The 144179-nt window shown below is 34.9% G+C and overlaps 1 protein-coding gene, 1 long non-coding RNA gene and 1 pseudogene across 2 annotated transcripts; 1 reads left to right on the top strand and 2 right to left on the bottom strand.

Moving 5' to 3' along the window:
• Window positions 1-36924: 36924 nt before the first annotated feature.
• On the bottom strand, window positions 36925-124706 carry LOC142625392 (uncharacterized). Its single transcript, XM_075799061.1, is given in 8 exon segments — window positions 36925-37082; window positions 50532-50683; window positions 50786-50837; window positions 50840-50981; window positions 115563-115683; window positions 116787-117025; window positions 124113-124409; window positions 124701-124706. Coding segments are annotated over 8 exon segments (1167 nt in total).
• Window positions 110008-114425, bottom strand: LOC142623308 (uncharacterized). Its single transcript, XR_012842104.1, has 2 exons — window positions 110509-114425; window positions 110008-110332 (listed from the first exon to the last, which is right to left on the bottom strand). It is a non-coding gene; the product is annotated as an uncharacterized LOC142623308 (long non-coding RNA).
• Window positions 124707-124804: 98 nt separating the features above from the next.
• On the top strand, window positions 124805-128707 carry LOC142625391 (protein FAR1-RELATED SEQUENCE 5-like; annotated as a pseudogene).
• The last annotated feature ends 15472 nt before the right edge of the window (window positions 128708-144179 follow it).

The following is a 144179-nucleotide window of genomic DNA, read 5'->3' as shown; positions in this document are numbered from 1 at the left end:
CTAGAAGGGGAAAGCTGGATACATGGCAAATGCCTTGAAGCAGCCCCTCCTGCTACCTGGTGACATGGCCGATCTAAGGACCATGAAGAAACACAAAATGTTTCTAACGCTGAAGAGGGGTCTTGCATTGGTATGTTCTTCATCATCTTTCTTTTTTTTTACTAGGTGTTCTAGTTGTTTCATCTCATCATTTTTTTAAAAGGAAATTCAAGCTGCACACATGGCCGAGGAGCTGGTTAACAACTCTCACAGGCAAATGAAGGAGAAGGAGGGTCGGCGCATAGTTGCTGTGGAATCCTTCACACTGGCCGAGAAGAGGATCCAAGAATTAACCACCAAGTTGACCGAGGTTTACAGGGAGAAAAAGAGTGCCAAGGTTACTCTGCAAGGGGCTAAGAGGCAGGTGGAGAATGTTTATTGGGGTAGATGCCTCTTCCTCACTGAGAAGGGCAGAAAATTTCTACTACCCCCCTGCACTTTACATGGTAGGCCCTTCTAGTTCCTCGGCTGAAATTGCTCCTCAAGCACCTAAACCTAGTCAGGTGGAATATGCTGTTGCCCTTCCTGCCCCTCCTGTCCCTTCCAAGGAGGTTGACCAAGCCAAGGCCATGGAGAAAGGCAAAGAAACATTTAAGTATACAACTCCTAACAGGAAGCCAGCCAAGGAACCAGCTAAGGACTCTTTCAAGGGAAAGGGGGCATCCCAGGGCCAGGTATTAGTACTGGCTACGCTCCCCTTTACCCCCAAGGAAGACCCTAAGAGCAAGGGTGTGGCCCAAGCAACTATAGCTAAGGCCAATCTTCCTCCAAAGCCCACTTAGGATCTTAGTTATGTTTTGTAGGCTTTTTTATTATAAAAAGAGTGTATTTCCTTCTATATTTAATTGTTGTGGCCCAAACAACTACAGCTAAGGCCAATCTTCCTCGAAAGCCCACTTAGGATCTTAGTTATGTTTTGTAGGCTTTTTAAAAAAAAAAGAGTGTATTTCCTTCCATATTTAATTGTTGTTTACATTCCGAGATATGTACTTTCCTTGCCTTTTTAAGGTTTTATTTAATGAAAAACATTAACTTCCACGACTTTTGACCCAACCTGAACAGGTAATCTGATTTGGCCCTTCGGGATGACAATCTTCCCATCAAACCCCACTAGAGGAGAATCATACCAGGCCAGGTTTTCAGGCTTCAGCTTGAGCTCCCTATATAGATTAGGGTACATGATCTCTACACCACTGCCTTGATCTACAAAAATCCTCTTCACACCATACTCTCCAATCTTGAGGGTAACCACCAGAGCATTATCATATGGTTGTAGGGTTCCTACCTTATCCTCATCAGAAAAACTTAAAACTGGTTGTGAGAGACCTCGAAAGTGCCTCTCAAAAAAGAGAGATTGTTTTTGTGTTGTGCTTTTTAGGGCATTTCTTTTTTTGGGTAAGTGGTATGGAGTCGCCACTTATTTTTTTATGTACAAAAAATAAGAAAAACTAATATGCAAATACATGATTGAATTGCTCCATTTCATTGATTGAATAAAAAATAGAAATTTGAAAAATTTGAACTTTACATGGCTTTGGGTCCTAGTTATAATCTACCAAATATACATGGCTTTTTGTCCTAGTTACAATCTACCCAAAATAAACAAAGACAAGACTAGATCTACTTAGCCAACGACCTAAATCTGGAGGCTAGGTTACAGAATAGGAAGATGTTAGGCACCCATTTCGCTCAGATAGAGTCTGGTCTTCTAGACTCGTGACCAATATACCATTTTTATGCATGTTATGAAAGATATGTTGAACATGTGAAATAACCTAAACCACATAAAACCATTTATGAATGTATTCTCTATTTTGTTTAAAAATTCAGATATGTTTTAATGATTAGAATTTTTTTATTATTATTTTTAATTGAAAAATCAGATTTGTTTTTGTATGTGTAAAAAGAATGGTTTTTGAGGAGAAAATTCAGATATGTTTTGTGATGATAAAAAAAAGTGGTTTCTTATATAACAGAAAAATCAGATCTGTTTTTATATTTGAAAAAGATATTTTTATAAAGAGGATCTCATTTATAAAATAATCTTACGCTAAATGAACCAAACAAAACAAACAACAAAAACAACAATACATGATCTCTTTCTTTATTTCAAAAATCTGCATGCATAAAAAAAAAAATTAGATATGTATCTAAAGAAGATACAAAATCTGTTTTTGTTTTAAGAAAAATTCAGATCTATATCTAAGGAAGATGCAGATTCGTTTTATTTTGAAGAAAAATTCAGAGCTACATCCAAGGAAGATGTATATTCGTTTTATTTTAAAGAAAAATTCAAATCTACAAGAAGATGTAGATCCATTTTATTTTAAAGAAAAATTCAGATCTACATCTAAGGAAGATGTAGATCTGTTTTATTTTGCAAAAAAAAAAAAAAAGAGTTAAGTACATGCAGATTTTTAAAACTAAGAAACATATTATAGTAACAATAAAAGAATCAAGAGCATATTTCAATAATCTAAATTAACAAATCAGAATATGAATATTTGAAACAATAAAGCATTTATCATCATGATAAAAGAAGCATAAGAACAAAAGAGTTAGAAAGCAACTTCTTGCATGAGCACTCTTATACTTGAGAGGATGTTTTAGGGTTCAAAGAAACTTATTCAGTTTTCTTTGAAACCTAAAAACCCTAATTCTTGTAACAAATCTCAGAGAGGATCAACTAATTTTAGAAATTTGAGAGTCTCAAAATGTATGCCTTTCAGAGCGTAAAAAAAATGTGTTGAATTATGAGACCCAGACTCTATTTATGGAGGCCAGAAATCTTTAAAAAATAGGCATGGGAGATTAGGATGTGAATCCAGACTCATCATTTTCTGAAAAGGTTGAAAATGGTGTGTCTCATCGTCACCCGAAGGGCATTGAGCCAAAGCCCAAAAAGGGGCAATTCGACACTTTTAAAGTTTCGTTCGGCACTCCAAAAGTGTCGAATTGGCTCTTGGATGCCGAATGCACTTTAATGTTCGGGTGCAATTTGGACTCTCTTTCTAGGATTTTTTGATTGGTCCTTGTGTCTAGATGTGTTTTCATCCTCCATCCATAATTTTTTTAAAATCTTTTTTCTAGATAATTCAGGCTTTTTAAGAACAATTATCTTGAACGATTATCTTGTGGATAAATCTTTTCAAATAAATCTTGATAAAGTTCAGATTATCCACAATTTTATTGTTATCCAGTCATCCCTTTTATTCCTATGCATGCAACCCTCTTTAAACACTAATTAATTATAATTGTTTAGCCAATCAAAATTAATTTAAATTAATTGTGTGTGGTCGGCTCTTTCTAGACACAATGCATATGGACCATGCAAACTTGATCATGCGATATCTTTCGATCCGATGGTTCGATTTAGGAACCGGACACACCGTTGTGACCGTTAAAATCTTAAGATCATTGTTGTGATATGCAATGAATGAATTGATGCATGCAATGCAAGAATAAATTGATGCATGTAATGCAAGAACAAAATGATACATGTAATGCAAGAATAATTTTTTGGGTACATGGATGGTCACTTCAATCATCTTCTTTGATTAAATCATGGGTGCAAAATCGAGTGTCTATACTGGTTGGACTTCCATTCTACCCCTTTTAGGATCAGGGGTCAGGTCCTCAACAAGTGGCCGAGTTATAGATATCACCTTAGATGGATAGCAACCAGTCCTACTTGGGGCAGCAAGAATAACACTGATTGTCCCCAAACGCGGTCTTGAAAAAGAACCTCTATAAGGTCCCGACCCTGCCTGGCTCCTCTATCCGCTAGGCTGAAACAAGAGTTGCTTTAACTTCCCAAATTTGACCAACTACTCTAGATGATCTCATAAAGTCCTACATTCTTTTGTAGTATGTCCTCAGTCCTGGTGATACTGACAATGAAGGTTTTGGTTGCACTTTGTGGGGTTTTCACCTATCTTATTTGGCTACTTAAAGTATGGCTCATTCTTTATTTTCTCCAAAATTTGGTGCAAAAGCTCCCTAAACACTATACTAACTACTTGGGTAGTAGCAGGCCCAGTATGGCCAGCAAAATCTATCTTGGGCCGATTGTTGTTGTACTTCTCTAATTTGAAATCCCTTCGGTCTTGGGGAACTACCTTTGCTTTCCCCTTCCCTTGTTACTGATCCTCCTCGACTCGTTTATATTCGTCAATTCGATCCATGAGTTGACGTACGCTTTTAGCAGGCTTTCTAGTCAAAGACTTCCTTAAATTGTATTTAGCAGGTAGGCTGATCTTGAAAGTCCTTATTACCACATGATCAAAATTTTCATCATTTCATTAAACATTTCCCAATACCTGTCAGAATACGTCTTTAAGGTCTCTCCCTCTCGCATGCTTATAGACAGAAGGGAATCTAAGGGATGAGGAACCCTACTACAAGTAACAAAATGAGCTCCAAAAGCTATAGTAAGCTCTTGAAAGGAGTTGATTGAATATTCCTTCAAACTATCGAACCATCTCATCGCCATTGGCCCCAGGCTAGACGGGAACACCTTGCACATCAAGGTTTCATTCTTCGAGTGAACAAGCATTCTTTGATTGAAATAACTAACATGATCCACAGGGTCTGTCCTACCATTATACATGGTAAACGTGGGTTGAGTAAACTGCAAGCTTTCCTCCTTCAATCCTCCATGTGAATGGTGATTTAGAAATTTGGCGCAAGGCCCTGCTCATAGCATCATTACTCAGGTCCCTATGAGATGGACTTTTTCTCCTCCGCCTATAATGGTGATCCTTATCACACAAGAAAGACTCACTAGGGGGAGTCCTTGATCTAGGCCTGTAGCTATCATCATTATCATCCTCAGAGGAAGGCTCTGAGCTCGAAGGAGTCCCTCTTCGTCACTTACGGCGTAGCTTTCTCTGTAAGTAGTCAATCTCTAGTTGCATATTCTTAATGCTTTCTCCCTGGGACACATGACTCCCACTTCTAGAATGACTCCTACTTGTATGGGTGGTGTGTACACTAACCTCGCGGTCTCTCCTCCGCTCAAGATTAAGAAAGTGATCTTGACGTTGAAATCCCACAGATTCTTCATGGTTTGGACCTGAACTCACCATGGTTAAGTAATGAACTCAAGAGTGTTCAAATTCCCACAGACGGCGCCAATTGTAAGGACATGTTTTGTTCCCAAAACCCAAAAGAAAGGTCAATGTCCTAAAGAGCCCAAATCAATGAATTTGTAGAGAGTGGGTTTAAAACTGAACTTTCAATGAGTTAGGTGTATAATGATCACAGGGAGGTAGTTGTTGTGGTAAAGCATGAAACAAACAATTTGAGCAAGGAAAATCCTTCTCGGCAAAGTCCGAGGAAGGTTGTTCTTATATATTTCCCTTAAACTTAACTACAATTACAGCTCTTGAGTGTACAATGGTTTTTCTACAGATTATCGCATGATCCCTTTGTAATGTAAATTTCCTTCTTTATATTCCCATTCCTCACTTCATCTCAGCCTTCTACGTGTAGATCAGATTTCTGGCTTTGATATTTGTTCCATCAACACCTTCTTGAGATCTTTGTGGGTAGCTGTAATACTGGAGGTTACTGTTCAAGTATCACCTTCACATTAATGCAGCCAGGGGATTAGCTGCAAAGTATTCAATGCAATGACGGAAGCTTTCTTCTCAGATATTTTCCAAATCTCTTTTTTCTTATCCCCTCCTGATATTTATCCTTGCCAGAATGATCTTCTATTTCCCTGTTCTTGACGGAAGGTCGGACGTATAACCTCTACCCTGCTCAGCCGAGGAGGTACTTCTCCTTGGACAACATTTTCAATTCCTCATGATGAAACTCCTTCCACGGGCCATTGCTCTGTAGACCTCCGTCATTAGCACCTACCCTCGAACTACTTGAGGTCCTCGGACACGGCCCATAGCCCAATACCCATATTTGGACCCTTTCTCCCTACAGGTGCAAAAACTAAAGAGTCTAAATCCAATTAAATTATATATAAATCACATATATATAAATAATGAGAAACCATTACATATTTTAAAAATCTATGATTTAAAAAATGTGTAAGCTAATACCATGTGTATTTTCAACATTTTCTAATATATATATATATATATAATTTGAACTGTGTAAATGTGATTGTTTTTAATTGTACTCGTGCATATACACAAGGTTACACATTTGTTATATATATGGGCAAGGTGCAACTAGAGTATAAAGTAAATGGAAAGGCTTTTATTACATGATTTAAATTGTCTTTCTTTTTGTTAGAATTATAGTTAAGTAATTAAATTCATCATTTTCAAATAGTAAGCTTTTGGGAGAATAAGTAATTTATCATATTATCAGAGTAGGATGTCTTGGGTTTGATCATTGTCTTCACTCTCTCTCATTTAAAATGTTAAAACATCACGTGTTGAACTCCACTTATTAAGTTGGAGTTTGTTCTCAAACGTGAGGGGGAGTTTGTTAGAATTGTGATTAAATGAATAAATTCATAATTTTGTAATAGTTTAAGCTTTTGAGGGAAACAATAATTTATTATTTCTTCATAAGTTTTAAAAAATGGTATAAGATTTTTTCATTGGTTGTGCAACTTCTTGGGAGATAAGATAATGGTTTTAATACTTGCAAAGGGATATTCTTTTCATAGACCATAGTCCACAATTAATTATATGAACTCAAACTAAAGCTTAATGTTGTTTGATTGAACAAATATCAAAATGAGATTTAACAAGAACATTTACAACCAATGCTAAAGAAAAATTCTTCAAAAAAAAAAATTCTAAAGAAAAAAAAAATTCTTTACGACGGACAATAAGCAATTCATACATTTAATTATCTTGAATTTACGTTACATATTAGATGCGGGCTTTCACTAAAGAATAACAATCTTTTTGTAGAAGTGTAAATATATTTACGCAATTGACCAATTTCATACACAAAAGGATACGCTGTCATCATATTGCTTTTATGGTTCTTTTTTTTTGCCACGATAATTTTGTGACTATGATATATTTATGTAAAGTTTTTCTTCACTTTTCGTCATGTGGTTTTTTTTTCTTCATCACCTTGTATTTAGTACTCCACTGTCTTCTACTTTTTAGTTTTTACCCTTTTATACTTTCCATAATGTCATCACTGACTGTCATTATTATTATTATTATTATTATTATTATTATTATTATTATTATTTTATTTTATTTTTTTGTTTTAGGGCGTGCTTGCACACATGCACATAAATATGGAAAGATAGATACCATTATGCAAAGATTTTTGTTGTTACATATCTATAAGAGAGTTTAGGAACATGATCCAATAATAATAATAATAATAATAATAATAATAAACTATAGGACTATAAATTTTTTAACAATTTTGATATGATTAACTATAGGTGATGGAGAAAAAATAATAGTTCATATGAAAGTAATTCTCTATTACTCACAATCAACTACTTTAGTAGTTGATCACTTTAACAAATTGTAAAAAAAGAGTTATGGTAATAGAGAGACTGTCAGTGATTTAGTATATATCTTCATGTTTGCAATCAACCACTTTAATAAATTGTAACAAAGGCTATGGCAGTAGAGGAATTGTCATTAATTCATTATATATCTTCATGTTTGCTTAAACTCAGTTATAGTGAAAGCTTCATAACTTTTAGTTTCTTTTTTCTAAGTTTTAGTGAAAGCTTCATAACTTTTAGTTTCTTTTTTCTTTTTCCCTATCCAACGAGAGAGAGAGAGAGAGAGATTTTTATTATTTTATATTTGACATATTTGCAAAAGAAGCTACATACAGTTGGCAGCGATCACACGTGCATAGATAGTTTACAGTAAATACAAATTCCAGTCTCCATCAATGGCCAAATACAGTAGACAGTTTGCGCAGTTGCAACTTGAAAGTACGAAACTAAGAAACAGCAATCTTGTGGTTTATACATATTTTTAAAACAAATATCAATGACCAAATATTAAAATCCTAAATGTGTGCGCACATATATAAACTAAGAAACAGCAATCTTGTGGTTTATACATATTTTTAAAACAAATATCAATGACAGAATATTAAAATCCTAAATGTGTGCGCACACATTTAGGATTTTAATATTTGGTCATTAATATTTGTTTTAAATCTATATATATATATATATATATATATATATATATATATATATATATATATATATATATATATACGTCTATGCATTTGGTTCTGCAGATTTATGCTGAAGAACATGGCCAATACCAGGGCTGTGTCCGGGCGATGTGGGCCTGAAATCATCTTTAAATTCTGTAAGGGAATGTGTAGTAGTACCAGGACTCTTATTACCTTTATTTACTACCTTTGATTCCATGTCTGCTTCCTGATTTGAAAAAGAATGGCCAACACCGGGACTATTCCCTGGTGTTGTAGGTCGAAAATCTTTTTTGTACGCTGCATCTGTGTCATGGAAATTAAAGCTGTATTTTTTGGGTGTCATGGGTGGGAACACTTCTTTCTTTCTTGCCTCAGTACTAGGAATGTGGCTGGGGCTTGTAGGCTGCTGATCATGGTGCTGTGGGATATTGTCAATGGAGTCGAGAGATTGGCTACCTTCTCTCTTTTGTGTTATGGACTTCAATTGCCTTCCCTCAATAGACAGAATCTCGTGGAAAGCAACTATTGCAAGAAGAATAAAAATTTTATAAATGGCTTTGAAGTTCTCCATTGGTGAAGAAGGAAAGTAATTGAATGGTTTAAGGTTTTTGTTGTAAGATAGAAAGTGATAGCTAGCTCAGAGAAAATAAAGGGTGCTAGAGGGAGAAGGCGGAGGGATAAAGAGGTATAGAGGCAAAACCCACGATGACAATTAAGTTATGGTTTGCGTGGTATTTATAATGTTGGAGTGAGCCCTCTAATTAGAATCTTAACCGCTAGTTTATTCCATAACCTTGGTGGACTGATTTAAAATTTGGACGGTTTGTATATATGGAGGTTATAGACTTTTGAAAGTGACCTTAACCTATTTTAATTCCAAAATCTTTCTCCATAATTATTTTAATATAAAAAATAGTATCCTAATATTTGATCAAACTATTCTAGTCCCCGTTTCAAAAAAATTCTGGAAACCCCCTAAATTATTAGTCTTAGAGTAATAAATCCACACCCAAGTACTCAATTCCGTGGGGTTCCCCCATAATTTATTTGGTTGTTCCTTGTTCTCTTTTGTTCTATACCTCTCCTATTTTTAAAATTATCTTTTCTTGATAATAATTAATACTTTTATATATATATGTATGTATGTATCCAAGTGAAACGGTCACATACCCACACTATATATCATTTGAACATACGCATTGAAGTGTGAAGCTTAGTCCTTGACCTTATGATGACTTCTCGTCATACTATAGTGTTGCTACTTGCCACATTGATTGTTAAATGTTAGTGAGGCTGGCAATCTATTTGATCAATTCTTCTTTGACAAGTGGGGCTTAAGAGCTAAGATATGTTAATTTAGAATTAATGATGAGTTACTCGCCCTCACCCACCATCGAAATGAATGTACCAAAAAGATAGGGATTCTCTGCTTTCTCCACTACAGAGTACTAGTATTTTATATGGATGGCTGCAGGTGTACAAGCTTAAGATTTTCTTTGGTCAAATAAATTCAAGCGAAAAGAAAAATCTGTCTTTTATTACTAATAATAATAATAAAAAGCTGTCGGCACTCTGTGCTATGAAATTCTTTGTTAATTGTATGTGCAAGTGTTAAAACGTTGTTAATTGTAAGTGCCAATGTTAAAACGGGTTGAATGATTAGTGGCGGCTAAATAGTTAAGATTCCTCGCTCGTAGTGTGAATAAACCATGCATAAGGAAAATCTCTCTTAAAAGATCAGACTGAAAATTGAGGAAACAAAGAGAGGAGAGAAAGAAAAGTAAAGAAATTAGAGATTAAATTTTATAAGAATATGCTATAAAATCTAAATTTTACATCATCTAAACCCAACATTTCATATCATTATATCACATATTAAAGATAATAGCTAAACAAAACTACTCCCAATCACTTCTAATAATCATCTGAAAATCAAACACATTTAGGAATTTATTGAGATGTTATTAAGTTTGGTAGGATATATTGAATTTTAAATAAAAAAAAGTTTTACACCTCATCCTTAAGAAATTAGAACTCAAGAAATGAACATGTAATTAATATACATATATCACAATAAATATTTGTGTAGTACAAGTGATAGAAGTGTAGGACAAGTAGAATATATTGGACCTAAGCAAGTTAGACTCATCAATAAACTTATATACATACTAACAAAAATCTAGAACTAAACTAATTAATTAACATGACCAAAGGAACCTAACTTAATTAAGGGTTCGACTGATAGCCTGGTTGTCGGAAACGGATCTACATTGAGACCAAGGGAGCCATGTCCCCTAGTCCCATCAACATTTAGTTATTTTATATATGTGTTATTTTTCAAAATAATTTATTTTGAAAGTTTGGCTTCCAAGAAATATGAATTGCCCTTCCCCCTAAAAAAAAACTTGTCTTTTAAGGAACTTAAACAAAATAATTTTTTTAAAAAAATTGTAGTATCTGAGTAAGAAAACAATAAGATTACAAATAGATTATACAAGTTTTATAATAACCCCACTCAAATTCATTACTTATGTGAAAATAACACATGAAATTTCTTTAGTGGTTCTAATACAATTTTTATTTAAGGCATGTGGCTAAAGAAATTCATTATAAATAAAATACTTATTTAATATGAGCAATAAAATGTTATTTAAGAAGTTAGGTTTTGTCAACCCAGTTCCAATAGTGCAGTTTTTTGGACTATGAGTTCAATATACTTAGTTTTATAGTTTTATTGGCTTCTCCAATATTGTTTCTTCAATTGTTATTTATTTTTTGTAGTATTTTGTTGATTATTGAGACAATAAAGAGTGCACAATCACATTAGATGTTAGTTGAAAAGAAAGTCAATTTTTTTAGATTTTGATAGAATGATATTTTTCTAAAATGAATCTTTAGTGGTGTATTGCTTAGCTTTGTCTTTGTACGTAAAATAATTGTTATATAGGCTTAGCATCTAGTATATTCCAAAGTTTGTTAGAAATGTGAACGGTAAAAAAAAAATTCGAAATAAAATTTCAAAAGTTTAAGAAGTTAAAGGTTTCAATAAAGAAAAAATTTATGTTATAACACATGAATAAAACTAAAAATATATTACGGTCACATAAAAAAAATTACAGATACCAAATAAATACTAGATTTAAATTCAATTTTTAATATAACACTTATCGATCTTTGAATTACTCAATATTGTATGATTTATTCAATTTTATACCAAAGATAGTATTCAAACAAAATTTATGATATTATAAAATTAAAAAAAAAATAAAAAAATTCCCTATAATTTTGGAGTTGAGATATCTCTCACAAAAAAAAATGAAAATTTTACTCACAATTTTAAGTAAATAGCAAACACATAAATAACTACACAGGAGCATTGTGTGTGTGAATCTATTACAAAATCTTCAAGGTAATTTTGGGAAGGAATCTTTAGGCATTTAAACATAATTTTTCCTTTTTGTTAGAATTTATCAACATTTGGATATGATAAAGAAGAGCCGAAAATGGAATAAAAATTATTTGTTCAAAGTTTTGTTGTCTATATTTTGGCTAGGGCAAAATTTCAGGTTTGTATTGTGGATAATAAACCTTTCGAAGTCATATATGTTTTGTTGATATTCTATTACTCCTTTCTATTTATATCACCCACGTATTCTGTTTATCACATGAATTTACATGTGATGTTAATAAATAAAGACCTGAATTTTGTTAACTAAAACTTTGTTAGAGAAAAACATTAAATCGCTAGGTGTGAATATGGAAATTCTTTTTTTATTGCATTTTAGCTATACTTAAATATTTTCAAACTTTCCTATAAATTTTTTTCAAATTTCAATTTGTTGTTTCTTTGTTCTTTGGGATATCTTCCACAAATTTGACTGATACTATTGTGAATCTGAAATATACATATTCTATGTAACAGTAAAAGCACTGTCGGCCTAGTGCAAATTTGAATGATTTCATTTCGTAACAGTACTAATGGAAAAGATTTTTTGGTTACTTATGTATGGTTCATATCATTTTCGAAATTTGACCACTATCCTTAATTATTTGGATTTTGCCTTTTCAGATTTTTGGTTTGACTCTCACTAGAGTTGGGTTTGTTACCAATAACAGTGTGCCACATAAAGATCTATTGAAATGCTTAATTTCATTGTAAATGTAAGATTCTCTTGATAATCAAATTATATTCCAGTATTTGGGGTTAAGGTGCGGACACAAGATAGAGACCCCCAATTATACACACGTATGGGAGGAAGAGCAAAAAGAAGACGGCCCAACCTGTGGCCTTATGGATGGAGCCTATTAGTTATTGGGCTTGAGATTAAGCAAGCCCGAACATTTAATAATTAGAGTTTTGTATTGTTAGCTATTTAAACACTTTTTCTGATTATTGTAACACAGCTTTTGAGAATTATAAAAAAACGTTTGTTTTCTTTTACACTGGTGCCGACTCCAGTTTGCTTAGTGCTGACTCCAAGCAGCCCTTAGGTGCTGACTCTTAGGGTTTATTCTATCAATTTGCTGTTCTATTATACTATTGTGGTTGTCTTACGTCAGTTTTGGTATCAAAGCAGACTTCCGGTCCATTCAACACAACTGTAGACAACCACGTCAAAGCAAAGCCATCAAAAACAAAAGAGCAAGCCAACAATGACGGTACCTTTCAAGTTTTTGCCCCATGAGATTTTAAACAAGCCCAAGCCAGCCCCTGCAATCCGTGTATTTCCCCAAGCCCCACATGAGTTTCTCACCCCCAAACCAATAGAGAAGCCAGCGGTGCCTCCCAAGCCGGTGACCACCATCCGTGCCCGCCTCTGATCTCAGAACCCACAGCCCACAAAAAAAAAAAAAAAAAAAAAAAAGACCCACGAAAGACCCAGCCACCAACACCCAAAAAAAAAAAAAAAAAAAAAAAGAAGAAAAGAAGAGGAAGCAGAGACCCATGGACCCAGCCGCCAACACCCACTGCCGCGAAGCCCAACGACCACCAGCTGCTGCGAAGCCCAACAACCACCAACCGCCGCGAAGCCCAACCGTCCTCGCTGCTGAGGACTTCGACCACCACCGATGCCAAGGCCGAGACAAACAGCCTCCAACTCCGCCGATGATTCCAGCGACTCCAGCCGCTGCCTCTGTCGATGGCTCCAGCTGATGACTCCACCGTTTCTTTTCTTTCTCTTTTAGTTCCTTTTTTTGTTTCTAGTAGCTTCCTTAGATCAGTGTTTATGTTTGGGAGTTGGGTTTAGCGGACCCTTGATTTAAGCTACAGTTATTTTATTGTATTTCAAAAAAAAAAGAAAAAAAAAAGACACTATTGCTGTGACAGCCCATTGCTTGTATTGGGCTTTAATTATTTTCACAGGTTCCTCAGTCCAAGTCAATTCACTACTTGAAGAGCAGACCGTGGCTGCCTAATGCAATACGTGGAGCCACTGACTAGGGTACAATTCTGACTCTATATTTTTGGTGGATTCAATTTTATCTCATTAAAAAAAAATATTATCTTTATGTTTTTTATGTGCATATCCCACCATACTCCATTATCCTATCCCATTTGTGCTCAAATTAATCGTTTTACTGTTTGTGCCCTCTTTTAGTACCCATTCTAAAATTCCAAAAAAAAAAAAAAAAAACCAATTTCTTTGAAATATCTAATTCTTATTATTAATTGTGGAGCTTCTTGGAATTTGACGTTTATTTGGACTATCTCTTAATATTGTGAACACTGTCACTATTTGTCTGCAATTCCTTCATTTGATTCATCGATCTAGTCTCTACATGCACTTTTGCTTGACCTTTAATTTTACATTGAGAATTGATTACTTGAATTTTTGGAAATCTCAACTGCATTCATAAATATTGTGTTGCATGCATCTACGTAGTGGTCGCGTCATGTCAAACCTTGAACATCAATCCACTTCCGAATCTAGGCCTTCTTTAGAGCAAACCATAGGAGACCTAGCTAAGAGTGCCCGTGATTTGCTGGATAGGGTAGAGCGAATTGAAACATCTCAAAGAGAGACCACTAACCATGAAGGAGATAACATGCATGGGCAAAATAACAATGGTCACTTTAATAGGGCTCCACACTTTGAACATGATCACTATAATCACTATGGTCCTAGGGATTATGATGATAGGATGTCTAAGGAAAGGATAGAAGCACCCACCTTTGATGGCTGCCTAGACCCATAGGTTTTCACTGATTGGTTACGTCAAATGGAGAAACTCTTTGACTATTACCATTGGGCTGAGAATAGGAAAGTGAGGTATGCTAGGATGAAGTTAATTGGAGAGCTGATCTTTTCTGGGAGGACCTTGAGGAAACCCTTAGGCGACGACATGAGCCCCCCATTATTGATTGGATGGAGATGAAGGACGCCCTCTCGAGGAATTATCTTCCTCCAACTTATAGGAGCTCCCTCCTTGAGGAATGGGATCGCCTAAGACAAGGCACTACTCCTGTGATCGAATACATAGAGAAATTCAAAGAATTCCAGAGGTGAATTTGAATAGTTGAAGAAGAGGTTGTCACACTCAATAGGTTCAAGAAAGGTTTAAATGCTAACCTACTAGGCGAGATTATCACCCGAGGAGTCACCACCTTAAGAGAAGCCTATGACCTTGCTAGGAATTGTGAGTTAGCATCCAAATCTATCTTTTGGCGACGTTCTGAGCTTCGAAGCATTCCTCCCAACCCTCAACCTTTTGGTAGCAAACCTAAACTTGCCTTACCCCCTAAGGTCAACCCCAATAGCATCCCGATACAAAAAGAGGACAAGGGAAAAGGTGTGATCAATGAGCCCTCAAGATTAGGCTCTCGCCTCCAATGCTTCAAATGCAATGGGATTGGACATGTCGCAGCTAGATGTCCCTCTAGGACCCTTGTCATTCAAGGGGATGATGAAAAGGTAGAAAATGTTGAAGAGCTAGTATATGACCCAAATGCTGAAGAAGTCCAAGATGTTGAGGCTGAATGGGAAGATGATCCCAGCTACCTCACGTGCATTAGAGCCATCTCTCCCCAGGTTGATGACTCCAAGGCTGTTTTTGGTGTCCCTAGAGTGAATGTGGTAAGGTGTGCTTTGACAGAACAGAGGGAAACTGATGATTGGCAAAGAAGTGCCATCTTCCAGACTTACACTAAGTGTGGAGACAAAACGTGCAAGGTTATTATAGATAGTGGGAGTTGCATTAATGCGATGTCCTCTAACGTTGTTTCCCGCCTAGGCTTGAAATTGATCCCACACCCTAACTCGTATAAAATTTCTTGGGTGGATACTTCCTCCATAGCCATAAAAGAAAGATGTGTTGTCCCACTTCAATTCCTCACCTACAAGGCAGAAATATGGTGTGACATAATTCCCATGGATGTAGGGCATATTATCTTAGGTAGACCTTGGCTTTATGATTTGGATGTCACCCTTCATGGGCGATCCAATTCTTGCTCATTTATGTTTGGAGGCAAGAAGATTGTGCTTAATCCTTTGAAACCCAAGCCAATCGACATGAGCAAGAAGCCAGAAGTGCCGAAGGCGAAAGGTCTGAACATCATAAGCCCAAGCATTTGAAAGGGTAGCAGTTCAAGAATCCATTGTGTTTGTCTTGGTTGCTAGGGAACTTCATGGAGAGACCTGTGAGGAGCAACCTGAAGAAGTGAGGTCCGTGCTCTAGGAATTTAAGGATGTTTTCCCTGAGGAACTCCCCGATCATTTACCGCCCATGCGTGATATCCAACACGCCATAGATTTTGTGCCTGGCGCGACCCTACTTAACTTGCCCCATTATAGGATGAGCCCTGCAGAACATGCCGAGTTGCAAAGACAAGTAGAAGAACTACTTAGAAAGGGTTTTGTTCGTGAGAGCATGAGCCCTTGTGCAGTCCCTACACTCTTAAATCCAAAGAAAGATGGGACTTGGAGGATGTGTGTTGATAGTCATGCCATCAACAAGATCATTGTGAAGTATCGTTTTCCTATCCCTCGGTTGGATGACATGTTGGATATGATGGCTGGAGCAATGATCTTCTCCAAGATAGATTTGAAAAGTGGCTATCATCAAATTAGGGTTCGCCCTGGTGATGAGTGGAAAATTGCCTTCAAGATGAAAGATGGCTTATATGAGTGGATGGTTATGCCGTTTGGATTGTCCAATGCTCCTAGTACCTTTATGAGAGTAATGACTCAAGTGCTTAAGCCTTTTATGGGAAAATTCCTGGTTGTGTACTTTGATGATATCCTCATTTATAGTAAGTCTAGGGAGCAACACTTAGACCACCTAACTCAAGTTTGTGTAACCCTTAGGAAGGAGAGTTTATATGGTAACCTCAAGAAGTGCTCTTTCTTTACAGATAAAGTTGTCTTCCTAGGTTTCATAGTGTCACCTGAAGGAGTTTCTGCCGACCCCCAGAAGGTTCAAGCCATTATGGATTGGCCCGAACCTAAAACTATACATGAGGTTCGAAGCTTTCATGGGCTCGCTTCCTTCTATCGCTGATTCATCAAAGGATTTAGTACCATTATGTCCCCCATCACTGACTGCTTGAAACATGGGGAGTTTATTTGGACAAAAGCTGCTACTAAGGCCATTAAGGAGGTGAAACAGAAGATGACTGGGGCACTTGTCATGCGTCTCCCTGATTTCACCAAGCCTTTTGAAGTGGAATGTGATGCCTCAGGTATTGGCATAGGAAGAGTACTTAGTCAAGAGCGCCACCCAATTGCCTATTTCAGTGAGAAGTTGAATGATGCTAAGCAGAAGTACTCCACGTATGACAAAGAATTTTATGCCATTGTACGAGCTCTTTGGCATTGGCGTCATTACTTGTTGTCTCGAGAGTTTATTATCTACTCTGATCATGAAGCTTTGCGCTATCTCAATTCCCAAAAGAAGCTAAATTTTAGGCACGGTAGTTGGGTTGAATTTCTGCAACGCTACTACTTTGTGGTGAAACATAGGGCGGGAGTTGAGAATAAGACTGCTGATGCACTGAGTCGAAGAGTGTCTTTGCTATCAGTCATGAGTGTTAAGGTCACTGGGTTTGAACGACTTAAGGATGACTATCAGTCATGCCAAGATTTTGGGGAGCTCTACACTAGCCTAAGTAATGCTTCACACCCCGTCCTAGATGATTATACCCTTCAAGATGGTTACTTGTTCAAAGCCAACAAGTTATGTATCCCTCGGTCGTCAGTGAGAGATTTCCTAGTTTGGGAGATACATGCAGGAGGCCTTGCAGGTCATTTTGGCCGAGATAAGACAATTTAGGAAGTAGAACGTTAATTCTATTGGCCTGGTCTTAAGAGGGGCGTTGCTAAGATAGTTGGTCAGTGTCGTACATGTCAACTAGCCAAACATCGCAAGCAAAACACTGGTCTGTACACGCCTTTACCTGTGCCAGATCGCCCGTGGCAGGACGTGAGTATGGACTTTGTGCTAGGTTTGCCCCGCACCTTTAGGAAGCATGATTCTATTCTAGTAGTTGTTGATCGCTTCTCTAAGATGGCTCATTTCCTACCATGTTCTAAGACTTTTGATGCTTTTAAAATTGCAAAGCTTTACTTTGATGAGATTGTCAAGCTTTATGGTCTCCCTAAAACCATAGTGTCTAATAGGGATGGTCGCTTCATGAGTTATTTTTGGAAGACCTTGTGGCATTTAGTAGGCACCAAATTGAAATTTTCCACGGCATTTCATCCTCAAACTGATGGTCAAACTGAGGTGGTTAATCGTAGCCTAGGGAACCTCCTTCAGTATCCAGTGGGTGAAGCCAATCGAAATTGGGATTCAATTCTTCCTATAGCCCAACTTGCATATAATAGCTCTGTCAACAGGTTTATAGGCGTTAGTCCTTTTGAGGTTGTGCATGGATATACACCTAGAAAACCCTTAGATCTTTTGCCCATGTCCCCACATGTTAGGATTTCTGAATCTGCTGAGGCATTCGCACGACATGTTCATGATTTGCATACTGAGATTCACAAAAAAATTCAGGTAAGTAATTCTCAATATAAAATTCATGCTAATACTCATTGGCGTCATGCAGAGTTTCAGGTAGGAGATTATGTCATGATTCGGATCCGACCTGAATGGTTTCCCTCTTGGACCGTTAAGAAATTGCAGGCTCGTAGTGCTTGTCCGTTCAAGGTATTGAAACGAATGGGCCCAAATGCATATGTCATTGACCTTCCTCATAATTATGGTATTAGCTCCTCCTTTAATATTAAGGATCTAGTTGCTTATAAAAGCCCTACAGCTATTCCTGATAATCCTTTTGATGAGCCTTTGCTTAATCCTATTGATGCCCCTATGCCTACCCCTTTACCCTTAAATTTGCCCTATGCACATAAAGAATCTATTGATGCTATTTTAGATGACCAAATTGTTTCTACCAGGGATGGGGGAGTTCACCGTTTCCTAGTTCGGTGGCGCAGGCGACCAGATTCTGATTGCACATGGATTACTAAAGATGAGGTACAGCGACTGGATCCTGACTTACTGGAGTACTATCAAAGCTCTTCAGCTTTCCACTTGACGGGGTCGAGTTCCTCTCACCCGGGGGGAGTTGGTGGTGCAGACACAAGATATAGACCCCTAATTATACACACATATGGGAGGAAGAGCAAAAAGAAGACGGCCCAACCTGTGGCCTTATGGATGGAGCCTATTAGTTATTAGGCTTGAGATTAAGCAAGCCCGAACATTTAATAATTAGGGTTTTGTGTTGTTAGCTATTTAATAATTAGGGTTTTGTGTTGTTAGCTATTTAAACACTTTTTCTGATTATTGTAAGACAGCTTTTGAGAAATATAAAAAAACATTTGTTTTCTTTTACACTGGTGCCGACTCCAGTTTGCTTGGTGCCGACTCCAAGCAGCCCTTAGGTGCTGACTCCTAGGGTTTATTCTATCAATTTTCTGTTCTCTTATACTATTGTGGTTGTCCTACGTCAGGTTATAATAATAATAACAAGTCATGATGATGAAAGTCTGTTGCTAAAATTCTACTAAAGAGTATACACTGCCAGATCATGATTTTGTTCCGAACTGCATCAATTCCAGGCTTGATTTGGGTCTTTCTGCATAGTGAAATGAAAGTTTATTTCTTATTAAAGAAGTAAAATGATATTCCCTATCCACTACAGCATCTATTCCTTGTCCACAATTGAAACACAAATTGTTTTGAATGAATTTTATCATTCTCACGAAAAGTAAAGTGCTGTATGTAACTCAACTAGTTGAAATTTTCTAGTATTTTTAATAGAGATATTCAAGATTAAAATTTTTCTAACTCTATTTGTAACTATTATATTATCAAAAAAAGAAAAGAAAAGAAGAAGTAAGATGATGTTATATATATTATATTTATATATTTAAGGGAACAAGATATAGGTTTGACAGGTAAAGATCATAAAAATTGTTTTAATTATTTATTATTTTACTTCATCATCTAGTCTATCACAATGTCGGCTTGAAACTTCTAGTTAGAGTTTCAACTTACCCAGAATGAACTTGTAGGTGCCTATCTTCTTCTTCTCGGACTTCTTGCTTCTCCAATACTGTTGGGCACTGGTCAGTTCCTCATTTTCTTCCAATTTCTTCTCCTTTTGAATCAATGTGGGCAAACTTAAAACTACAACTATCTTTGGCCTCTACCACCATTAGGTATTCCACCTCCCATTTCACCTACAACTCTAGCAATAATATTAGGCACACATTCCACATCACTTATGTTGAAAAATTTAGACCCCGATTGATAGAATTAACAAGTTTTAAGCCAAAGTTGTTAATTAGATTTATTATGAATAAATCTTGTTAAAACAAACAAAGATCAATATCATGTCAATATCATGCATAGTGGAATAGTAAATAAGACAAGATATAATGATTTAGGAAAACCAATGAAATAAACTAGTTTCACAATAAAAACCTAGGGGGAAACCTTCCGGAAAAGCAATTCACTATAGTAAAGAGAAGTTTTAGATCTAGTACAAAATATTTATCCTCAAACTCTACAATTTCCGTAGATGAACTTACAACAGAAACATTTTACCACTTTAGAAATCCAATATATGAACGCCACCATTTTTGCACAAATCTCAGTACATGACTAACTAATAATGCACAAATCTCAGTACGTGACTAACTCTAGCAACTTAAAGAAGATGTTAGATGCAAAGTTCTTCACTTCATCAACAATGAAGATCGATAAGTACTTGGTTACAAAATTCTAAGGCACAAAAGACGGAGTAACTTCTTACAAAGATAATAAGACACTCAGTCACTTTTTCATATGTTCTCTATGTGCATATCTTCTATGATGGCTTTTAAAATAAATTTTCTATATATCTAAGGTTGTGAGAAAAGAAATCCTATACAAATATTTCAGCATGGACGAAAAATCAGATCTAGAAATTTTGATTTCATAAGTCTCGATAGATTCTCGATCTGTCGAGATTCTATCTAGCTTCATTCATTAAATCTCGATAGATATGTTTCTGTCTAGCTTTTGTCCAGCTTTTGTCAAACTTTTATCCAGCTTTAATGAACAGCTTTTCTTTACTTGTTTCTTGGTCCAATCTTCATGACTTTAATACTTGACTTGAACAACATGTTTCTTGAAATCTTAAACCATCCTAAATCTACCCAATTACAAGTAAAGTGCGTTTAGTCAAAAGATTAGCCAATTTACAATAACATATATTCTAACAAGTTCCACATATGCCCTAACAGATCAAATGTCCAATATTTGTTTCCTTCCTTAAATTCAAATTTTGCATGCTCCCTTCTCTTGTCTACCACAAAGTTGATTTGAATCTTTTAGTTAGGGTTTTAATTTATTTAGAAATGACTTTTTAGTGCTTATCTTCTTATTCTTGGTTTTCCTGATTGATACAAACTTATGGGTAGAACTTACTCTTGAAAACTGACTTACAAGGAGAAGGTGTCCAAGAGCTTATATATATATAGTTAAGCTTACACTTAAGCCACGAGGGATATTAGGATCATAACATTGATCCTCAAATTCTATTGGCTCCATTTTTTTCCCTTTATCTTTCTACTCCTCTTGCATTACTAGTAGATAGAATCCACCCACTGTGTCTTCCATGTCTACCACAATTGGGTATTTCACCTCTTGTTCCACTTCTAGCTCCAGCAATGGGCATGTTACACATGAGAGCTGAACATCCAATCCCTTTTCTATTCTACAATTCAATTTTTGTTCGCTTCATCCTCTAGTCTACCAAAATGTTGAACTGAAACTTCCCATAAGAGTTTTCAACTCATTTAGAAATGACTTGCAAACTCCTTTCTTCTTCTTCTTCTTTTTCTTCTTCTTGGTGTTTATGCTCCAGAATTTCTGTTGGCTATAGCTCCTCTTTTTCTTTCTCTTTCTTCTCCCTTTGCATTGGTAGTGGGTAGAACCCACAACTATAAGTGTCATTGAACTCTACGATAGTTTAGTATTCTACATCTAGTTACAGCATTGGGCACATTCCACATATGCAACTGAATGTCCAATCTTGTGTCCTTTTCTTGATTTAAAGATTTGTTCATTACATCCTCAAGCCAACCACATTCTTAGCTTGAAACTTCTAGTTAGGGTTTCAACTAGGGGTCTACCCTCCAACTCACCAAAATTGACTTGATTCAACCCAGCTCGCCAAGCTAGGTTGGTTTTTAGGAGTTGGTAGGTTAGGTTGGGTTGTGTTTTTTTTTTTTTTTTTAGTGGGTTGGGTTGGGTTTGGGCCATAAGATTTACAAATCTGCTTAACCCAACCCGACTCACCTATATTTAATATATATTTAAATTAAAAATATATACTTAATATATATTTAAATTAAAAATATATAGTTAAATTAAAAATATATTATACAATTTTTTTATTTACTTTTTTGTCTCTCTTCCTAAATAAAACTCAAACCCTAAGTTTTCCATATTTCAATCTCCTTCTTATCTCACATGTTGGCTTGAACCTTGAAGCACTATTAAAATTTTAAAAAGTTTGTGGTGATGTAGTAGTAGTACCACAATGTTGGCTTGAAACTTTTAGTTTTGGTTTCATCTCACTTAGAAAAGACTTGTTAGTATCTATCTTCTTCATCTTGGTATTCCTACTCATTAATTTTTGTTGGCTTTTGCTCATCTTTTTCTTCCTCTTTCTCCTCCTACTGCATCAAAAATTGGTACAACCCACAACCAATATCGGTGCAAAGGATCCCTTATTCTATATCATTCCAAACGTTGGCCTAAATTAGGATTCTGGGAGAGATTTCACTATTCTAGAAAAAATCAGTGTTTTACACTAATTAAAACGAGTTTGTGGCAGACTGTCTCATTGTCTCTTGTCCTTTTACAAATCTCTCACACTTTTGTTTAGGTCCATTTAGGTTATATTGCTCTTTGCCATTATCTTCATCTCTACTCTCTTTTGTTACTCAAAGTCACCATAAGCCAACAATAATTGGATCTTGTTTCTTCCATTAGCAGTGTTAGAGATATATTAACCCATTAGTATAGGCCCAAGCCTAATTTTACTTTGTGTGTAAGCCAAGTTTCTTATTTGTACTAGAAGTCTATTAAATTAGGGTTTAGTCTACTATATATACTCATGTTATGGTTCAATATAATACAAGTTTTGTACTACACTCTTATATAATAAATATGTAGTTCGTAAGGATTTTCTCCGTGAATGTAGGCTCTAAGGCTGAACCACGTAACCCCCATGATCTTGTGTTCCTATTTTATGCTTCCCTCTTTTGTATCTATTCAAACATATTCAACATAGAATATATCATAGCTAATATTTAACATGGTATCAGAGTCACATTTTTATGGTTATGATTTTCTGTCATTACGATGTGTTTAAAAGCAATCATTGTCTTCTTCGATGTTTTTTTTACTGCGTTCATCTTCTTTGGCTTCTCATTACTGTTGTCAAAACTTTCCGGTATAGTCATGCCACCATTAGAAGTCGTATCAACATTGCAAGACTATCGCCATCCTTCATTATCATAGAGCTAAACTTCATTCAATGGATGATCTTCTCAACCTTATCAAATCTCAAACTTTCATCAAGCTTCCATCTTGAGTTTGAGAGGGAAGCTTGATGAAAGTTTGAGAGCGGTGTTAGAGATATTAGCCCATTAGCATAGGCCTAAGACTAATTCTACTTTGTGTGCAAACCAAATCTCTTACTTGTACTAAAAGTCTATTAGTTTAGGGTTTAGTATTCTAGATCTACCCATGTTATGGTTCATTGTAATATAAGTTTTGTACTATACTCTTATATAACATAGATGTAGCCCTTAAGGGTTTTTTCTGTGAACATAGATCGTAAGACCGAACTATGTAACCCTCATGTTCTTGTATTCTTATTTTATGCTTTCCTCTGCTGCATCTATTCAAGCATATTTAACATAGAATATATCATAACTAATATTTAACAAGCAAATTAGTAGAATGTGTGTTGATTTCTCAAATTAGTGGAATATGTTGATTTCTCAAAGGCGGGGATTTTTTTTAGAAGGTAGAAAATTTATAGGCATGTATAAATTAATATAGAAGTAGGGGTCCTCTCCAACTAAATGTTGGAAACCTACCTGCCAAGCATGCAACAATTTCAACCTTTGTGTACTTTGGGCAGAGAAAATGACAAATACATCTCAAATTCAATACAAAATTAAAGTAAAAAAAGGTTCGGCCGTTCATCCTAAAAAAAAAGTAAGAAAAGGTTGGGCATTTTCTATGATTAAAATATTGAATTTACTTTATTTTTGGGTTCATGCATGGGTAAGAAACATCGGATGGGGATACATCTAGAACTTGGTTTTCTTGGTGGGTTTTTTTTTTTTTTTAAATTTTATTGTTTATTGCAGTTTGGATGGTATATAGTTGTTTGGTTACGGAGATAATGTGGGTGAATGAAAATGTTATTAGGAACACAATCTCTCCTTATTCAATGGATTATGGAGTATTTGTATGGCTGTAGACTTATTTTATTGTTGCTCAGATTGTAAACCTAGCTATGAGGCGGAGCTAGGGGGTGCCAAGGGGAGCCACGGCCCCCCCTAGCTTTTGAAATTTCCCATTAATTTTCTTTTACATTTGGTAATAAATCTAAAATTTACATAAAAATAATATATTCATGGGTCTTCCCTAAGAAAATTTTCTAACTCTGCCATGTCACTATCAATACATCAGATATAAGCATTCACAATTTTGTGAATGTCTCTTCGTCAATTTCAAACTAGGACCAAGATCTCTTGATAGCTCATCGGCACTATCCGATTCCCCCACTTCAATCACTTCCTGATGGGCTCATCTAAACTCATTAGATCGATATTGGTTCCTTTGCAATTAGGTTATAGTTGCCACAAATGGTTGCCTTATTACCCTTTTATAATAATAATAATAATAATAATAATAATAAATCCTTGTGTTAGGAAAGATGCATCAACCCTTTGTGCCAATGGATCCGTACCTTTTCGAACTGTGTAGTTGCCATTGTTTTAATTAGAAAATCATGGTCAAGAATCAAAAATACTCAAGTCAAAAGCACCACAGCCACCAAACTCAAAGAAGGCCCGACCACTTGCCTTTGTCACAAAATAATTTCGTTATTACTCTTAATTTTTAGTCGAATATGTCAAATCAAAGCAATGATGGAGACCCCCAAAATGCTTGGCCTAAATCCACTTGGCCTAAAGTTGCTGCGCCGTTGCCTCCTCAGACTAGGGAACTTTTTCTAGCCTGAAGTATATTAGGTATTTAAGATAATTTTTTTTTATCTCTACAATACTTAATATTTTTACAATATTTTTATAATAAATTTTAAATAATAATTTTTTTATTTTAATTGAGGACTAATAAATTAATTTTATAATAATATTTTATTGTCTAAAATTGTTGTGAAAATATTTTAAACATAGCATTAGTCTTTAAATTAAATACAGTGATATATAATCAATCATTTATGTTTTATAATACTACAATAGAGAACAAAGGGAAATTGATTCTGTCGTGCTAGGCTGTAGTGCACGAGATTGAGCATTAACGCTCGTGGATCCTTAGTGGTTACTAGTTATTATTTTTATAAAAATGCAACACGAAGGTGCAATGGTCGTTGTGCGATAGCGACAATGGCGGAAAGACAGAGAATCTTCATGGTATCTTTGAATCCCAATCGTTTCAAGATCTTCTATAATCATTCACCACGACTAGTTTTAATTAGTTGCACGGTTAATGCACCTATACTACTTTTTGTCTACGACTGTCATAGTTAGCCAAAGCTATACGTCTTGTTAATTTCCATAAAACTTCAATGAATCTATCAAGTATTTCATTGAACGTTTAAGCGTAAATAGTAATATGGTCGGGAGGGAGACAATAAAGAGTGACCATAGCATTTCTACCACTAAGAGTTTAAGTCAACGTGTTCATGTCAGTCTCTCACAAGGAATTGACGATGTAATAAGAAGTCAGATGGCGTACGAAATCTTGGCTCATGGAACTTGGAAGAGAGTATGTCATAGCAATAGAAACCTTGGATTGAAAAGATTTAGTTTAGGTGAAAGTTATTGCAAGGTTTGAAGGAAAGCATCTTAGGTGATTGCTGTTGTCTTGGTACCTGAGAGAGAGAGAGAGAGAGAGGGAGAGAGACTTTGTTTTTTGGTAAAGACTAGCTGCCCTAGACTTCATATGATACCTAGGCAAAATATGCTTTTAAAATAACATCATTACATAATTGGAAGTAGAAGGTAGAAATTAATGACATGATTGAACAAATATAGTTGTACTCCAATTCACATCAAATAGGAAAAAATCACTTATACTTTTGACTAGTAGTTTTTTATTTATTTTTTATTTTTTTAAGTTTTTAACTTTATGCAATTGCTGAAACTGCACCTTAAATTAGGCTAAAAATAAGAAAGGCTAAACGAGTGATCATTACATGACATATCTAAAGTCTAACCAGAGAAATCATCATATGAATGAAGCGATCATTATCATTGTATGAACTAAGGTATATCGCTTGCTTTCAGACACTAGTATATAGCAAGTTAAATGATTTCCTTATTGAAAGCGTTAACCAATGAAATCTTTGGGCTTCTCCAACACTAATTCCATTCGTTTTCTAGTCAGTACGTTCCTTGAAAAAATATGTGAAAGAAATTAAATGTGAGATTGAAATAAAAGGGCTATTTTACACAAATATTTGATTTGTTTTTAAAATATAAGAAGTTACTTATGAATTAGAAAATCAAAATAGAAAAGACCAATGTATATTGACATACACATTCCGTTAAGCAAGAGCAAATTTAAGCAGAATAAATAGAAAAAATGATGATAATGGTGAAAGAAGATTAACAAAGAATTAAGAGAATTGGACAACTGAAGAAAAAATAATTTGAGTTTGAAATCCAACGTACTGAGAGTGTGATCCTATTTTATAGATAATGTTTTACGTGGAAATTAAAGAAGCATTTTTAAATTATTAAATTTTACCCAAAAAAATAGTAACTTTTTAATGTGGGTTTCTAAAATTAAAAAAAAAAACTTTTTTAACGTGGGTTTAAAAAAAAATTCGGCCAATTAAAAAAATAACGGAAGAGAAAAGTTTAAACGTGAAATGGGTTAGTGGGAGATTAATCATATTTTGTCGGTAATGTTTTAATAGGAGTTAAAGTTGTATTTTTACTTTGTTACTATTTAGTTCTGTCTCTACTTAAACTTAAATTTAGGAAAATAAGAGTATTTTGGAACAAAAAAAATCTGCTCCAAACAGAGAAGCTCCTCAAATAGTAGTATAGATATATAATACAAAGTTAAATTTAAGAAATAAAATATTATAGAGTAGTATAAATGTGATTTTTAAGGTGAAGTTTTCTTTTTGTTTTTCTTTTTTTATTGAATATTTGGTAGTTATTATTGAAAATGAGAAATTTAAAACCCTAACTGGAGAGCATTAGGTCTAATGTAAATGTGCTAATTTTGTGATAAATCATGGGGCCTGTCAAAGAGTAAGTGATTAGCATCGTGGGTGCTTCTCAACTAAAACGTATATGATTGCTTCAGTAATAGTGATTTCACAAATAATTACGCGCGTGGTATGCTTGGTGATTCTCCATAGCTATATATATGGGTGGCCCACCACCAGGTTGGGTCATGAAAACAAAGTTCGGCTTAGGAAACTTTTTTTTTTAGAGAAATAAACTTGTATAAACAAAAAAGTAAAAAAATGAAGGTCGGTTAGAAAAATTTACTTCTCAATCTGTTTCCCTTTAGTTGCTGAACTTGGATATATAAACTGGACGGTTTGGATGTTGACTTGGTCCCTAGTAGTTTCTAGAATTAATTTTCCACCATTTGTTTCATTTGCAACCTTTTTTAATGATGCCCTATTTATGTATTCACATTCACTTCAATAAAGTTACAAACCCCACTCGTTCTAGGATGAATAAAAATCCGAAGTCATATATAATAATTTTGATTACATAAATAGAGGGTAGATTATAAATGCAAACTTTATTTATTTTCCTTGACACAACCAAGGCCATTAATACAGGAATGAGAAACAGACTGCACGTGCATGGAATGAGAAATTACATATATATGCATGAACATTAGTAGCCCTAGTTTTGAATGGAATGCCCAACACCAGGGCTGTGACCTGGAGCTGTGGGTCTGAAGTCATCGACGCCACGATTGGGAGGAGGAGGCAGCTGAGATACACTGACGGCTGGTGGTGTAGGAGAAGACTCGCTAGTAATCTCTTCGTTTGATTTTTCATCACCATGCAACACATCGCCATGAATGATAGTTTCTGTTTCATAGATTTTAGTTTGAGTTTGGAGGGTTTGGGATTCGTAACTGTTCTTCCGTACACGCAAATGCCTTCTCTCGATGGACTGAACTTGTTGGGAGAGAATGAAAACCAGGAAAAGAAAAGCAGAGATTAACTTGCTTTGGGCCATTTTGGTTGAGACTTGAGAGGGATTGAAGGAGTAGGAGAGGGAGTTTTAAATAAATCAGCTAAGCAAGCAAGCAAAGAAGTTTCCTTGAGCTTAAAACAGCTAGTCAAGTAACTTGCTTACTGTTTTAGAATCTGTTAAGTAAGCAAGAAATTTTCTTAGATCTTGACTCAACTAAGCATGTGTTATGCATAAACCCTTCCATCTGAGGATGTATTTATAGAAATGCCAGAGTCCATGTTGGAATTCCATATCAGTGGGAGACAATTTTTAAGTCATAATTACTGAAAATTTCAAATCTTTCTTTCATATAGCTACATTGTATATTGCATACCCTAGGTTAGGATGCCCTGTCAGAAGTGTGCATGGCCCCATGCAAACCGTTCATTTGCATACTCATTTTAACAATACAAGTGTAGTACAGAGCTAGCAGAACATCCAAGGATAATTCTCATGGATACCAATATTAAAGGGTTTAATTTCCCTACTTTATAACTAATGTAATGATTGTTAAAAGCAGTTGAGCCGGTATTTGTATAGTCAAGTGTCACCCATCCTTTTTAAGGTGATTTGTTTAAAGGTCAAATTCTCTTATTTACACTGATAAAAAAATTTATTAAAAAAACGAAGAATTAAAAAAATGCAATATAACCTGGTGTGTGCAAAAATTGTTTTAAAGTCTTGCTTATTAATAAGATCAAAGTTTAGAATGGTAATATTAATTCAACTTATTTTCTACATATTTATACCATCATTTCTCACATAAAAAAACACCTTAATTTATGCTCTTAGTATATTCCTTAACAAAGCCCATATATAATCACTAAAAATTTTGTGGATGGCAAGTTGGGTGTTAGCCCCCACTATTCTCGTTTTAAACAAAAAATGTGCGTGCTTCACTCAAGATGTTAAGATTTTTATTGAGACAATGCCAGCTTTCCAGCCACATACATGCCTCCAAACTCTGATGAACCCCATTATATATTTTTGTACTTTGCAGACTTTTAATTCCCAATCTAGCGGCTGGAATTTCTTTGGCTCTTCGGTCACATGAGTCGGCACATGGCTTAATAAAACTAATCCTACAAAGAGTGGAAGAGTCAATTTCGACCTTGGAATATTTACCCAAGATTATTGAATATTCGTCCAAAATGGTGTGGTAATTATAGCTCGATTTTCATGTAATACTAAAATCTTTTTTTTTTTACCTTATGTGTATATTTTTACTTGAGCTAGCCTTTACTCTTGTATATATAAAGTTTTACTTCACAAATCTTCAATATTCACCAGGATTTCTATGATATCTATCCCACCACCTATTTGTTAGGTTTTAGAAAGAGCCTCCTTTCCCAAGAGGGAAGCATGTGCAGACACAAAGTGCAGAACTCACACTAGTGGGACCCGGCTGATACACCACAGTCTAAAACAATTCCTATATATGTACTATACAAAAGCCAGCTTTTTTGAGAGACTTTTTTTTTTTGTTTGAGAGACTTACAAAAGCCAGCTTAGTGAAATAAACTGTTGTAGGTGGCTAATGGCTTGAAAATTAACTTCATCTTTCCCCACTAGCCACTAGCCACTAGCGACTTTTTATTTTATATATAAACGTTCTTGGATTTTGTTTTCTCTTCAAGTTGTAGCATTTTTTAATTAATAGAGTTTTTTTTTGGTCTATTTAGAATTTGGATTTTGTGAAAGTCTTTTTTGTGTTATTGCTTTTTTTTTTAATAGTGAAATTTCACGTAGACACCTTCCATGGATGTTGAGTGTGATTTTTGATTTATTTGTCTATTTATTTCGTCTAAACTCATTATAATGAGTTACACTCACCATAGATTAATTAGTATTAAAGTTTCCGGTACCTAGCTAGGAATAAACATTAGGGTCTTAGCTAATGAAATTTAGAAATTGTTGGGTTTTGTGTAGTTTAGTTGTATTTAATCCGGTTTTGTGTTGTTTTTTAGAGAAAAAACTGTAATATTGCATCTTGTATTTTTTTTTCTTTCTAAATAGTGAAATTTTTACAACTCTGTAGACGTAATCAAATTATCAAACTACGTAAATATTGTCTTGTGTGATTTTTTTTTTTGTGCATATGAGAAAACTATGATTATTTTTGCATCTTACAAATATGAGATTTTCGTGTTTATTCTTTTCAAAAAGGTTCCTTGTCATGTGGTACTTTTGTTAATAAAATTTCAAGTAATGCCAGGGACACCATCTTTTTCACAATTTGTTACAAATTGGTATATTGTGATTGGAGTAACATTATTTTCATTATAGCTCATCACTAATTAATATTATTTTGATTATGTCATATCAAAAGATATCAACACTTGTGGAAAAAGTGGGTTCCAATTAGACATGGCAATATGGGTTAGAATTTTCTTACCTGACCCGAACCTGATTTTTTGACCCGAAGCAAAAACAGGTTGACTCGTGACTTGACCTGATTTTTTTGCGAGTCAACCCGACCTGACCCGGATGACCCGTGACGCGACCCGTTAAAAAAAATTTGCTAAAAAAATATTTAAATTAAGTGATACTAGGTGCATAAAGCACAAAGTATCAAAACTAATAGTCCATATATTATAGATATGAAGTTATAAACAAGTAAAACTGTTGTCAAGACATGAGAGAATGACTATTTGAGCTGTTTTTTTTTTTTTGCTAAGACTATTTGAGCTTCATCACAACCAATAAGAGCTAAGCTTCACAAATTATGGACATGACATGGGAGAATGAGTTATGAGACAAGACAACCATTTTTAAAAAAAAATCTCATTCAATACTAGCTATAGTCCATTGTCCAAAGCCAAAGGCACACACAATGCACAAACCTGAAAGTTGAAACGTGACAACCTTGAGCTACAATTTGCAAATATGAATATTTGTAGTGCTGAATCTGCTACCAACGGCGAGTAGATTGAAATTGAAGTGTAATTATTATAAAATATTTACTTATTCTTCTTTGCTTAATATGTTACGTTTATTTTATAATATTTTTTTGTTTAGTGTATCTTTCTAAGTAATCTAACTTTAATATTATTTTAAATGCAATAAGAACATGTACACTTAAGAAGACCAATAATTTGCTACTTTGTTGGCTTACTTGTTTTATTTGTTTTAAGATCTATCTCTTTTTGAAGATGTAAACTTATAATTATATGTATTTTGACAATAAACTATTAACATTGAAGATTTTTTCCATCATGAATTTATGACTATATATAATTTTTGTCATGCTCAAAACTGTCAGAATTTGAAGGATATTAACAAGTGGCATTAAGTGCAATTTGTTTGCTTAATTGATTTTATTCATTCTCTCTAAACAAGTTGTCATTGATTTATTTTTGTAATTGAAAGAAAAAAAAAAACTTGTTTGAAAAATATGGATCAACCTGACCCGACCCGTAACCCGTTTGACCCGCAAACCCGATTGACCCGACCCGACCCGCCCGTTTTGCCATGTCTAGTTCCAATTAGCTCAACTAGTAAAGTCTCTGAGAGTTGAATAAGAGATCTGAGATTCAATCTCTGTCTATACAAAAAACCGATCGGTGTCTTGGTCTAATAAATAGCTATCAACAAGAGTGAACGCCATAAATTGTAACTCTCTCTCTCAAAAAAAAAAAACCAATTGTAAAAAAAATAATCCAAAAAAAAAAATGGCATACTCATTCTAAAAGTTTTACCTTAAAATTATCTTTTTAAAAGGCTAAGCAGTGAATGAATAATTTAAAATTGCAAGACCAGCCAACTTTCTTAAAAGAGGAAGAAAACGTTAAACCTCAACTGTGCACTTAGGGTCCGTTCAGTTAGAGGAATGGAAAAATGGGAGGATAAAAAATATTTAATTTTTCCTCTTGTGTGTTTGGCTGGAGGGGTGGAAAAGTGGGAGGGTGGAAAACTCTTTTGTTTGATTGGAGAGAAAAAGGGAAGGATAGAAAATGTAATTTTTATAAATTGACTATTATACTTTTGTTACATAATATGTAAGAAATAGATTTATTTGTACTCATTAAATAATATAAAATTTACCACATCATATATATAAACTTATATTATTTTTATTTTTATTGTTATAATGTAAAAATTAATGTCATATGGAAAAAAAAAAAAAAACAAACCAAAAAATCAACAAGAAAAAAAATAGATTAATGAGGAGTATAATGAGGACAATAGATCAGGTCACATTGGAAAAAAAAAAAAAAAAAAAAAAGAATCTAAGAGGAAAAAAAAGCAAAATAAGTTTGAGGGCATTTTTGTAAAAATGCTACACTAGCACTTTTCTCTTCAGATTTTCCTCCCAATTTGAGAGAAAAAAAAAATGGGAGCCCGGGAAAGAAAACTTTCTCCTGGGTTTTCTCTCATTCTTATTTTCCTTCCCTAACTGAATAGTAGAAAATAACATTTTCCACCCTATTTTTGTCTCTCTATTTTTCTTCCTCCCTATTTTCACCTGAAATGAACACACCCTTAAAGCAGAGAAACCAGAAAGATTTTCATAGTGGCTTGACCGCTTGACCGTATTTCAATTCCAACCTTTAATTTAAATTCTAAACAGCCAACTATATAAGTACTCCCGATGGTTGTGAGAAAGGAAAAGGAGTGCAGACTACAGATTCGTGAGAAACCAAACCTTGAGCATATGTCCAATTTTTGGGGATTCTTTAGTAATTATCTTCTATAGTTGTGCTTTTCTTTTTGGTTGTCCGTTGTCTTGTGCTGTATATATATGTAAGGAATATTTATCTTTAGGTCGGCCCAATGTTTTCTGATTTTTTGGATGGTTTAGTGCATCAACCAAATCTTGTAATATTGAGGTATAATTATAAACCATGCCTAACCCCAAATGCAATGAGAAGGAAAAACGTGGGGATACACATTAGACTCTTGGAATATGTGAAAAGGGAGTGAAATAAATTTTAGAACGTAATACGATACAATAATCTTATCAGGACTAAGATACTTGTCCTGTAAGGATAGGTTGGCTTTATGACACGTCTAGGCCTAATAGGCTCAAATGTATATCTAACGTCTCCTCTCAAACTCAATGTAGTAAATCTAAAAGAGCTTGAGTTTGGACAGAAGTAAGACTCATCACCGACTCTAGAGCATTAGTCCAGTGACAAATTTTTCAAATGTTTGGCAGGTATATGTGTTTGCATATTAGAGACTATAGCTTAGGATAGGTTAAGGGGAGTTCAAGATGAAGAAGTGCTTAATTCCTTTCAAGACTTTTCTTTTGCCATGTTTTTCTACTTTTTTAAAGTACTTAGCTGAGTGAATTTAGAATGCTGTCTCCTTTGGTTGCCTCCTGAGTGTAGTAGTTGTTCTATATATAAGGCCTTCTACGGAATTGTCCACAAGAGTGAGATAGCACTTAAGTTTTAAGAGAAATAAAAAACAAAGAGTAGGGTGTGGAGTGTAGCAAACTGCAATGTTTTAAGCATCAATAAAATTTATTTTTATAGATAACTCTTTTGTGTATTCTACTTGAGTGTAATGAGATTTATTACAAAGTATTTATGTTGGAAAATACTTTCCTTGCTGAGTGCTAAATTTATTACTCTAACAAAACTTTTCAATAGCAAATCTCAACAAGAAGTACACAAAAATGATAAGGGGATAGAGAGAAAGAGAGAGATTTGGTGAGGATACCAATGAACTGATCTTTGGAAGAGAAAAAGTCAAGTTGGAGAAGTCCATGAAAAATATGATGATGAATGAAATGAAAATTAATCTCAATGTTCATTGTTTATTCATGGAAAACCTCATTGTGAGCAATCTTAATAGCATTTTTTATTATCACAATAAACCTATATTGTAAATAACTATTTTTTCCCCCCAATTTTTGGTCCATAAATGCTTTTTTTTTTTTTGTGGTAAGAAATTTTGTTTTATAACCACCCCAATAAAAAAACTAACCCCAGATCTAAAATGCAAAGGAAATTGAAAACAAATAAAAGGTTGTTCATAGTTTATGATTTTTAAAAAATGCATAAACTATAGAGAACAGTTTGGAAAGCCACACTTTAATGAACCCATGCTATAGTTTGAACTTCGAACAGCACTAACAATAGAATGGAGAGATGGTAGGTCGAAATCTTAAAATGGAGAGCATGGACATGCCAAGATCCATTGAGTTGCACGTGTGTTTGGCACAAGCTTTTAGTATTAGCTTTTGGCTTTTAATTTTTATGTACAGATTTTTAAAACTTCACTTTTTCAAGGTACAAGTATATATATTTTAGCACACTTCCATTAAAAAAATTTTAACAAAAAGCTAAATAAACTACTCCTAAAAAGCTAAAATATATTTTTTTCCATATATACGAAAATGTGGGAAGTTGCCTCAACCTCTCATATTCTACTTTTTCTTTGAATTAGATTCATTAAGTTTTTGGATCTTGAAGTTAAACATGGCATCATCTGCACACTTGGTTGCTTTTCAAAGTTTTGTTTGAGATTTGATTTCATGAACTCCTTCATTAAGCCCTAGCACCTGTGTTGAGATGATACCTCGTTCTAAAATCAAGTACTCTACATTGCAATCCAACGTTGTTTTCTTCAATATTGACATTTTGACCTCAATTGGCTTCATTTTCTTCTCGCTATGTTCTCTATTATCCTCGAGTTTCATCTTCAACTCCCCTAGTTTCATTCTCAGCCTTCAGGTTCTCAATCTCCAAGAGGAGTCGACTCACTTTGAGGCTCTACTGAGTTCTCGTTCTTTATGGAGAAGATGGTGACAGTCTTTTATGAAGTTATGTACTAAATTTCACCAAACGTCTATTCTACTTCGGACAAAACTAGAGGATTAGTTCTTTTAGGCTCTGTTGAGTTCGAGTTCGAGTTCGAGTTCGAGTTCTTCTTGGACAAACTGTATATAATTGGTCATGTAAGGTAACATTAACTTTTAAAACTATTTTAAATGAATGAGTTCTTTTATTTTTTTCTAAATTTCAAAAAATAATAGTATACTCGGTGTAACGTCTAAATTATTTAACAAAAATATATTTCTAATTTTTTTCATGATGATCTAAAATATATAAACAATAATAATTGTGATTAATATGATTTAAAATATATTTCACAATTTACAAATTTATTGGATGAAATGTTCACAAATCCACATTTATAACATTCTTCTTATACCCTACATGTTTGCAATATTTCAAAACGATTAGAAATAATCTATAGTTGTGTCATTTATTAAATGTTTAAATTCTACACTTCTATATTTCATAATTATATATAAAAGATTATTTTTTAAATCCAATAGTATATAACATATATGTGACACAAAATTCAGCATGAGTGGTAAGAACATCATGTATATAATATTCAACGGTGAGATTTTCAAAATATTAATTCAAGAAAAAGTTATTAGAGAATGTAATACTACTTAAATTTATACTAAATGTAATTTGATCTTGTCCCTTATATAATTTGTTTTATAAATATTTTTGAAATATTTAGCTTGGTCTCTTGAAAAAAAATTCTAGGTCTGGTCCTTGGACCCATGTCAAATTTCTTTTATAAAGCCCCAAATATAAAACAGATTTCATGAACTCCAAAACATAAAAGGTTAGAGCATTAGCAATGGGATGATATAAAAGTTGTATTTTACCATCAAAAAATCATACTTTATCTATTATACCAACTCACTTTACAATACACTCTACATCCCAGTTTTTATTTTTACATACAACCGATTAAAATTATATAACTACACAATAAAATAATATTAAATAAAAAATTTGTTTCTCGCTTATCTCTTTTCCTCCGCTACTAGTTAAAACCACCACCATACACCACCACTATTCACCAAGAATTTCACCACAAAAAAATCATATTCAACCAGCAAAAAAAAAAATAAAATAAAAAATTTACTCACCCATCACCACTGCAAGCCCACCACCAAACACATTTTGAAGCCACCCAAAGCTGCCACCCACAGCCAATCTAAAGCCACCAAAGCCATCACCTACGGCCCCACGCCCACCAGCAACCCACAACTCGAAATCTAAGACAGACAAGCTCTATAGCCAGCCACCTACCCAAGGCCAATCTGGTCAAATTCTAATTCAAACAACCACCAAAAAGCCACCCACAACCCGAAATCCAACCACCCAAACTCTGACCCAAACGCAGACCAAATTCGACCCAAACACCAACCTAAACCCACCAAACAACAACCACAACTATCTATTTCTATTACAGTGAGCAATATATGATTTACAAGGAAGAAAAGTTGAGAGAGGAGATAGATTCGGAGAGTGAAAGGGGCTGAGGGAGAAGAAAGAGAGGGAAAAGAGAGAGTGAACGTAAAGGAGAGAGAGAGAGAGAGAGAAATAAAATATATTACTTATGTTTGCAATCTGATGAACGATAGGTTGTAAATATAGAAACCTATTGTTCACAAATGCTTAAGAATTTTGCATTCCCATACCCAGGTGTAACTCTATTTTTGGGTCTTGGTTTGCTAAAATAGCAACTGGGGAATTTTTACACCCAACAATGCTAGTGCTCTTATAGCTCCTGGCTATAGTCCAGTAAACACCCAGTTGAACTATGACAACATTTACCACAATATGTAACCGCCAAGCAATAACACTAGACTTATACAAACAACACAAACCAGAAGAGGCAGAGCTACTTGCACTTTTAAACAATTGCTGATCATTCAAACTGATTAGTTCGCATCTACATGGTGTCTAGTGTGACAGACAAACATTTTCAACCATTCCAAAATTAGTTAGTGGACATTATTTTAGTAGTCTGCATGGAGAAAGATCTCATAAGCTGTTGCTGTAAGTGTCTTGTTAACATCTTCCCAGTTCTTAATGTGGTCCAACAATGGCCCTTTGTGTATTTTAATTTTCTGGCTTGTCAATACCATCTGTGGAAGCTTTAGAAACTCTTGAACATCTTTTCGTTTCAACAAGAAACATGGAGAATAAGGACCACCTAGAACTAGAAGTGGCATAATTACAGACATCTTTACGCTGAGCATGTAATTGAGAAATATTTATAGGTTTATGGTTTTGGTATTATATAGCATATTTTAGAAATTATCAGATGAATGGATTGTGTGGTTTCTAGTGAAATAGAATTCTCTTAGATTTTATGAAAAAGTCTTTACAGTGCGGTTTATGATAAGATCCTCATTGTACAGAATGGTGTGCCGATTGCTATTGAAGTATTCTAAAGCCTTGGCTATAGTCACTTCCATGTCCTCTTCATCAGAGCAGTAATCAGTACCGTGGAGTTTATTGAAGTCTTGTACTTTGAAGTTATATCAGCCTAAATTAACTAACCAGCTATGAGTTCAAGATCATGAGAGAGAGAGAGAGAGCTCTTTGGGTGTATGTACATACACATAACTTGTGTGTTCCATTTAATACCTTCACATGCATGCATAGAGTACTAATTTTCTATCTCACTTTTTGTGTTCCATTTCATATTTCACTAATTATGGTATAGTATGTATTCACTTGACTTTTCTTATAAAATAATCAAAATTTAACATGAAAAAGAAAAATCATCCATATGATACACCATGATTGGTAAAATATATAATAGAATACAAAATGTGAGACAAATTATTTAAATTTTACTAACAACTATAAGAAACTTTAATCATAACTAAATTAATTTTTTTGAAATATAACGTAAACGTGACTAATTCTTTTTTTCTTAAATTATTACAACTACCACATCAACCCTTATGGTAGCATGACATCATCATGCTACGCCATTTGTAGAACACCTACCACATTGTAGTGTCTCTTTAGGACTGAATCTAGCTTGACTTGATTCATCAACATGACTCGTATATAACGCTCTGACCTGACCCGATTAAAAGATAGATATTAGGTTTATATTATTTTATATATTGGCCCAAGAGACTGGATTTTGTAATTAGTTCACATGCACTAACCCTAGTTAATGTAGTTTGTATATATACCCTACTAGAATTCATAGAACAACATAGAGTGCTAATATCAAATATGCAACTGACAAGGGCTTTACCCATGAACATAGACCATCAAGCCAAATCACATAACCTTTTGTGTTCTCTCTTTCTTTCTCTCATTGCTTATGCTTACTACAATTCTCTCTATATTTTTCTGTTTCTCCTTTAATTTTAACAACAAGAAATTTCCCCTCTTCCACTATAGTCACCACGAAACTATGCATTCTCATATTATACTAGAAGAAGTTTGCTAGTAAAAATTCGATAATCACAAAATATTGCTATAGCCAGAATTGTAGAGAATGATGGGAATTTCTACGAATTCCTAAACCTGTGAGAAACAAAATTAGAGAAAACACACGCTAAAGAAAAACAATCACATGTACAAGACAGTATTTACGTAGTTCGACAATTTGTCTACGTTCACGGAGTTGCAAGGATTTCATTATTATCAGGGTAAATACAAATTGCGGTTACAAACCTCTTTTATCTCACCAAAACCGATTTCTCACGAACCCTAATCACAAAGTCAAATTTTCTACTAAAAACCAGATTCACAATGGGCCAAAAAAAAAATTTTCCTAGGGGCGTTGCCCCCAGATCCCCAAGAGGCTTGTCCATAAGCGCTCCGACTTGGGCCTGTCGACCCAAGTTTTCACTCCATAAACTAAGCCTCAAAAAATCTCCCATTAAAAACCACACAACATTATTCCAATCAGGTCAAGTCATCAACCAAATCAAACATAAACTAGGCTCCACAAAGCCCAACAAAGAATCAATCTAATGATACATATAGATTCACATGTTCACCTACTCCATCTACACCTACTTAGTTCACTATGTTCAAGGGGAAGTTGGTTCAAAAAATAACCTTGGGTATTCCACTACAAGTAGTAGGTTCATAAATCCAATCAGACAGTTAAATGATTGAGAATTTTGAGATATATAGAAATAATTGATCAAAACTGTTGGACTGAGAAATGAATTTATTTCCCAAAAGGTCATGGGAGCAGTAGATAAGGCTTCATAGTATACATATTTAACATTAGGGAACGAGAAATTGTTATAAATCAACAAGATAACTGACATGAGAAATCCTTCGGCTGTTATGATGTTTGGACCAATGGCTACGAATACTTGCACTTATCTATGATTTGTAACGACATAAGTGTGGAATGATGGCCGCTTATGGTTTCACATTCAACATAAATAATGAATAGCAGAAATCGGTGCTTACTACAAGAGAATCGCCTATTAGCCTTACTTCAAACACATTATTACCTGATATATTAAGCATCCACTTGAAGCCAACAGCCGCAGAGTATTGATTTTTGGAAGCACTAATGAACCAATCCAAATTGTAAACTTTATCTAGAGTCCGTATAATTGAAGAAATATTGTTTCTCCTATCCTCAACAGAGAATATTTCTCCATTAGAGCTTACATTAACATGACTATTCAATAGCATCACAAACCACCCACTTCCTGGCCTCTGCATTGAGTTGGATGTTTAGGAAAGATTCGTCAACCCTTCATGTCAATGGATCCGTCCCTTTCTCGAACTGTGTAGTTGCCATTGTTTAATTAGGAAATCATGGTCAAGAATCAAAAAAAGTCAAGTCAAACGCACCACAGCCCCAAACTCAAAGGAGGCCCGACCACTTCCCTTTGTCGCAAAATAGTATTATTTTTAGTCGAAAAAGTCAAATCAAAGCAAAGATGGTGACCCCCAAAATGCTTTGCCTTAACCCCACTCCATTTAGAATAGAATTGAAAATAGAAAATGTTGCTGCGCGCTTGGCTCCTCATACCAGGGAAGCTTTTTTCTCACTGAAGTACTAGACATTTAAAATACAGGGATAATCATTTTATGTTTTATAATTCTACAATAGACTCAAAAGGAACAAAGAAAAATTGATTCTCTGTTGGGCTAGGCTGTAGTGCACGAGATTGAGCATTAACGTTTGTGGAGCCTTAGTGGTTACTAGTTATTTTTATAAAATGCAACGAAGAACGTGCAATGGTCGTTGTGCGATAGTGACAATGACGGAAAGAGAAAGAATCTTCGTGGTATCTTTGAATCTTAACGGCCCAACAGATCTTCTATAGTCATTCACTGCGACTAGGTTTGTTGCACCTATACTACTTTTTGTGTCTACGAATGCCATAGCTAGCCAAAGCTATACGTCTTGTTTCCATAACAGTTCGATGTATCTCGTTGAAAAATTAAGACACAGTTTTCAAGTCACACAAGGAATTGACGATGTAAGAAGTCAGATGGCTTACGAACTATTAGCTCATGGAAGTGTTTATGTCATAGCAAGTGTTACTGGGTCCTGGATGAGAGAGTTAGATGCATGTATGAAACCTTAAATTTGCTTCATGTAATAGAAATTAAGGTTTTGCAAGGTGTGAAGGAAAGCATGTTTGGTAGTTATTAGGCAAACATAGTGCATACATTTTGACCCTATTTACAAGTTGATCCCTACTTTTTTATGTTTTTAGTCCTTAAATGAAAAAAAAAAAAAATTTCTATTTTGATCTCTACCGTTACTTACTTAACGAAAATATCTTACATGACAAACATAGTACATTGTTTGACAAAGTAAATGTCGACGTGTCAATTAAAACTGTTAAGGACATATTTTATATAGTTGGCTAATCTTTTGACAAAATGTACTTTACTTGTATTTGGGTAGATCTAGGATGTGTTTAATACTTTAAAGAACATGTTGTTGAAGTCTAGTATTAAAGCCATGAAGATTGGACCAAGAAACAAGTGAAGAAAATGTGTTTACTAAAACTAGACACCTGCGGACAGCTGCTCGACAGATAGCTATCTATCGAGGTTTAATGAGACTCGACACCTGCTATCTATCGAGGTTATAAAAATCAAAATTTTCAGATCTGATTTTTGGGTCAGGCTTTTGTATTTGTGTAGGGTTTCTTTTCTCACAACCCTAGACATATATAAGGCTTATTTTGGAGGCCGTCACAGAAGAGAATACAATAAGAACATATGCAAAAGGTGGCCGAAGCCTTATTCTATCAGAAAGAAGCTACTGCGTCTTTGTGTCTTAGGGTTTTGTAACTAAGTGCTTCTTGATCTTCATTGTTGATGAAGTGAAGAACTTTGCAGCCAACATTCTTCTTTCTCAAGTTGGTGAGTGAGTCACGTACTAGAATCCGTGCATTAAAGGGTAGTGTTCATATAAAGAAGAGTTCAGAGGTTCTGAAGCAGTAGAAGGTTTCTACCGTGAGTTCATCTACGGGGATTGTAGAGTCTAGGGATAAATGTTTTATACTAGATCTGAAACTTCTCTTTACTACAGTGGATTGTTTTTCAGGAAGGTTTTCCCCCAGGTTTTTTTCTGTGAAACTGGTTGGTTTCATTGGTTTTCTTGAGTCATCATATCTTGTCTTATTTATTTTTTCGCTGCACTTATATTTGACATGATATTGATATTTATTTGTTTTAACAAGTTTTATGCATAATAAATCTAATTAACAACTTGGGTTTAAAACTTGTTAATACTATCAACCGGGGTCTAAATTTCCCAACAAAAATAATATTAAAAAAATTAATTGACTAAAAAAAGTGTCACATAGGCAATTTAATTATTTTAAGTAAAAAATTAATAACTTCTATTTCTTAATTTTAATTTAAAATGAAAAAATAAAAAAAAATTCTCAGTTTTAAAGATTAGGAAAAAATCGCTTGCATAACTTTTTCAATTTTTCTAAAACTTTCTTAGTTACCAAACACAACATTAGAACTCAAAACTCATATTAACTTCAGTCAACAATCTGACCCAACTCATATTTTGATTATTTTCCAAGCTTTCTCTCTCTCTCTCTAAGAAATCTCTCAAGCTCTCTCTCTACGGGTTGAGTGAAGGTGATCTCTCTCTCTCTCATTAAACCCATGGTCAAAAACCCAACCCTCTCTCTCTAAGAAATCTCTCAAGCTCTCTCTCTACGGGCTGAGTGAAGGTGATCGCTCTCTCTCTCTCGCTCTCTCTGGGTCAAAAACCCAACCCTCTCTCTCTCTCCTAATCTCTCAGCTAAATACCAAATTCCCTAGCCAAACTCTCTCTCTCTGTGCTGAAAACCCGAAGTCCTTTCTCTCTCTCACAGATCAATGAGTCTCTCTCTCAAATCAATGGGTGGGTCTCTCTCGTTCATCTCTCAATCTCTCAGCTCGGTGGTAGAGATTGCGGTGGAGATTTCTGGGTTTCTGGAATTTGTGGGTTAGTTTCTCGAATTTTTCTGGGTTTAAGATTTTTGGGTTTCTCGAATTTGTGGGTTAGTTTCTCGAATTTTTCTGGGTTTGATATTTGTATGGAGGGTTTGATTTTTCATGTGATGTTCTTCGTTTTTTGAATTTTTGAAGGTCATTGTATTTTGTAGATTTGTGCCCTTAGATTTTACGTGTTCCATGTTGGGTCTGTTCTTGATTTTTTAATTTCCTCGACAAACAAACATATTATTTCAAGAAGAACATGAAGAACATGTTCTTCGTGAATAACATGTTCTTTGTTTATTTATTATTTTCTTTAGATAATTTTTTTATTTTGAATCAAAGGTATACATGGATGCTGATATGTCTTTTTTTAATTATTATTTTATGTTGACATGGAATTTTTTTATTGCCAAGTAATTTTTTTTTAATTATTTTATTGGCTACGTTGGCATTCCGTTTACCACGTAGAATATTTTTGTTAAGTGAGTAATGGTAGGAACCAAAATGAAATACGTTTTTCATTTAGGGATTAAAAGTAGTAAAATAAAAAAGTAAGGACTAACTCGGAATAGGGTCAAAATGTAAGGATGATAGTATTTCCGCCTAGTTATTATTGTGTCTTGGTAAAGAGTAATATGAGAGAGAGAGAGAGAGTTCTCTGGTAGAGACTTGGTAGCTTCACTTGATTTCATATAAACTGGCCAGAGACCTTGGCAAAATTTACTTTTAAAATAACAGCATTCCATAATTTGAATTAGAAGATTTAACAAATATAGGTGTACACTAATTCAAATCAATTTGTAAGAAGAAAAAAATTCTTCTTATGCATTTGTTTTGAAGATTTTAAATTTATAAGCTTGTAACTATATATATATATTCACAATTGTTGAAACTGTACTCAAAATTAGACTAACAAATAAGAAAGGGCAAACAAGTAGTGGTCTTTACATGGCATATATATCTAAAGTCTAGCCAAAGAAATCAGTATATGAATGAAGAGTAACAATTATCATTTTAGACTACGGCCAGTCTACAGTAAGTTCAAGGCTTTCCTTACTAAAAAGGTTAAAATTTTAACAAATGGAATATTTGGGTTTCTTCTGGGACAATATTTTGGATATTCTTTATGAAAAATGATTCTTAATTTATAATTTAGAATAAATATCACAAATCTAAAAAAAAAGTGTGTCCTTTCATTTAAAATTTTAATGATGCATCGTCATATACCATCTTAAATTTAATAAATAAAATTCTAACCGTGAAATTGACTCTTTTCATTTTACTTGAAATTTCCCGGTTAAAATGTTAGAGAGGATCTTATTATTCCAAGATGATATAAATGTACTTTTTAAGGTGGAAACTGTTAGGTAAATGTGCAAATTCTGTGATAGATCATGGCGACTGTGAAAGAGTAATTCCACAGAGCATGGTAGGTGCTTCTCCACTACAACGTACATGGTTGCTTCAGGAAGAGTGATTCCACAAGGAATTACGCATGTGGTACACTTGGTGATTCTCCCTAGCTAAATGGGGTCAAGTAGAACATAGTTTTGCTTAGGGAAAATTTATCAACTTAAAAAGTTATATGAATGTGGGTCGGTGAGTTCATAGTCATTTTTTTTTCTCTTAGTTGCTGAGCTTGAGTTCATAGGAATATATTTTCCACCACTAGTTTCATTTGCCACGTTTTTTTAATGATGGGCTATTGTATTCACATTCACATCAATAAAGTTACAAACCCGCTCTTTCTAACATGAATGAAAATTCGAAGCCATATATACTAGTTTGATTCCATAAATAGAGGGAAAAGTTTTTTTTCTTTGCCAAGCAATTAGTGCAGAAATTTTTAACCCATCATCTTGCATATAAGACCAACATAAAATACTAGGCAACAAGGCCATTAATACATGTAAATGAGACAATAAACACAATTACTGAGCGAGGAATGTGAACACATATATACGTGCATGGCCATGTAGGAAGGCTAGGAAATTGATAGCCCTAGTTTTGAATGGAGTGCCCAACACCAGGGCTGTGACCGGGAGTGGTGGGTCTGAAGTCATCGACTCCACGGTTTGGAGGAGGTGGCTGAGATACGTTGACAGTTGGTACTGTAGGAGGAGACACGCTAGTAATCTCTTCGTTTGATTTGTTATCTCCATCAAACCCACCGCCGTGTTTGATAGTTTCTGTCTCATAGATTTTAGTTTGAGTTTGGATGGTTATGGGTTCGATACTCTTCTTCCCTTCACGCAAATGCCTTCCCTCAATGGACTGGATTTGTTGGGAGAGAATGAAAACCAGGAAAAGAAAAGCTGAAATTAACTTGCTTACGGCCATTTGGTTGAGACTTTGAGAGATATTCAAGGAGTAGGAGAGGGATTTTTAGTAAAATCAGCTAAGCAAGCAAGCAAGCAAAGAAGTTTCCTTGAGTTTAAAGCTGCTAGCCAAGTAACCTGCTTAGTGTTTTAGAATCAGCTAAGGAAGCAAACAAATTTATTAGAGCTTGACTCAACTGAGCATGTGTTGCATAAACCCCTCCATCTGTGGGTGTATTTATAGGGCCATGATAGTCCTAGCCAGTTGGCAATTCCATATCAGTGGGAGACTTTTTTTTGGTTATAATAAATGAAATTTTTAATTCTTTCTGTCCTATTGCTAGATTGAATATGCATAGCTTAGGTTAGGATACCCTGTCAAAAGTTTTCACCGTCCCATGCAAACCGTTCATTTGCAATAGCATGCTCATCTTAACAATGCCAAGTGTAGTACAGCGCGTTCAGCCATAAAGAACAAGAAAAAGTACTGTAATACAGAGCAGCACTAAATGCAAGGAGAATTCTCACGGAGGCCAATATTATAGGTTTTCACCGCTGTATAAATAAAGTAATCGAGGATTATTAGGAGGGTGTTTGGTAGATGAGATTTTTGTAGTTTGAGATGAGATTTTTGTAATTTTTTGAAATATGTGTGAGTAAAAAAGTATATGAAAATATATGTAATGTTGTTTAAAATGTAAAAATGTGAGTTTGACTATACTTATCAAACAGGCTCTAAAGCAATTTGAGCCAATGTTTTTATCATCAAGTGGCGCCCATCTTTTTTATGTTGTTTGGTTTCTAAGGTCAAATTTCTCTTATTAATATATATAAAAAAAACTATTTTAAAAAATCTACAATATAACCTAGTGTGTGCAAAAATTGTTTTGAAGTCTTGTTTGATAATAAGATCAAAGTTATGCATGGTAATATTATTTTGATTTATTTTCTACTTTTTATACCATCATTTTTCACATAGAATATCTTAATTTATGCTATTGGGCATTCATTAAGAAAACAAATGTAAAACCACTAAAAATTATATGGAGGGAAAGTTGGGTGTTAGTCCCCACTATTCTGTTTTTCAACCAAAAAGAATGTTCATTTTTCAAGTAAAAGTTAAGAGTTTTAGTGAGACTAAGCTTTCCAGCCACATGCCTCCGAACTCTGATGAACCCCATTATTTTTGAACTTTGCAGTCTTTTAACTCCCAATCTATTTTTAGTGAGACTCAGCTTTCCAGCCACATGCCTCCGAACTCTGATGAACCCCATTCTTTTTTAACTTTGCAGTCTTTTAACTCCCAATATTTTTATCTATCTCTTCGACCGTCTGACTTTACAGTCGGCACATGGGCCAATAAAACTAACCCTTCAAAGAGTGAAAGAGTCACTTTCGACCTTAGAATATTTGCCCAAGATTATTGAATTCGTCCAAAACGGTTTCGTGTAATACTTTTTCTTTGTTTTTGTCACGCGCCAAATCCCAGTTTCTTTGGATGGTTTTTTTTTTTTTCTTTTTTTTTCCATGCTTTCGACTCTTTTGGATTTGTGGCACCATATAGTTTAAAATGAGCTTTTTTACTACTTTTGTATATAGTTCTACTCATCACTGGCGGCTCTACTTGTATGTGAGAGTGGTCCTAGTCAGGACCCCCTCACTTGTCAAAAAAAAATTTATACATGCAAAAAAAAATTTATATAAATAATTATTTTAAATTAATATGTTCAGTAACTACTTGGCTGGAAAAAAATGTGTATATATATATATATATATTTATATACTTTAAAAATATATATTATATACTAAATTAACCTATTTTGACCACTTTATAAAAATTTTGAGCACCTTTTCTTGAGAATCATAAAAATTTGAGTTCAATAAATATAAAAGTAATGTTACATCCACAATATTTCCACAATAATTTCACAATAAATCTTATATGGTAAGTTGTTACTAATTCTAATTCAGATTTAATATTAACATGTTTTACCCACCAATAACAAGCTAACAACTTGTAGCATAAGATTTGTTATGAAATTGTTGTAGTCATTTTATTATTCTCATATCAGCATTTTCAATTTACACTTTATCTTTTATTAGTTCTTTTTTTAAATTCTCTTTGTTAGTACAAAAAAAATATAATATTTCATGTATTTGCGTATTTTTTTTATGACATTAATATATTTAAATTATCTCTTTAGTAAATTTTGTATAAAAATTTCTTAATAACCACTCTAAAAAACATTTCTAGAGCAGCCACGGTTTTTACTTCACAAATCTTCAATTCAGCTCCATTTCTATGATCTATCCCGCTTCTTAATTGCAGAAAGAGCCGACCTCCACTAGAGGGAAGCATGTGCAGACACAAAGAACTCACACTAGTGGACCCAGACCCAGCTGATACATGACAGTCCAAACCCTAAGAAGCTTATAAGCAAGGTGGCTTGAAAATTAGCCTAGTGCCCTGAATCTTTCCCCACTAGCCGACTTTGTTGGTATATTTATAAATAAACGTTCTTAGCTTTTGTTTTCTCTTCAAGTTGTAGCATTTGTTAATCTATTGAGGTTTACCATAAAACCATCATTGTAACAGGCTATGCTCTGAATGAATAAAATTTAAAATTGCCAACCAGTCGACTTTCTTAAAAGAGGAAGAAAAAGTTAAACCTCAACTGTACCCTTATTAGAGCAGAGAAACCAGAATGCTTTTTATAATGGCTTGACCGTATTCAATTCCAAACTTTAATTTAAATTGTTATAACCAGCCAACTATATAACTCCTGGTGGTTGTGAGAAAGGAAATGGAGTGCAGATTCGAGAGAATCCCAACCCCTTTGGCATATATATATATGTTCAATTTTTTAAGGGATTTTTTATTAATTATTTTCTATGATTGTCCTATTCTTTTTGTCCTCAATTGTCCTTTTTTTTTTTTTTTCATTCTTTCTCCTTGTATATATAACTATAATTTTTATATATATAATGACTAAAGACTATTCTACTCCTTAATCCGTACACATAAGACACCCTAAAAATCTCATGAATTAATGCTGTAATCTCATGAATTAATAGTGTAATACATAAAAATTTTGGGACCTTAAAGTTTATGTTGAAAAAATTTACTTGTAACTATATATAACATAGTTGAAAAGTGTCATATTAAACATTTATGATAAAGTTCTTTTTTTTTTTTTAATAACAGAGTGATTAATTACAAGAAGGTTAAATATAATTTCGGTGTCTGTACCAAGAAATAGATGCATTTTATCTCTCCAGGCTGAAGCCAAACCCAATATGTGTCCGTGACTATCTATCTTGAGGCCGGCTTTTGGATTGGTTCAGTTCATCTACCGAATCTTGTAAAATTGAGCTATTATAAACTATACCTAACACCAAACGAAATGAAAAGTAAAATAGTGGAGATATGTGAATTCCACTCTTGGGATATGTGAAGAAAAAGGGGGCGAAATAAATTGAATGTTTGCATGTAAAATCGTAGAATAAAACAAATTTATAAGGAGTGAAACATAAACCTCTTATAATCCTAGTAGGGCCAGAATATATACTTGACCTGCAAAAATAGGTTTGGGATTTACAACACGTTTAGGGCAAATGGGTTCTAATGTACGAGTATATCTAATATTGAACAGGAAATTAATACGTTAAATCCAAGTCGAGTTAGTAGACATAAAAAATCAGGAGAGAGAATAGAGAAATCTAAATAGTACTCTGATTATGACAATAAATTGATGTGGCATTTAGAATAGAGACACCCTTGTGGTTGGTAAATAGTTTTTGTTCCAATGTTTTGTTACTAAAAACAGTTTTCTATTTTTTAGGTAAGTTTGTTTGAAACTCAAACAAATAAAAACAAAAATTATTTCTAAATCTCAAAATGTAAAGGAAATTAAAAATAATTAAAGAATTGTTTTCAATTTCTAGTTTTTTAAAGTCAATAAAACTATGTAGAAAACAGTTTTTTAAGGCACATTTTAATGAACTCGTGCTCTAGTTCAAACCACACTAACAATAAAACATGAGTTTTGTGATTTTTTTTCATCTCGCTTTCTCTTGAACAAGAGGGCATTATCTAATTTAATTTTCTCAGCAAACTCGAAGATCCATGATTACTAATATTCGAGATTGAAGGTCTAGATTTTAGAATGGAGAGTGCATACTCTATGAACTCCTTTAAGTTACCCTTGGAGTGCCTTCACCTCTCATTTTCAATTTCCTTTTTCTTTGAATTCGTTTTGTTAAGCTTATGGTTCTTGGAAGTTCGGATCAACATTGCTCACACACTTAATTGGCTTTTTCAAGTTCTTTTTGGATTGGATTTCACGAACACCTTCATTAAGCCTTGGAACCTTAGTGAAGACGATAGCTCATTCAAGAATCAAGTCCTCTCTGATGCGATTTGAAGTTTTCCTCAAGTCTGAGATTCGGCCAACATTGGCTTCATTTTATTCTCTCTCTATTCCCTCTCGTCCTCGAGTTTCATCTTCTCTCCTCCAAATCTGTTCTCAACCTCCAAGGCATCGACGCACTTTGAGGCTCTATCAACTTTTATTTATTTATTTAGTAAATTTTCAACTTATAACATCCGATTTTGATTATTGTGTGTTTTATCATCAAACCAAGACACCAATCAATTTTTGATATAGACGGAAATTGAATCCTAAATTTTATTCAATCATTAAAGGCTTTATTAGTTAAACTAGTTAAAACCCACAACTTTTGCTTTCTTGGTAGAGATTGATGGTGACAAACTCTTTTATGAAATTATGAAATAAATTTTACAAATAAATTTTTCTTCTTCCAAATAAGAAATTTTCATTTTTTTAGCTATTAAACCAAGCAATTTATAGTAGTTAGAAAATGTTTCTTTTTCTCATTTACCAAATGTGTTCTAAGTCTCCTTTTTTTTTTTTTTTTTTTTTTTTTTAAAGATACCCAATGGCGAAAGAAGGGGGCAGGGGGGCTTGGCCCCCTTGGCTTTTATTTTTTATTTTTATTTTTGGATAATCAGGTAGATAATTTTATTTAATCAGATCTGGGGAAATTTTGTATATATATATATATATATATATATATATAAAACTTGGTCCCTGAAAAAAATATCTATCTCCGCCATTAATTCCTTTTATAAAGCCCCAAACATAAAACAGATTTTAGGAAGACCATAACATAAATGGTTAGAACTTAGAACACCCAATTAAACTATGACAACATTTACCGCACCATGTAACTATCAAGTAATGACACTACACAACAAACAACACAAACCAGAAAACGCAGAGCTACGTGCACTTTTTAAACAATTGCTGATCATTTCATACTGATTAGTTCACATGTACATGGTGTCTATATGACCAAAAAGAAAATGATGAAAAGGAATAGCCTCATCAACGGAGTGTTGATTAAGACTTTGAAGAAACAAGCATCAAAACTCCATGGTGGAGTTACAGCCAAAACTTTCTGCATGGAGAAAACTCTCGTAAGCTGTTGCTGTAAGCTTCTTGTTATCTTCCCAGTTCTTAAAGTGGTCTGACAATGGCCCTTCATGTATTTTAATTTGCCGGCTTGTCAATACCATCTGTGGAAGATTTGGAAATTAACTCTTGGAGATCTTTTAGTTTCTGCAAGAAACATGGAGAATAAGGACCACCTGGAACTAGAAGAGGCATAATTACAGACATCCTTACAACGAGCATGAAATAAACAAATATCTATAGGACTTTATGGTTTTAGTATCATATAGCATCTTTTAGAGCTTATGAGATGAATGGATTATGTGTTTTGCCTTATGAAGTAGAATTCTCTTAGATCTTATCAACAAGTCCTTACAGTGAGGTTAATGATAAGATCCTCATGGTACAGAATGATGTGCCGAGTGCTATTGAAGTATTCTAATGCCTCGGCTATTGACACCTGCATGTCCTCCAGATAAGCAATCAGCGCTGTGGAGTTTATTGAAGGCTTGTACTTTTTCTTTTTTTTTTCTTTTTTTCTTTTTTTGAGAAGGAGAAGGCCTGTACTTTGAGAGTATATCAGCCTACATTAATTAAAAATCTTTCAAGATTATCCATGAGAAAGAGAGAGTGAGATCTCTTCGGGTGTATGCACATGTGACTTGTGAGTTCATTCAATAGCTTAGCTTATCAATCATAGGAATTGGAAAGCACTGAAACCATCTGATGGAATAAATTTCTTAGGAAGAGAGAGATTGCAGAAACACCCTTGCAATTGAAGTACTCAGCTATTTCTTTATGGTGCTCCATCAACCCCTGCATGAGCCATGGCAAGAAATGTTGGCTCCTTCACTATAGTCACCATGAAACTATGCATTCATATATTATACTAGAAGAAGCATGGTCGTAAAACTTCAATATTCACAAAACTACCTTAGCCAGAATTGCAGAAACTCTGACGATACAAATATAAAACAGATTTACATGTTCAACTACTACATCTACTGCAACTCTGTTCACCATGTTCCAGAGGAAGTAGGTTCATAAAATTTCCTATTCATAAAATTTCCTAGGGTATTCCACTATGAAGTTGACATATGAGTGAAGGACAACACTGCTCAATAGCTTCCAAGAACACTGTATATCCTCAATTTATCAAGTAGTTTTTGGAGTAAAACAACTTCCGCCTCACCTACATCTGTTGTCCATGGATAATGAAGTTGAAAATGTACTGGCAGCAATACTCAAAGAAAATTATTCCAGACCATATCAATAAAGCAATCAGCAAAATCTTCTGTCACTCAGGTAAGAATGCTATCATATGTAATTAACAAATCGTTAAGTCCAAAGGCCTTCTAGCCTATTGGCTTGCTGCTCCCTTTGTTGGGTAATATACGGGGTTCAATCCCTCCTGTTTGCCCATAGTTCAAAAGAAGAGAACATAAGTCCATGTAATGTATACTGATAATTTGCTCTAAACCATGTGCTGATAACTCAATTTTGGAGGATGATAATCACTGTTCCTAAGTGAACATGGAATGGCTCATTGGCAAAAACATACTATTAAAGTAAGGACAGTAAAGGTACTCCAATGTTCTCATTACGTTTTTTCATACCATATAAATGTTCAATGTTACTAGATTTTAAAGCAACTCAGCATCTAAGTCTTGCCAACACCAGAGTTTCCAACTGTTCTCCAAAAAATTTCATACATGCATACATATTTCTCAAAAATCTTAAAAAGTGCATATTAGAGGACCTAGCTATCAGCAAGATTTTTTGAGCTTAAGGATGGAAGAATGATTCTGCCACCTTCTAACTAAATCTCTTACTACCCAATGATCCATTATAATCCAACCTAGAGACCCTAACTTTCCAACATAGCCTTCTGAGTTCTCTGTTCTTGAGCTAGGAAAAAAATCAAACTAGAAGCTGCACCCTACAACTTGCACTTGCATCTCAAAGGTCATAGCAATGATGTTTGGTCCAAACATCTCACAGCAGCAGCTCAATTGATCGGTCTTCTATTGAGCTTGTTGTTTGTTGAGGTTTAAGTGACCTCGATAGATCAGCTGCTATCAATTAATCAGTTGAGGCAGCAGTTGCATCACTGAATTGAGCAGGCATTGAGCTTGTTTTGACTTATTCGACTAAAAACTAGGATAATAAATCTTACACATGCTAACACATACACAGCAAACACACATAGATTTTAATTAAAATCCTAGGTTGCACCGACATGGCATTTTTGCCAACGTACCGGTGTCCGACACGTGTCGGACACCGGTCGTACGTGTTGGACACCGGTACTGGTACGACTCGCCGGACTCCGGTGTCCGAGCGGAGTCTTTTTTTTTTTCTTTTTTCTTTTTTTCTTTTTCGCTTCTCCGACACGGCACCGACACGGCCCCGACGCGGTGGACACTCCGGAAAAAAAAAAAACAAAAAAACAAAAAACAAAAAACAAAAAACCCACAGCCCAGAAGAGAGAAGTGAAAAATCTCAAATCAAAAACCCACGTAGCCCAAACGTTGATTTCCCTCTGCCTGCCGCCCTCTGTCCCTCGCCGGAGCTACATCAGGCCGATCGGCGAGTCGGCGAGCTCCCTCTGTTCCTTCCGATCTCTCTCTCTCAGCGTGGACAGATCCGAGCTTCTTTTCTCTCTCTCTCTGTTTCGCGTTTTTTTTTTCTTTTATCTGCTGACTGCTAAAACCTTTGTACTGTGGCGTGTGATATTTATAACACCCAAACCTCCTTTTTTTTTTTTTTTAATCACCTCACTGCTATACTTTACTGTGTGTGTATATATATATATATATTTTTTTTTTTTTCCCTCTTTACTCAACCTTGTGTTATAAATTATAATGTTTATTATCAATTTAGTGATTTTTGTTTTTGTGTCCTGCTTATTTCATTTTATGTTTTTAGTTTAATATTGAATGTAATCTATTTAAACTTTTGGTTTGTACTCTAAACATTTTATGTGTATTATTGTACTACTTTGGATGTTAGTTTACTTATTTGTAATTAGTACATAATTTAAATTCTAGATATAAACGTATTTTATATCTAAAAATATTTAAAAATATGTCTAAATATAAAATTTAATTAATTATTTAATTGCCGTGTCCACGCCGTGTCGTGTCCTTATTTTTCAAAAATTGCCGTATCACCGTATCCGTGTCCATGTCCGTGTCCGTGCATCATAGGTTTTGATTAGTGCAAAGTTCTTCGCAGCAACATGCTTCAACGATGAACCAGAAGTAGCTCGGTACAATACCCTAGGAGCACAAAGGTCATAGCAATTTCTTATTAATGTGTCTGTATTGTGTATGATGGCGACTCTGAGAAATGGTATTTAAGTCATCCTGGAACCCTAGTGCACGAATTCCAAAGCTGCCACATCATCTGAGAATAGGAATTCTGTTTATATGAAGCACAATTGACCGGTCTTCTATCGAGCTTGTTGTCGAGGTTTAAGTGATCTCGATAGATCGGCTGCTATCAAGCAATCAGTTGAGACAGCAGTTGCAGCACTGAATTGAGCAGGCTTTGAGCTTGTTTTGAATGTGTCTTCAAAAGATACCACTTGCATATGTTCTAGACACACTAAACTAAGACTCAAATACATTAAAGATGCGTTTTGACTCAGATTTGCCAACACATACAAAATATGACCATAACATTCTGAAACTATGTAAATCAACAAGTTAATCTGATATGAGAAACTCTGCTGCTGTAATGATGTTTGGACCAATGGCTGTAAATGAATACTTGCAATTAACTATGATTTGTAATGACTTAAGTGTGGAATGATGGCTGCTTACGGTTTCACCTTCAAAATAAATAGTGAATAGCAGAAATGTTTGCTTTCTACAAGAGAATCATCGATCTATTAGCTAGCCTGAGTTCAAACACATTATTACCTGAGTTCAAACACATTATTTCCCCATTACAGCTTACATTAAAATGACTATTTAATAGGGTCTCAAACCATCCTGCTCTCTGCATTGATACAATGGCAAAGAATTGTACAGGATTATGTTCACACTCAGCTCTGGTAATGTACAAACAAGCAGAAATTAGCAAGTTTGGATGAAACCAAACCCCCCCCCCCCCCCCCCTCCCCAAAAAAAAAAGAGAAAAGAAAAAGAAGAAAGCAAAGAATGAATTGGATGAGTAGGATGTTTAGAAATTTAGTTTTGGTGTGGATGCTTAACTGTTTGAGACAGATTGAGTAGATATAAACGCCACAGACCATTGCAAACAGTAAGATCACCATCCTTAATAATAATAACAATAGAGATTTCTTTGGAGGCTTTATTATGAGAGTATCCTGTGACCAAAAAGAATGGTTGCCTTCTTACCCTTTTTTCTTTCTTTAAAAACTAGTTTTAGTGCCACCGGCAATGCCCGTGCTTTCTTATTTATTAAGTTTCTAATGTAAAAGACAACAATACAATAGACAATTTAACATGAAACTAACATGGAAAATTTCTACACAAATTTAAATAATACTCATCTCAACATAAGATATAATAACATAAATGTAATCACTAAGAGCAACAAAAACATAGTCGCATTATTGACTTAAAGTAACCAAATTAAGAGTACTCAAAGAGAGGACACAAAAGATCGACACATTGTAGACCACAGCAGCCAAATTAAGAGTAAGAAACAAACACCGAAATATGCAACATACATATACATCAATGAAAATAAAATATTGTTTCACAAATAAAAGGAGAAAATGGGGGATATAAACAAGAAACAAATGCCTAGATTTAAGTATAAGATAAAGAAAAACAAATTGAACAAGCAATCTTATAAAGTATTCTAAGGAATTCAGGGGAGTACAAGCCTCTCATGTTCGGAGGGCAAGGAAATCATCATGCACGCATCTTAGCTCAGTATGCTAGGAATTTTGTTGATTTTGTAACTTGGATAGAGGAAAATTCTATTATTATTGAGTCAGTTTTGGCTTAAGATGCAATGTTTTTATCTTCTTAAGTTAAGATATTATTATTAAAAATTAAAATTAAAATTTAAAAAGTTACACATACAGCCAATATATGCACAATTCATTGAGTAAGCGGTCTTTAATTTCGACCAATGTAATACTTGTCTAATTTTCTAGCCAATTAGTCTAACATATACTAACATAAAAAAAATCACATTCTCTAATTCCTAAGCAACTTCATCAACTAGACAACTAAATGCCATTTTTATCTATTTCTCAACCAAAAAAAAAAAAAAAACTATTTTCGTCTATTCTAAACCAACCAAAAAAATTGCACATGAAAAAAAAACCTTGAATGCCGAAACGGTGGGTGTGCAAAATATTGCATTAGTCGAAATGGGATGTGAATGGGTTTGAGGAAGCTGAGTGAGCGCTGTCCAGTCTCCAATGCTCCGTTCCTCTCTGATTCTACGGTGGAATTTCTCTACTACCCCTACTCTCTCTGTGCGATTTTTGACAGCTGAGTTGTTAGCACCCGGGTTTTCGCTGGCAATCTTCTCCCTATTCTTCCTCACTGTCTATCAGTTCTTCTCTCTTCCCCTCTCTCTCTCTCTCTCTCTATTTTTCTTTCTTTGACTCAGTGGGAGCAGACGAGTAGTTGCACAGAACAGAACCCATTAGTTTTGTTTGTCATGTACATGAGATAAGTTTAGATTATAAAAAATTAAAAATTAAAAAAAAAAAGTGCAAATGAAAATTAAAAAAAAATGCTTGAAAAAATACATGTTTTTTTTTTTTTTTGGCAATAATTTCTTTACTATTTATTTGTTTTTTTAGTGTTATAATGTTTAAAAATAATATAAAATAACTGTGTATTTAAAAAAAAAAAAAAAGAGATAAAGTAACATAGAACAATGTTTAAAAATGACATAGAAATAGTATCCTAAGTTTTATACTAAACAGAAAAAATAAAGAAAAAAACCTAAAAATTTAGGAAAAGTAAATTGTTCTTTTAACCAATTTGTGTTTTTTAATTTAAAATTATGTAACTAAATGATAAAAGTATTTTAACGAATTTAAAAATTTGTGTGAGTATATTTTAATACGCAAAAAGGTGAAAACCAATGCGGGAATCCTATTATTAATAGTATAAATATAAATTTTTCTTAATATTTTTTAATTAATTGCTCCACTTTTTTAAAACACAACAATTATCTTCCACTCTCTTCATTATCCTTGAGATACTTAATAAAAAAATTAAATGTAAAATAAGTAATGTCAATGTAAATTTATACAATTATTGCAATAATCATGTATTTTTACACAATTTTACATTAATTGACGTAAGTAAATTTTGAATTTAATTAACTAAAATGTATTACTATTTCTATTATACACGCAAGAGTTATCTTATTTTTATGGGTTCTAGTTAGCTCTATTAGTAAAATTTCTGATAGTTAAAGAAGAAATTTAAGATTCAATTCCCACCTATACCAAAAAATCGATTGATGTCTGTGGGAGCCTTTCTGCGTTGATGGGCCTATGCCTGTCTACTACTTCAAGGCCTATGAGTTGATGGGTAAAGGAGTCAGGATTGGCCTCTTATGAGTTACATCGCTGGCCAGCTTGTGCGCAAGCCGGGCATACCTAACGTTGAGACAACTTGGCGATGATACAACAAGCTAGACACGACAAATTTGGTCAAGATGGTATATCTGTCTTGCACTACAAAGGACGCTACAGCAAAATGACCCCTATAATAAAATATGCTAAATGAAAGAGTTACAATAGAATAGCAAAAGATGACTAATACCGCAAACAAGTTAACTAATACAGCAGATAAAATAAAAGGGGTTACTACAGAGTAACCAATAGAAACTAGCTAATACCACTGATAAAATAACTAATACAACAAAAAGAGTAAAAAATGTCACAACAAGACAGTCTTTAACATGAAACACCATAACACAAAGAGAAAAGAATAACAACGAATGTGTTAAATAAGCTAAAGATTGCTCAGCAGGAATAGGTCCAGGAAGGGAACTGAACCTCAATACAAATAACCTCGTTACAGCCTCCTGCCATTGAAGTTAACTATGCTAGAGAAAGGACCCAAATGGTTTTAGATTCTGATTTCACAGAGCTTCAGAGAGTGAGAATGTTGTAAGGGAGAAAAAATATGGTCTACTGATGCATGCTCTTATTTCTGCCATGTGTTCTCTCTTCCTACTCTCTCTTTTGTTTTTTACCACTTAGTTTTCTTTTTTTTATTTGGTTCTCAATTTCTCTCTTATTTCTTTTTTCTCCCATGTTCTTCCCCCTCCTTTCTTTTTAGGCTACCTCTCATCCTTTTTTATACCTCTTAATTCTATGGGATTTCTCCCTTTTGTCCCTAGGGCTTCACCAACCGTTTATGGTTTCTTGTGAACATCTTTCCAGGCTCGCCCACTAACCCATTGGTTGTCCGGCCACTACCTCTACTCAAAGTGTGCTTACTACACCATTCCCCATTCCTAGACAAAATTCCTTATTTTGTTTCTCCCTTCTCTCCCATTTCTACCTTACCTTCAATGGATAAGAACTGGAAGCTCTCACTACACTTACTCTTATGGAATGCATCAAATGACCCTGACCATGCTTACCTCTTTTGGACGAAATGCTATCCCAACAAGGCATTTCACCAAAAAAAGCCTCAGCATGAACCTCAAAAGAGAACTTTTTTCTTCCCATTGCCAAACCACACCCTTTGAATCCCTTGACTAAAGGCCCAACTCTCCTACATTGGCTAGGTACAAGTAGGTGGCACCCTAGCCTTTATGTGCATTCTACTACCCTTTGGTTTTTTTTCTTTTATTCTTACGCCGTACGTTCCTACTGTTCTTGCATTGTCTTGTTCTACTACGGGTATTGGGTTTCTGTCTATCTTCCACGGCATAAAGGATGTGTGAGCTGGGTGTTTCTGCCTCCCTTCGTTCCCCCATGGGCTGGGCATTGCTTGGGTAGAAGCTCCTGCCCATCTAGCCCATTAGACTTCTACTTTCTACTATTCCTCTTCCTGCCATGTCTATGGGCCTGCTGGTTGTCAATCCTGTCACGTTGGCCTATTGAGTTTACTACTTCTATCATTGGGCTTCCACAGCCCATTCACATTGCTTTTACCTCTTATTAATCTCATGGGTATGCTGGCTACTCTTCTTTCCACATTGACCCATTGGGTTTATTATCTCTTTCCTTGGACTTCCCCGACTTATTTACATTGTCTTTACCTCTTATTGATCCCATGAGCTTGTTGGCTGCCATTCCTGCCACGTTGACCCATTGGGCTTATTATCTCTTTCTTGAGCTTCCCCATCCCATTTATATTGTCTTTACCTCTTATTAATCCCATTGGCATGCTGGCTGCCATTCCAACCACGTTGGCCCATTGGATTTATTACCTCTTTCCTTGCGCTCCCCCAACCCATTTACATTGTATTTACCTCTTATTGATCCCATGGGCTTGTTGGCTGTCATTCCTGCCACGTTGGTCTATTGAGTTTATTACCTATTATTAATCTCATTTTCTCTCTTTTTCCTAATTGTTGGGCTTCTTCTTCCGATGGGCCTTTTGTCAAAAATAGGCATTAATGATGTTTTAGTCTAATGATAAAGAGTTATATCAGAAACAGACTTCATAAGTTAAAACTCTTTCCAAAAAAAAAAAAAAAAGTTATCTTATTATTCTTTTGCCTACCTATATCTTTAATGGGCCTTTTTCCATTTTGATTCCCAAGTGCACCACAGCCACCAAACTCAAAGGATGCCCAACCACTTTCCTTTGTCACAAAAATAAAAAAAAAAAAAAAAAACAACTAAATAAATTTATTGTTTTTACTACTCATTTTTAGGACAATTTAGTTATTACAAACATTTTTTAACTAAAACTGTGACTCGAAGTAGGATTTCAATTAAATAGGGCAGTCATTACACGCATTTAAAAATAAATAAAAAAAATAAAAAAATAAAAAAATAAAAAAAATAAAAAACTAAAACCATGACTCTAAGTAGGATTTTAATTAAAAATGTTTTAAATTGAAATTGAAGTTATGATTTTAATTAAAATCTATGTGTGTTTGCTGTGTATGTGTTAGCATGTGTAAGATTTATTATCCTAATTATTAGTCGAATAAGTCAAATTAAAGACTCCGTAATGCTTTGCCTTAACCCACTTTAATCCTCCTATTTAGAATAGAACTAAAAATAGAAAATCTTGCAGAAAGTTGCTGCGTGGTTTGGCCCCTCAAACTAGAGATATTTAAAATGCAGTGATAATCATTAATTTATGTATTATAATACTACAATAGAGAACAAAGTGAAATTGATTCTATGTTGTGCACTTGTGCTAGGCTGTAGTGCACGAGATTGAGCATTAACGTTCGTGGATATAACTAGTTTAATAAAATGCAGAATCTTCATGGTATCTTTGAATCTTAACGGCCCAAGACATAATTCTATAATGATTCACTACGCCTAGGTTAATTTGTTGCACCTATTCTACTTCTTGTGTCCACAACTGTCATAGCTATACGTACGTTTCTGTAAAGCCAGAGGAGTTCAAGGCAGAGTCTAAACGACCTGTAGCAGAGCTATGAACTATATGTAGTATAAGTTTAGTTAAGTTCATTACTACTAAGAGTTCAAGTGTCAGCATCCTATGCTCTTGTCCACGTGTCAGCATCAGAGCTATGTCTGTTAGAGTGGTTAAGAAGTTCCACATTATACGGAAATGATTATTACCTATATGGTGGGGTCTGTAATCCATATTGATGATTGAATATCAAGAACTGAAATTTCTCCATAAACTCTCTCTTTCTCTTCTTAGTTTTCTCTGTGCTTTTCTTCTTTCTTGCATTGTTCTTGATTTCTCTTCATGGTATCAGAGCTCCATTAATGGCTTATGCCCCAAGCTCTAGTTCTTCAACAACCCCTTCCACTACAACCACTTCCATCACTCCTATAGTGAATCCTTCGTTGTTACTCTTATCAAATATGGTAAGTATGATGACAGTCTAGCTTGATTTTACCAACTATATGGTATGGAAGCATCATACTCCATGTTTGGTTTTGTGAATGAGTCGTGTGAAGCTCATGAACCATTTTTGAAAGATAGTGTTGGATATTTCACAAGGGAGCCAAATTTTGAGTTTGTCAATTGGAAAAACAAAGAACAAGCCCTATTCACCTTCATCAACTCCACTCTATCTACCTCAATTCTAGCCATCACTGTGGGTTAGAAATCTACTAAGGGAGTCTAGTGATGGAGTCGAATCATCGGTCGAGTATATCTGTCTAGGATATGCTAAGACCTTGTCACTGCCCCTGCAAAACAGACTAGGGTTTCCCTGAGATGGACACCGGTGTAGCGCCTGCCACAACACCTCCGATACCTAAGTTAATATTTGGCGATCTCTTAAAAGGAAAAAGGAAGTATCAAAAATATGTCTTTTGGTTGAAGCTATGTACCTTCTGTGCTTCTAATGACCATATATATAGTCTTTGGCGTTTCTAGCCACTAGGACCTTAATTGGGGTTTTAATGCTCGCCTTGTAATGCCCTGGGGCTCATGATTATGGAATTTAATGAGATTCTAACGGTCTGCCAGCTGGTTAATACCTGGCTAAGGCAATGAATTCCCTCATTAATGTTTTGCTTGTCCTCGTCTATACTGCTTCGTATATGGACGATGGAGTTGCTTTGTTTCGTCTAGGGGTCAGTCTCGTCATTCCCATCATCTAGCAAGTGCTTGAAAAGAGGTTTGCTTCTGTATCTCGATCTCATGTCTTAAGTCTAAGGAATGAATTGCTAAGCATTAAGAAGGGTTCTGAAAGCATTGATACTTTCTTTCAAAGATTTAAGGAAGCTAGGGATAAACTGAGTTCTATTGCTATTTTCATTAATGAAGAAGAACTTATACATTTAGTTTCAGAAGCTTTGCCTCGTGAATATGATGCTTTTTGCTCTGCAATAAGAACTTGTAATGATGTGTTTACATTAGAAGATTTAAATACCTTACTGAATGTTGAAGAGAGAGCCATTAAGAATAAATCTGAGTCTAGAAATACAACTATGGCTATAATGCTTCTGAGTGGGTTTAATCAGAATAACAATAGAGGGAGAGGTAGAAATGGTAATTAAAGAGGTCGTGGTAGAGGATTCAACAATTTTGGTCATCATTTTGGGTTTAATAATGGTCAATCTTCTAATAATCCTAAGTGTGCATTTGGACACCGCTTATTTTACTAAAAACTGAAAATTTATTGCTGAAAACACTGTAGCAAAATATTTTTTATTGCTCCAAATTACTATTTATGCGTTTTTATCACTTGGCTGGTCCATGAATAGTGGCATGGGACCAGTAAAAAAAAAACACACGCTACACAAACGCAGCCACAGCCGCTACACAAACGCACCCTAATTTTGGTTTTAATGCTAGTCATTTCCCTGGGAATGCCTCTAATTCTCCTCAATTTCCTGGACTTCAATCCAAGACTGGTTCTAGTCTCCCACAAGTCAAGTTTCAGGGTAGAATTTTCCCAATTTAAGGCCTACATGTCAGATTTGTGGCAAGAATGGTCACATTGCCTTGGATTGCTATCATTGCATTAATTTTGCCTATCAAGGTAGACATGCTCCAACCAAGTTAGCTTCTATGGTACTATGGTAGCTAGTTCAATGGCAGCTATTGCAAATTCTGCTTCAACCTCTACTTCTAATTGGCTCACTGATACAGGGTGTTCTGATCATGTGACCCCAGATCTATCTCAACTTTCCTTGCTTTCTTAAGCTACTATAGGTCATGAGACTGTTATTGTTGGTAATGAGCAAGAGCTACCTGTCACTCATGTTGGAAATGGTAAGCTTGTTACTCCTTCTCATCATTTTCGTTTGGATAATATTCTTAGGGTTCATACTTTAGCTTCAAACTTGTTGTCTGTCCATAAACTTTGTTTACAAAACAATGCCTTTTGTTATTTTGATGCCAATCAGTTCTTAATTGTGGATTTACCTACGAGGAGGGTTCTTTATCAAGGCCTGAGTAAGGATGGTGTCTACCCAATCCCACTTTCTTCTACACTCTCACAGATCCTGGTTTTCCTTTATCCCTTGCTTTCAACTCTTCAGAAGCATGCTATCTCCAGTCAGGCAATGTTGTGGCATCAAAGACTTGGTCACCCTTGTTCCAAGCTTCTTCAGTCTGCCTTAGCTTATTTTCCTAGTAATGTTTCAATTTCTATAAATGATGACATTTGTTCTTAATGTAAATATGCAAAAGTGCTAAAATGCACAAACTTCCTTTTTCAAAGCATGAAATGTCCAATACTTCTCCTTTACAACTTGTTCACAGTGACATTTAGGGTCCTGCCCCTGTGACTTCTATACTTGGCTATAGATTCTATGTCATTTTTGTTGATGATTTCACTAGATTTACCTGGTTATTTCTTCTTAAACATAAATCTGAAGTGTTTACAGTCTTTCTACACTTTAAAGCTCTTGTTGAAACTCAGTTTGGGTCTAAAATAAAAACTCTTAAGTCTGATAGTGGTAGTGAATACACTCGTAATCACTTTAAGTCCTTTTGTTTGGACAATGGTCTACACTTAAAAGCTCTTGTTGAAACTCAATTTGGGTCTAAAATAAAAACTCTTAGGTCTAATAGTGGTAGTGAATACACTAGTAATCACTTTAAGTCTTTTTGTTTGGACAATGGCATTCAACATCAGCTGTCTTGTCCTTATACACCTCAGCAGAATGGTGTAGCTGAGAGGAAACATAGACAAATTGTTGAAAGTGGTCTTTTTTTGCTTCATCAATCTAAGCTTCCATCTTCCTATTGGTGTTATGATTTTACTACTGCCACATTTGATCAATAGGGTCCACTCTTCTATCCTTTAGTTTAAATCTTCTTGGGAAAAGCTGTTTCACTCTCCACCTTCTCTACAGTCCTTGAAAACATTTGGCTATGCTTGCTTTCCATTTCTTAGGCCTTATTCTGATCATAAACTTCAACCTAGGTCTACTCAATGTATCTTCCTAAGGTACCCTCCTTTAACTAAAGAATATATCTGTCTTGACCCTTAGACACAAAAAGTTTATATCACTTCTCGTGTCATTTTTCATGAATCTAACTTTCTAGACCTGCTTCTTTACCCACTTCTTCCAACAATTATGGTGCTACTAGTCCTTCATTTGATCTTTGGTTATCCACTATTTTACCTAGTTTTTCCTCTGATCCTTTATCTGTTGTCTTTCCTCCTTTCCATACATTTGTTGTTGTGCCAGATATGTCTTCTTATTCTCTTTCTGATGTGTCTCGTCCTATCTCTTCCTCCAGTCCTATTTCTCATGTGTCTGCTCTTGCTAACCCTATGCCTCAGTCCTCTATTCCTCTTAATCAGTCCGTGTCTACTTCTAATCCTAATACACATCCCATGCTTACCAGATCCAAACATGGTATTTTCAAGCCTAAAGGTTACACAGTTGTGAGGGATTATTCTCAAGTAGAACAACCTACTTTCACTGTTGTTTCTTTGCATCCACAATGGATTGTAGCTATGGACTAAGTATGCTTTTTTGTTAAAACAGAAAACTTGGTCTGTAGTTCCTTTTTCAACTGGTAAAAATGTCGTTTCTTGTAAATGGGTCTATAAGATTAAGAAAGGTAGTGATGGAGCCATTGCTAGTTACAAGGCCAGACTTGTGGCCAAACGGTTCTTGCAGCAATATGGGTTGGACTATGAGGAGACATTTAGTCCTATGATGAAACCAGCTATTGTGAGGATTATTTTGGCTTTGGCTGTGCAGCACAATTGGTCCTTGAAGCAATTAGATGTTTCTAATGCTTTTCTTCATAAGGTGCTTTGTGAAGAGGTTTTTATGTCTCAACCTCCTGGATATGTTAATCCTGCTCATCCTTCTCATGTCTGCCTTCTTCATAAGGCCATTTATGGACTGAAACAGGCCCCTAGAGCCTCGTTTGAAAGCTTCACCACTCAACTGTTTCACATTGGATTTCATGCTTCTTCTGCTGACAGTAATCTCTTTATCTTGCATCATGATTCTATTGTGGCTTACCTTCTTCTTTATGTTGATGATATCATTGTTACTAGGAATGATGCTTCATTCATTAATCAGCTTATCACCAGTCTTAGTGCTATTTTTGATTTGAAGGATCTTGGTCCACTTAGATTCTTCCTTGGACTTCAGATTGAATACACTTCTCAGGTTCTATTTATGCATCAATCTAAGTATGCTATAGATTTGCTTACCAAGTTTAATATGTTGGATTGCAAGCCTTGTCTCACTCCTTGTTCACCCACTGTGCATGTGAACTCTCAGACTAGTCCCATCCTTACTGATTCTACTTCCTATAGGAGCATGGTTGGTGCATTGCAGTATTTGACTTTCACTAGGCTTGATCTCTCTTATTCTGTTAAGCAAGCATGTCAGTTCATGAGTCAGCCTACCCAACATCATTTGATGGCAACTAAAAGGATTCTTAGGTATCTTAAGGGTACTTTGCACCTTGGCTTTAATTTCCATCCAGGTTCTTTGACCCTCTCAGCTTATTGTGATGTTGACTGGGTTGGAGAACCACTTGACAGAAAATCCATCACAGACATGGTGGTCTTTTTGGGCAACTCCCCTATCACTTGGTCAGCTAAGAAACAATTGACAGTGGCTAGATCATCTACTGAGGCTGAATATAGGGCTTTGGCTACTATTGTTGCATAATTGTCTTGGATTAGGCAGATTCTTAAGGATTTAGGTGTTTATTTGTCTATACCTCCTATGTTGTGGTGTGATAATGTGTTTGTACTGGCATTAGCTTCCAGCCCTGTCTTCCATGCTCGTACCAAGCATATTGAGGTGGATTACCATTATATCCCAGAGAAGGTTATGGCTAAGGAGTTGTAGGTTCATTTTATTTCTACTCATGATCAGTTGGCTGACATATTTACTAAAGCTCTTTCTTCCCCTAAATTTCAAGCTAACTTGATGGGAGTTCCTCCCTTTAGTTTGAGGGGGGATGTAAAGCTAGAGGAGTCCAAGGTAGAGTCTAAACGACCTGTAGCAAAGCTATGAACTACATGTAGTATAAGTTTAGTTAAGTTTGTTACTGCTAAGAGTCCAAGTGTCAGCATCCTATGCTCTTGTCCACATGTCAGCATTAGAGCTATATCTGTTAGAGTGATTAAGAAGTTCCACATTATACGGAAGTGGTTATTACCTATATATTGGGGTCTGTAATCCATATTGATGATTGAATATCAAGAACCGAAATTTCTCCATAAACTCTCTTTCTCTTCTTAGTTTTCTTTGTGCTTTTCTTCTTTCTTGCATTATTCTTGATTTCTCTTCAGTTTCCACATATGGTTGGGAGAGAGACAAAATCTCTGATCGCATTTTTTTGTTGGAAAATTTTTTATATAATTGTGAATAAATTTTAGCAAATACAATCACACAAGAACATAAAAATTTATGTGAAAAAATCTTTCTTTTTAAAGGAAAAAAATCATAGGACAAACTCTAAATAATTTCATTATATTAAATAGAAATTACAACACTTAAAGATACAACTTAAGCAACAAAAAAAAAAAAAATCTCATTTTCTTTTTACTCATTGCTCTCTTCCTTATTGTGTATATATCACAATTTTCTCTTGATCTCTATATTTTTCTCTTCTCTTTTAGATACTCTCATGCAGATCTTCAAGACTTTACCGGTCCTCACGCTCAAAACTTCTCTTCACTCTTCCAGCAAATAGCCGAATGGCCTTACTTTATATTTCTTTATCCTTTTATTCTTTTCTTCCTTTCAAAGTCTTGTCATCAATTCACAAGACAAATAATCACATCTTTATAAATATGGCTTGACTTTTGTACATAAAAGTACGACTTCCTTTCTTCCTTTTTGGCAAGCTTCTCCGGGAAGCTCCTTTAAATTTGCTGACTTCTTAGCAGCATGCTTTTCCAACAAGCTGCTAAGCCAAAGTGTGGGTTGGAAATATGTGGTGCAATGCACCCAACATTTCTTCCATTAAGATTATTCAGACATCTTTATTACTATTAATTTTTAGCCGAATAAGTCAAATCAAAGCAAAGATGGAGACAAAAAATTAAAATATTTGTCATTAACTTAAGTAGTCTCTTTGCCGTCATGAGATTAGGATTTCTTTCCCTCTTCTTTAGGCAGTAGATGTTCTTGTCCCTTCTGTGAAGGTGATTTGTGTTTCTTGTTCATTTGTGCGCTCTGTTTCTCTCTATCTGCTCGAGCCTCCAAAGGGGTATCTCGGGTCTAGTGGGTTCTCTGTTTTGAGGGGTTGGGGAAACACTTTTGTCTTTTTACTTTGTCATCTAATCTCTGTTCCTTCCTTCTCACCGATCCTCTTTTCAAGCAATTGCTCCCTTATGGAAAAATTAACTAAAGATTGGAGCAAGTTCTCACTTTCTGAGAAGGAAAATACTGGCTTTGCCCTTCCAAGTACCCAAAAGCCCAAAACTTTTGTTGTAGCGGCAAAGTTTCTCACCGCCCGTTTTCTAGTAATGGAAGCTGTAGTGCGCACCTTCAAGCAGTTATGGAGGTCACCAAAAGGTTTCAAGTTTCACAATATTGGCAACCATATAGTTCTATTTGAGTTTGATAATGTCCAAGAGGTGGAAAGGATCCTTCAAAACCAACCTTGGACTTTCGACAAACACCTCGTGGTTTTGAAAAGATTTGCGGAAGGTTCACGGGTAAAAAATCTAATCTTTGACAAAGCTTGGTTCTTGGTTCAAGTGCACGATATCCCTCTCAGCTTTATGTCGAGAAAGGTAGCAGAAAGTTTGTGTGACATTGTAGGGGAGGTCCGCAGGTCCCCTAAGTTCACAGAGGATGATGGTGGGAATTTCTTTCAGGTCAGAGTGAACATTGATTTATCTCTCCCTCTGTGTAGGGGGAGGATAATTACACTTGAGAACGGTGAAAAATCTTGGGTTCGCTTTCAGTATGAGAGGCTTCCTAACATGTGTTACTGGTGTGCCTAGACCACGATGATAAACAATGCAAACTGTGGATTCGAAGTAAGGGAACTCTGTCAATTGATAAACAACAATATGGTTCATTTTTAAGAGCTGCGCCATATCAGAGAGGGAGTAGGAATGTGTTTTATGTCCCTGGGTGGTTTGAAAAGGAGTCCTCAAAGGAGGAAAATGGGGAGGCAGGGACATCAGGTATAGGGGAGGATGACAGGTCAAAGGGGAGCTTAGAGGGGCTGCAACCTGATTTGGTAACAGATGTGGGAGGTAATGTTACTAATTCCATTTCTATTTCACATTTAGAGTCAGTCACTACATTAGGCAAAGCTGAGACTGTGAGGGAAATGAGGGTTGGAAACAACTCTTCCCCAGTTTTGCCTTCCACAAATTCCTCAGGATTGACTCCTATTGATTCTGTTTTCCTTTCCAAACTAGCTGAGATTGATGAGGGTATTAGGAAATTTGATACAACAAATAGTGTGAAGGAGGATGTTTCCATAAATAAGGCAGCACCCCCTTTGGAATACAGCTGCCCCCAAAGCCCTATGGGCATCCAAAATTTAGTGTTCCCCTTTGAACCAACTACGTTAAATCACAAGGAGAATCTAGATCCTTGGGTTCTTTGTGACATTACCAATACCTTACCTTCCTCTACCCATTCACCTCTCCAAGGTAAATGGACAAGGCTTGTGAGACTGTAGGTATAAGCCCTTCCCAATCTGAGGAGGTACTTATTTCTGGGTTAGGTAAAAGAATTAGGATGACAGTAAAGTTCTCTCAGAGTTACTAGGAAAGAGGCGCCAGGTTTCAAAGGGAGAGGTTCCTCAAAAAAAGATATTGGCGGATGCTGGTCACCAACTCCGTTAGAGGCAATGAATCTCCTAGTATGGAACTGTCTTAGGCTTGGGAACCTACGCACAGAGAAAGAGCTTGTAAGTATAATACGAGCAAAAGATCTCTCTGTCGTGTTTATAGCCGAGACATGGGCAGATGAAGTAAGGCTAGACCGTACACTTAGTTACATTAACTTTGATCAGAAGTGGGTGGTTCCAAGAACTTCCAGAGGGGGTTGTCTGGTTCTGTTTTGGAAAAATTCAGTAAATTTGAAGGTAGTTAACTCCCACAGATACTACATTGATGCTGTTGTTAATAAAAATGGTAGAGGCGAGTGGAGGTTTATAGGATTTTATAGGGAACCTGATACGTCAAAAAGGAATGAAGCATGGGCAAAACTCAGAAGTCTTAATAGGAATCAGAATAGCCCTTGGTTGTGTGCCGGTGATTACAATGAAATTACTAGACAAGAAGAAAAAATGGGTGGAGCTTTAACAAATTTTAACCAGATGCAGCTCTTCAGAGACGTTATTGATAAGTGTGGGTTTATGGATTTGGGATTTGTAGGTGCAAAGTACACGTGGAGCAAACATTTTGAGTCTGGTCAGTCTATATGGGAACGTCTAGATAGGGGTCTGGCAACAAACAACTGGTTCTTAATGTTCCCAGGTACAAAAATTCACCACCTTCACTGCTACTCCTTTGATCACCTACCATTATTTATTAACCTATCTAGCTTGGAGATTCCGGGGAAAAGGAAAGTGTTTAGATTCGAAGAAATGTGTCTCTCTGATGATAGGTGTGGGGAAACTGTTGAAGCTGCTTGGACAATTACTAAAAGTCCGGACCCTAGTAGTGAAATTCTAAAGAAGGTAGCGAAGTGTAAACAGGACTTAACTTGGTGGAATAATAACTGCTTTGGAAATGTGTGAAGGACATTGGTGGATAAGAAGAAGTTATTAGCGGCTGCTGAATTGGAAGCGATGAGATCTGGGAATAACTCTCAGGTGCGTCTATTAAAAGCCGAAATTAATGTCTTGATGGATAGAGAATCAAGATTGTGGAGTCAAAGATCTAGAGTTTTGTGGTTGAGTAAAGGAGATAGCAACACAAAATTTTTTCACAATAAAGCCACCAAGAGACTCCGGAAAAATTCAATCCTTGGTATTAGAGACCCTACTAGAAGGTGGTTGAATCAAACAGAGGATATTGGCCAGGCCTTTATTAATTACTACACTGAGCTCTTCTCTTCCTCATGTCCGGCTAGCTATTCTGGAGTTCTAGACAAAATTCCATAGGTTGTAACAGAAGAAATGAATGCTGATCTGATGGGAGTTTTTCATGACTGGGAAATTGTGGAAGCTATGAAACAAATGGCGTCATTAAAAGCCCCTGGCCCAAACGGGATGCCTCCATTGTTCTATCAACATTTTTGGCTTTGGTGGATAAGGATGTAACCAGCTCTGTCCTCATATGGTTGAACTCAGGTATTTTACCCTCCCCTATTAACCATACCTTCATTACTCTTATGCCTAAGGTTGATAGTCCTGAGTTAGTTACTGAATTCTGGCCTATATGTTTGTGCAATGTTTTGTACAAAATCTTTTTAAAAGTCCTAGCAAATAGACTAAAGAAGTTTCTGCCTAACCTTATTACTGAGCACCAGTCAGCTTTTACAAAAGACCGACTTATTACAGATAACATTTTAGTGGCTTTTGAAACATTACATTGCATGAAAAATCTTACCTATGGTAAAACAGGCTTTATGGCCCTCAAGTTAGATACGAGTAAGGCCTACGATAGAGTCGAATGGACTTACTTAGAAACTCTCCTGTTGAAAATGGGTTTTTGTGCAAAATGGATTACTTTGATTATGGCTTGTGTGAGATCTGTAATGTACTCGATTTTGGTTAATGGTGAACCCCAAGGCCTTATTACCCCATCTAGAGGGATTAGGCAAGAAGACCCCCTCTCCCCCTTCCTCTTCCTCTTATGCATGGAGGGGCTGCATAGTTTGATTGAAGATGCAGCTAGAATAGGAGATATCAGGGGCTTCTCCCTTTGCAAAAGAGGCCCAAGACTAACACACCTTTTTTTTTTTTTTTGTGCAGATGATAGCTTGTTATTTTGTAGAGCCAATTTTGTGGAATGCAGCAATATTCTAAAGCTCCTAGGGGTGTATGAACAATCATCAGGCCAAAAGATCAACAAGGAAAAGACTGCACTTTTCTTTAGTAAATCTACCCCACAAGCTATAAAAGATATGATCAAAGGACTTTTAGGAGTTCAAGAAATCAGGTTCTATGAGAAATACTTAGGGCTTCCATCTCTGGTGGGAAGAGGTAAGAAGGTTAGTTTCAATTACATTAAGGAGCGGGTTTGGAGGAAGTTACAAAGTTGGAAAGGCAAGCTTTTGTCACAAGTAGGGCGGGAAGTACTAATCAAGACTGTAATCCAAGCCATCCCGACCTTTGCTATGAGGTGTTTTAAGCTCCCTTAGGGTCTTTGTCATGAGATTGAAGCTATGGTCAAGAAGTTTTGGTGGGGTCAACGAGGAGATAGAAGAAAAGTCCATTGGATGCGTTGGGATGATCTCACAAAATCAAAGCTGGTTGGTGGTTTGGGCTTCAAAGATCTAATTCATTTCAATGATGCACTCTTGGTGAAGCAAGCTTGGAGATTGATGAATAATAGGGAGTCACTTTTCTATAAGGTGTTCAAGGCTAAATTTTTTCCCCATTGCTCAATTTTAAATGCCCAAGATTCAGCCTCGGGTTCTTATGCTTGGAAAATCATTCTTAGAGGAAGGGATGTCATCTTAGAGGGAGTGTGTTGGAGGTTTGGGAACGGTAAATCCATTAAGATTTGGCAGCACCATTGGTTGCCAATTAAACATCCAACTAGAATTACATCCCCGGTGTTGGAGTCTATGGAAGAAGCTCTTGTTGACTGCTTGATTAACTCAGAAACTAGAAGTTGGAATGAAGGGATGATTGATGGTATTTTTATTCCTCAAGAGGCTGAGCTTATTAAAAAGATCCCTTTGTCTCGGTTTGAAGCCTTTGTCTCCAAATGGGCAGTATTCATGCAAAATGGGGTATCGGTTTCTGAGAGAAGAGATGGACTTCCATCAGTTGGAAGAACCCCCAGATTATGAAAAAGGTTTGTAGAAGGCATTTTGGTCCCTTGAAGCTCCAAATAAAGTGAAACACCTGATTTGGAGGGCTTGCAAAAATTCCCTCCCTACCAAAGGGAATTTAGTCCAGCGACAAATTATTACTGACCCTGCCTGTAAGAGATGTTCAGGGGGTAGGGAAGATATCCTGCATGCGGTTTGGAGTTATGCTGAGCTTGATGGGGTTTGGGGAGAGTCGGAGTTGTGGGGGTTTCGGGCTCTTACTTCTTTCCAAAGCTTTGGTGAGCTAATGGCTTGGATTATAAAGAATGATAGAGCACCAAAACTGTTTGCAATGTCTGTTTGGTCCATTTGGTCTCAACGGAACCTATTGAGGTCCCAGCAGCCTTGCTGTCACACAGCCAGCTGGCTCAGTTTGCAAAGGACAGGCTCCACGAGTTCAAAACAATCCAACCAGCAGCCCATCCTCGTCTGAGACAGCAGCAGTCCTCTTGGTCTCCCCCTACCCAGAGTGGTTTCAAGATTAACTATGATGGAGCTCTTTTTTCTGACAGAAACAATTCGGGTATCGGTGTAGTTATTCGAAATGGCGACGGCCTTGTGATTGCGTCAATGGTCCAACCTCTGAACCAAGCATTCAAAGCAGTAGAGATTGAGGCCCTGGCTGCTGCACGAGCTCTAGAGATTGCTGCTGACATTGGCCTTGATAAAGTTACATTGGAAGGTGACTCAATGGTAGTGACACAAGCTCTGAAATCAAAAGAAGTGGGGCTGGCTGCTTATGGCTTGTTGATCAGGGATGCTTGTACTCTAGCAGGTAAGTTCTCAGATGTGTCCTACTCTCACATAAAGAGAGAGGGCAACAAAGTGGCACATGGTTTGGCTAGGTTAGCTAAATATTTAGTAGACTGTGTAATTTGGATGGAAGAAGTTCCTCCAACCATCTATCATCTTGTACAGGCTGATTTGGCCCCCCTGGTTCAATGAAGTTTAGTGTCTTCTTTCTCAAAAAAAAAAAAAAAAAAAAAAAAAAAAAAAAAAGCAAAGATGGAGACCCCAAAAATGCTTTTCCTAAACCCCTCTCCAATCCTCGCTCAATTTAGAATATAATTCAAAATAGAAAATCTTGGCATCTTGCAGAAAGTTGCTTTGAGGTTGGCTCCTCAAACCAGGGAAGCTTTTCTACTAGATATTTAAATATTGTGAGGCCCTTCATTTTGTGTGGTCACCGGCGTTCTCATGGCTTCGGAGTAAGTATCCTCAACTGAGAGCCTGGGTTGCACCGACACGCCGTTTTTGGCGACGTGTCGGACACCGAAACCGCCGCGATTCGTCGGACTCCGGTGTCCGAGAAGTGTCCTCTTTTTTTTTTTTTTCGTTTTTCCGACACGGAGCCGACATGGCACCGACACGGCGCCGACGCGGCTCCGACAGTCCGACACGCCAGCAGTGAAAAAAAAAAAAAAAAAAAAAAAAAGAAAAATCACAGATTTTTGACATATGGACTTACCCCCACCGTTGATCTCATGATATACCTAAAACAAAATGTTGAAACCCACATCTTCATTCAGTCATTTGCCTCGAAACCCACAAGCTCTCAGCCTCTCACTTCTCAGTTAAGAACCACCGACCCTTCCTCTGATCTCCGCCGCTGACCTGTCTCTCGCCGGAGCTAAATCGGGCCGATCGGCGAGCTCCATACGTCGACGCCGTCCCTGTCCGCCTGTCCCTTCCGATCTCTCTCTCTCTCGGCGAGCTCCAGGTCCGACGCTTCTCTCTTTTTTTTTTTTCTTTTTTTTTCTTTTTTTTTTTTTTTGTTGTGCTCTTTCAGATATTTGAGTTGTTTGGCTGGTTGGGTGAATGAGAATATGAGATGGTAGTTTATTTAACTTAACTTATCACGTTTTTGTTTTTTTGTTTTTTTTTTTTAAACCCACTCTCACAGTCTCACGGTCACACAGTGACTGTGTGTGATATTTATTTGCAGCTGACCTGTTAGCATTTATGTACTATTTATTTGCAGCTGGCTGTTAGCATTTATTTGCAGCTGACCGTGTGTGATATTTATTTGTAGCTTTCCATAAACTACATAAAATAAATGTTACTGTGATATTGTGACTGTAATATTTATTTGCCATATTGTGATTATGTTACGTTACTGTCATAAGTTTAATTTATTTATCAAAGTTGAATTACTTAAATATTGTAGGTGATTTACTAAAATGAATATTGAAAGTGAAAAATCAACTGAGGCAGTTGCTCCTTTATGGAAATATGTTACTAAGTTAGAAAAAGCTGCTGCTGCTGGTGGGAATGTTACTTTCAAATGTAACTATTGTGAAAAAACTTTTAAGGGGTCTTATTCAAGGGTGAAGGCACATTTGTTAAAATTGTCTAATTGTGGAATACAACCATGTGGAAAGGTTGGAGATGAGTATCTAAATGAAATGCAAAAATTAGAAGATGCGTATGAGGAATCTACGCGTAGATTGAAGAAGCCTAAGCTAGTGTCTTTACCGTCTGATTCTCCTAGTAGTCCTCATTTGGGTCCTAATCTCAGTAGTACAGCTACAAGTCATCCTTTTTTTCAGAAAAAAAAGGGGTTGGGAATCCTACTTTGGAGATGTGTTTTAACAATCAATGTCGAGAGCAATTAGATTCTCTTATTGCTAGGACATTTTATTCTGCTGGTTTACCCTTTCACTTTGCTAAGAACCCTTATTGGATTGAGATGATCAAATTTGCATGTAATAATAATTTGGCGGGCTATATTCCTCCGGGTTACAATAAATTGAGAACAACTTTGTTGCATAAAGAGAAGGTACATATTGAGAAGTTGTTGAAGTCAATTAAAGACACTTGGAAAGAAAGGGGTTTAAGCATAGTAAGTGATGGGTGGACAGATCCACAAAAGAGGCCACTTATCAATTTTATGGCTACATCAGAGAAAGGGCCACTTTTTATCAAATCCATTGATGGTACCAAAGAGTACAAAGACAAGCACTTCATTTCTGATTTGTTTCTAAAGGTCATTGGTGAGGTTGGGCATACTAATGTTGTTCAAATTATTACTGATAATGCATCTGTTATGAAAGCTGCAAGATCTCTTGTTGAAGCTGAATATCCTCATATATTTTGGTCACCTTATGTTGTGCATACCCTCAATTTGGCCTTGAAGAATATATGTGCACCTAAGAATTCTTTGCAGAATGAGGTTGCATATAATGAATGTAATTGGATTGCACAAGTTTCAGATGAGGCAACTTTCATTCGTATTTTTATCACAAATCATTCTATGAGATTAGCAATTTTTAATTCATTTTCCCCTTTGAAGTTACTTGCTGTTGCTGAAACACGATTTGCTTCAATAATCATCATGCTTAAAAGATTGTTTCAAGTAAAGCAGCATCTTCGAAGTATGGTCATTAGTGAGGAATGGATGTCATATAGAGAAGATGATGTAGGAAAAGCTCAAACTGTGAGGGATTATGTTTTGAATGATTTGTGGTGGGACAAGGTTGCATATATTCTGAGATTCACAGACCTATTTATGAGATGCTTCGAGTGGCTGACACGGATGCACCCATTCTCCATAAGGTGTATGAAATGTGGGATTCCATGATAGAAAATGTGAAGAAAGAAATATACAAGCAAGAAGGCAAGGAAGAATATGAGGAGTCTCCATTCTATGATGTGGTACATGCTATACTTATTGAACGGTGGACTAAAAATTGCACACCACTTCATTGCTTAGCCCATTCCTTGAATCCGAAGTAATTTTTCTATCTCTTCAATCTTTCTTTCTTTTTTTAAATATTCTTTAGGCATTTCTAATTTGCTTTTAACTAGGTATTATACTAATCAATGGATTGAGGAAGGCAGAGGTCGTGTTGCGCCACACAAGGATGCTGAACTTTCTACGGAGAGAAACAAGTGCCTCAAAAGATTCTTTCCTGATATTGATGATAGGAAGAATGTCACTATGGAGTTTGGTTTGTTTTCAGGAATTGGAGCTTATGATGATGATAACATGGATGATAGGTGGGTCTTGGATCCAATACTTTGGTGGTTAAATTACGGGTCCAGGTTGCCAATGCTTCAAACTTTAGCTCTAAAGCTTCTTGGACAGCCTTGCTCATCATCATGTGCTGAGAGGAATTGGAGTACATATGGCTTCATCCATTGTATGAGGAGGAATAGAATTACTCCTAAACGTGCTGAAGATTTAGTATTTGTTCATTCTAATCTTCGGCTTCTTTCAAGGAGGAGAGAAGAGTACACTAAAGGAAACTCTAAGAAGTGGGACATTAGTGGAGATACTTGGAATGAGCCAGTTGGAGGACCTGGGTTGCTTGAGATTGCTTATCTCACACTAGATGAGCCAGAGATGGAGATAAGTCTTGTTGAGAATGATGACTATATTGATGACGATGATGATGTTGTTGTTCTGTGATCCTTTTATGTTTTTAGTTATCCTTTTATGTTTTTAGTTTGATATTGAACTTCTTGTTCTAAGGTAATCTTGACAGTTTAAAGTTTGGTTTCCTTTTATGTTTGTAGTTTGATCTTTGATGTTGAATACTTGAATGTAGCTTATTTAAACTTTTGTAGTTTGGTTTGTACTCTAAACACTTTATGTATATTATTGTATTACTTTGGGTATTAATTTGCTTATTTGTAGTTGTTACATAATTTAATTTTTAGACATAAATGTATTTTATGTCTAAAAATATTTTAAAAAATGCCTAAATATAAATTTTAATTAATTATTTAATTGCCGTGTCCATGCCGTGTCGTGTCCTTATTTTTCAAAAATTGCCGTATCGGAGTGTCCGTGTCCGTGTCGTGTCCGTGTCCGTGCATCATAGCTGAGAGCACAGTTTCTAACTTGGTGAGTATCATCCACAAGGAATCGGCTAACTTAGATGTGTTTGCGATGGTTGCATGGTCTGTGTGGTTTCAAAGAAATAAAATAAGGTGTAATGAATCGAGTTCCCCCATTCATAAAGTTTATGAATCCACTACTGTATTGCTGTTGGAGTTCTAGTAGAAAATCCCTGCTCGTGGCCTTAAGCCGAAGCCCGCTCCAATCAAATGGAAGCCCCCAGCCCGCAGTGAGATGAAGGTTAATTTTGATTGCGCAGTATTTGCAGATTCTAATGAAGCAGGGGTCAATGTTGTCATCTGCAATGAAAATGGGGAGGTCATGGTGGCGTTTTCCGAGAAACTTCCCTTCCTTCCATGGTGGAAAACCTGGAGATGCTGGCAACAGTGGTAGAGTCAAAATTTTGTATTTGGGGAGCCGAACATTACATAAGATTAATAATTTTTTTTCTAACTATACTATATGCGTGTGTGTATCTATACTACGTACAATAGTTGAATAAGATGATTATAGATTGCTAAAAGGCTAGTTGAATAAGATGATTACAGATTGCTAAAAGACTTATAAAAAGAAAAACAATTGTCAAGAATCTTGAAACTTAACTTGCATCTCATGGCGTTTCTAACCAATACATTTAAAAGTTTAAATCTTCCAATTTTTTGTTATAATTATCCAATTTGTCAAAAATAACAAAAATTTATTGAATAAGTACAAAACCATATAATAATAATTATTACCTATACACCCCAAAAAAAAAAAAAAAAACACTCACTTAAACATACAATCATTTATTATATTTATATATATTATTAATTTAATAACAAATGACAAGTTGTAGAAAAATCATACATGAAAGTATTGAGATTCTAAAAATTTCTGCACTATTGCAAATAGTAATGCTTTTGCTTTTGAAGACAAACCATACACGTGTAGGATGATAGGCCAAAAACGTATTGACCCCTTGTGATAATTCAATTGATTAATTAGCCAAGTTTATTAATTAATCAAATTAACATGCAAATGCGTGGTAGTACAAACAAATCACCAATAAACTAAAGTGCAGCGGATAAATAAATTGACACGGTGATTTGTTTACGAATGGGGAAAACCAACACGGTAAAAACCCCACCGGGTGATTTTAAGGTCACCACTCCCGAGAATCTACTATTATCAAAACAAGCGGTTACAAGTAAAGGAATCCTAGTACCTTATACCAACCTACAGTTGAACCCTTACCCCAATACCTAGTTGGACTTGTTCTGTAGTGAAAATCTCTCCTTGTATTGCACGGCCTAGTACGTGACTAACCAATTGCGCGGATCCCAGTACGCGACTTCAATCACCAACTAGAGAATGATTGTTGGCTGCAAAGTTCTTCAGTTCATCACACGATGAAGATCGAGAAGCTTCTTAGTTACAAAATCCTACAGTGCACAAACACAGCAGCTTCTTCACAAGAAAGATGAACTAGGGAAAACTAGGTCTCCGGTTACAATTTGCTCTTGTGCAATTGTGTTCTCGATTGTGTAACCTAATACGGCTCTTAAAATAATCCTTATATATGTTTAGGTTTGTGAGAAAAGAAAGCTCAAACATACAATCACGGATTGGATGAAAAACAAACTCGAAAATCTGAGTTTCATAAATCTCGACAAATACCCTATCTATCGAGCTGCTGTCAAGCCATAGGTTAGAACAGCTCTTCAAGTCTCAATAGATGCTAGGTGTCGAGTTTTAATGAACAGCACTTTTCACACTTGAATCTTGGACAGACTTACATGGTTTCAATACTTGGACTTGAAACAAGGTTCCTTAAAGTATTAAACACATCCTAGATCTATCCAAATACAAGTAAAGTGTGTTTTATCAAAGGATTAGCCAATTACATAACATATTGACATATGTTCCTAACATTAAATTACATATGTCCTAACACAGGAGATGGACCAAATATTAATCTCAAATTTGTCAAAAAAATCTCGTCTAGATTTGAAGTCTTTAAGTTTAAATGTCTGGCATAATAGCTAGGACTTAAGACCATGGGACAAAGTACTAAAGAAAATAAAAATAAAAAAATAAAACAACAAATTAGATCAAGAAATCACACAAACAGAGAGAGAGAGAGAGAGAGAGAGAGAGAGAGAGAGAGAGAGAGAGAGAGAGAGAGAGAGAGAGAGAGAGAGAGAGAAGAATCAAAGACTCACATGTGGTGGATGACGCTAGGGTTTATCTATCTAGTATGATTTGTTTAGATGCAGATCTACTAGAGATGTTCAACTGTGTGGCCGGTGATTTTTCTAGAATGAAGAAGAGATCTTCCTGCCATCAAATCCAAAAGTGCAAAGCCTAAAGGTTATTCAATGAAAATGGAGCAAAACTAAGAATCTTTTTTTAATTTTTTAAATAAGTAAATATTTTCACAACAAAGCTCAGTGGTAAATTATTATTAGTTCTCATTTGGTCTATTATTAACATTATTTCTTTTACATACTTGATATCTCGGTTTTATTGTGAAATCGTTGTAAAAATATTGTACTTTTAACTTTTTTTTAATATAAAAATCATATTCGAAAATTTGGTGGTGGGGGGGAGGGGGAGGTTGGGCAGTTCCAGTATTTTCTTAGAGAAATTTAAATTGATAGGGATAATTATCATATTAATATATACTAATTAATATTTTTGAAAACTTTTGGGGGGACCAAGGCCTCCTCCGGTCTCTAAATGTGGCTCTGCCACTAGGTGGCAGTAAGAAGGGTTGCTTTGTTCACTGTGGAACTTGCGTTTCACCATGTTACTTTTGAAGGTGATGCTGAAGGTGTGATAAAAGCTTTGTCTATGGGGGATTCTGCACTTGCATCAGCTGGTTTTCTTGTAAAAGACGTCATGTCTATAGCTGGTTCTTTAAGAACCTTTTCTTTCTCCCATACTAGGAGGCAAGGTAACAATATTGCCCATGCCTAGCCTTAGCAAGAAGAGCTAGATTTTCTTTTCCATTGCAAATTTGGATAGAAGATGTTCCACCAAATATCTTATATTATGTTGTTGATGATTTTCTAGATTAATGAATAAGCCCACTGAGTGTTGATTCTCAAAAAAAAAAAAAAAATACTGTGATAAATAATTTATGTTTTATACAATTAGAGAAAAAAAGGAAAATTGATTCTCTGTTGTGCTAGCTAGGCTGTAGTGATAAATACCGTTAGTTTAATAAAAATGCAACAAGAACGTGCAATTGTTGTGCGATACCGACAATATATGGCGGAAACACATTGAATCTTCATGGTATCTTTGAATCCCAAACGGTTCAAGATCTTCAATAACCATTCACTACTACTAGGTTTGTTGCACCTGTACTACTTTTTTGTGCAACACACCGCCATGTTTGATAGTTTTTGTTTCATAGATTTTATAGTCAATTCGTTTCCTTTAGTAACTTTAGTCGCTGAGCTTGGGTAAACCGGTTTGAATGTGAGTTAGTCACTCGTAGTTTTTAAGGATTTAATTTTCCACCGTATGTTTCAGTTGCCAACTTTTTTTTTGGTGATCTCCTATTGTATTCACATCAATACAAAGATACAAATCCCATTTCCACTGGTTTATAAGATGAATATATTTTGGAACCCATAATAATTTGATTCCATAATTAGAGGGTAGATTATAAATACAAACGTTTTATTTCACTTTTTTTTTTTTCTTAACAGCAATTAGTACATCTTGCATTCACAATTAATTGATCATAAACTACTAGGCAACAAGGCCATTAATATATGAGATTAAATTCTATAAGGATGGGGCGTAACTCATGTTTTACGCCATCCAATAAGTGATTGCTACATCAACATTTTACTTAAAATTCAATACATCCTACCACACCTAATAACATCTCAATAAATTCCCAAATTGGTTGGATTTATATATGGGAATTAGAATTGATTAAGTGTAATTGTATTTATTCTTAAATATGTGATAGGATGATGTGGTATGTTGGGATTGGAGGGGTAAAAGATGGGTTTTACACCACGTCCTTACAGAATTTAATCTCTTAATTCATATAATTAAATACATAATAAACACATTTGCTGCGCAAGCAATGAGGACATATATATATATATATATATATATATATATATATATATATATATATATTGAGAGAATATGTTTAGACCCCTTTAACAAATTGTTTAACCTAATATATTAATCAAGTGATTACTTAGATTAATTATTCAGATCTAAGTTAAACACAAACAAATCATATTATGCAAAGATGCGGATAGGTAAATAACACCATGATATGATCATCCAGAAAAACTAATGAAACTAAACGTTTCAAGGTAAAAACCTAGAGAAGATTTGACCTAACTATCCTCAAAGTAAACCAAATCCGCTATAAGATAATTGAAGTTTTTACAAAAAAATTTAACCCTGACTCTAATGCTACCTCTATTAGTAATTTGCTAACATGACCACATGCAAGTTCCGAATCTACGGACTTCTTCTCTTCTTAGATTTACACCAACACAAACACCTTTGCTTGTGATTTTGAGATCCCACTCAAAAGTTTAGCAACACAAACTCTCTAGTTTGTGACTTCAAGATCACCCTTAAAGGTTTAAATCATCAGCAATTGTTGATCTTGTTGCAGCAATTTTAGATCTACCAGATTCAATGATATGAGAATGAATCCTGGTAGTAACTTTGATAGAGGAAGGCATAATACTTTTTAGATCTCACAAGAGCACCTCCAAAGTCTCTCAAAAACTCTAAAAATGTAGTTAGGTTTTCCTTATATACTAAAAGTGTTTCACTTGAAACCCAAAACATTTTAGCATAGTTTGGGCTGAAATAGAATTCTGCAGAAATTTCATGTCTATGATTTTTGATCGGTCGAATCTAATTTTTTATTGGTCGGATTTCACTGAATTTGAATTCTTTGATTTTCTACAACTTGTATGTTCTTGTGTTTTGACTTGTAACACCTTGAGCATTGTTTAATCAACCCTATAGATTTAGGAATCTATATCTAGACAAGTTTGTACTCATGATTTGCCAATTGTTCTAAACTTTTAGAACCTAACACACACACACATATATATATATATATATATATATATTTATTTATTTATTTGTGCATGGACATGCAAGAAAGCTGAGAAATTAATACCCTAGTTTTGAATGGAATGCCCAACACCACCAGAGCTCTAACCAATTGTTGTGGGATGTTTGAAGTCATCAACACCACGATTTGAAGGAGGAGGAGGCTGAGATACACTCACAGTTGGTGGTGCAGGAGGAGACTCGCTGGTTAACTCTTCGTTTGATTTGTCATCACCAAGCAACACACCATCATGTTTGATAGTTTCTGTTTCATAGATTTTAGTTTGAGTTTGGAGGGTTTGGGATTTATTACTCTTCTTCCCTTCACGCAAATGCCTTCCCTCAATGGGCTGAATTTGCTGGGAGAAAATGAACACCAAGAAAAGAAAAGCTGAGATTGACTTGCTTTGGGCCATTTTTGTTGAGAGAGACTTGGGGAGTAGGAGAGGGAGTTTTAATTAAATCAACTCTGAAAGCAAGCAAAGAAATTTTCTTAGAACTTGTCTCAACTAAGATTGTGTTGAATAAACCCTTCCATTTGTGGGTGTATTTATAGAGCCGTGAGAGTCATTGTTGGCATTTGGCAATACCATTAGTAGCAGAGCAGATCTAGAACAACAAAGGAAAATTCTCATGGATACCAATATTTTAGGGTTTCACTACTTTATTATAAATAAAGTAATGTTTATTAACAGTCTGTTTGGATATCGCTTATTACTGAAAACTGAAAACACTGTAGCAAAATAATTTTTAAATGTGTGAATAGTGCCATGAGACCTAGTTTTAAAGAAAAAGTTGTTGAAGAGGTTTGTTGGTCCTGTGAATAGTGCACGGAACCCACTAAAAACGCTGAACGCTGAAAACTGAAAATGTGCACTCAAGCAGTTGAGCGCGTCTAGTGACGCGCATGCTTTTGATGTTGTTTGGTTTTTAAGGTCAAATTTCTCTTATTTTCATCAAAAATATTATTTTAAAAAATCTACAATATAACCTGGTGTGTGCAAAAATTGTATTGATGGCTTGTTTAATAGTAAGATCAAAGTCATGCATGGAAATATTATTTTAACTTATTTTCTACATTTTTATACCATCATTTTTCACATAGAATACCTTAATTTATGCTAGTTCTTGGGCATTCATTAATTAAGAAAACACATACAAAACTAATAAAAATTATGTGGAGGGCAAGTTGTTGTTAGTCCCCACTATTCTGGTTTTTAACCACAAAAAAAAAAAAAGGTTCATGATACACGCAAAACGTTAGGATTTTTAGTGAAACAAGGTCAGCTTTCAAGCTATGTTCAAACCTAGGAAGCATTGTGCGAATTTGGGTTCAAGTGCAGGTGTAGGTGCGGTGCGTCAACTCCGTAATATTTGAAAAAAAAAAGGATGTGAGTTGATGTGGCAAGATACGTTTATTAATAAATTATTAAATATATTTTTATTTATGTTTTCAATATATTGCTAAGCATATTTTTTCATATAATGGTAAACATATACCAATTTAAGAGCAATAGTAGATGGAATGAGTATGAGAGAGAGAGAGAGAGAGAGAGAGAGAGAGAGTTTAAGATGAGTTTAGGGTTTTTTCTTTAAACTAGGATGTAAAACAGTGTGTTTTAACCAATGTTATGAATACCGTTTTGAAACCTATTTTGGTTTGGCTATTGGAATGGAATTTTTTGACACCAGCCTATTTTAGTGTACCGTTTTAAGGTATACCGGCCGATTAATATATATATATATATATATATATATATATATATATATAAATTAATATAACTTTTTAAAGAAAACTCTCAAATAAAGTTTTTTTATGAACACTCTCAAATAAAGTTAATATATTGTTATAACCGAACATTTATGGTCTGTTTGATAACGTTATTCTAGTAACGTTGTTTATATTTTTTGGAAACACATTTGGGTGAAAAAGTGTGTTGAAATACTTGTAATGTTATTTTAAAACTGAAAACTTGTTAGGACATATGTGAATTTTGTTAGGATATATGTGAATCTTGTTAGGAACATATATCATTCTTTGACAAAACGCACTTTACTTGTAATTGGGTAGATCTAAGATGTGTTTAATACTTCAAGCAATAAGGTTTCAAGTTCAAGTGTTAAAGTTATGCAAGTCTGTCCAAAAAACAAGTGAAGAAGTGCTGATTTATTAAAACTCAACAGCTGTTCAACAGATACTATCTATCGAGAATTACAAAATTCAGATTTTCAGATCTGATTTTCGACTCATGCTGACATGTATGTGTAGGGTTTCTTTTCTCTCTGAAAGAAGTTACCGCGTCTTTGTGCCTTAGGGTTTTGTAATCAAGTGCTTCTTAATCTTCATTATTGATGAAGTGAAGAACTTTACAGCCAACATTCTTCTTCCTCAAATTGGTGAGTGAGTCACGTACTGGGAATCGTGCTAGAAGTTAGTCACGTACGAAGATTCGTGCATCAAAGGGTGGCATTCATATATTGAAGAGTTCAGAGGTTCTGAAGCAGTAGAAGGTTTCTGCTATGAGTTCATCTACGGAAATTATAGAGTCTAGGGACAAAATTTTTGTACTAGATCTGAAACTTCTCTTTACTATAATGAATTGCTTTTCAAGAAGGTTTCCCCCCCAAATTTTTTACTGTGAAATTAGTTTGTTTCATTAGTTTTCCTAGATCATCATATCTTGTCTTATTTACTTTTCCGCTGTGCATGATTTTAACATAATATTGATATTTGTTTGTTTTAACAAATTTTATTCATAAAGAATTTAATTAACAACTTGGGTTTAAAACTTGTTAATTCTATCAACTGGGGTCTAAATTTCCTATCAAGTGGTATTAGAGTGGGCATACTCTGATTGGATTAATTTCCTTAGTGTGATCCTTAACCCTCGTTGTCATGCAAACTCTTGATTGCTTTGATTTGCATAATCTTGTATTGAATGATGATGATGATATTCAAGATGCCTATTGCAAGCTTTATAATTTTTGTATGAAATCTTTTGAATGTTCCACAAAAGTAAAAGCTAAATTTAAAAAGGTTAAACTTGAAAAAGATGATTTGATTGCAAAATTGGATGAAGCCAATAATTTGAATGAGAATTTTAAAAATCAAATTTTATCTCAAGTGGACAAATTAAGAGTTTGGAAGAGCAACTAGTTAAATCTAAAACTGAAGTTGAAAAATTAACTAGTGTCAAACTTGTTGTTGAACTTAACTCAAAAGAAAAATATTTTTATATTCCTACATTTAAAAAGAATAATGAAAAGTTGAAGGCTAACGTTGCTAGGATAAATAAAGGTAAAAATTCTGATGTTAACGCTAAAGTTTTTAAACCTATGTCTAAAACTCCTCCTAAGATGAAAGAAAATTTTGAATTTGTCCACATTTGTCATCATTGTCATATTGTTGGTCATATTATTTCAAATTGTCCTAAGTTGAGGCATCTGTCAATCACTAAGGTTAGACCTCCTTCTAGGAAGCCAATAGCTCTAAAACTGCTCATGTTTGTCACCATTGTGGTGTTTCTGGATACATTCGTCCTAATTGCTTTAAGTTGTATCCTCAAAAGAAAGTGTCCAAACGGTCACAAGTTTCCTCTCAAGGACTTATACCTTAGTTTGGAGAGTTATTAAAAACTTTGAGTTTTTTAACTCAATTTCAGGGGAATTTTAATTATTCTATGTCCTTTGGTAGACATACTAGGACACGTGTCTTTGTGCCTTTTCATTTTCACGGCCAAAAACTCGTGCTATGTGGGTAAGAAATGAGCCTAAAACTTAATTTTCTTTTCTATTTTTCCTCTACCTTAATTCTTTCTATCTAAAATAATACTCTCTTTGCTTGATTTCTTATTTGCTTTTGAAATCATGCTTTCATGCATCTACATCTTTCTTTTATACTTTCATGATTGTTTGTCTGTTTTAGTTTGGTTGTTTAGTCTTTATTTTGTTTGTTTTTCAAAATAAAAAGAGAAAAATCATAAAAATACAAAAATAATATGTGTTTTGTGTACACTGGTACTTGTGTACCTTGAATGGCCAATAAAACAAAATTTTCTAAATTTGTATCTTTTGTAACTTAGATGAGCATCTCTATGCACAACTAAGCAAGTGAGCTTTGTAGCTCGTATTTGTGATGAGTATGATTAAATAATTTCTTATACTTAACACTCGTATCACTCTTTTTGACGGGAATGACTAGAAAATTCTAAGAGAAATGCATAAATAACCATCTCCCCACTGTTGCCTGCCAATCATGAAATGACATCTATATGTTTTGATATAGCAAAAGTATAATGTCAATAACATTTGTATGCTTTAGCATAGCATAAGTACAATGTCTAAAGCTTAACTTAATTGGATATTTCTTTTCTCCCTCTTATGTGTCCATGTATGATATGCTTAATAGAAGAAAATATGTAAAGAAAAAATAAAGCAAAAATAATCAAAATACTTTAAATATGATTGCAAGCGTGTATTCTAGGAGATATGAGAGTTATAGAATGTACCTCGAAGGTGATAGTCCCCCATCAAACAGTTATGATCATGTGTGAGTTTAATTGATTTGCTCATATCTCAAATCGTCATAACATGTAGACGCTTATACAATCTTGCGATGTTATTCACACACAACACACAATATTCTTTGCTACTTTTGATACATGTTCAAGTACAATGTGATTTGACCATCACAAGGAATATTTGTGTTCATATATGCTCACTAAACTATCTTCGCTTGTTTTGAAATATAAAATTGGCTAGACTTATTTAGTATGTGTGTTTTAGACCTATATGCATATTTTTCTTGTTGAGAGATGTTTTTGAGAGATTAAAATGTTGTTTGGATCTTTGGTTGAGTAGTATGCTTGATTGCATTCATTTCTATGTTTTTCTCTTCTTTGAAAAACTGTTTTTAAGTAATCTCGAAAATTTCTCGATACCTCTCGATAACTAGCCATCCATCGAGACCCTCTTTGTTCTTGTCTCAACAGAAATTCATGCAATTTCGATCCATCGAGATTTCTGGACTTTGTCTCGATAGCTTCTCTACAGATTCTCAATCCATCGAGAAAGTTTCTATCTTCTCGATAGATGCTCGATAGCTATTCAATCCATCGAGGTTGGCTTCTACTCGATAGCTGCTCGACAGCTCTTGATCCATCAAGATCCTCTTGTATGCATTGTTTTTCACATGTTTTGCATCTTTCTTTTATCTTGTCATCCATAGCATCTTGTTTTATTACATTCATGCTTTTTTATGGATTCTTTTTGCCCCTTTGATCATTTTTATATTTCTCGGATGAAACTTTCTAGCTTCTTATACCATTTGTCAATCATGACAAAAAGGGGGGAGAAATTGTGGAGAACATGTGTTTTCTTTTTAAGATTTTACATGTTAAGAGGAAAAATACATATCTTTGTAAGGGGGAGATGTGTTTCATCTTGTTAGGGGGAGTGTTTACTTCCTTCTTCTTGTACACCGGCCTTGTGACCATATTTATATATATTGTGCTTATCCTTTATATATATATATATATATATATATATATATATATATATGTATGTATGTATGTATGTATGTATGTATGTATGTATGTATGTATGTATGTATGTATGTATGTATGTATGTATGTATGTATGTATGTATGTATGTCTTCTTCACCTACCTCTACATGCGTTGTTTCTTTTCAATTTTTATACATATGTTTCTTATTGTATGCAATATTTTATTTCTGTTTTACATTAAGTTGCCGTAATGAGTTTTGTTTAAAGTGTTTCAAAAATACAGGTTGTCAAAGTCTTTTTGCCATGAACTCTCTTCTTGCAAAACTTTTCAAGAGTTTGTATTAGGGTAGATTTTATTGTATTCAACAAGTGAGTATGAGTTGAGTGATTTACGACTTTTCTCATATGTTCATTTGTTTGTTGTGGTTTTGTCACAGATTGTCAAATGTAATTGTTAGGACATATGTGAATATTGTTAGGAACATATGTCATTTAGAATTGGCTAATCCTTTGACAAAACGCACTTTACTTATAATTGGGTAGATCTAGGATGTGTTTAATATATATATATATATATATATATATATATATATGTATGTATGTATGTATGTATGTATGTATGTATGTATGTATGTATGTATGTATGTATGTATGTATGTATGTCTTCTTCACCTACCTCTACATGCGTTGTTTCTTTTCAATTTTTATACATATGTTTCTTATTGTATGCAATATTTTATTTCTGTTTTACATTAAGTTGCCGTAATGAGTTTTGTTTAAAGTGTTTCAAAAATACAGGTTGTCAAAGTCTTTTTGCCATGAACTCTCTTCTTGCAAAACTTTTCAAGAGTTTGTATTAGGGTAGATTTTATTGTATTCAACAAGTGAGTATGAGTTGAGTGATTTACGACTTTTCTCATATGTTCATTTGTTTGTTGTGGTTTTGTCACAGATTGTCAAATGTAATTGTTAGGACATATGTGAATATTGTTAGGAACATATGTCATTTAGAATTGGCTAATCCTTTGACAAAACGCACTTTACTTATAATTGGGTAGATCTAGGATGTGTTTAATACTTGAAGGAATAAGGTTTCAAGTTCAAATGTTAAAACCATACAAGTCTATCTAAGAAACAAGTGAAGAACTGCTGATTCATTAAAACTCAACAGCTACTCGACAGATACTATCTATCGAGGTTTGACAACTGCTCGACAAATACTACCTATCAAGAATTACAAAATTTAGATTTCTAAATCTAATTTTTGGCCTATGCTGACATGTATGTGTAGGGTTTCTTTTTTTACAACCCTAGACATATATAAGACTTATTTTAAAAGTCGTCACATATGAGAATATAAGGAGAACACATGCAAAAAGTGACCGATGTCTTATTCTCTCTGAACGAAGTTATTGCGTCTTTGCGCCTTAGAGTTTTGTAACTAAGTGCTTTTGATCTTCACTATTGATGAAGTGAAGGACTTTGCAGCCAACATTCTTCTTCCTCAAGTTGGTGAATGAGTCACGCATTGAGATTCATGCAAAGGAATTAGTCATGTACTGAGATCCGTGCATTAAAAGGTGGTGTTCATATATTGAAGAGTTCAGAGGTTTTGAAGCGGTAGAAAGTTTCTGCTATGAGTTTATCTATGAAGATTGTAGAGTCTAGGGACAAAAGTTTTGTACTAGATCTAAATCTTCTCTTTACTATAGTGAATTTCTTTTCAAGAAGGTTTCCCCCTAGGTTTTTTATTAGTGAAACTAGTTTGTTTTATTAGTTTTCCTAGGTCATCATATCTTGTTTTATTTACTTTTTCGCTGTGCATGAATTTGACATGATATTAATTTTTGTTTGTTTTAATAAGTTTTATTCATAATAAATCTAATTAACAATTTGGATTTAAAACTTGTTAATTCTATCAATTGAGGTCTAAATTATTCGACAAAACTGTTGCTTGAAATGTAATACCAAACAGCCCCCTTGTTGTTGATTTTGTTGTAAATAAAACTAACATGTATGGATAGTTGTAAAGAAGGAAACTTCCTAAAAGTGACTTTACCTATTTCCCAAGCCCACTCGTGAAAGTAGTAAAACACTACACCACAGTCAACTTATTTACTTTATCATCTTGCATTCATTCTCACCTACTCTTCATTTCTCACTCTCAAGTCTCATCTGGTAAGTTTGTGCTTTTCCTTCTTCATCTTCTCTAACACTTTTTTTTCTCTCATTCTTCGTTGGCTAGTTCAGTTATTTTTATTTTACTCAAATAAGGTTAATATGTTGTTATTACCAAGCATTTTTTTTTTTTTTGTAAATAAAACTAACATGTATGGATAGTTGTAAAGAAGGAAACTTCCCAAAAGTCACGTTACCCATTTCCTACCCACCCATGAAAGCAGTAAAGCACTACACCACAATCAACTTATTTACTTTGTCATCTCACATTCATTCTCACCTACTCTTCTAGTCTGTTTGGATTGGGGGAGAGGGAGAGAGAGTAGAGTAGAGTAGATTTAGCACAAAATTAGCTTATTTTTAGCCAACTTTACTCTACTCCCCTTCACTCCCCCTCTTTCCCCCCTCCATCCAAACAGGCCATTCATTTCTCTTTGTTTCTCACTCTTAAGTCTCATCTAGTATTGATAAGTCTATGCTTTTCCCTCTTCATCTTCTCTTATACTTTTTTTTCTCTTTCATACTGCGTTGGTTGGTTCAGTTCTTTTTATTTCACTATGTTTGTGCTCACTTCTTCTTCTTCTTCTTCTTCTTCTTCTCTCTCTCTCTCTCTCTCTCTCTCTCTCTCTCTCTCTCTCTCTCTCTCTCTCTCTCTCTCTCTCTCTCTCTCTCTCTCTCTCATAATATTAGTACAAAATACAAAAAAATTTCCTTTTTTTTTAACACTTATTTTGGCCCATGTTGGTCCGATTTGGGGACTATTTTGGCCTATTTCAAACCGAATAAGAAAAAAAAATCATCACAGTTGCACGATGCATACATGAGTGTCAGACTCGGTGTGCGAACCCAATTGGCGCACCCGTGCTTTCCAAGTGCAGACACCCATACATAGGAATTACTTTGGACTGTACTGTATCGATACATGATAGTCCAAAGTAATTCCTATGTACCATACGAAAGCCAAACCCTAAGAAGCTTAGGGTCTGTTTGGATAGAATTTATTGCTGAAAATTGAAAACACTGTAGCAAAATAATTTTTAAATGTGTGAATAGTACTGCGAGACCTATTCTTAATAAAAAATTGCTGAAAAAGTATGTGAACAGTGAGCGCACAGTACACACACAGTGTGCGCATTGCAGTTTTGTCCCCCCGCAGCAGAAACTGATAAAAAAAAAAATGCAAAACGCAAAAACGCAGAAAAAAGTAATTCGCATACAAACGCATTCTTAGTAAAATAAACTGTTATAGGTGGCCTGAATATTAACGTCGTGCCGTACATAAATCTTTCCTCACTAGCCGACAATTTGTTAGTTTATAAATAAACGTTCTTAGCTTTTGTTTTCTCTTCAAGTCGTAGCATTTGTAATAAGTTCATGTACACCTATTCCCACTTAACCAAATTTGTGCATATATACTATTAAAGTTCATGGTACAATATAGTGTTAATATCAAATATGTAGTTGTCAAGGGCTTTAGCCATGAACATAGACCATCAAGCCAAATCAAATAACCTTCTATGTTCTTTCTTTCTTTTTCTCATTGCTTGTGTTTACTACAATTCTCTCTCTCTCTCTCTCTCTCTCTCTCTCTCTCTCTCTCTCTATATATATATATATATATATATTTTTTTTTTTTTTTTAAATTTTAACTACAAGAAATTTCCGCTCTTCCACAATAGTCACCATGAAACTATGCATTCTTATATTATACTAGAAGAAGTTTGCTAGAAAAAACTCGATAATCACAAAATAACACTTTAGCTAGAATTGTAGAGAATCAACCTGATGATACATAGAGATTCACATGTTCATCTACTCCATCTACAACTACTTAGTTCACCATGTTCAAGGGGAAGTTGGTTCAAAAAATAACCTTGGGTATTCCACTACGAGAAACTGTCATAAATCAACAAGATAACTGACATGAGAAATCCTGCGGCTGTTATGATGTTTGGACCAATGGCTACGAATACTTGCACTTATCTATGATTTGTAACGACTTAAGTGTGGAATGATGGCCGCTTATGGTTTCACATTCAACACAAATAATTAATAGCAAAAATCGGTGCTTACTAAAAGAGAATCGTCTATTAGCCTGAATTCAAACACATTATTACCTGATATATTAAGTGTCCACTTGAAGCCAACGGCCGCAGAGTATTGATTTTCGGAAGCACTACTGAACCAATCCAAATTGTAAACTTTATCTAGAGTCTGTATAATTGAAGAAATATTGTTTATCCTATCCTCAACAGAGAATATTTCCCCATTAGAGCGTACATAATTAACATGACTATTCAATAGGCTCACAAACCACCCACTTCCTGGCCTCTGCATTGATACACAATGGCAAATAATTGTACATGATTACGTTCACACGCAACCTTGTTTAACCACCCGGAAAAAAAAAAAAAAAAAAGGGGAAGAATGAACCTGTCAATTAACTGCTAAAAGTTTCAGATTTTGGGTAATGAAGAAATATATTATCATGGCAAGGCCTTTCAATGAGTTGGATGTCTAGGAAAGATTCATCAACCCTTCATGTCAATGGATCCGTACCTTTTTCGAACTGTGTAGTTGCCATTGGTTAATCAGGAAATCATGGTCAAGAATTTTAAAAAAAGTCAAGTCAAACGCACCACAGCCCCAAACTCAAAGGAGGCCCGACCACTTCCCTTTGTCACAAAATAGTATTAATTTTTAGTCGAATAAGTCAAATCAAACCAATGATGGTGACCCCCAAAATGCTTTGCCTTAACCTCACTCCATTTAGAATAGAATTGAAAATAGAAAATGTTGCAGAAAGTTGCTGCGTGGTTGGTGCCTCATACCAGGGAAGCTTTTTGAGGTTTTTCTCACTGAAGTACTAGACATTTAAAATACAGGGATAATCTTTTTTTGTTTTATAATACTACAAGAGTCCGGTTTTATGTTTTAATTAATCTATTTATAGTAAAAAATTGTCAAAAATTAAAAAAGTTACCAATACTTTTTCAATTCTTAAAAAAAAAAAATTTCAAAAATAAATAATTATTGTGTACCCTTGAGAGCACACATTAGCAAAATTTATATTATAATAGATTCAAAAGGAACAAAGGAAAGTTGATTCTCTGTTGGGCTAGGTTGTAGTGCACGAAATTGAGCAGTAACGTTTGTATATCCTTAGTGGTTATTGGTTATTTTTATAAAATGCAACAAAGAACGTGCAATGGTCGTTGTGCGATAGTGACCATGGCAGGAAAAGGAAAAAAAAAAGAATCTTCATAGTATATTTGAATCTTAACGACCCAAGAGATCTTCTATAAGAGTCCTAGTGTCACAGAAAGTGACATAGAAAAAGTCACAACTCACCCATGTGGCGAGTTGTGATTGGTGGAGGGGTTTTGTATCTCTTCACCAACCACAACTCGCCACATGGGCAAGTTGTGGCTTTTTTGTGTCACTTTGTGGCACAAGACTTTTCCCTTCTATAATCATTCACTATGACTAGGTTTGTTGCACGTACACTACTTTTGTCTACGACTGTCATAGCTAGCCAAAGCTATACGTCTTGTTTCCATAACACTTCGATGTATCTATCAAGTATTCAAGCCACGCAAGGAATTGACGATGTAAGAAGTCAGATGGCTTACGAACTATTAGCTCATGGAAGAGATTATGTCATAGCGAGTGTCACTGGGTCCAGGTTGAGAGATCTCTCAACCTTTTTTTTTTTTATGGGGAGAGATCTCTCAACCTACAGTTAGATGCATGTATTAAACCTTAAATTTGCTTCATGCAATAGAAAGGTTTTACGAGGTGTGAAGGGAAGCATGTTTGTTAGTTATTGTTGTGTCTTGTTAAAGAATAATATGAGAGAGAGATACTTTGTTCTCTGGTAGAGACGAATCAAAATCATTGTATTACTTTTTCTGTCTCACTCCCTGCTCTACGAATAAATTTATGCCACTTGTCTGATGATTCCTAATTTTATACCATTTTATTTGACTTACCTAAAATAATTTTTTAATAAAAAAATAAACCAACACATATTCATCCCCACCGTGACCACCAACATCCGCCCAACCCTACTGCCATGAGTTCGTCGCCATCAACTCCAATCATGGCCAAACACAATATCACTGCTGAATTTCCATTATCCCTAGACCACAGCTACCACCTCTATATATCTACTCCTTGTTTTCTTGCCATTAACGTCCCTCAAGAGCACAACCTGAACACAACTTTAAGAAGGTTTCGATTCGTTAAATATAACATGGTGGTAGTGATTCTAGACCCTTATTCTTCCTAATTTGATTTGAATATTTGAAATTTCCAACTATAGTTTAATCTTTATCCAGAAATATATTATTTGGAAACCTTTTTAATTTGGAGGAGTTGAGTAGCGGGAGAGAAGAATAGGAAACTATGGTGTTGGTGTGTTGCTTGTGGTGTCGCTGGATGACGATGGTTGTGGTGGGCGTCCAAATCGACTTTAGATCTACCTTAACTTGGTGGCTATGACTGGAGTTGCTGACGCCAACAAACTCATGTCAGTGGCGTTGGGCTGAGGTTGGTGGTTAGGGGTGGGGTTGCACATGCGTGGGATTTTTTTTTTCTTTTTAAAATTTATTTAGGCAAGTCAAATAAAATAACAAAAACTTAGGAATTAGTGGACAAGTAGCACATATGAAATGAGATAAGAAGAATGAGAGAGTCGATTTTGATTCGGTAGAGACTAGGAAGCTGCACTTGACTTCATATAAACTGGCCGGAGACCTTGGCAATTTTTTTTTTTAAATAACAGCATTCCATAATTTGAATTTGAAGATAGAAATTAATGACATGATTTAACAAATATATATGCACACTAAGTCACATCAATTTGTTTTTTTTTTTTTGTTTTTTTTATTTTTTTTATACAAGATATAATTTTTACTCTAACTTAATCTAAGTGTATGTGTGTGAAAATCTCTCTTAGAGACTTGAATCCCAACTTTTGCTCCCTACACCCTACCAACATTTATACTAATAGAGTGACCACCACACTAAAGATGTGCGGTGGTTCACATCAATCTGTTAAAAGAAAAATCTTATGTTTTCTCTTTGAAGTTATTAATTTTATAAGCTTGTAACTATACATATACTAAGTTCAAGGCTTTCCTTATTAAAAAAGTTAAAATTTTAACAAATGGAATCTTTGGGTTTCTTCTGGGACAATATTTTGGATATTCTTCATGGAAAATGATTCTCAGTTTATAATTCAAAATAAATTATTATAAATTTAAAAATGTATGTATGATGTCATTTAAAATTTTAATGGTGTAACACATTACACACTCTTAGATTTAATAAATAAAATTCTAGCAGTGAAAAAATTGACTCTTTCAATTTTACTAGAAATTTCACGGTTAAAATATTAGAAAGGATCTTATTCATGTGGGATATGGAAGCATTAAAAAGTAAAACACGTCACATTCTATAAAACAAGAAATAAAACATGTTTGCTTTTAAAAATAATCTCGAATCTACAAGTGTTTCTTGTCCTTGAATCCACAAGGAGAAAATAATCTAGAATCCACCAAAAAATTGGAAGACAATAAATTAGAATTTTATTGATTGAATAATTGTTAAAAAAATGTTTACAGACTTAGAGACCTATTTAAGAAATCCGTAAAACTTAACAAATAAGAAAATAATTTTAAAATTACTCATAATTAATACTTAACCATAAATGCCATAAACTTAAAATAATGAAAATTAAATAAAAATACCAAATATAACAAATTACAAAAAATTAATTTGATGATTCTATTCTACGTCACTTATTCTTCCAAGATGATATAAAATGTGATTTTCAAGGTAAATGTGCAAATTCTGTGATAGATCATGGCGACCGATAAAGAGTAATTAATTAGATAGCATGGTAGGTTCTTCTCAACTACAACGTACATGGTTGTTTCAGGAAGAGTGATTCCATAGATTTACGAACGTGGTACGCTTGGTGATTCTCCCTAGCTAAATAGGGTCATGTAGAACATAGTTTTGCTTAGGGAAAATTTGCCAACTTAAAAATTCATATGAATGTAGGCAGGTGAGCTCGAAGTCAATTTGTTTCCTTTAGTTTCTGAGCTTGGGTAAACCGGTTTGGATGTGAGTTAGTAACTAATAGTTTTTAAGGAATTAAATTCCCACCATTAGTTTCTTTTGCCACCTTTTTTAGTGGTGCCCTATTTTATTTACATCAATAAAGTTACAAACCCCACTCGTTCTAAGAAGAATAAAAATCCGAAGCAATATATAATAATTTGATTACATAAGTAGAGAGTAGATTATAAATACAAACGTCTTTTTTTTTTTTCTTCACTAGCAATTAGTAGGGAAAAGTGTAACCCTACATCTTGCATTCACGACAAATTGAACATAAACTTCTAGGACTAGGATAGAAGGCCATTAATACATAAAACTACAAAACACATTTACTGGGCAAGCAATGAGAACATATATATATGCATGGACATGCAGGAAGGCTAGAAAACTAATAGCCCTAGTTTTGATTGGAATGCCCAACACCAATGCTGTGACCTGGAGTGGTGGGTCTGAAGTCATCGACGACACGGTTTGGAGGAGGAGGTGGCTGAGATACACTGACAGTTGGTAGTGTAGGAGGAGACACGCCGTGTTTGATAGTTTCTGTTTCATAGATTTTAGTTTGAGTTTGGATGGTTTTGGATTCGATACTCTTCTTCCCTTCACGCAAATTCCTTCCCTCGATGGACTGAATTTGATGGGACAGAAGGAAAACCAGGAAAAGAAAAGCATAGATTAACTTGCTTTGGGCCATTTTGGTTGAGAATTGATGAGAGAGATTGAAGGAGTAGGAGAGGGAGTTTTGATTAAATCAGCTAAGCAAGCAAGCAAAAAAAGAAGTTGCCTTGAGTTTAAAACAGCTAGCCAAGTAACTTGCTTAGTGTTTTAGAATCAGCTAAGTACTAAGCAAGCAGGAACGAAACCAGGATTCAAACTTAGGGGGCTAAAGTTCTTTGTTCAAGAATTTTAGAAAGTTAGAATATTAATACTAGAGATTGACAACGATGCATTATTAGCATTTTTTTTTTGTATTTTTTTTAAAAAAATTAATAATAGATATTTATAATCAAGAGTACTTCTGTAAGTCAATTAGTACGTTTTGATATTTTCAAGGTCTGACTGAGGTTAGACCAATTCTTTATTCTATCCACATTATAATTTTTTTTTAAATCTATTTATTCTTTTCACATAATTCTATACCTAATAACTTCATAATGCTATATATAAAAGGTTCCTTAAAAAAAATTGCAAAAACTATAGTTAAAAGTTCAAATCTATCTCTAGTATTACATTAATAAAACAACTAAAATAATGGTTAATCAACATCATGCACTAATATTAAGCAAAAAAAAGGGTGAGACAATTATCGGTGTCTTGGTTAAGGAATTTTTTATTTATAATTACTTGATTAAGGTTGAGGTAGCATAAAGATGTGAGATCTTTTCCTTTAAAAAATTTCCATTTTGAAAAAGTATAAAAAAAAAAAAAAAAGATATGTTAAACAATTACATGATAATGAACGATAACTTTGAGTCTTCAACTATGTAAATAATAAAGTTTTTCCCATCACTACAATAACTTAGCTAAGGTACAAAGTTTATTACCAATAGACCAATCACACACGTGCTCTAGTGGCAATTTAGGTAAGGCACAAAACAGTAGATTATTGTTTCACCTGTGTATTACATTTATACATGCATGCTAAGTGTGCCCCAAAGTTATAAAATATTAAAAATTAATAAAATTCTATAATTCAAAAATAAATAAAAATTTTCCATGGGTTGGGTTAAAGAGTAGCAGCTCTTTAAAAAAATAAATTTTTTCATGGGTTGAGTTAAAGACACCAACTGATCCAAGTTGTTGATAACACTAATTGGTGAATGGATGGAGTGATTAGCAGTACAGGAGTTGTCTCTGTGACTATGGGGTGGAGTCATTTGAGAATGACAAATAACTCTCAAGCTAGAGATAAAAATTGGGTAAAGATTATTAGGATTTTGTGATTTGTTTTGCTAGGATTTATAATTGATTTGTTATATTTTTTTTTTTCTTAAATTGTCTAAAGATTTTTTTTCTATTATTTGAATATGTGATTGTTTTGTAGATTTTCCTTATTGTCCAGATTTGTAAATTGTCCAAATGTTTAGCTAAATATTTTTATTGATATTCTTGGGACAACCAAACAAGGGATGATTCGATAATTTATTTCATTTTTGGTTTAATGGGTCAGTTTGTAAATTGTTTGGGAGAGGGGGGCCAAGTATATTAATTTTAGAACCAAAAGTAAATTTTTTATGCTAAGATATATACTAGAGAATTTTTTTTCAAAGGCTAAGATATATACTATAAATTTTCAACTAAGCATGTGTTGCGTAAACCCTTCCATATGTGGGTGTATTTATAGAGCTGTGAGGGTCCTAGTTGGCAATTCCATACCAGTGGGAGACGTTTTTGGCTATAATTAATGAAATTATTAATCCTCTCTCTTGTTATTAGATTGTATATTGCATAGCTTAGGTTAATTAGGATACCCTCTCAAAAGTTTTCATGGCGCCATGCAAACCATTCATTTGCATACTCATTTTAAGAGCATTCTTATTAAGCATGCTATATGCTAAAAGATGCTTTTTTTTAGCATTTATGATCCAAAAATGTGCTCCATCAAAAATGGTATATGCCAAAAATTTTGCAATACTACTATAGTGCAGTCTTATTTTTTAGACCGCACTGTAGCACTATGCTATAATTTTTTATTAATTTCTTTCTCTCTCTCTCTTCCATGTTGGTCTTCTTCCAAGTCTCTTCTCTCTCCTCTCACTTCTCCTCTGTCACTCTCTCTCGAGCTCTCTGTCCCTCTCTCCTTCTGGTGTCTCTCTCTCAAGCAAGCCCTCCATAGCTCGCCAAAACATGCAGCCACCATTATTCTCCAAACCCACATGCTCTCTCCTCATCATCATCATCGTCGTTATCTCCATCCCCACTATCCGATCCGATTACCCTCCGATCTCTGCACTATCTCCATACCCACATGCCGCCGCCGATCTCGTGCTCTCCGTCCACTCCTTTACTTTTCACTATCTCTCTCGTGCTCCCCATCCACTCCTTCTTACTCTTTCTTTAATTTTCTCTCCACCTCTCTGTTTCCCTTTCTCTCTGCATCTCGAGTTCGTGGGTCTTGGGTATGGCCGGGTTGCGATGCTGGGTGTGGTTAGGCTGCGGTGGTGTTTCACGGAACGTGGGTCTCTACAGTGGTTCATGGTGGGTCTCTGCGGTGATTCGGTGAGTGGGTTTTGATTGATTTTGGTGGGTTCTTGATTGCGGTGGCTGGGTTTGTGTGTTGATTGAGGTCGTTTTGGGTGTTGGGTGTGGGTTGATTGGGGTGGTTTTTTGCTGTTGTTTGTGGTTGCGGCGATGGTGGGTGGATGTGGTGGTTGTGATATAGGTGGGTGGATATGGTGGCTGACAGCGATGGGTTGTGAAAGAGAGACACAGAGGAGAGAGAGATAGAGAAAGAGAGAGGATGAATAAAAAAGAATAAAAAATGATAAGGAAAGAATATTTAAATGAAGTGTTAAAAAAATTAGAAGTTTTGATGGAAGAAAGATTGTAAAATGGTGTGTTATATGTTATTAAATTGGGTTTTGAGAGGGTAAATGCTAAATTTTTTAGAATGTTTGATAAGCATGCTCTAACAATATTAAGATAATTCTCATCAAGAGTATTATAAATGCTAAAATGATATTTTTAGCATTTATAACCACAAAAATTTGCTCTATTAAAGATGTCATATGCTAAAAAATTTGACATCTTGTTATAGTGAGATCTCATTTTTTAGAGTGCACTGTAGCAAGATATTATAATTTTTAATATTTTTTCTGCTGTGGGAGAGAGACAGAGGGAGAGGCAGAGGGAGAGGGAGAGAGACATAGAGGAAGAATAAAAAATAATAAAGAAAAAATATTTAAATGAAATGGTAAAAAAAAGTAAAAGTTTTGATGTTAGGGATATTATAAAATGATATGTTAAATGTTATAAAGTTAGATTTTTAGATGCTAAATGCTAAATTTTTTAAAAGTTTTGATAAAAATGCTCTAAGTGTAACACAAAGTAGTGTAGTATAGGAGAATTCTCATGTATACCAATATTATAGTGTCTCACTACTTCATAAATAAAGTAAGAAAAATACTAACAATTATAGTGCTTACAGTACTTGTTAAGGTTTCTCTAATGTGAGTTACACTTAATAAAAAAAATTAGATAAAAAAAAGTACATAAAAATAGTTCCATAGTTTATTTTAATAATTTTTTTCTCTTTATAAAGTTGGCTCCACAATTTAAAAAACTAAAAAAAAAGACATAAATTTGCACCCAAAAAAAAACAAAAATTTGTTTATTAAATCAGTCGGCCAGTGTACACTTTTTATCGTCAAGGCCTTTCAATGAGTCGTTGGATGTTTAGGAAAGATTCATCAACTCTTCACGTCAATGGATCCGTACCTTTTTCGAACTGTGTAATTGCAGTTGTTTAATTAGGAAATCATGGTCTAGAACAAAAAAAAAAGTCAAATCAAACGCACCACAGCCACCAAACTCAAAGGAGGCCCGACCACTTTCCTTTGTCACAAAATAATCTGTTATTACTGCTAATTTTTTTTTGAATAAGTCAAATCAAAGCAATGATGGTGACTCCCAAAGTGCTTTGCCTTAACCCCACTCCATTTAGAATAGAATTGAAAATAGAAAATGCTGCAGAAAGTTGCTGCGTGGCATGGCTCCTGGTACCAGGGAAGCTTTTTTCGCACTGCAGTTAACATTTAAAATACAGTGATAATCATTTTATGTTTTATAGTACTACAGACTCATAGGAATAAAGGGAAATTGATTCTCTGTTGGGCTAGGCTGTAGTGCACGAGATTGAGCATTAGCGTTCGTGGACCCTTAGTGGTTACTAGCTATTTTTATAAAATGCAACAAAGAACGTGCAATGGTTGTTGTGCGATAGTGTGATAATGGCGGAAAAAGAAGGAATCTTCGTGGTATATTTGAATCTTGACGACCCAAGAGATCTTCTATAATCATTCACTACGACTAGGTTTGTTGCACCCATACTACTTTTTGTGTCCACGACTGTCATAGATAGCCAAAGCTATACGTCTTGTTTCCATAACAGCTCGATGTATCTATCAAGTACCTCATTGAAAAATTAAGCGTAAATGCTATATTGTTAATACGGTCGTGCAGGAGACACAAAATCTCTGACCATTAGCATTTCTTCCATTAAGACAAAGTATTCAAGTCACACACGGAATTGACGATGTAAGAAGTAAGAAGTCAGATGGCTTACGAACTATTGGCTCATAGAAGAGACAATGTCATAGCGAGTGTGAGAAACTTTATCACTGGGTCCAGGTTGAGAGAGTTAGATGCATGTATGAAACCTTAAATTTGCTTCATGCAATAGAAAGGTTTTGCAAGGTGTGAAGGAAAGCATGTTTGGTAGTTATCACAGTGTCTTGGTAAAGAATAATATATGAGAGAGAGAGAGAGAGAGAGAGAGAGAGAGAGATTTCTCTGGTAGTGATTATCTAGCTGCACTTGACTTTATATAAACTGGCCGGAGACCTTGGCAAATTTTGCTTTTAAAATAACAGCAGTCCATGATTTGAATTAGAAGGTAGAAATTAATGACAAATATACGTGCACACTAATAAAAACCAATTTATATATATAACTGCTGAAACTGCACTCTAAATTAGACTAACAAATAAGAAAGGGCAAACAAGTAGTGGTCTTTACATGACATATATATCTAAAGTCTAACCAAAGAAAGTAGTATATGAATGAAGAGTGACCATTATCAGTTTATGAAGGTATGTCGCAGGACTACGGCCAGTCTACAGTAAGTTCAAGGCTTTCCTTATTAAAAACGTTAAAATTTTAAAAAATGGAATCCTTGGATTTCTTCTATGACAAGATTTTGTACATTCTCCATGAAAAATATTCTCAGTTAATAATTCAGAATAAATATTATAAATCTAGAAATATATATATCAAGTCATTTGAAATTGTAATGATATAGCACTATATATACACACTCTGACTTTCAAAAAAAATATATACACACTCTTAAATTTAATAAATAAAACTCTAGAGGTGAAATTGAGTCTTTACCTTTTACTTAAAATTTTACCATTAAAATATTAGAGAGGATCTTAGGGGCCATTTGGTATAGTAGTTTAAGCAATATTTTTCAATTTTTAAACAACATTACATATATTTTCACACTTTTTCACCTATACATATTTCTAAAAAATACAAACAATATTACTAGAACAACATTACCAAACGGTCCTTTAAGGTGAAAACTGTGAGGTAAATGTGCAAATTCTGTGATAGATCATGGCAGCTGTCAAAGAGTAATTGATTAGCTACCATGGTAGGTGCTCTCAACTACAACGTACATGGTTGCTTTAAGAAGAGTGATTCCACAAAGAATCACACACAAGGGACGCTTGGTGATTCTCCCTAGCTATATGGGGTCATGTCGAACATAGTTGGAAAATCTATCAACTTAATAAGTCATATGAATGTGGGTCGGTTAGTTTATAGTCAATTTGTTTTTAAGTTATATGAATGTGGGTCGGTGAGTTTATAGTCAATTTGTTTCCTTTAGCTGCTGAGTTTGGGTAAACCGGTTTGGATGTGAGTTAGTCGCGAGTAGTTTCTAAGGAATTAATTTACCACATTTTTTAATGGTGCTCTATTCTATTCACATCAATAAAGTAACAAACCCCACTCATTCTAAGATGAATAAAAATCCGAAGCAATATATAATAATTTGATTACATAAATAGAGAGTAGATTATAAATACAAACGTCTTACTACTTTTTTTTACTAGCAATTAGTAGGGAAAAGTTTAACCCGTAGTACATCTTGCATTCACGACTAATTGAACATAAACTACTAGGATCCAAGGCCATTAACACACAAATACAGATAATAAACAAATTTACTGTGCGAGCAATGAGAACACACACACATACATACATACATATATATATATATATATATATATATATATATATATATATATATATATATGGACATGCAGGAAGGCTAGGAAATCGATAGCCCTAGTTTTGAATGGAATGCCCAACACCGGGGCTGTGACCTGGAGTGGTGGGTCTGAAGTCGTCGACGCCACGGTTTGGAGGAGGAGCTGGCTGAGATACATTGACAGTTGGCGGAGACACGCTAGTAATCTCTTCGTTTGATTTGTCATCACCATGCAACACACTGCCGTGTTTGATAGTTTCTGTTTCACCGATTTTAGTTTGAGCTTGGATGGTTTTGGATTCGATACTCTTCTCCCCTTCAAGCAAATGCCTTCCCTCGATGGACTGAATTTGTTGGGAGAGAATGAAAACTAGGAAAAGAAAAGCAGAGATTAACTTGCTTTGGGCCATTTTGGTCGAAACTTGAGAGAGGAGAAGGATAGAGAGTTTTAATTAAATCAGCTAAGCAAGCAAGCAAACAAGTTTCCTTGAGTTCAAAACAGCTAGCCAAGTAACTTGCTTAGTGTTTTAGAATCAGCTAAGTAAGCTAGCAAATTTCTTAGAGCTTGACCCAACTAAGCATGTGTTGCATAAACTCTTCCATCTGTGGGTGTATTTATAAAGCCGTGAGGGTCCTAGTTGGCATTTCCATATCAGTGGGCGAAGTTTTTTTAGTTATAATTAATGAAATTTTCAATTCTTTCTCTCCTATTGCTTGATTGTATATTGCACAGCTTAGGTTAGGATACGCTGTCAAAAGTTTGCATGGCCCCATGCAAACCGTTCATTGATGTGCACACTCATTTTAACAATAGCAAGTGTAGTGCAGAGCGTTTGGCAAAAAAAAAGTGTATTACAGAGCAGCACTACATGAAGGAGAATTCTCATGGATATCATTATTATAGGGTTTTACTACTCTATAAATAAAGTAATGATTATTAAAGCAATTGAGCCAGTGTTTTTATAGTCAAGTGACGCCCATCCTTTTTATGTTGTTTGGTTTTTAAGGTCAATTTCTCTTATTTATATAAAAAATATATATTTAAAAAAATATACAATATAACCTGCTGTGAGCAAAATATTGTTTTGAAGGCTTGTTTAATAATAAGATCAAAGTTATGCATGGTAATATTATTTTAACTTATTTTCTACATTTTTGTACCATCATTTTTCAAATAGAATACCTTAATTTATACTCTTGGGCATTTATTAAAAAATACATATAAAACCACTAAAAATTATGTAGAGGGCAAGTTGGGTGTTAGTCCCCACTATTCTGGTTTTCAACCAAAAAGAAATGTTCATGTTTCAAGCAAAACTTTAAGATTTTTAGTGAGACAACAAGGTCGGCTTTCCATCCATGCCTCCGAACTCTGATGAACCCCATTATTTTTGTACTTTGCAGCCTTTTGACTCCCAATCTAGCTGCTGGAAGTATACTATAAAAATATTTATTTGGCTCTCCCTCTTCGATCGTATGACTTTTCAGTTTTCAGTCGGCACATGGGCATATAAAACTAACCCTTCAAAGAGTGGAAGAGTCACTTTCGACCTTAGAATATTTGCCCAAGATTATTGAATTCGTCTCCAGTATCATGTAATACTTTCTCTTTGTTTTTGTCACGCCTCAAATCCCAATTTCTTTGGATGGTCTTTTTTCTCATGCTTAGACTCTTTTGGATTTGGGGCACGATATAGTTTAAAATGAGCTCTCTTACTACTCTTGTATATAAAAACTTTTATTTCACAAATCTTCAGCTCGATTTCTATGATCTATCCCACCTCTTATTTGTAGAAAGAACCGACCTTCACTAGAGGGAAGCATGTGCAGACACAAAGTGCAGAACTCATCACACCAGCGGACCCAACTGAACTGATACATGACAGTCCAAAAGTAATTCCTATGTACCATACAAAAGCCAAACCCTAAGAAGCTTATTAAAATAAACTATTATAGGTGGCCTGAATATTAACTTAGTCCCCGCGTGATTCTTTCCCCTCTAGCCGTCTTTGTTAGTTTATTTATAAATAAACGTTCTTAGCTTTTGTTTTGTTTTCTCTTCTAAGATCCGTCTGCACAGCCAGCTCTAGTATATAAGTAAGAGAGGCCATTCCCTAAGGCCCCGGGTAAAAAAAGACATCCTAATTTTAACTAATAGATTTTTTTTTTTTTTTTTAATATTATTAATTAAGCTCAAATATTAGTCAATAAATAAATAGTATTTTTTTACCAAAAATAAATTTTACGTTCACAATATTTTTCACAATACTTTCACAATAAATTCTAAGTAGAAGGATGTTACTGGTTGTTATTGGTGGTTAAAAAAATAATTTCAATGGTAGGTTCAAATTAGAACTAGTAACAACTTAAAACCTAAAATTTGTTGTGAAAATGTTATGAATTTAGCACTTCTAAAAAAAAAAGAGTAATACACAAAAAATTTCACAAGATTTTTCACAACAAATAAGTTGACAAATTTTTACTAATTCTCATCTGGGTCCACCACTAACATCACTTTTTTTTACTTACCATTATTAATCTACCACGTCAACAAGTATGAAATGTTTTGTCAATTTTTTTGCGTCTACAGACATTCTTAAAAAAACTATTCTAGGTGGTTCATATTAATTAGTAATTTTGCATCTAACAAGAGAATAGAGTTTAAGAAATATTTAGATTATTTTTTTAAAAAGTCATTTTTAAATATATATAAAATGCCTCAATTCATTTTTCACCATAGGCCCCTTAAGGTATCAAGCCACCCCGTCCGTTTGGGATCTACTTATTTTGTTGAAATTGAAAAATTTTTGCTAAAAATATTGTAAATAAAGATAAAAGTTAGCTCAAATAGTACAGTGAGACCCATAAATAGTACCAAAAAATGCAGTGAGTCTAGTAAATATTAGCAAAAATAAGTTGAATGATAAAATTAGTTGGCAAAAATAATCTTTGCAAAACGAACACCAAGTTCTATAGCATTTTTTAATTAATGGAGGTTAGGATGAATTTAGAGTTTTACCATAAAATTATCGTTGTAAAAGGCTATGCTCTGAATGAATAAATTTTAAAATTTTCATACCAGTCGACTTTCTTAAAAAAGGAAGAAAAAGTTAAACCTCAACCGTACCCTTAGATCAGAGAAACCAGAATTTTTTTCATAGTAGCTTGACCGTATTCAATTCTAAATAGGGATGGCAAAGGGGCGAGGTGGGGCTGAAGGATGGGATCTTTGTTCCTGCCCCGCATGGTTTTGTCTTGCCTCATTCCTGCCCCGCCCCGCCCCGCATGACCGGGAAAACTCTCACCCCATCCCCACCCCTTGAGGCCCCGTGAAGTCCTGTCCTACCCCGTAAAACTTTACTTTTTGTTAATTTGCCCTACAATTAGTATAATTTTTTTTTTTAATGAAACCTATTTCATTAATAAAAATATACTTGAAATTACAACTAAATTTATCCCATCAAATCAAATCAATTTTTAGAAAAAATTGAATAATATATCCAAGCATTTAACAAGACAATCAAAAAAAAAAAAAAAAAAAAAAAAAAAAAAAAAAAAATCTCATAGATTTTTTAGAAAACCATATTGGATAGAATAAAATAAGCTAATATTAATATGTTATTTAAATAGTAGGGTTTTAGGGTATAAAAAATTTACAATTATAACATTTAGCAACGTAGGCAGGTAGGGGCGGGGCAGGGTGGGTCTAAAAAGTCTAAACTCATCTCCATCCCGCCCCGTGGTGAAGAGCTAAAATCTTGCCACATTCCCGCCCCATCACCTTTATGGGGCGGGGAAAACCCGCGTAGGGCGAAACAGGGAGGGGCAAGTTAAGCAGGGCAAAGCAGAGCATAGCAAAATTGTCATCCCTAATTCTAAACTTTAAATTAAATTATATTCTAAGTTCTAACCAGCCAACTATATAACCCCCAATGGATGGTTGTGAGAAAGAAAAAGGAGTGGAGATTCAAGAGAATCTCAACCCTTTGGCATATGTTCAATTTTTTAAGGGATTTATTTATTAATTATTTTCTATGATTGTTCTTTTCTTTTCATTCCTCCTCTATATATATAACTATTAATTTTTATATAATGAATCTCAACCTTAATTTAGTTAGACTATTCTACTTTTTACCCATGAGATACTTTAAAAGTTAAAAATCTCATAAATTAATAATGTAATATATTGAATTTTGGACCTTCGTATTTATGATACATCTTTCATATCAATTGAATTCATCATCTGGGTGCCCCCGAAAGGATTTAATTCTTTCCCTATACTTGATTGATGAGTTGGTGAAAAAATTTACTTGTGAGTAACTATATATAACAGAGTTGATAAGTGTCATATTATGATAAAGAGATGGTTTTTTTTTAATACCAAAGTGAGTGATTTATTACAAGGTTAAAATATAATTTCGGAGTGATCAGTACCAAGAAATAGATGCATTCCAAATGATCAAGAGAATCATTTTCTACATATTACGTCACATATTGATCTCATAAAATCAAAATATATGCGTACACATGAATTTAATATCCAAAAAATAAAATAAATAGAAATCATATATGTTCCCTAAACATTGATTTTATGAAGCCAGCATGTCATGTCATGTGTGTGTGTTTTTTTTTTCTGTCTCTAAAAAATCACAAAAATATTAATGGCAAGATAAAAAATAATAATAATAATAATCTTGTAGCTTGGATATATAACACAAGCCAGACTATTAAAACAAACCAAAAAAAAAACTTCCAATTAATGTAATTAGATTTGACCCTTCTCACTTAATTTTCTTTTTGGAGGGTAACGTGAGAATTCAGAGTTTTTCAAGCTATTTAACTATTATTTTAGGTATATGTAGTCTCTTGTTTCACACACATCAAATAATTACCCCCAAAAAAAAAAATCATTGAAGATGGCCTGAAGATGCTATTTAAGAATTTTAAACCTAAACTACATAATGGCACGAGGCTTTAAAATTTTGAAGTTCTAAATTGAACTGATAATTCATCGATGAAATCAAAACCTAACACATAGTTTAAGGATCAAAATTATATTTGACCATGTGGTGATTCTCAAAATTTAAATTGTAGTGATTCTCAACAAAAAAAAAAAAAAAAAAAAGTTAAATTGTGTTCTATATATAACATGTTAATTAAAGACCTCTCATGGCTCGCATGGCACTAAACTAATATTTGGGCCATAACCCACATACTTCACTCACAATAGGTGAGTCATATAAGTTGGACCCATCGGGATGGTATCTTGCTTTGAATATTAAGCATATCTGTATATGCCCAATCCTTGAGTTCGGCCCAATGCTTTCTTAGATTTTAGATGATTCAGTTCATTTACCTAACTATACTTTAAATTGAGCTACTATACCTAACCCCAAATGAAATGAAAAGAAAAAAAAGTGGGGATATATAAATTCCACTCTAGGGATATGTGAAAAAAAGGGAGCGAAATAAGTTGCATTTTTAATGTGAAAGTGTACAATAAAACAAATTTATAGGGAGTAAAATCTAATCCTATTAGGACTAGAATACTTTACCTGCAAAAATAGGTTTATACTTTACAACACGTTTAGGCCTAATTGGTTCTAATCTATACTTAACAATACCTTGAAAATCAATATATTAAGTCTAAGTCGGGCAAGTAGATATAAACAATAAGGAGGGAGAGACATAATAAAAATATCAGAGACCTAATTCTCAAAAGAGATAGAGCAAAGATGGAGAAGTCCATAAAGAAGATGATGATAAATAAAATGTTGATCAATCTTAATATGTTTTATCCGTTCATAGAAGATTTCGTTATAAGGGATCTAAATGATGCTTTGATCATCACAATAAATTGATGTGACATTAAGAGTATAGACACCTCGTCATTGGTAATTAGTTTTTTTTTTTTTTCTTTTTCTTTTTCTTTCCAATTTTTTGTTCTTAAAAACAAGTCCCTATTTTTTATGTAAGAAAATTTGTTTGGTAACTCAAACAATAAAAACAAAAATTATTTCTAAATCTCAAAAATTATTTTCAGTTTTTGGTTTTTAAAAACCAATAAAACTAAAGAAGAAAACAGTCTAGAAAAGACACACTTTTAATGAACTCATGCTCTAGTTCAAACCACATTGACAACAAAACATAATTTAGTTTTTTTTTTTTCCCTTCTCTTTCTCTTAAACAAGAAGGCATTATCTATTTTTACTTTCTCATCAAACTCGAAAATCCATGATTACTAGCATTTGAGATTGGAGGTCTAGATCTTAGGATGAAGAGTGTAGACTTTGTGAGTTCCTCTAAGTTACTCTTAGAATGCCTTCACCTCTCATTTTCAATTTCCTCTTTCTTTGAATTTGTTTTGTTAAGTTTCTGGTTCTTGAAGTTCGAATCAACATCGTTCACACACTTGATTGGCTTTTTCAAGTTCTTTTGAGATTGGATTTCACAAACACCTTCATTAGGCCTTGGAACCTTTGTCAAGACCATAGCTCGTTCTAGAATCAAATCCTCTTTGTTGTAATTCAATGTCTTGCTCAAGTCTAAGATTTTGACTAGCATTGGCTACATATTCTTCTCGCTTTATTTCCTCTCATTCTCAAGTTTCATCTTCAACTCCTCCAATTCCATTCTCAACCCTCAGTTCTCAATCTCCTAGTTTCATCTTCAATTCCTCAAATCCCATTCTCAACCTTCGGTTCTCAATCTCCACGGCTTCGACGCACTTCAAGACTATGTTCTTGGTGGAGATGATGGTGACAAACTCTTTTATGAAATTATGAAATAAATTTCACAAATAATTATTTTGCTTCTAGGATAAGAAAGCTACATTTTTTTTCTTGAGATATCATTTTTTTTTAATTTATTTCCTATTAAAAAGACATCATGTTTCTAACTTTAAAAACAAAAGGAAACTATTTCTTATTTTTATTCTAAAAAAAAATTGAAAATAAAAAAACTGTACCATTACCAAAGATATATTTTGTCTTATTATGTCCATGAATCTGACCTAGAGTTTTGTAACTCAACTGTTAACATCTCCTACAGTTTTCAAGCAAGATAATTTTATTTTTTAAAATTCTCCCTCTCCATTGTAACTATTAAAATTTTTTTTTTTTTTTAATGTCCATCAATCAGGTAGATAATTTTAATTAACCAGATCTGGGGATTTTTTATTATTATTATTTAACTCAGTCCCTGAAATAAAAAATCTATCTCCGCCATTATTTGGACCAAAGTCAAATGCTTTTTATAAAGCCCGAAAGTTAATATGAACTTCAAAACATAAACAATTAGAGCTCCTGTCCATAGTCCAGTAAGCAACCAGTTAAACCATGACAACATTTACCGCACCATGTAAGTATGTAACTATCAAGCAATGACACTAGTTACTAGACTACAAAGTACAAACAACACAAACCAGAAAACGCAGAGCTACCTGCACTTTATAAACAGTTGCTGATCAGTCAGACTGATTAGTTCACATGTACATGGCGTCTGTATGACCAACAAGAAAATGATGAAAAGGAATATACTCGTCAACGGAGTGTTGATTTAGACTTTGAAAGAAACAAGCATCAAAACTCCATGGTGGTGTTACAGCCGAAACTTTTCAATCAGGGTATCAAAGGCATAATGTGGAAACTAGCTCTGTTGTAGGTGCATCAGCTGCTGCACTAGTGCAGCTCAAGCTGCAACACAATGCAACAGGTAGTGCATCAGGAGCACCCGTGTGCATCAGACCAAGCAAGACACTGATGATATCACAGCAAGTGTCAAAGCATCAGATATGAAGGTTGAAGAGTTGGATGATTGTTTGGTAACTGAATCAAATAGTTCACAGTTGAAGAAAACCAAGAAATGTACAGATACATCTAAACGACAAAGTACCCTTGTAGTATAGTTAGCACTGGTTTGTAATGGTCTGTAAACTACTTGTAGTTTTTTTTGTATATAATTAGTAAATAGGTTAGTGGCTCACGTGTGTTTGTCAGTTAAGCTTGTTAGTTGTGTTCACACGTGCAAAGTAAGTTAGTTACAGACTCTATATATGTGTACAGATCAGTTCAATCAATAACAGATTTTTCATTCAATCACAAATTTAGTTTTTCATTCAGAGCTGGTATCCTGTCAGCTTATGTTATAAGAATTAGTTAAGTTGGTATATACACCATTCCAAAAGTTAGCGGACTTTGTCCAATATTCTGCATGGAGAAAACTCTCATAAGCTGTTGCTGTAGCCTGTAAGCGTCTTGTAAACATCTTCCCAGTTGTCCGACAATGGCCATTTGTGTATTTTAATTTGCCAGCTTGTCAATACCATCTGTGGAAGCTTTAAGAATCTTGAACATCTTTTAGTTTCTGCAAGAAACATGGAGAATATGGACCACCTAGAACAAGAAGAGGCATAATTAAAGACAACTTTACACTGAGAATGTAAGAAACAAATATTTATAGCATTATGGTTTTGGTATTATATAGCATCTTTTAGAAATTATGAGATGAATGGATTATGCGTTTTTCATATGAAGTAGATTTCTCTTAGTTCTTATGAACAAGTCCTTACAGTGCGGTTCATAATAAGATCCCCATAGTTCAGAATGATGTGCCAAGTGTTATTGCAGTATTCTAAAGCCTTGGCTATTGTCACCTCCATGTCCTCCAGATCAGTAATCAGCGTTGTGGAGTTTATTGAAGTTTTGTTCTTTGAAAGTATACCAGCCAACATTAATTAAAAAGCTATGAGTTCAAGATCATCCATAACTTTGATCCTTGATAATACCTTGCAAGCACCCAAGCAAGATATGCTAATGAATGCACCTGTGTATGATCAAAATGAAGAAGTGAGTGATAGCATATTGCCGATTGAAAACAATAAAGAGGAGGAATGCATTCAAGAACCCATGTATGATTGACTAGTGAAAGAAGGAATAGATGCTAATATAAAAGGAGGTGAAGTTAGAGCCTCAAGAGGGTGCTTAGGGTTCTTACGAATCAATAGCTTTCAAGATTGTGTTCTTAATGATGGGAAGACCATGAATGTTTGTCATCCCTTACTTGCGGGTGGAAGACCATGTCAACATGATAGGCAAACCATCCATGGTAGAAGGTGTAGCACACACATTATGTACAAGATGGTACAGCCCTACTATTTGCAACTAAACAAGGGCCAAGTAAGCCCCAAGACTATGGTCAAAATGAAGGTTGGTTCACTTTTGTGGGAATTCGCTGTACCAAAGCAGTAGCCTTTGACATGCAGCGACAGCAGCAAATTCATTACACAAGGCAATAGTATCATTCTAGAAGGCTAGAACTTCATACAAATCTAGTGGCAAATAAGAGCACTGGAGGTCAAGTGCTTCTTAAGAGGGAGAGTCCTGATGCAGGGCATTTCAAGTAGTTGCATCCCAATCCTCTTGTAACTAATTAGTTAGTTAGATGGTTGCTTAAGCATTGACCAACAAGATTTAGACACTTGTCAAGAATCTAGAAGGCTGTCAATGCCAAACAACTAGTATAAGTACCAGATTGTAGCTACTTTGAGATCAGTTTTTGAATATATTTACACAGATTAGGCTAGTGCTATTTTCAAGAGATGAATTTCTCTTAAGAAGATTTTGTCACACCTTGTTCCTTGATCTAAGCAACTCTCATTTCCCTTAATCAATTCTAAGCCTAAACAGCAGCCCCCTTAATATCCCTGCATCTCACAAAATATTACCATAGCCAGAATTGCAGAGACACTGATGATACAAATATAAAACAGATTCACATGTTCAATTACTCCATCTACTGCTATTTAGTACACTATGTTCAAGGAGAAGTAGGTTCATAAAATGTCCTACGGTATTCCAGTATGAAGTTACCATATGAGTGAAGGATAACGCTACTCAATAGCTTCCAAGAACACGGCATATCCTTAATTGATCAAGTAGCTTTTGGAGTAAAACAACTTCCACTACATGTACATCTGCTGTCCATGGATAATGAAGTTGAAAATGTACTGGCAGCAATACTCAAAGAAAATTGTTCCAGACCATATCAATAAAGCAATCAGCAAAATCTACTGTCACTCAGGTAAGAATGCTATTATATGTAATTAACACATGGTAAGTCCAATGACCTTCTGGCCTATTGGCATGCTGCCCCCCTTTGTGGGGGTAATATACGGGGTTCAATCCCTCCTGTTTGACCTTAGTTCAAAAGAAGAGAAAATAAGTCCATGTAATGTATACTGATAATTTGTTGTAAACCATGTGCTGATAACTCAATTTTGGAGGATGATGATCACTGTTCCTAATTGAACATGGATTGGCAAAAACATACTATTAAAGCAAGGAAGTAAAGATACTCCAATGTTCTCATTACATTTCTTCATGCTGTATAAATGCTCAATGTTACTACATTTTCAAAGCAACGCAGCATCTAAGTCTTGTAGACGCCAGAGTTTCCAACCATGCTCCTTAAAATTTCATATATGCCTACATGTTTCTCAAAATCTTTAAAAAGTGCATATTAGAGGACCTAGCTATCAGTAAGATTTTCTGAGCTGAAGGATGGAAGAACCATTTTGCCACCTTCTAAATAAATCTCTTACTACCCAATGCTCCATTATAATCCAACCTAGAGACCCTAACTCTCCCAATAATGCCTTCTGAGTTCTATACTCTTGAGCTAGGGAAAAACTAGAAGCTGCACCCTGCAACTTGCACTAGCATCTCAAAGAACAAATTTAGAAAGCTTGTGAATACATGACAGCCACAAGAATTCTACATCATAATACTAAAAAAATTTCTCCAATCCAATGGTAATTAGTGCAATAGAGATTCATTGATTTACATGCATAACCTTCATAAAATATTTAAAAACCATGACCAAAAGAGTCTTTCTCATTTTGAAGTTCAAAGAATATGAGGCAAGGTGACCCAGCTCCAATTATTGCAAACGCATACGCGAGTCATTAAGGAATTGAAAATTTCATCCCTACCAATTTTGTGCAACTAAATCTTTTCAAAATTGCTCCACTGGGTTATAAATAGGCTGAGGGGTGGATTGGAATAGGTTTTCGATTCAAATCTTGCACCAAGATAAATGTAGTCATTGTACAACTTAGTGGAGAATAATTGTAGCTAATAATTTTGTAAGGTTGAATTTAATCAACCATGTGTTGGCTTTATTCCGTGCCAAATTTGCTTGTAATTCAGCATGTAGAAACCCTGTATTTAGGTGGGAATAATGTAAGGGTTGTGTGTGAAAAAGTGTGAAAAAACTCAAGTTGTGTTGCATTCAAGAGGAGTCTTGCGACTGGATCTCGCGACTAGCAAGTTGCCAAAGTGCCACACGTGTGAAGCATGCAAGAAGCTAAAGGGTCACGACAGCTGGAGCACTACAGGACAAAAATTACAGTCTGGCCTGGCAGTTAACTCGCAACTCAAACTCAGGACTCATTCTAGTCGCGAGGCCGAGTAGCCAGAATGCCCTGTGTTGCTGAAAACTGACTTTTCACATTTTATCTCATACCCTACTATAAATACCCTTATATCCATGAAATGTAATGCACTGAAAAAGAAGCCTATTGAGAGAAAATCCCTAAGAGAGGTTTCTACAATACACCCACCCTATTAGAGAGAGCTACTCATTCTTAGAGAGAAATCTTTGTAGTCTTTTCTCATCCCCTCTCCCATTGTTATACCCATTGAGAGGAGACTTGTACCCAAACACTACCCACACCCATTTAGAGTGTTGAGTTTTTTTGGAGCTTGGGAAGCATTGGAATATGCCAAGGATAGCGGATGCAATATGGGCTTATTGCAAGATCTGGTAACCTAGAAAAGACAAGGCTCGGCGTAATCCTGTTGGAGCAAGAAGCTTGGAGGCCTTAGATGCGTCCTGTAGATTAGGCTTGGAGGGTTTATTGCTATTCATGTATCCCAACTGATTTTCTAGTGGATCATTTACCACTTGGAGGGCGGTGGAGAGGTTTTTCGCCGAGTTCTTCGGTTTCCTTTTCGATAACACATCACCATATTATCCTTGTGTTTGCATCTCTCTTCCCTTACTCTTTACCTTTTAATTGCTGCTGTGTTTGTGATTAATTATGGTTTAGAGTGTTTTACCAATTTGGGTTTAGCTTATATTCATCATTCCATACATATATTGTTTGTGTATAAGTTTGTGTTGGTAATTTTAAAATTGAGGGTCTCAACGTTCATTGGTGTTTTATACGCTATTTGAACTTTCAAATTTTAAATTGGTGTATTTTCATTACAGATGTAAGCCCAATCAGGCAGTTAATTGATTGAGAATTTTGAAGTATAAATAATTAATTAATCAAAAGTGTCGGGATGAGAAATGACTTTTCCCCCAAAAATTCTTGGGAGCAATAGGTTACACAGATTCATATTATTTTCTGTTAGACAGTTCGGAGTGTAGAGACTATAATAGATACAATACATCATTAAAATTGGAAAACAAGAAACTTTGTGTTGGGTTGTAATTTGATCCCAATGAATAAATCAATTATCCAAGTTGATTAATTAGTCCAATTTCATGTAAAGTTCAATTACAATGTGACGGGCACAACCATATCGCAAAAACTAAGTGCAGCAGAAAATAAATTTGTCAAGCGATATGGTTACAATGGGGAAAACTTTTGCAAGAAAAACCCTAACAGACGATTATATAAGTCACCACTCCTGAATAATCAACTAATCAAAACTAGAGATACAAGTACAGAGATTACCCAATCCCAAGTACCTGCAAACTATAGAGCCTATTGAACCTAGCTCAGCTCCATCCAAATGGATTTTGATTGATAGTAGACTTCTTTGGTTAGCACAGATTTTCTTCGACATAGCAAATAGTTGCACAAATCTCCTATTGACGTGACTCCCCTACAGGAATTCTGGATTATTTTAGTTGACTTGTGCAAAGTTCTTTGCAGCAAGACGCTTCAACAATGAACCAGAAGTAGCTCGGTACAATAGCCTAGGCGCGCAGAAATTTCTCAATGATGTGTGTCTGTGCTGTGTATGATGACAACCCTAAAAAATAGTATTTAAGTTGTCCTGAAATCCTAGTGCAAGAATTCCAAGGTTGCCACATCATCTGAAACAGAATTGGAATCCTGTTTATACAAAGCTCGATCGATTGGTCTTCTATTGAGCTTGTTGTCGAGGTTAAGTGATCTCAATAGATCGGCTGCTATCAAGCAATTAGCCCAGACAGCAATTGCAGCACTGATTGAGCAGACTTTGAACTTGTTTTGAATGTGTCTTCAAAAGATACCACTTGTTGATGTTCTAGACACGCTAAACTAAGACTCAAATACATCAAAGGTGCATTTTGACTCAGATTTTCAAACACATACAAAATATGACCCTAACACTCTAAAATTGTGATAAATCAACCAGTTAATCTAACCTGAGAAACCCTACTGCAGTAATGATGTTTGGACCAATGGCTATGAATGAATACTTGCGCTTATCTATGATTTATAATGACTTAAGTGTGGAATGATGGCTGCTTATGCTTTCACATTTAAAATAAACAGTGAATAGCAGAAATGTTTGCTTTCTACAAGAGAATCATCTATTAACCTGAATTCAAACACATTATTACCTGATTAAGCATCCACTTGAAGTCAACTGCTGCTGAGCATTGCATTTTCAAAGCACTACTGAACCAATCCAAATTGTAAACTTTATCTAGAGTTTGTATAATTGAAGAAATATTGCTCCTCCTATCCTTAATAGAGAATATTTCCCCATTAGATCTTACATTAAAATGACTATTTAATAGGGCCTCAAACCACCCACTTCCTGATCTCTGCATTGATACAATGTAAATAGTTGTACAGGATTATGTTCACACTCAGCCCTGATGTACAAACAAGCAGAAATTAGCAAGTTTGGATGAATTCATCACCCCCCCCCCCCCAAAAAAAAAGCATAGAATGAATTGGATGAGTTGGATTTTAGAAATTTAGTTTTGGTGTGGATGCTTAACTGTTTGAGACAGATTGAGTAGATATAAACGCCACAGACCATTGCAAACAATAAAATCACCATCGGTAATAAAAATAACAATGGAGATTTCTTTGGAGACTTTATTATGAGAGTATCCTGTGACCAAAATGAATGGTTTTCTTCTTACGCTTTTTCTTTCTTTAAAAACTAGTTTGAGTGCCACCAGCAATGCCCGTGCTTTCTATTAAGCTTCTAATGTAAAAGACAACAATACAATAGACAATTTAACATGAAATTAACATAGAAATTTTCTACACAAATTTAAATAATACTCATCTCAGCATAAGATATAATAACATAAATGCACATACTGAGAGCAACTAAAACATAGACGCATTATTGACTTAAAGCAACCAAATTAAGATTACTCAAAGACAGGACACAAAACATAGACACATAGTAGACCATAGCAGCCAAATTAAGAGTAAGAAAGAATCACCAAGATATGCAACGTACATATACATCAATGAAAATAAAATATTGTTCCATAAATGAAAGGAGAAAATGGGGGAAATAAACAAGAAAGAAATGCCTAGATTTTAGTATAAGATAAAGAAAAACAAATTGAACAAGCAATGTTATAAAGCATTCTAAGATTATACATACAGCCAAATTATATGCACATTTCTTAAATATTTTTTTTTAAATCACAAATACGCATTGTGTTGTGGTCTTTAATTTCAACTAATGTAATACTTGTCTAATTTTCTACGCACTAACATAAAAAAAATCACATTCTCTAAGTCCTTAGCAACTAACCTCATCAACTACACAACCAGATGCCATTTTTATCTATTTCTCAAAAAAAAAAAAAAACCTTGAAATCTTGAATGCTGAAACGGTGGGTGTGCGAAATATTGCCTTAGTCGAAATGGGGTGAGAGTGGGTTTGAGGAAGATGAGTGCGAGCGCTGTCCAGTCTCCAATTCTCCCCTTCCTCTCTGATTCTACGGTAGAATTTCTCTACTGCCCATTCTTTCCCTGGGCAATTTTTGACAGCTGAGTTGTTAGCACCCGAATTTTTGCTGTCAATCTTCTCCCTACTCTTCTTCACTTTCTATCAGTTCTTGTCTCTTCCTCTCTCTATCTCTGTCTGTCTATTTCTCTTTCTATGACTCAGTGGGAATGTTGTACAGAACAGAACCCATTATTTTTGTCTCAAGTACGTGGGATAAATTTAAATATTAAAAAAAAAAAGTTGCGAATGAAAATAGTAAAATATCAACCCAAAGCATTTGCTTTCAAAATTCATGTTTACTTTAATATAAAATATTTTATTTATTTTACATATTTAATTTTTAAATATTTCACGTCAAATTATATATTTTATACAATTTTTTAAAAAAAAATATTAATTTTTAATTGTTTTAATTTACTCAAATATAACAACTATCATTCACACTTTTTTGTTATACTTAAGATACAAAATTAAGGACAAATATTAACGATAAAATTAATTGTAACCTTCAACTACAACCTTAATATATTTTTATTGAAGGTAAATTTTGACAAATTCATTATTAGATTACACCTTCTACTTATATCCTCCATACTTACAAAAATTTTAGAAAATTAAAGATCAATAGCTATGTCATCAATAAATTGTTTAAATTATATTCCAAAAAAAAATTGTTTCAATTGTAAGTTTTTGTAGTTCAAAATTATGCGTAAAACATGAGTTTATAGATAATATAGTAAATATTCGATTGACATAAATTTCGACATGTGTATTATAAACGTAAAGAATATACAATTTAACGGTTGAGTTTTTAAAATATGTAGTAATTTTTATTTTATTGAATAAAGTTATAGCCTTAGACTACAACTAATTTTGAAACTGAACTTTATTCCAAAATTAAATACAAAGTAAATAATACCAGTACATGATTATTGTAATAATCATGTATTTTTACACAACTTTACATAGTTATAGGAAAATGATAAAGTAATTAATTTTTTGAGTAAACTACATTTTTTGTTTCTTTCCTATACAGCATATTTAACATTGTTCAAGTAACAAATACATTGATCACAACATGGTTGATGTGTTAGTCACTACTACAATATTTTTTTATAATAAAATATTACTATAACTTTACTAAAGAGAGAAAGAGAAAAAGATGGAGCATTACCAACATTTGGGTGGCCTAGTTGATAATTAAGATACCGAGCCAACAAGTCTCAAGACTTGGGTTCGAACCTCAACAACTAGCTGTGCATTGGTGCTCCTTATATTCCATCTCCATCTCAAACGGTCCAAAAATAATAAGTGAGTTTCTCATAAACTAAGAGTATGGGGTCTCGCCCAGGAGCGGGTAAGGTGCTACTATGATCATGCCCAGGTAGAGAAGCCACACTAATCGCCCATCTTTATCCTTTTTTTTATCCAAAAAATAAAAAAGATGTAGCATTAGATGCTCTTTGCCCCCTCTCTCTCTTCTATTTTCGGTGAGTGTAAATTGTGGAGAGAGTTCTCTCATCTCTACATCTCTTTCTATTTTCTTTACAACTCAGATAATCAAACCAAGTTAATCTACCAACAAAACTTTAGTAATTTTTGGCACTAGAGATTCAAATATGACAGATAAGATATTCTGTTAGGTTTTGAGTTTGTAGTGTTGGCAAACTATAACAAAAACTAAGTCTCATTGAGTTAGAATGGTGTACTTTCAAGTCCAAGACAAAATAACTCAAGTTCAAGGTGAAAAAAAGTGAGATACAATTTGGTTCTCTCGATTCCTCTCGATTGCTGTTCGATTCCTCTCGATCGATCGAAAGTCACATATCAACAAAAAATCAATAAACATAAAAAAAACTCATAACTTGTCCATTTGAAACCCAAATCGCGATCATTTTTTCCAATAGTTAAAAGGACATTATAAGCTAACCCTAGATGGGGTTTTTAGAGATTTTTAGATAGAAAAGAGTGCATCTTGTGCCTCCAATTGTAGATCTAGGATTTTTGTACCCAAAGCTCTCTAAAGTCTTCTACTGACAATATTCCTTGAAGAATCTTAAGATTCGGTGTTGTAGAAGTTGTTGCATACAAGATCAACATTTGCTAATAATCTAAAACCTTTGAGTGGAATTTCAAAGTCACAAGCATGGGTGCTTGTGTTGCAAAAAATCCAAGGAGAGAAGGAGTTCATGGATTCAGAGCTTGCACGTGATCGTGTTAGTAAATTACAACTGGAGGTAGCAATATATTTAGGGTTAAATTCGATTATAAAAACTTCAATTCTCTTATAATGGATTTGTTTTACCTTGAGGATTGCTAGGTCGAATCTTCCCTAAGTTTTTACCTTGAAATAGTTCGTTTTATCGATTTTCCTAAGTTATCATATCGTGATGTTATTTGCTTTTTCGCTGCTATGCATAATATGATTTATTATTGTTCAACCTATATCTGAATAATTAACCTAAGTAATCACTTGACTAATATATTAGGTTAAACAATCTAGTTTAAGGAGTCTAAACAAACAAACATATTCAAATCCCAAAAAGATGAGAGATTAGATATAATACCAAATTTGAGGACAGTGGACTGGTGGTGGCGTGGTGCTGGTCTTTACTGCTACTGTTGTGTTGTGTTGCGCAACCTGTGCTGCCATTGCCCAATTGCCCAGGCCTAGCACCTCCCTCTCCTTGCCTCCCAGTCCAAGGTCCCACTTAGTTTAGGTTTTCTTTTTCTTTTTTTCTTTTTTTTTTCTTCTTTTTAGTGTCTAGCGTGTTGGGTGTCTTTTTCTTTTTAAACCCTTTCTCTCTTTCTTTTGTGTCTTACTCTTGTGTTGTGGATTAGATTAGGCCGGGTTTTTTTTTTTTGGGTGCGTGTCTTCTTGGGTATTGTTTGGATTTAAGCTAATTTTTGAGCTTGTTATATTTATTTTAAATTTTAGACTAATAAAATTTTTTTATAGTCTTTAAAAAGATCAATAACATTGTTGAGGGGGCAAAGTGCAATTTCATTGAAGTAAATTGCTAAAATTAATACATATATATATATATATATATACTACTATTTTTTTATATAAAAAAAAAATAGGGCAAGCCTCTTAGTCCAACAATAGCTCCATCCCTAATGTCTACGACTGTCATAGCTAGCCAAAACTATACGTCTTTTTTTTCTTTTTTCTTTTTTGCATATAACTGGAGACTTATATTACATAAACAGAAGTTTTACAAACCTAAATATTACAATAGGACTACAGAGAGAGGAATCGTTAACTCTAAACAAAACATTACTGGACCTTTATTATCTGCGACGACCTCGAGATGAAACAAAACTCATGGAGTTCCAATATAAACATTGCCACAAAAAAGTGGGTCAAGTATCATACAACACTTTCGGTTCCGTTTGGGAAGCACCTCGCTTTGTCAATAAGTCCACACAGCTATTTGTCCCTTTCCATATATGCTCAACGTGCGCCTCCCAGTATCTCATTGAAAAATTAAGCGTAAATGCTATATTGTTAATATGGTCGTGCAGGAGACACAAAATCTCTGACCATTAGCATTTCTTCCATTAAGACAAAGTATTCAAGTCACACTTGGAATTGAAGATGTAAGAAGTAAGAAGTCAGATGGCTCACAAACTATTGCTCATAGAAGAGATTATGTCAGAGTGAGTGTGAGAAATTATGGGCTGTTTGGTTTTTCCATCACTCATTTCTCACTTCATATCTTAATTTTTATAACTCAATACTCATTCTCATATCTCATATTTTATTCCCTCTTTTTCTCTTAACTTGCTCCCGATGTGTTTAGCTTTAGTTTTCTACTAAAAATACTAATCTTTAGCAACTCAATGGCTTGACTACTTATAATGAGTATCAGGTCTTGGGTTCGAGAGCTGGTGAGAGAGAGAAAGAGAGAGATATGAAAAAAAAAATAGTAGGTCTCACAAAAAGCTAACCAGTTAGAACAATAACAATACACTGTACTCAAAAGTCACAATTCTCCTCCTCCTTCACTCAGCCACCACTACTCGTCCTCCTCCTTCCCTCACAAACACACCAAGCTATGTCACACTGTCAAGATCATCTTCCAAAAAGATAAGTGTAAAACCCAACTCCACCTCTCCTACCACCACGGCCTTGGCCAAAAATGCCAATTTGCCTCCTACCACCACCGACAACCACGGCAACCCAAAAAAAGCCACAAACCCACCGATCCCAACCCTTAAGAACCCAACTCACAGCACCCAACCACCGCACAAAACACAACCCTCGTCCCACCAATCTCACCATTAGAACCCACAAACCCATGATGTTGAAACATCCACAACCGCACATGAGAGTTCACCTGGGTTAAGATCTCAAAAAATGAAGCAAGAGAAAGATTAAAGACCCAAAAATCCCCAACAAGTTCTTCAAGAGAGAGAGAGAGATTAGAGGCCCAAAAGTCGGGCCACCGTCTCTCCCTCCTCTGCATAAGCCCAAACAAAACCCACTTAGAGAGGGTTTTGATAGAGATTATTTTTTCTGTGTTTACCTTTTTGCGTTTTGCTTCTTTTTTTTTCTTCGTTTGTTGCTGCGGTGGGGAACAAATGCGTAGTGCGTGCACTGTGCACTGTGCGCGTACTGTACGCGCACTGTTCATATATTTTTTTAGTAATTTTTTATTAAAAATGGGTCCCGCAATACTATTCACACATTTAAAAATTATTTTGCTACAGTATTTTCAATTTTCAGTTTTCAGTTTTCAGCAATAAGTTCTATCCAAACGAACCCTATACAAAAACAAATAAACCCATAAAAAGTACCAAAAAAATCACAAACAAAAATCCACAAAAGCATCAGTGTGAAGAGATGAAAAAAAGAAGAGAAAGAAGCAATAGATGCGAAGAAAGGAGAAAAAATAAAAATAAAGAAAGAAGCACTGAATGAGTGGAAAGAAAGAAAGAAGGAGGAGCAAATGTGAAAAAAAGAAAGTGAAATGAAAAAGCTTGGTGCTTTATTTGACAACACAAAGTATTGGGTCCTACAGGCTCATTTAATTACTATATCACTGGGTCCACAAAGAATTACGCCGCTTGGTAATTCTCATCTATTGATGTGAATACAATAGGGGGTCATGTCGAACATAGTTGGAAAATTTATCAACTCATAAGAATGTGGGTCGGTGAATTTATAGTCAATTTGTTTCCTTTAGTTGCTGAGCTTGATAAACCGGTTGGGATGTGAGTTAGTCACTAGTAGTTTTTAAGGAATTAATTTACCACCTTTTTTAATGGTGCCCTATTGTATTCACATCAATAAAGTAACAAACCCCACTCATTCTAAGATGAATAAAAATCTGAAGCAATATATAATAATTTGATTACATAAATAGAGAGTAGATTATAAATGCAAACGTCTTATTTCTCCTTTTTTCTTGACTAGAAATTAGAAGGGAAAGGTTTTACCCGTAGTACATCTTGCATTCACGACTAGGATACAGGGCCATTAATGTATATAAATACAGATCACAATAAACACATTTACCGTGCGAGCAATGAGAACACACATATATATATGCATGAACATGCAGGAAGGCTAGGAAATTAATAGCCCCAGTTTTGAATGGAATGCCCAACACCAGGGCTGTGACCGGGAGTGATGGGTCTGAAGCATGACGCGAGGATTTGGAGGAGGAGGTGGCTGAGATACATTGACAGTTGGTGGTGTAGATCCTGTAGGAGTAGACACTAGTCACGCTGGTAATCTCTTCGTTTGATTTGTCATCACCATGCAACACACCGCTGTGTTTGATAGTTTCTATTTCATAGATTTTAGTCTGAGTTTGGATGGTTTTGGATTCGAAACTCTTCTTCCCTTCGCGTAAATGCTTTCCCTTGATGGACTGAATTTGTTGGGAGAGAATGAAAACTAGGAAAAGAAAAGCAGAGATTAACTTGCTTTGGGCCATTTTGGTTGAAACTTGAGAGAGGAGGAGAGAGAGTTTTAATTAAATCAGCTAAGCAAGCAAGCAAAGAAGTTTCCTTGAGCTTAAAACAGCTAGTCAAGTAATTTGCTTAGTGTTTTAGAGTCGGCTAGGATCCAAGAAATAGATCTTGACTCAACTAAGCATGTGTTGCATGAACCCTTCCATCTGAGCATGTATTTATAGAAATGCCAGTCCATGTTGGAATTCCATATCAGTGGGAGACGTTGTTTTTCAGTAATAATTAACGAAAATTTTTTATTCTCTCTCTCCTATTGTATAATGCATAGCTTAGGTTAGGATACCCTGTCAAAAGTTTGCATGTCCCCATGCAAACCGTTCATTTGTATACTCATTTAAACAATACAAAAGTGTAGTACAGAGCGCCGAACATTCAATCCAAAGATAATTCTACAACATGTAATGATCACTCCATAAGTATAAGTGCTTATAAAGTGTGAGGGATAAAAGGTCGGGGTTCAAGTCTCTAGGAGTGAACTTTACACACATATACACTTAAATTAAGATAAAATAAAATTCTATCTTGTATAAAAAAAAAATCCAAAAATAATTCTCATTGATACCAAATTTTAGATAATAATTTTTTTTTTTTTTTAACTGGTGAGTAATAAATTAATAAAAAGTCAAGTGAAAAGCACTACAGCCACCAAACTCAAAGGAGGCCCGACCACTTGCCTTTGTCACAAAATAGTTTCGATATTACTATTTTAGTCGAATATGTCAAATCAAAGCAATGATGGCCTAGGATTGAGATCCCGTGCAATACCTAGGGTATTGCACGGTGTGCAATTGTACAAATCTCAGCCGTTCATTTAATCCAACGCCTCCTTATTTTGACACCTCACCAAAATTAAAAAGACCCTTTTACCCTTAAAATTTTTGGAGTCCCGCCGTTGCTGATGCGTGTGAGCTGTTTTCACATTTGATAAAATCATATTTCTCCTCTCCCTGAGCTCCTCTCTTCTCCCTCAACCTGCGATTTTTCTGCCTCTACCTCAACCCGCCGTCACCCATCACCCAAGACCTATCTGAAATTTCTTAATCAAATTTCTCTCTCCCTGAGCTCCTCTACCTCTCCCTCAACCCGCCATTTTTTTTGCCTCTCCCTCAACCCACCGTCACCCATCACCCAACGAAGACCCATCTGAAATTTCTCTCCCTGAGCTCCTCTGCCTCTCCCTCAACCCGCCGTCACCCATTACCCAACAAAGACCCATCTGAAATTTCTTAACTCCCAAACACTTACACTCACACACACCCATCACCCGCCGCCATTTTTTCTGCCTCTCTCCCTTAACCCACCGTTCCTTCTGCCTCTCCCTCAACCCGCCGTCACCGCTGCCAGCATCACCCAACGAAGACCCATCAGCCAAAACAAAGCTTCTTCCTCTGAAATTTCTTAACCCAAAACACTCACACTCCCCTCTCTCTGTCTCCAAGTGCCTCTCTCTCAACCCGCCGCCACCATTGCCAGCATCACCCAACGAAGACCCATCAGCCTATACAAAGAAAATATTGCATCTTCCTAGGTTGCTTCCAACATCAAACGACTCAAGGAGGTGAGTTCTCTCTTTTGGGTTTGATTTTAGTTCTATTAGTGATATATATTTCACCATGGAATGATTATTTTGTTTATGTTTTGAGGAATATGTTTGGGTATTTTTTTGCTACAACTTGAATATAGTGCATTTTCAAATGGATATGTGAAATATGGTCTAGCATAATTATAGGAATGGATGGTCAGTGGTACAGGGTACAAAAAATTTCTGCTTTTATTTTCAATGAAATACATTCATTCTTCTATATTTATAATAGTAGATAATGTTGTACATTTGTTAATTACAGGAGTATTTTTAATTCATTGCATAGTGTGGTGAGAGAATTCTCTCAAAACATGGATGCCAATGCAGATTTGGATCCTAGAGTTGGTATGGAATTTGATACATTAGAAGATGTATGGGAATTTTGGGTAAAATATGGAAGGCAAGTAGGCTTTGATGTTAGAAAACATTACATAAATAAAAGTAAGAATGATGGTAAGGTAACATCAAGAGGATTTGTATGTGCAAAGCAGGGCATTCGAGGTAAAGAAAAAGAAGATATGATTCGTACACGTAACCGAGATGATACAAGGACTAATTGTCCTATAAGATTTTATGTTTCATTAGTGCGAGAAAGTGGAAAGTTAAAGTGTCTGATTTTGTTGGAGAACATAATCACACTCTTCATTTATCAGAAACAGTTTATATGATGAGATCTCAACGAAAAATTTCAGAAGTTCATGCGGGATTAATTGAGTTAGCATCCTCTTCTGGAATTAAGCCAAAAGCAGCCCATGAGTTGATGAGTAGAGAGGCTGGTGGGAGAGCTAATCTTGGATTCACTGAGCTTGATCAAAAAAATTACCTTAGAACAAGGCGGCAAAAAAACTTAGTATATGGTCAAACTGCATGTTTATCAGGGTACTTTCAGGATTAATTGACAAAAAATCCATCTTTTCAATATGGAGTACAATTAGATAACATTGAGCAAATAACTAACATTTTTTGGGCTGATGCTAGAATGGTTATTGATTATGCTAATTTTGGTGATGTGGTGACATTTGACACTACATATGGTACTAATAAAGAGCTAAGACCATTAGGGGTGTTTACCGGTTTCAATCACCATAGGGGGTTAACAGTTTTTGGGGCTGCTCTTTTATACGATGAAATGGCAGAATCATTTAAGTGGCTGTTTGAAAGTTTCTTAGTTGCACATGTAGGTAAAAGACCTAAAACAATTTTTACGGATCAAGATCCTGCAATGGCAAAGGCATTGAGTGAGGTGATGCCTAACACTTACCATGGATTATGTACTTGGCACATAATGCAAAATGGGATAAAACATTTGGGGAATTTGATGAAGGATGGCTCTTCTTTTCTTCAAGTTTTTAAAACTTCTATGTTTGAGTTAAATGATGAAAATGAATTTGAAAAAACTTGGGAGGACATGATTGACACATATGGTATACATGATCGTAGTTGGTTGGATGGTATTTACAAATTGAAAGGAAAATGGGCAAAATGTTACATGAAGAATGCATTTACATTGGGAATACGAAGTACCCAACTCAGTGATAGCTTGAATGAAGATTTAAAAGATTACTTGAAATATGATTTGGACGTGGCTGAATTTTTTGAACATTTTGATCAGGTGATTGAGCAAAAATGAGAAAGAGAGTTACAAGCTGAATTTAATGCTAGGCAAAAGTTTCCTTAGTTGGGCTTGAAAAATTCTCCATTGTTGAAGCAAACAGTATAAGTGTACACACCTGTAATATTTCGGATGCTTCATGATCAATATGACCTTGCATCAGCAGCAAGGATAAAAAATCGCCAAGAGGACTCGTTAGTGCATACATACACTATTGAGTTTATGCATCAGCCTGGTGAGTTCATAGTCTCTTATGACACTACAGATAAGACATTTGCATGTAGTTGTAGAAAGTTTGAAATTGTTGGGATATTATGTTGTCATGTTTTGAAAGTCTTTGACTTCCTTGATATAAAGACAATTCCTGATATTTACATTTTGAAAAGATGGACAAGAGAGGCAAAAAGTGGATATATCTTGGACAATAGGAGAACAAATGTGGAAGAAGATGTCAACTTGAGTGTTACACAGCGATATAGAAGATTATGTCCCAAGTTGGTACGATTAGCTTCTCGAGCGGCTGACAATGAAGAGGCATTTGCTTTAATAGAGAAGATGCTAGAGGAATATGAAAAGAAAGTTGAAGACATTGCAGCAAAAAATGTGGGTGGTCATCAATTGCCCCATCAAATGTCATTACGTAGTGGTGCAGAAAATCTTGATCCTAACCAACATTTGGAAGATTTGGTTGAAAGAGTAAAAGGTCTTAAGAAAAAAGATGGGCGCAAGGGTGGAAAACGAAAGAAAAGTTGGGTTAAGAAGCAAACCAAAAAAAGGGGTAGAGTTGAATTAAATGATGAGGTTAGTCAATAGTTTTCAAAAATAAATTTTATTTATTTATTTTTATCCCTTACTAAGTTTCCAATGTTTGTATACTTTTATCTTGTTATGGCTAATAATAATATATATTTTCTCATATAGGAACCTGGTTTTGCTCCTAACATGCAATACAATAATTATGGTTCACATGGAGAACATTATTCGCATCAAGTAAGAGATTTTTTTTATTTGTAGTGGAATAACTTAATACTTTGTGAAGTTGGAGGTTGTACTACACTTGCCTTTCTATTTGTGAATTTATCAATAAGGTTTTCTTTTTTGTGATATAGCGGACTTATCCTGTCACTTTTTCCACGCCAATGATGACATCTGAATTGGGACCAATCCCTAGTTACCAAACTAGTTTCACCTCATTCTTAAGGGTAAACATACTTGTTTACATGTTTTGCATTTATAAGTAATTATATAATTTCTTAAACTCTCTCTTATAATCATTGTGATTACATAGGCACCATTAACTCCATTGTTGTCTCAAGTATCAAATCCTGCGGATGTTAGTCAGGTAAAATGTAAATGTTTTCATACATGAAATTTTGAAAAAACTTACATGTTTACTTGTTTTGCAATTATAAGTAATTAGATGATTTCGTAAATTATTTCTCTTATAATCATTGTGTTTACATAGGCACCATTAACTCCATCATTGTCTCAATTAACTCCATTGTCTCAAGTATCAAATGATGCAGTTGTTTGTCAGGTAAAATGTAAACATTGCTTTAAGTCTGCCAATCTTCCTTACTTTTTTTTTTTTCATTTCCTTGTTAGATTTGAGGTCTGATTTTCTGATTGGTTTGTATTATGAAGTTTCTGTTGAAGTGGCTTAATGTGTTTAAGTGGGTCTTGGCTGCCAATGAGGTAGTTGATGGGTTGGGATATGGCTGTGTGTTGTCTTGATGACTAGTGATTTGGGTTGGCTCTTTGATGGTTGATAGTGATGGATGATTGTGGCTGGCTATTGATCGTCTCTCGGCTATGCATACTTGGCAATGGGTGATTTGGGTTTTGGCTTGACCTGTGGTGAGTGACTTACCTTTTGTGTGAGTGGCTTGGCCTATGGTGAGTAACTCCATCATTCCTGACTGACCTTTTGTGTGAGTGGCTTGGCCTATGGTGAGTAACTCCATCATTCTTGACTGGCCTTTTATGTGAGTGGCTTGGCCTATGGTGAGTAACTCCATCATTCCTGACCTTTTGTGTGAGTTCCACCTATAACAATTTGGTGAGTGGCTTATATTTTTGGTTGAGGCAAGTTCGGTATTGATCCCTCAAATTTAAAATATTTAGTTTTAATTCTTACTCACCAAATGAATATTGGTCAAGTAAAACTAAATTCATGTGTTTATATCCTCTCTACTTACCAAATGAGTAAACTTATTTGTTTATATATATACGCAGGGAAATGAAGTTAGGTTCAATTATGGACTAACTCCATGTGTTGAAAATACAAATGCTTGCTTGGAAACACAACACTATTTTGGTAGGTAAAAAACTAATAAATGGTAAGTTCAATTATAGTGAAATTTTCTTATGTTTGTTTAAGTTTAAAATGTAACTTGATTTTTTTGACATATTTTCTAGCTAATATTGATTTTGCAGTATGATGGATAACATTTTTTGGACAGTTTGTTTGATAGTATATTGCACAGTGGACATGGTAGCATATTGCACAGTGAACATGGTAGCATACTGCACAGTGGACAGCATTTTTGGACAGCTTTGCCTTGGACAGTTTCTTGGACAGCTTCTTGGACAGCAAATCTGACTTATTTACTGATTGCACATGTAGCAAATTTTTTAGAAAATTTTTGTAACTTAAGAAGTTAGTCAAACATGTTAAATATGTTAAATTGAACAAGGGCATGTTTGAGTAACTTCTAGTTAAACATTAATTATATATGCAAGTGATTAATATTTTTAAATGCAATGTCTCTTCATACTCTAACTTTTGTTCCCTAAATTTGTTAGTACATGCTAGAATGAATGAGAGATTTCCAATTTCATATTAGATTTGGTGCTATTGAGTGTCTAATTCTATCGTATGTAGTAAAAGGAAAAAAAAATGAAAGAGATAAGACAAAGAGGAAAAGCATAACAAGAGAAGAAAAAAAAAATGAAAGAGATAAGACAAAGGAAAAGCACAGGAAGAGAATGAGGAATTGTGGAGCTTGGCTCACGTTCAGGTGTTTTAAATACTTCTTGGAATTGTGTAATTGTGGAGAATGGTTTACCATCCCAACTCTTGTTGGCTCAAATTTAAAAACTGTGGCTGACTTTGTTGAAACATTTACTAATAACTAGAATCCCAGCATTGTTAGAAATATATACCACCACTCGTTTTTTTAAGGAGGACAAAATGTTTTGGAGACATTCAAGTCCTGGTATGTACCAAATTAAGGTCTGCAAGGAACAAATTGTGGAAAAAAATGGAGTATGGAACAAATGGAAAGTAAAATACATGTTCATATCACGTTTGTGTGGAAAATATTACATAATTGTTCGTCTGTTAATCTTAACTTGACAGAGCAAAAAAATATGAAAAATAAAAGTAAAAGTCATGAACAAAGTAACTTGTTCAACTCAGCTAAGTGTTTTCCCCATACAATAAAAATATGAAAAATAAAAGTACAAATCATGAACAAAACAACTTGTTCAACTCAGCAGCTCTGGTCACACTTAGTAAGAAACTTGTTCAGCTCAGCAGCTCTGGTCACACTCTTGACAAAAATGACAACTTGATTGAAGTCCAATGTGTCAAGAAGGTCATTCAATTTGCAGTTTTTCTCTGCCTCCTTCAATAAAATGTAGTGCTGCACAGAGAGACAATGGAAACGTGCATTAGTTGAATGAGCAAGAGACAGTCAACTGAGAAACAAAAATATTGTAAAATTTTAAATAAATAAAAAAATAAAAAAAGCAATGATGATACCTGTACAAGACCGTGAAGAGTCAACTTGGTCTCATCATCAACATAAATTTCCATTGGCTGAAAAAAAAAACAAGTGTCAATATAAAGTGCATCAAAATACCATCTTCTACAGCAACCAAAACTCAACAACAATAGATAAACAAATAACTGGCAATCCAAAAAGTCAATCCTTCTGAACTACTATGTATTGATTGAACTTACTCATCTCTCAAATAGTAGAAACATCCAGCTAGTACCCAAGAAAAAAGAAGTTGAACCAATATCCTCACTAAGGCCCCACAAACACAATCACTCAACCACATATAACCAAAAGGATCAAGAGAAGTGGTTACGCCCAAAGAAAAGTTCAGACTAGAAGTAGGAAAAACTAAAAATATTGCAAGTACTACAACTACAAATTCATTCCCTTGCCAATGACAAAGCAAATTGAAACCTAAGCCACAACAATTGACACAACCAACACCGCAATGACATGACATTTAGAACTAATTCACATAAACAAGGGGATAAAGGGTAGAAGAATAAGAAGACCATACCCAGTGATTCTAGCATCTTATCACACTCATCAAGAATAAAATGCCTCACATTCTACAATCCAATATTCCTCCAGGTGTTCCAACAACAACAACAACAACAACCACAATAACAGAATTAAGACTTGATTTCAATTCCTAAGCTTAAAACCCAGAAAAGAGAAAACAGAATTAAATTCAGCCCCAATGAGAAAAAGAGTTTGACCTATGAATATTTTCAATATCCATGGCAGTTTTCATCAAGCATAATAAAGTTATGTCAAATCTACACTAAATTCCTCCAGAGTCCTTAAGTTGAGCAATCACTATTTTTGGAAGATGTACAGTTCTAATATACTGTTTTTGTATCACGTTGGTAGATTTTTAATGCCAGAGAAAGCATTTTTTATTCCACAATCACTATTTTTGTATCAAGCATTTTTCAACAATTGACAAAAATGGAAGCAATATAAGACTTGATTTCAATTCGTAAGCTAAAAACCAAAAAAAACAGAAAACAGAATTAAAAAATAGAGATAAAAGAAAATAGAGTTTATTAAAAAAAAAATGAGATAAAAAAAACTCTACCGAGTGGTGGTACCGAGTGCTGGTCTCTCTCTGAAACAAGCCCAACTCGACAAGGAGAGTGGTGGTCTCTCTCTCAAATTTCTCTCTCCCTGAGCTCCTCTACCTCTCCCTCAACCTGCAATTTTTTCTGCCTCTCCCTCAACCCACCGTCACCCATCACCCAACGAATACCCATCTGAAATTTCTTAATCAAAAATCTCTCTCCTTGAGCTCCTCTACCTCTCCCTCAACCTGCCATTTTTTGGTGGCTTCTTCTCTCCTTCGACCAAACTCTCCTTCTTTCTCTCTCAATCTCATATCCCTCCATAGATCAAACCTGAAAAAGCATCAAACCCTAACCCGATTCTCTCCAAACCCTAACCCTTACTTTCTCTGATCTGGGTCTGAAAACCATCAATTTCTCACTTAAACACCCAATTCTCTCCAAACCCCAACCCATACTCTCTCTCTCTGATCTGGGTCAAAAAGGGTGCGAGTGTTTGGGGGTCGGGATCTCGGATGGCGCCGTTTTTTCTTTGTTCTTGGTTATCCGTCTAAGTTGGGTATGCGGGAAATGGTGACGATGGGGTTGAGGGAGAGGCCGTGGATGTTGAGAGAGTGGTGGAGGCGCAGTCGGGGTTAAGAGAGTGGAGGGTTAGGGAGAGTGACGGAGAGAGCTAGGTTGAAGTGAGAGAGAGGAGAGAACGGTGATGACGGAGTTGAGGGAGAGGCCGTGGATGTTGAGAGAGTGGAGAGAGCGGTGGAGGCACAGGGGGTTGAGAGAGTGGAGGGTTAGGGAGAGTAACGGAGAGAGCTAGGTTGAAGTGAGAGAGAGGACAAAAAGTTTTAGTGAAATTCAAAAATGGGAAGCTGAGATGAAATTTTGAGCGAGCACACGGATTGCCAGCGTATCCTGGTGAGGTGTCAAAATAAGGAGGCGTTGGATTAAATGAACGGCTGGGATTTGTGCAATTGCACACCGTGCAATACCCTAGGTATTGCACGGGATCTCAATCCTGATGGCCTAAATCCATCCCAGTCCTCCCTCCATCTATTATAGAATTCCAAATGAAGAATCTTGCAGAAAGTTGCTGTGTCGTTGCCTCCTCAGACTATGGAAGCTTTTCTGAAGCATACTAGAAAATTTAAAATAAAAAAGATTTATATTTATAATATTTTTATAACAAATTTTAAATAATAATATTATTTGCTTTAACTGGTAAGTAATAAATTAATTTTATAGTAATAACAATTTATTGTCTAAAATTATTATGAAAATATTTTGAACATAGTATTAGTCTTTAAATTAAATACAGTGATAATCATTTACTTAAATTTTATAATACTACAAATAGAGAATAAATGGAAATTGATTCTGATGTGCTAGGCTAGTTGTAGTGCACAAGAAGGAGCATTAACATTCGTGGATCCTTAAGGGCTGTTTGGTTTTTTAAAAACATTCACTCATTACTCCTCACTCAATTTTCGTCACTTATCACTCAAAATACCCTAATTTCTTAAACTCCGTATGTTAATGATATGTCCACAACATTTTTACAACATTTTTACAACAAATCTTAAATGGCAGGATGTTACTGGTTGTTATTGTTGGGGCAAAAAAGTAATCTTAGTGTTAGGTTCAAATTTGAACCAATAACAACTAACCACTTATGATTTGTTGTAAAAATGTTGTGAACGTAGCACCTCTCTTTCAGTTTCTCATCACTCAAATTTTTTTACTTGTTGTGGGACCCATACTTGAACTATTGGTCAGAGACTTCTATTAACCTACTCGCCTCACCCTCATTCCCCACCATTTTCTTCGCTCTTTCATTTTTCTCACTCCACTCTTTCATTTTTCTCACTGAAGCTGTCAACTTTCTCTTTCATTTCTCACGTACACACACATCAACAAGAACAATCCTATCCCAAACCTACGGCCAAACCCTCATAAACATACAAACACAAATGAATACAAACATAAACTCATAGGTACCCACAGATGTTCAAATCAAAACCCACAAATACCCAAATCAAAAATCACAAATACAGACCCTCTTAAACGTACAAAGTTACAAACACAAACCCATAGATGCCCAAATCAAATCCGAACCCCACACCACAAATCTGAACCCATAACAGCCACCCACATCTTAGATCTAAACCCACTACAGTCACACCACAAATCTGAACCACACTTACACACCCATGTCTCAAAAATCTATACCCTATCTCAAATTCGAACTCCGCACCCACAAGATAGAGAGAGGAAAAAAAATTGATCTTGCCAAGGAGATAGAGAATGTGTTTGGATCCAGCGTCCAGCGTCCACGTCCACGTCCAGCCTTCAGTTTTTTTTTTTCCCTTCCCAGCCGCAGTTGTTGACCAAGTCTTCCGTGAACAGTGCATTCGTGCACTGTTCACGGACCCACAAATTTTACTTTTCAGCCACTTTTTCATTAAAAATGGGTCCCGCGGTACTATTCACACATTTTAAAATTATTTTGCTATAGTGTTTTCAGTTTTCAGTTTTCAGTTTTCAGCAATAAGTTCTATCCAAACAGACTCAGAGAGAACTCTGCAGATCCGGTGGAGGGTAGAGAGGTGCAGTGAGAATCACCTGAGATGCTTGGCAAATTTGGTGCAGTGCGTTGTGTTCATCATGAAGAAGAAAGGAAGAAGCACCGATTGGGACTCACTGGGACTCACTGGGAAGAAGCACCAGTTGCAATAAAATCCCTTTTAACGCAAAAAATAAATAAATAAATAAATAAAAAAAGGAAGAAGCACCGGTGTGAGGAGTTAGAAAGAAAAAATGAAAGAGATAAAAAAAAGAAAGAGTGAAGGAAGCTGTGGAGAGAAATTATGAGAAATGAGGAAGAAAGAAAGCAAAAGCAAAAAGAAAGAAAGAGTAAAAGAAGGAGAGGTTGGTTGGTGTCAGGGGTTGAGTGTGACAATACCATGTAATGGGTCCCACAATTTTCCTTTATTTACCAAATTACCATTAAACTCATAACTCAAACATTTCAAAACACTTCAAATGTGTTTTCAGTTTCCATAACTTATCACTCAAAAATCAAAGAATTGAGTGATGGAAACAAAAACTGAAAACATCCCGAAACAAAAACTAAAAACATCCCCAAACAAACCATTCAGCTATGGGACCCACATATTTTGAGTTATGGGTGATGAAAACAGAGTTATGGGTGATAGAAACAGAGTTATAGGTGATGAAAACTGAAAATCCAAACAACCCCTTAGTGGTTACTAATTATTTTTAACCACTTATAACAGCTAAGTGATTATTCAGTTATTCCTAGGATTGAACCTTGTAATTGGCTACAACACTCACTAATTACAGTTGTAATGCAGCAAGGATTACTTGCAGCAGTAACATACTTCCTGCAATAGTATTGCAACAAATTCACTAATTATAGTGGCCACTGCACTACTTAATTAGTCCACAAAGATTCTAACACTTTTATACAATATGGTGTCACTGCACTACTCAATCACTACACAATATGATCCTAACACAGCACTGATTTATTTTTTTTATCAGGAAACCTAACAAACTCAACATTGGTGAAAACATAAAGTTGATGTATTGGCAGAAAATTGTGAGAACAATGAAAAGAGGTCCAACTCTTGATTTAATAGCTTTCTATTCAAAGATACAGCTAAGCTTTTATCTTTGTAATTCAAACACCCTAATAGCCAAACAAGTTGAAACACATTAACAGCCACATTATTCAAAGGATAAAATAATAAAACATTAAAAACATCTCTCTCTTCCATAAAATATTATTCAAATGATAAAACATTAAACACCCTAAGTACCAAAGTAGTGTCCTCGTAACAATCTTGCCTCCTCTTACAAAAACTGAAGTTCTAAATACGATCCTTCCATCACGACAAACATTTCTCTCTTTTCTCGTTTTTGAAAAATACGTGCTACCATGAGGTAGAGTTTGGAACCCTTTCAATGCCATCTAAGGTGCACACACGTTCCATGACATTACGAATAGTACTACTTGGTTCCACTGAACAAGCTGGGTTCCTTAACTCCACAACATCACAGATACGACTAAGCTGTTGTGTCAACTGTAATGTTGTTCCCCCTTTTCTTCCCTTTACTTTGTGTGGATGATGGTAAAACTTGCTTCTTTCCTTTGTTTTGTGTTGGGTTAGATGGCTGTGTGAGGTTATGAGTCTCATCTTCATGAACATCATTGTCATCATTGGGAGAAGATGAGTCAGCAAAAGTATCACCTAACCCCTCCTTAGGTGTCTCAAGATCATTAAGTAACACACCTGAAGTGAGGGCCCATGCTAAATCTCCCATAACTGCAATGTCCTTAAACATAATGTCTAATAAGTCAACATTCTCTAAACCTTTATCTCGAAATTTTGTAGCTTCAGGTACCTCCTACAAGTTTGAATATTTTCACTAATAACTCAAATTAGCACAGTATATCTACTAATACAACATACATACAATGGGTTATACAAAACATACCATTAGCTTCCTCGCTCACCACTCATCAATTGCAGCTATTGCTCCTTTGACTATATCCCATCCCAATCCAGTTTCACTTCCCTTCAACTTATTCCAAAGTAACCAATCTTTCTTCAACCCATCCCATTTATACTTATACTTCACCCTAGGATATTCCTTTCCAGTTTTCTTTTCAAAAGCTGCTATAATATTGTCCAACCTTTTTACTAAAGTGGGTATTAGGTCGATTACCCTTAAATACCTCATCCACACAGGCTTCACAAAAGACAGTTGTTACTCTTGATGGCCATTGAGCTCTAACATTTGAGCTATTTTGGGATGGCTTACCCATCTAAAAAAACATAAGTTTGTTAATATTAATGTTCAGCCAAATACAGCAAGTTCTACAACCAAACCCATGAGAAAATTGCATAGTAGGAGTAAGTTTCCTAGGTAAGTTCTATAGTCTCAAAGAATCAAATAGATCAATCAAAGAACTAAACAAGAATTCCTAGATTTGAATGTTGTTAGGATATATGTGGAAATTGTTATGTACATATGTCATTTAGAATTGACTAATCCTTTGACAAAACGCATTTTATTTGTAATTGGGTAGATTTAGGATGGTATAAGTCTTCAAGCAACTTTGTGTTCAAGTCTAGAGTTAAAACCATGCAAATCTGTTCAAGAAACAAGTGAAGACTTGCTGTATTTTAAAGGTCGACAAATTGAATTTATCGAGGTTTAAGAAAAGATTTTTTCCCGAAACTTGACAGCAGCTCGACAGATAACCTATCTATCGAGGTTTACAAAAATTAGATTTTCAGATTTGTTTTTCACGCATATCCAAGATATTTGTGTAGGGTTTCTTTTCACACAACCTTAGACATATATAAGAATTATTTTAAAGGCCGTTTAAGATGATGCAACTTGATGCAAAGTGATTATTCACTCAAATTGTAACCGGAGACAATTTGCCCTAGTTCATCTTTCTCTTGAACAAGCTGCTGTGTTTGTATGCCGTAGGGTATTGTAACCAAGGAGTTTCATGATCTTCATCGTATTGATGAACTAAAGAATTTTGCAGCCAACATCCTTCTCAAGTTGGTAGTTAGTCACATACTTGGATCCATGCATTGATTGGCTAGTCACGTACTGGAAGCCGTGCATTGAAATGAAGATATTGTCACTACAGAACAAGTTCAATTGTGTATTGGGGTGAGGGTTCAACTGTAGGTTGGAATAAGGTATTGGGATTCCTTTACTTGTAACCACTTGTTGTGATAATAGTGGATTCTCGAGAGTGGTGACCTTAAAATCACCTGGTTGGATTTTTGCCTCGGAAGTTTTCCCAAATTCATAAACAAATCACCGTGTCAACTTTATTTTCCGCTGCATATTAACTTAGTTGGTGATTTGTTTGTGCTACCATGCATATTGCATGTTAATTGAATTGATTAATTAACTTGACTAATTAATTAATTAATTTACCAAAGGGGTCTATACTTTCTTGGCCTATCAAATGTAATCATGCAGTGTAAGAAAAAAAGCTGTTTTTGGAGATATTACTCATGGTGCAACATACATGGAACCAAATATATTGAACAAACTTTGCTAGTTATTCCTAATGGATATACTACATCATGCAGAAAATTATATATCTCACAGATGCACAATCTTACGCAAAGAAAAATCCACAACTGTAAAAATCATGCTTATTAGACAAACATGCACTTCATAAAAGAAATTCTGGTTCTACTGTCACTTACAATGTGCAAGCTCAATATTAGAAATCACATCAAGTTTTAAGGACAATATTTTTCTCCACAAAATAGATTTTTTTAAGAGAGACTAGCTCAACCTTGATACCTTATAACACTACGGCCACATAATTAAGGAAGGACAAACAAAATACAAGGCCATTATCCCATGCATTTCAAAAAGGATGAAAGTTATGGCAGAAATTCCATGGCATCAAAGTTACTTAATAGAGACATTATTTCACATTGTACTGCAACAAAACCATGGAGGGCTATCTGTGAGACAAAGAGAGCTCTTACCAATAGCAACAACAACAATAAATCTCTAAGTTCTAATATTTTGAGTTCAAATAGTGTAAACCAACATGCCAAAAGCCCAAATCTATATCATGAATTCAAAGATAGGTAATGCAGAATAGTTACTTGGAATCGCAATGAGGAACGACGATAAATGGAGCAGAGCAAAAACAAAGAAGAGAGAACCAATCCTTGTGAAACTAATGAGTTTAGAGGCAGTGGACTAAGGATATATAAATGGTGAAGGGAGAGGAGTGAGGATATATAAATGGTGAAGTAAGAGGACTGAGGATAAGCATGGAGCCAGCAGGTATTTTCGATTTTCAACCAAAAAAAAATTAGTGGTATCTCGATTTGCAAATCGCATGATATCGAAATCACAACAGAAAATTGCATTTCCTGAAATGCGAAAATCTGCAGATTCAAAAACGCAATCCCACAAATTTCGCCTAGCCAAACATATCAAGATTTTCACTATTTGCTAAACGCCTGTTTTTGGCTCTCAATACGGCTAAGCAAACGGGCTCTAAATCAACAAGATAACTGACATGAGAAATCATGCGGCTGTTATGATTTTTGGACCAATTATGGCTACGAAAACTTGCACTTATCTATGATTTGTCACGACTTAAGTGTGGAATGATGGCTGCTTGGGGTTTCACATTCAACATAAATAATGAATAGCGGAAATCGTTGCTTACTACAAGAGAATCGTTTATTAGCTTGAATTCGCACTCATTATTACCTGATAAATTAAGCATCCACTTGAAGCCAACAGCCGCAGAGTCTTGATTTTCGGAAGCACTACTGAACCAATCCAAATTGTAAACTTTATCTAGAGTCTGTATAATTGAAGAAATATTGTTTATCCTATCCTCAACAGAGAATATTTCCCCATTAGAGCTTACATGATTAACATGACTATTCAATAGGATCACAAACCACCCACTTCCTGGAATTGCACATGATTATGTTCACACTCAACCTTGTTTAACCAAAAAAAAAAAAAGGAAAAGGGAAAAGACTGAACTTGTCAATTAGCTGCTAAAAGTTTCAGATTTTGGGTAATGAAGAAATATATGATCATGGCAAGGCCATTCAATGAGTTGGATGTCTAGGAAAGATTCATCAACCCTTCATGTCAATGGATATGTACCTTTTTCGAACTGTTTAGTTGCCATTGTTTAATTAGGAAATCATGGCCAAGAATCAAAAAAAGTCAAGTCAAACGCACCACAGCCCCAAACTCAAAGGAGGCCCGACCACTTCCCTTTGTCACAAAATAGTATTAATTTTTAGTCGAACAAGACAAATCAAAGCAATGATGGTGACCCCCAAAATGCTTTGCCCTAACTCCACTCCATTTAAAATAGAACTGAAATTAGAAAATGTTGCAGAAAGTTGCTGCGCGGTTGGCCCCTCATACCAGGGAAGTTTTTTTCTCACTGAAGTACTACACATTTAAAATACAGGGATAATCATTTTATGTTTTATAATACTAAAATAGACTCAAAAGGAACAAAGGAAAATTGATTTCTCTGTTGGGCTAGGCTGTAGTGCACGAGATTGAGAATTAACGTTTGTGGATCCTCAGTGGTTACTATTTATTTTTATAAAATGCAACAAAGAACGTGCAATGGTCGCTGTGCGTTAGTGACGATGGCGGAAAGAGAAAGAATCTTCGTGGTATCTTTGAATCCTAACGGCCCAACAGATCTTCTATAGATTGTTCACTGCGACTAGGTTTGTTGCACCTGTACTACTTTTTGTGTCTACGACTGTCATAGCTAGCCAAAGCTATACGTCTTGTTTCCATAACACTTCGATGTATCTATCAATCCTTAGTTTACTATTTATTTTTATAAAATGCAACAAAGAACGTGCAATGGTCGCTGTGCGTTAGTGACAATGGCGGAAAGAGAAAGAATCTTCGTGGTATCTTTGAATCTTAACGGCCCAACAGATCTCCTATAATCATTCACTGCGACTAGGTTTGTTGCACCTAGACTACTTTTTATGTCTATGACTGTCATAGCTAGCCAAAGCTATACGTCTTGTTTCCATAACACTTCGATGTATCTATATTCAAGCCACGCAAGGAATTGACGATGTAAGAAGTCAGATGGCTTACGACCTATTAGCTCGTGGAAGAGATTATGTCATAGCGAGTGTCACTGGGTCCAGGTTGAGAGATTTCTCAACCTAGAGTTAGATGCATGTATGAAACCTTAAATTTGCTTCATGCTATAGAAAGGTTTTGCAAGGTGTGAAGGAAAGCATGTTTGGTAGTTATTACTGTGTCTTGGTAAAGAATAATATGAGAGAGAGAGAGAGAGAGAGAGTTCTCTGGTAGTGACTATGTAGCTGCACTTGACTTTATATGAACTGGCCGGAGACCTTGGCAAATTTTGCTTTTAATTTAAAATAACAGCATTCAATGATTTGAACTAGAAGGTAGAAATTAATGACAAATATATGTGCACACTAATTCATATATATATAACTGCTGAAACTGCACTCTAAATTAGACTAACAAATAAGAAGGGGCAAACAATGAGTGGTCTTTACATGACATATATATCTAAAGTCTAACCAAAGAAATTAGTATATGAACGAAGTGTGACCATTATCATTTTATGAAGGTATGTCGCATGACTACGGCCAGTCTACAGTAAGTTCAAGGCTTTCCTTATTAAAAACATTAAAATTTTAACAGGTGGAATCTTTAGATTTCTTCTAGGACAAGATTTTGTATATTCTTCATGAAAAATGATTCTCAATTTATAATTCAGAATAAATATTATAAATCTAGAAATATATATATCAAGTCATTTAAAATAGTAATGATGTAGCATTATACACACTCTTAAATTTAATAAATAAAATTCTAGAGGTGAAATTGGCTCTTAAAATTTTACGTTAAAATATTAGAGAGTAATTTATTCTTCCAAGAAACGTGACTTTTAAGGTGGAAACTGTTAGGTAAATGTGCAAATTCTGTGACAGATCATGGTGGCTGTCAAAGAGTTTTTGATTAGCTAGCATGGTAGCTGCTCTCAACTACAACGTACATGGTTGCTTGAAGAAGAGTGATTCCACAAAGAATTACACACGAGGTACGCTTGGTGATTCTCCCAAGCTATATGGGGTCATGTCGAACATATATAGTTGGAAAATTTATCAACTTAAAAAGTCATATGAATGTGGGTCGTGAGTTTATAGTCAATTTGTTTCCTTTAGTTGCTGAGATTGGGTAAACCGGTTTGGATGTGAGTTAGTCGCTACTCGCTAGTAGTTTTTAAAGGAATTAATTTACCACCTTTTTTAATGGTGCCCTATTCTATTCACATAAATAAAGTAATAAACCCCACTCATTCTAAGATGAATAAATATCCGAAGCAATATATAATAATTTGATTACATAAATAGAGAGTAGATTATGTATACAAACGTCTTACTACTTTTTCTTGACTAGCAATTAGTAGGGAAAAGTTTAACCCGTACGTAGTACATCTTGCATTCACGACTGATTGAACATAAACTACTAGGATTCAAGGCCATTACACATAAATACAGATAATAAACACATTTACTGTGCGAGCAATGAGAACATATATATGCATGGACATGCAGGAAGGCTAGGAGATTAATAGCCCTAGTTTTGAATGGAATGCCCAAGACCACCAGGGCTCTGACCAGATGCTGTGGGCTGAAAGAAGTCATCGACGCCACGATTTGGAGGAGGAGGTGGCTGAGATACATTGACAGTTGGTGGTGTAGGAGTAGACACGCTAGTCATCTCTTCGTTTGATTTGTCATCATCATGCAACACACCGCCGTGTTTGATAGTTTCTGTTTCATAGATTTTACTTTGAGTTTGGATGGTTTTGGATTCGATACTCTTCTTCCCTTCATTCAAATGCCTACCCTCGATGGACTGAATTTGTTGGGAGAGAATGAAAACTAGGAAAAGAAAAGCAGAGATTAACTTGCTTTGGGCCATTTTGGTTGAAACTTGAGAGAGGAGAAGGATAGAGAGTTTTAATTAAATCAGCTAAGCAAGCAAGCAAGCAAAGAAGTTTCCTTGAGTTTAAAACAGCTAGCCAAGTAACTTGCTTAGTGTTTTAGAATCAGCTAAGTAAGCTAGCAAATTTCTTAGAGCTTGACTCAACTAAGCATGTGTTGCATAAACTCTTGCATCTGTAGGTGTATTTATAGAGCCGTGAGGGTCCTAGTTGGCAATTCCATATCAGTGGGAGACTTTTTTTTAGTTATAATTAATGAAAATTTTAATTCTCTCTCCTATTTCTTGATTGTATATTGCATAGCTCAGGTTAGGACACCTGTCAAAAGTTGCATGGCCTCGCGCAAACCGTTCATCGATGTGCATACTCATTTTAAAAATACCAGGTGTAGAATAGAGCATTCGGCAAAAAAGAAAAAAGTGGAGTACAGAGCAGCACTACATCCAAAGAGAATTCTCATATTATAGGGTTTTACTACTCTATAAATAAAGTAATGATTATTAAAGCAGTTGAGCCAGTGTTTTTATAGTCAAGTGACGCCCATCCTTTTTATGAAGTTTGGTTTTTAAGGTCAACTTCTCTTATTTATATCAAAAAAATTATTTTAAAAAATCTACAATATATAACCTGCTGTGTGCAAAAAATTGTTTTGAAGGCTTGTTTAATAATGAGATCAAAGTTATGCATGGTAATATTATTTTAGCTTATTTTCTACATTTTTGTACCATCATTTTTCACATAGAATACCTTAATTTATGCTCTTGGGCCTTTATTTAAGAAAATACATATATAACCACTAAAAATTATGTGGAGGGCAAGTTGGGTGTTAGTCCCCACTATTCTGGTTTTGAACCAAAAAGAAATGTTCATGTTTCAAGCAAAACGTTAAGATTTTTAGCGAGACAACAAGGTCAGCTTTCCACCCATGCCTCCGAACTCTGATGAACCCCATTATTTTTGTATTTTGCAGCCTTTTGACTCCCAATCTAGCTGCAGGAAGTACCCTATAAAAATATTTATTTGGCTCTGCCTCTTCGATCGTATGACTTTTCAGTCGGCACATGGGAATATAAAACTAACCCTTCAAAGAGTGGAAGAGTCAATTTCTAGAATATTTGCCCAAGATTATTGAATTCGTCTCCAGTATCATATAATACTTTTTCTTTGTTTTTGTCACGCCCCAAATCCCAGTTTCTTTGGATGATCCTTTTTTATGCTTTGGACTCTTTTGGATTTGGGGCCCAATATAGTTTAAAATGAGCTCTCTTACTACTCTCGTATGTACAAAGTTTAACTTCACAAATCTTCAGCTCGATTTCTATGATCTATCCCACCTCTTATACGTAGAAAGAGCCGACCTTCACTATTATTAAGAAAACAGAGGTTTTGCAGAGAAACGAAGAAGAAGAACTTTCTGGAAAAACTGAATTTCTTATTCACAAATGATCTAACTACAAAATACAAAAGCGATTCACTATTTATACTACAAGATCAATCAACGCTATACTCCCACACTAGTCGGGAAGATCTACAGAGTATAACAGAAGACAGTTACACATAAAAAACTCTCAACTACAACCAATAACTTTAAGACACGTGGTCCACTCACAACTGGCTTAACTCTTTAAATTAAACGACCTCGTTTTCATCCTTGATCATCCATGACCTATTCTAAACGACTATACAGAGGAAAGCATGTGCAGAAACAAAGTGCAGAACTCACACTAGTGGACCCAACTGATACATGACAGTCCAAATCCTAAGAAGCTTAGTAAAATAAACTGTTCTAGCTAGGTGGCTTGAAAATTAGCCTAGTGCCGTGAATCTTTCCCCACTAGCCGACTTTGTTAGTTTATTTATAAATAAAACGTTCTTAGCTTTTCTTTTCTCTTCAAGTTGTAGCATTTGTTAATTTATTGAGGTTTGGGTGTATTTAGAGTTTTACCATAAAATTATCATTGTAAAAGGCTATTCTCTGAATGAATAAAATTTAAAATTGACAAACCAGTCGAGAGTCGACTTTCTTAAAAGAGGAAGAAAAAGTTAAACCTCAGCCGTACCCTTATTAGAGCAGAGAAACCAGAATGCTTTTTCATAGTGGCTTGACCGTATTCAATTCCAAACTTTAATTTGAATTGTTATAACCAGCCAACTATATAACTCCTGGTGGTTGTGAGAAAGGAAATGGAGTGCAGATTCTAGAGAATCCCAACCCCTTTGGCATATATATATACGCTCAATTTTTTAAGGGATTTTTTATTAATTATTTTCTGTGATTGTCATTTTCTTTTTGGTCCTCAATTGTCCATTTTTTTTCATTCTTTATCCTTCTATATATAAATATAGTTTTTATATAATGACTAAAGAGTATTCTACTCCTTACGCATGAGACTCCTAAAAATCTCATGAATTCATAGTGCAATACATAGAATTTCGGACCTCTAAGTTTACAATACATCTTTCAAATCAATTCCCTTATATCTGATTGATGAGTTGGTGTTGAAAAAATATGAAAACATTTACTTGTGAGTAACTATATATAACATAGTTGAAAAGTGTCATATTAAACAGTTATGATAAAGTTGATTTTTTTTATATACCAAAGTGAGTGATTAATTACAAGAAGCTCTAAATATAATTTTGGAGTCT

This window comes from Castanea sativa, chromosome 2 (genome assembly GCF_040712315.1).
Source record: "Castanea sativa cultivar Marrone di Chiusa Pesio chromosome 2, ASM4071231v1".
Classification (NCBI taxonomy): Eukaryota; Viridiplantae; Streptophyta; class Magnoliopsida; order Fagales; family Fagaceae; genus Castanea; species Castanea sativa.
The sequence above is the reverse complement of the archived record's forward strand: the minus strand, read 5'-3'. Positions and strand labels throughout refer to the sequence as shown.